The sequence below is a fragment of the Rhinolophus hipposideros genome (assembly GCF_964194185.1).
Source record: "Rhinolophus hipposideros genome assembly, chromosome: 3".
NCBI lineage: Eukaryota > Metazoa > Chordata > Mammalia > Chiroptera > Rhinolophidae > Rhinolophus > Rhinolophus hipposideros.
Genome location: NC_138049.1, coordinates 88051599 through 88188234, shown reverse-complemented (window position 1 = coordinate 88188234; position 136636 = coordinate 88051599). Strand labels below are relative to the sequence as shown.

At 40.8% G+C, this 136636-nt stretch overlaps 4 protein-coding genes across 8 annotated transcripts; 1 reads left to right on the top strand and 3 right to left on the bottom strand.

The window, feature by feature from the left end:
- Nucleotides 1–2091: 2091 nt before the first annotated feature.
- Nucleotides 2092–13499, bottom strand: LOC308496160 (glutathione S-transferase A4-like). 2 transcript variants are annotated; one of them, XR_013993121.1, is made up of 7 exons: nucleotides 13399–13499; nucleotides 11876–11927; nucleotides 10203–10335; nucleotides 7866–8007; nucleotides 5311–5442; nucleotides 4751–4962; nucleotides 3397–3672 (listed from the first exon to the last, which is right to left on the bottom strand). XR_013993121.1 is itself a non-coding variant. In XM_081044925.1 (6 exons), the coding sequence occupies exons 1-6, from the start codon at nucleotides 13483–13485 to the stop codon at nucleotides 3550–3552; spliced, it is 669 nt and encodes a 222-aa protein (XP_080901051.1). In that variant the 5' UTR covers nucleotides 13486–13499; the 3' UTR covers nucleotides 2092–3549. The 2 variants fall into 2 exon arrangements, 1 of the variants encoding a protein (XP_080901051.1); XM_081044925.1 differs by lacking the exon at nucleotides 4751–4962 and having other exon boundaries at nucleotides 2092–3672.
- An 8442-nt stretch (nucleotides 13500–21941) lies between these two features.
- Nucleotides 21942–37908, bottom strand: LOC308496158 (glutathione S-transferase A4). 4 transcript variants are annotated; one of them, XM_081044924.1, is made up of 8 exons: nucleotides 37835–37908; nucleotides 36263–36934; nucleotides 30908–30959; nucleotides 29379–29511; nucleotides 28374–28515; nucleotides 26598–26729; nucleotides 23812–23950; nucleotides 21942–22094 (listed from the first exon to the last, which is right to left on the bottom strand). In XM_081044924.1, exons 2-7 carry the CDS (start codon nucleotides 36272–36274, stop codon nucleotides 23828–23830), a joined length of 594 nt encoding a protein of 197 aa, XP_080901050.1. In that variant the 5' UTR covers nucleotides 36275–36934; nucleotides 37835–37908; the 3' UTR covers nucleotides 21942–22094; nucleotides 23812–23827. The 4 variants fall into 4 exon arrangements, with proteins under 4 accessions (XP_080901050.1, XP_080901047.1, XP_080901049.1 ...); XM_081044921.1 differs by having other exon boundaries at nucleotides 36830–36934; nucleotides 37835–37903; XM_081044923.1 differs by having other exon boundaries at nucleotides 36863–36934; nucleotides 37835–37903.
- A 4656-nt stretch (nucleotides 37909–42564) lies between these two features.
- CILK1 (ciliogenesis associated kinase 1) lies at nucleotides 42565–92982 on the bottom strand. Its single transcript, XM_081036213.1, has 14 exons — nucleotides 92766–92982; nucleotides 73710–73982; nucleotides 70269–70323; nucleotides 66376–66497; nucleotides 65270–65349; nucleotides 57359–57491; nucleotides 56516–56687; nucleotides 54284–54451; nucleotides 51909–52229; nucleotides 50262–50452; nucleotides 50011–50159; nucleotides 47842–47970; nucleotides 45375–45497; nucleotides 42565–44418 (listed from the first exon to the last, which is right to left on the bottom strand). The coding sequence occupies exons 2-14, from the start codon at nucleotides 73808–73810 to the stop codon at nucleotides 44264–44266; spliced, it is 1899 nt and encodes a 632-aa protein (XP_080892339.1). The 5' UTR covers nucleotides 73811–73982; nucleotides 92766–92982; the 3' UTR covers nucleotides 42565–44263.
- Nucleotides 92983–95980: 2998 nt separating this feature from the next.
- Nucleotides 95981–128434, top strand: FBXO9 (F-box protein 9). Its single transcript, XM_081038431.1, has 13 exons — nucleotides 95981–96476; nucleotides 99578–99664; nucleotides 102149–102304; nucleotides 104257–104314; nucleotides 105832–105931; nucleotides 107995–108125; nucleotides 108989–109103; nucleotides 118194–118312; nucleotides 118512–118602; nucleotides 119284–119379; nucleotides 119703–119796; nucleotides 121673–121824; nucleotides 127820–128434. Exons 1-13 carry the CDS (start codon nucleotides 96474–96476, stop codon nucleotides 127926–127928), a joined length of 1311 nt encoding a protein of 436 aa, XP_080894557.1. The 5' UTR covers nucleotides 95981–96473; the 3' UTR covers nucleotides 127929–128434.
- The last annotated feature ends 8202 nt before the right edge of the window (nucleotides 128435–136636 follow it).

Genomic DNA, 136636 nt, shown 5'->3' with positions numbered 1-136636 from the left:
GGAGAGGTAAAACAGACTGACAGAAAGCAGGTCAGTGATTGCCTGGGACTGGGGTGGGAACAATGATTGACTGAAACAGGGAAACTTTGGGGGGTGACGGGAACGGTCTAAAACTGGAGTGAAGTGATGCTTGCACACCTTTACAAGCTCACTAAAAATCATTGCACATTTTATAATATATAAATTATACCTTAATAATGCTTGTTGTTGAAAAATAGAAAGATGGCATTCGTAAAAACAAAAACATTGAGCTGTAAACATAAGATTTGTCCCTCTTACTGTATGTTTGTTTTATTTCACTAAAACATTTTATCCAAAAAAAAAAATACATCAAGTTCCAATTGTGTTATAATCTGAAAGAAAAAATTCTACCGTTTCAAGGTTTAGGGGAGAGCCCAATAGATATAGGATGGGAATGGACTTGGGGGCGGAGAAGAACAAAATATACTAACTCAGTATTATAGTGGTGGCTGAGGGCTATACATAGTACACCCTGTTCAAATTGGCCACCCCTTAAGCAAACAGTAAAGACTATTTCCTAACTATCTTCAATCTCCCAAACTGAACACTACTGCCAAATATATTTAGAAGACCATGAGTCCTGTCTTCTGGATTCAGATTCTGGTTCAGTTTCTCATTAGCTTATGATCTTAGGCAAATTTGCCTCTCCTCTCCCCGGGTCTAGTTTTTCCCATCTGAAAACCAGAATGTAATTCCTGTTGGCAGCACAACACAGTGGGACTTGGCCCCCGGGATCAGGGACTCGCTGGGCCTCACGTTTCCCACCTGTAAAGTGGGGAGATAATAAACCAGCACCTCTCCCTTCTTCTCCTGATGATAACAGTCCCACTGCTTTGAGGAACCTCTCTTGCCTCTTCCATATGGTTCCACTGGGGCTGCAGCAATCCCTCAGTGCCAGCCCCAGGGTCACCCAGACCAGAATGAGCCAATCACTGAACCATGTGGGAACCTAAAGCCCACACAGAAGGACGTACGAGCAATCCCAATGGTCTGAAAACCCCTGAATTCACACTTGTGCTTTCAAACATATGTGCTAACAAACCCCCTTCCTTGCTTAAAATCAACAACTACAACCCCTTACCTTCCCCTCCCCCCCAAATAAAACCAAGGGCCAAAACCTAAAACGAACCCCCTTTCTCCTAATTTTGCTCAAGGCTGATGATCCAGTGGGAGCAATCGTCTCTGATTTTGTTTTAACTTTTCTCCCACTAGCCCTGGGCCAGGACATTCATGCAGCAATCACTTGTGTTGTGTGTGTGAAAAGAAAAGCAGGTTTATTCGAAATGCCGGCATTCTGCAAGGATGGTAAACTCCTGTCCAAAGTTCATTCCGCAATCACGTTTTAATTTCCAAGTTGGAGTCCAAAGAGAGGAGTAATTATCACCATCAAGTTAGGAGGGGTCATTATGGGGCCACTGCCCAGGTTTTAAATTCTTTATGTGCTGAGGTCTAACACACACACACACACACACACACACACAAACACACACACACGCGCGCGGCTGTTACTGAAACAGGGGAGATTCATAGTCACAAGAAAAGAAATTCTCACTTGCTAGAGTGCTGAACTCCTGAAACGGGAGGACAAGGCTGAGAGAATCGTTTTCCCAGTATCTCCTGGAACAGACAACCAAGGACCTCCAAGCACCCCCACCTCCATGTCTATGGATATGGTGAGCTGACTGTCTTCACTCACCCTTCTTTTTCTTTCCAAATCTAAGGCTCCCTGGTGATGGGAGAGTAGAAGCCAGACCTTGAATGGTGCTGAGAATTATTGGGGACTCTGAGGCTCACTTCCTTGGGCACCCCGAATTCCCTCTACTAGTTAGGCAGTGGGTCCAAAGAGAACCCTATAGGGAACAACAAAGGGGTGAAGACTTACAAGAAAGACACCAAGTGTACATATGGCGTTATGGGACAATGAAACAAGGTCTGGTGTTGGCTGCCTGTGCCATTGGGATGTACTCCGGGAGAATGTTCCAGGTTGGGGTCCTGCCTACGGCTTGTTTAAGCACCTGGGCAAGGAGTGAGGACATAGGAAGTGGTTGTTTTTAAAAACAGTCGGGGGGTGGTAGGGAGCGGAGAATTTTATTTTTCACTGTATAAGCCTTCCAAACTGTTGGAATTATTTACGAAACTGAGTGATTATAACAAAAAGAAATTGGCTTTCAAGTTTGAATCATTACAAAACTATGTATTTTTCTTTTCCCACTTAATTTCTATAAGGTCAGACTCTCAGCTTTGGTGGAAGTCAGAGGAAAAAGTCACCCCACACACGGGAGGGCAGGGTTTCCTCTCAGAAGCCTTTTCTCCCCCTGTCTTATTCATCACGTGAATAAAGCCAATGGCTTGGTCAGGATGGGGAATGAACTGGGGCAATTAGACAACTGGAATTCCCAGGCTGAGATTTGACCACACTGGGAAGGAACAGGACCTCAGGCCCTACGAGGGCTGCAGCAGGGCTGCTGAATGACCCTGATTGCGACAACTCTGTTAAGCAATCCATCATCTGAGGAGGGGTGGGAAAAGGATGGGGCAGGATGTGGTAGAGGAAGGTCATGCCTTGTGGTGGCCCTGAGGAAATGGCATAGAAGCTGATGAGACATTAAATCGTTTCACAAGTAAGGACATGTACATAGACACACATTCAGGAATTGATCAAGTGTGCAGTCTGGGTGGGCCGTCTAGCAGCAGTTTAGGGCTGGTAGATCATGCACCCCAAGCCAATGGCAGGAGCCCTGCTCCAGAACAGAGACCACCCACTGGGAGCCACAGCTGTGCCTGTAATATCACCCCGATACTCGCCCCATCAGGAAGTCAGCCCCTCCATCCACCATCAAACATAGCCCCAATGTGAGGCTGGGGTCCAAATTATGCAACTTGGGGACCCAATAGTTACACTTAAAGAAAGTATACCAAGGCAAGGGAATTTCTGGGTCAATTTGTATAAATATTCATCGGTTATATCTTAGTCTCAATGTTACCTGGAATTGTTTCATCAAAGCAAAACTCAGTCTTGGTGGCCATGTTAGGTAGTAAACAGGGGTGTCTAATTGTCCAAGTTTTTTTCAGGGTCTCAAAATGGTGTTCCTAAGGACATGCTCTGTCTCCTACAGAGCCATTATCCTGCCAATTTGTCATTTGCACTTTTTTCCTATCCCAAGTACTCAGCATCAGGGTGTGTGTTGGAGAAATCCTGTCTAACTCTCTGTTCCCTCTTTCCCCAATGGTCCCTATCTGGACACAGATAGCAAAACAGAGTCCCATAGAGGCCACTGCCCAAAATATACAGCCTCCTAATTATTGATACATGGATATCAAAAAGTTGTAACCATCATCCACAATTGACAAGCTTAAAAATGTTCACATAGCAGAATGGGTTCATATTGCATTTAATTGGCATTTGCTGTGGATGGCAGTACTGTTTTGCAGTTTTCAGACACTTTACCCCTACAGTTAGCCTTGATCGGCACCGACTGATGCTGAGATTGGATGGTGACTGTTGGTCATCGTGAAGACCCGCTGCCATCAGAACTGTAGGGTATTCCTGACTACTTTCACATAGTGGCTGTCCGGCGGTGGCTTCCTCTGACTGACAGGCTGCAGGAACTTCTTAATTGTAGGGATGTTGCTGATTCTTGTTTTAAATGCCTGGAATGAGAAACAGTAAAATCAGGGCCTCCAACACAGTCACCACTTTCAGAAAAATCAAAACTTTGTTGTGAGAGGAGGGTGCATAGACTAGCAGCTTTATGGAGCCTGGTGTGTTGAATCTGAGCTAATCCCTCAACACATGTTTGCTGGATGTTCCTGGGAAGGGGAATACAATTGCAGGTGTATATAACATGAATTAAATTATCTTTAAAAAAATCACCGTCACAATTAGGCAGTGTATATTAAAAACTCAAAAACTTCATATTCTTTGACCTATCAATTTCTGCTCTAGGAATTTATTATAAGGGAATAAGTTAAGTAGGGGTGTTAGCAAAGAAATAAGTATAATAATATGAGTAAGTATAATAAGTATAGCACAGTGAAAAATTAGAAATAACCTACGTTTCCAAGAAAAAAATTGTTATATAAATTATGGTACATTCCTACAAGAAATGTAAGCCAGCAATTTAAAATTATATTATATGTAAAAGGAAAGAGGAAGGTCCCTGTATGGACAGGGGGAAATCTCTAGAATGCATTGTTTTGGAGGGAAAGCCCAGGGCACTATGTAAGAAAAAAAGGGGAACAATAAATATATACTGATATACGCCCATTAACTCTTGTATCGGCATAAACAGAAACAGTGGAATGGTGCACAGGAAATCAATAAAAGTGATTATGAGAGCAGGAAGGAGGGAAGGAAGAGGTGGGAGTGAGATTTTGTAATGTATGCGCTTTTTATATAGTTCTGATTTTTCAGAAAGATGTGACTCTATTGCCTAATGAAAGTAAAATAAAATGATATCGCAGAAGGATATTTCTTGACATGTAAATATATTTATGATAATTGAAGAAATGTAAAAAGCATACCACAAAGCAATGTTTAGTACGATTCTATTGGGGAGAAAAATGCAAAATAATAGTCAGGATGTTTAATTCAGTAACATTTGGCTGGTTAGATTTTTATTTTTTCATTTTTTTAGTTTATACAAATGTCTAATGTAGCTACATAAACTTGCATTTCTTTTGTAATAAGAAAAAAATCGTATTCTTAAATTATGAAACCTATGGTCACCTATTACAATAGATAAACTGTTTCGAAGGAACTGGAGCAGAGGCCTGGTGAGGTCTGGCGATAGCAGGATTCAAAGAGAGAGATCTGAGGGCTGGGGCAATGCAGCAGGAGACAAGCAATGCCACCCAAGCAGAAGCTCTGCGCAATCAAGAGGCTCCATGGGTGCCCCGGAATCACAGGGAGTAAAGGGGAGAAGAGTTGTTTGGTAGGAGCTGGGGAGGAAAACAACAAAGACAGACTCATCAGCCTTGTTTCGTCTGGGAAAAAAAAAATACCTCAAAGTACTAAAAATACAAGAAAACAAAAGTAAAAAGCACCACAAAAATGAAAAACACTAAATGTTAATGCTAGAAATCAAAATGTATTCTTTCTCCCTTCATAAGATTTTTATTTCCCAATGATCCTATGGTGTGAGCAGGAGAAACTTAACAAAATAAATAAAATAATGGTTTTAAAACAGTCTTCTTTCGTTTCTTTGAGATTGACGTGGAGGCACATTTTATTTCAGTCTTTGTTTCTATTCATTTTGTCCTGGGCTCTGTGTGGAGGCAACACACTACCTTTAGCAGAGGGAAGTCAGAAAGAACAGAAGCATTGAGTTCTTCCACCATTAAAATAGCTTCTAACAATTGTATGTCTGCCCAACTGAATTTGTTGCCAACGAGAAAATCCTCTCCATGATCTTTCAAAATCTACAGAAAGAAAAATAACAAAAAATATCAAACAAAAGTAAAGACGATTTTGCCTGGCTAAACACTTTCAAAGCATGGAATCTCCTGTACAGATCAAATTTGCTAAAGAATCTTTTTCTCGATAATCTCCAAAAATGCTGGCAAGGATAGGATGAAAGCAACACTCATCTATTGCTGTAAATTGGCACAATCTTTTTGGAAATCTTTCAGTGATTACCAAGACATCTTGGGAGGTGAAGTGCTGGAACAGAGCTCCCTGTTATGAGCCTGGAGCTGGTTAAGTAAAACTGTACCCACCGGTATAGGGGAGACACAAAGGTCATGATTACCTAGAATCTGGCTACAATACCACAAGTACGAAAAAGTTACCAATGGGGATACCAGCAGCCCAAATCTGGTGAATAAAAAGAAAGTAGCATTTATCTTACTCCCCCCCCCAAAAAAGACCCCAAAAAACCATACCCCAGAGTAACCAAATATGAGGGGAAGATTCATTTTATGAAACGCATTCCAGCTGGTAAATGAACAGAGACTGACAGGCTCGGCGTATCAAACTTCTGCACCCACTAATACATCGCTGGGTCTAGGTATTGTTCACCAACCACAGTTAATCATAAGAGTGACAACCAGATAATAAGTGCTTCTTAACGACCTACACAACACCCCCTATGAAATAGTCTCGCCAAAATACATCAAGCGTGAACCGGATCGAGCTTCTAATTCTAACTTCCAATTGACAGGAAATCTGGGGAATAAAGGAATATGTTGTAGTAAAATCCATAATGTGAGATACCTGACTAGACAAATGCAAAAGGAAAAAAAGGAGAGGAAGCGAGAGGAAAGAGGGACCTTAGATATAAAAAGGGGCTTTTTTTCAAATTAATCAAATATATAACTGATTAATTATGACGAATGAATTTTGAGTTTGATCCTAACTTGAACAAATTAATTATTTTAAATGTTTTGGGAAGTACTGGATTTAGCCACACAGATTTCAAAATCTATAGTAGGAAAAAGCACAGTTAACACTATAACTCAAGTAATCACACTAGCTTTTTTTTAAATGGAAGGTATTTCAACATTACTGTACATTGTCCCTGAATAAGCAGAAACTTGTTTTGACTAGTACTCTGAGTATAGAACGCTTCAGTATAGTTTAGTCAATAATAAATAATTCTTTTCCAAAGCTTTGGAAAAAATCTGAAATATTCTCAGTGTTTTCCAAAGACTGAGAAGAAATACCACAGAATTGTTTTTTCCTGCAAACTTTTATTTATGGAGCCCTATGCGATCAAGTCTTTCTTACCATCTGGCATGCTGCCCTCTCAGTTTGGAACCTTATCAGATAAACTGAAGACATTTGTAGTTAGTAATGAGTCTAAAATGACTTCATAAAAGTTGTAACTTTAAGAGACTTGTCTTTTTATTGAAGCATGATTAGTCTATAGTATTAAACTTAAAGAAATATCTGACACAGTGAATTAATGATGCTGATGCCGTGGGCTGATAACTTTTTTAAACAATCAGAATAGAATTGCTGTATCCTTTCATTGCACTTGGTTTATTCCAATTCTGTTTTGTTGGAGGTTCCATAATTATACATGTCATTTATTGGAATCCTTATTAAAATTTTAGTCCAGGGCTGGCCTGCCGGCTCAGGTGGTTGGAGCGCCGCCGACGTCGCAGGTTGGATTCCCACCTGGGCCAGTGAGCTGCGCCCTCTACAGCTAAGATTGTGAATAACGGCTCTCCCTGGAGCTGGGCCATGAGCAGCCAGCCACAGGCTGCCAGTACTGCCGGGGGGCTATGGGGGGGGGGTTTACCGTGTGTCACCATGAGCGGCCAGTGACCATGGCACAATGGCAGCCATCATGAGTGGCCAGCAGCCGGCGAGAGCTGCTGTGAGCTGGCGACCGACTGCCTCAGCTAAGGGGAGCACAAGGCTCATAATACCAGCATGGGCAGGGAGCTGTGTCCTACACAACTAGACTGAGAAACAATGGCTTGAACTGGAGGGGTTCGGGGTGGGGGAAAAGGGAGGAAAATAATTTTTTTAGTCCAAATGCAGGAAAGCTCTAACATGGCTTCTGCCTTTTCATATATTCACGCTTTTAAATATCCTTACCAGCAAGCGGAAATGCAAAAGTTCTGGGTCCCTACGTCCTGGGAAGGGGAACAAGGAACTTGCTGAGCCTGTGCTCTCCCTCCCAGTTCTGTCTGCCTCTCCCAACTTCCTGTCTGGGATGAGAGGAGGGGGGATTGGAGGTTTTATTACCTCCCCCCTCCCCCAAAGATCTGACCACGCAGTTGGACCCAGACCCTGTGTCACAAAAGCGTCATGATGCCTGCCACACCACCACACCCCCTCGGGCCACACTAGGGGGAGGCCTCGCTGAGATCCAAACCAGATCCCTGCATCCTACCTTTTCAAAGACGGGGAAGTAACGGGTCTTAGCTTTCGTCACGATTAAAGCAATGTTCTCCTCCTTTTCCTCTGGCGGTTTGAACGCAGCCAGCATGATCATCATCATGAGGTCCTGAGTGCCATCCGTGTACATGTTGATCCTGACAAAACACCGTGTGACTCTCATTCCCAGAGGAAGCTTTGAGTGTGGGGTTTCCTAATCTGGGACTTCTACGGTGTAAATAGATATTGGGGCAAATGACTTTTGATTTCCTCTCCCTTAGCTTCCATGTTCAGGAATAATGTCTGGAACCAGAACCAGCCCAGTGACCATGATGTATATAATGGGGTCTCTGGAAATGTTTGTTGAATAATGGCATGTGTGAAAAAATTAATGAGTGCCTCTAAGTTGAAATCTGCCATAAACAAATAATCAGATAGTTATGGGCTTAAAAAACAAACTAAATGAAGTTTACCAAACGTGCAAAACTATTACTAGTACCAAGACCTTTCCACTTGGAAGATAGATGATTTAGCAGGTCTTCTACGGACCTGGCAACTGACAAAGAAAAGTGTACTTGCTTAGTGAGGTCAAGCAAATAGCTCTATTTCCTTCTCTTTAAAAATTTTCTTTCATTGACAAACACTTTTTAAAAAATAATTAAGCTATGTTACTATGATTTATGATTAAGCTATGTTACTATGATTTATTGGCCTGTTGGTGCAGTTGTACTGTGCTAGTTATTTCTACACTACCTTGCCAACTCATTAAGGGTGGTGTGACTTTGTATCCCCCACTATGTGCCAGTTGCCCAACAAATTTCATGATTTTCTTGGTCTTTTTCTTTTTAACATACATAAAAGAATAATTTACTTTCATTGTCCTATCTGAATTACAAATCCTTTTTCTTCCATGTTAGGTTGCCATCTAGCCTGTTTGTTTTAATCTATTACAGTTTATGCCTAACCTGGAGAAAAAAAATATATTAACAGTACTCTATTGCTTAGGACGTACATCTTGGGAAAAAGCCATGGGTATTAAAAAAACACACAATTAAAACATGCATCAAAACAATGAGAAACAGACTCTTTTGTATAGTAATACTTGTTTGCATTGTTATAAAAGGATTCCATTCATACACTGTGTTTGAAATTGCTTCTCTTGCCATATACCCTCGGGATTGCAGGTTAGAATGACTAAATCCGTTTTAAAGATGGAGCTATGGGAAAGTTGGGATGGGATGCCTCTTGTTGTGGACTTTGCTCATTCCTATTTTGTACTGTCTCCATTTTCTGAACAGTTGAGCTTGGGCCTTTCTTCTAGAATGTCTTCTATGTATACTGACCTTCCCCTCGTGTCCATGTTTATGGTGATAAGATATAAGGAACACTGAAAATGCCCCTTGACCCCAAATCCAGATAAAATTTTATAGTTGCAAGTCTTTGTCTTCAGTCTACTTATCTCCTGTGAAACTAAACCAGTCATCCTCAGCCAAGCCTAGCACGGTGCACATAGTAGATACTTATGGTATATGCTTAAGGTGCTTGTGGTAGATGCAGAAAACTGGCCACAAATCTTCACTCTCCATTATATGTGATAAAACTTGACAGCTTCTTCCAATAGATGGGGTCTGTTTCCTGGGCTGCCCTCAGGACTACTTTGACTAATAGAAGGAGGTAGAATTGATAAGTTTTGAGTACTAGTTTTGAGCTAGAACTTCAGAGGCCTGTGTGCTTTCACTCTCTCTCTTAGAACCCTGTCTAGCTGCCATGAGATAAGCTCCAAGTGAGAGGATGAGAGACCCATGGCCCATTTTCCTCATAATCAATAGCCAACACCTAAAATCAGAGCCTCCTAGCTGACTACTGGTTGAGCACAGACATATGAGTGAGTCCAGCCAAGATAAGTCAAGACTGGCCCAGAGATGCCAACCGCTAGATGACTCACATTACTGGCGAGTAATAATAAATACTTGCTAATTTAAGTCACTGTGCTTCAAGATGATATGTTACACAGTATTTTTTGTGGTAATAAATCATTGTTACAATGCTCAATATTTGTTTGTTAAGTCATTCATTTCCACCTCCATATAGAATAGTTTACCAGGTCATGTAATGAGAAGATATTTTGTTAGCAGTGGGGAGAGAATATGAGAATGTTGAATGCAGACTGCTACGTGGAGTACTTATTTAGTTAAGCATAAGTCCTGCTGGATGTAGCAAGAGCTCATCTCCCATTTGTTCCCCTTGCCTTCTCTCCTTAGCTCAGGGTGAAAGGCTACACCTGAACCAGGTTTCAGTTGGTGCCTACAGAAGCTTGAATAAGGATCAAATACAGGCATGAACCCTGTGGTACCTGACGGTCTCCTTCAGGTCCTTCCCATACAAGTTGTACTTGGCAGCAAGGTAGCTGAGGATGGCTCTCGTCTGTGTCAGCGTCATTCCATCAATTTCAACCAGAGGCACCTGACCAAACAGCAGGCGTCCATCTGTGGTTTGAGCAAACAAAGGTTAAAGTACTCGTCTTCCATGGTTGTGGTAAGCCTGCAATAGGGTCCACTTTAATTTCATTGAATGATTTTTAGTTTTCACCCATAGTGGTGAATTCAAGACCCCAGTTGTCGAGGAAATGCCTAGCATTTGATTCATAGGAAATTTGAGATTTGCTTGATGGTTTCGTGAATTTTTGTGTGTTGGTTAATCATGATTATTTAAGACTTTCTACCTTTACTTAGACTATGTTATAGTATAAGTGCTTCTGGTTCTCAAAGTTTAAGGTGTATAAGAATCACTTGAGGGAAGTGGGTTGTTAAAAACACTTACCGCACCTCCCAGATATTCTGATTCAGAGGTGGAGTCTTAATTCTTTAAAAAGCATATCAGGTATCATTCTAGGTCCACACAGCATCAGGACAAGGTGACAGTAAGAAACCCTGGCAGACCTGGGTTTGAATGTCAGCTTTAGCCCTTTCCAGCCCTGTGACTTTAAGCAAATGACTTATCTGAGTTTCAGCTTCCTTTTCTCTAAAATAGTAATCATATCTATTTAGCAAGATTTTAAAAGGATGAAATAAGATAGCATAATTAAAACAATATTACTGTCAATAGTCCTGGACAAAGTTCCTGGACAAGAATTGGCAAAGGGGTAAAGTGGGCCTTCGCCACTCAGCAAGAGCTATTGGTACAGTGCAATCTACAACCAGAGATTATTTTTATTTTATGGTAAAGAGGATGCTTATGTCAGCTATACATTAATTAAAAAAAATTTTTTAAAAGAGACAGGGTACAGAGAAGTTAAAGACCTTGACCAAAGCCATACAGTTCGTAAATGGCAGGTCTGCTGACTACTAAGTGAACGTTTTCCTTAAAAAAAATAATTTGTGTTAATTTCATGACTATTTATCAGCAGTGATGGGACACCCAGGTTTCCTTAGATAAAAGAAATAATGTTATGGCTATTAGTAGTTTAAGAAGTACTATGAAAATACTAGCTTTTCTCTCAGTGTGAGAAACGTTTGTGTGGAGTTGTAAGGATTAAAGACATCTTCTTGGACCTTTTCTATAGTCTTGATTCCAAAATTGTGACCTGATAAAATGGTTTCTGTTGATCTGTTAAACCAGCAAAAATGAGTAGATATGAACCATAAGAACTAGAGAATATCTTAGGTCAAAATCCCCTTCCCTGTTGCTCCCTCCCCTCCAACCCATTGGATCATTATTTAAGAATTATTAAAGGATTCTTCAATCAGATGGGGAGTTTTGAATCAATTGGCACTGGGTCAACCCACGCTAGCATATCTAATTGAGGCAGGGTCATAACCTACTTGAGAACAGCTAAAGACCATGCAGATGACAAATTAACTCTGTGTCAAGTACACAGTGAACAGTCAATCACTGTTAGCAGTCACACTGTGTGCCTTTTCTAATAGGTGTCATTCTAGAGTTCTATGTTCTATAATGAAATGAATATTTCCAGAAACAAATTTATATTTTTCCCAATAAGGTAATATTGAACAAATCTAGGCTCACCCTTCTGTAACTTCTCATATTGTTCTCTTGTTTCAAGAAATTCTTCTTCAAACTAGATAAAGGATAGAGACATTGTTATAACTTTAAGGTCTGCAAAAAAAAAAAAGGAAGGAAGGAAGAAAGGAAGGAAGGAAGGAAGGAAGGAAGGAAGGAAGGAAGGAAGGAAAGAAGGAAGGAAGGAAGGAAGAAGAAGAAATGCTCACAGTATAAAGAGTCCAGTGTCTTCCAGAATGAAAATTTCAAAAGGAACCACAAAGTTATCAACTACCACACAGCTGAAAATTCTGACAGAGGGTGTGTATACATTAGCTTAGACTGACGTTGGACTGGCACCCCTTTTTGTTTTGGGGCCTACTTAAAGCATTTCCCACAGCCCCCATTTATATTTTTTCTTTTTTTTTGCCTTAACTCTTCCTTCTTTCCAAACTTGTCTTTTCTTCTCCAGCTTCCCCAATGATTTCTCCTCTTCCATTTCCTCTTCTCTTCCTCCTCTCTCTTCTGTGTCATTCTCCCTCCATATCAGGCAGGTCAAATTAAATTTCTCTTTGATGATCATATATTCAATGGGAGGGATCCAAGACCATTACCCAGGTGGATTTATCATCATTTATTGATGAAGTTTCTTTAGAAACTTTCTTTAGAAGCTTTTGTGGGTGAGAGTGACTTTTGTCCCACAAATCTTGAGGTGGGGGTAGGATAAGGTGATCAGTGTTAAGAGGGGAGCCCCTAAGGGGAAAAGAGGAAACCAAAGAAGGTCATGAGTCCTTGTTCTAGAGGAGCTGGCATTCAAATAGGGAAATGGAAGTCTATACCTGCATAAAACCAAACAATTCCACTTGTGAAAAATCTATGGAAGGGGGTGGCTGGTTAGCTCAGTTGCTTAGAGTGCAGTGCTCTTAAACAACAAGATTTCCGGTTCGATTCCCGCATGGGCCACTGTGAGCTGCACCCTCCACAACTAGATTGAAACAACTAACTACTTAACTTGGAGCTGATGGGTCCTATAAAAACACACTTAAATAAATAAAAGTTTTAAAAAAGTCTATGGAAAAGTCAGTGGAGAGGGAATTCAGAGTTAAGGTAAGATTCCCCAGGAGGCCGACCCTTCAGAGGATGATTCAAGGGGAGACCAGACTGCAGTCGGGCGTAGGGTTCCAGTTGGCAGTCATGGGCAGAGCATGACTGAGGTGCTATGGTAAAGTTGAAAAGATCCCAGAAAATCAACTGGTCTCAATGGAGAGAATGATTCAGACGTGGATCTCCCCTCTTTCCTTTGTCTTATGATCCACCAAGATCTTTCTAGGCCCTATAAAGCTTCCAGAGCACCTTCCTAGGCTTCCACCCTCCCAGCCCTCCTTAAACAGAGGACTATGCTCCCTCCTGCACCTCTTATGAAGAAAGACATGGAAAGGGAAAGAGTGGGTACAGCTTGAAGAGACCATCTTGAATTTTGAAGAAGGAAACGGACCACCATTTCAGTCTCACCCAAGTTACCCTACTTCCGCTTCCTAACAGGAACCAACCTCCACTCCAGCTGCAGCCAGCAGCCAGCGGATCGACTCCATCCTGCCCCTGCCACGAAAGTAGCAGAGCTTGGGTTTGGCTGTCATGACTTCTGGCTCAGGATTTTCTGAAGGGCGAAATAAAAAAAAAAACATGTTTAAAGAACAAACTGACAGAGGCGGACGGATGGTTCAGTTGGTTAGAGCGCGAGCTCTAAACAACAGGATTGCCTGTGTGATTCCCACATGGGCCAGTGAGCTGCACCCTCCACAACTAGATTGAAAGACAACAACTTAGAGCTGATGGGCCCTGGAGAAACACACTGTTCCCCAATATTCCCCAATAAAAATTTTAAAAAAAGAGAGAACAAACTAACACAAACCATATGTTGTGTCTGTGTTTATAACAATTCCAAAACAGGCAAAATGAAACTATTGTTTAGGGGTGCATACTTAGTAGGTAAAACTATGAAGAAAATAATTATCACAGAAGCAGAATAGTGGTTACCTCTACTGAGGAAAATGGAGGTTGGGATTGGAGGGGATTGGGCTTTGGGGATTCTAATAATGTTCTATTTCTTAAACAAAATTAGTAATTAGCCTTTATAATTAATCTTTAAACTGTGTGTAAATGTTTTTGCACTCTCCTATATGTATGTATGTATGTATGTATGTATGCTCTATCTCACAATTTAAGAAAAAAGGAAGAGCAAACTGTACATATCAAGGTATCGAGGTATTTTGTGGATTTGAGAGATTTCCTCTGGAAGGAACTGGGAGTTAGTATGATGGTTTCATGAATGATCTTGCAAAACAAAATGTTTTCTAACAGTGGGCGGGGCCTGTGGGGACTGAAGTATTCGCTGGGAATTGGGGACCCTTTCATTTCTGTCACAAGACTGTCCTGAGCGCCGGGGAAAGCACAGATGAAGACCTAGACGAGACCAAGATTCGAGTCCTAACCTGGGCACCAAAGAGCTGGGTAAGTTTAGACCCAATTCACTAAACCTCTGTCTGCCTTCGTGTCCTCATCCGTGGGAAGAATTACACCATGTGACCAGCTGCCTTTTAAAGGAGATCATGGTAATGCAAACGTACCTGATAACACTTTCTACCTCATTGTTGCAAGGGCCACAATGACTCTTGCAGCTGTGACGTTAGTGACCCCTGTCTATCTCCCAAGATTATTGAGGTGATCCAAGGAGATAAAGGTAACGTGCTTGGATCTATACTAAAGCTCTATACCCACTTAGAGGATTGTTGGGTCACCTTTTCCCATAGTTGCTCCTCTGATGCCATATGCCACAACACATGCTTCAAGGAAAAGGCAAAATTACCACGTGCAGTTACATCAGGGTGCGTCAGGGTGAGCACAGGGGTGGGAGGCTGACCTCGGCTTCCCAAGGCAGCACTTACCCACTTACCACGGTCCTCACTGTTGTGCAACCTTATTCCACCTCTCTAAGCCTGTCTCCTAATCCCTAACATGGGGGTGGTGGTTATATGACCCACCTCAGAGGGTTATTATAGAGACCAAAGATTGAATAACGTAATAGGTAAAATACATACCACAATATCTGAGCCATACACGTAGGGTGCTCCTCGCTCCCTTAAACAAATGACGAGTGGATTCCGTGTGGTCTTAGAGTTTCTTATGCTAAGATGGGCCTGTCTAATAGTCTTATATGGGATTTAGAAGTGTTTGTTGCAAATGCAATTGATATTTGTAAAAAGGAGCTAAAACTTTTGTACATTGGACTCCATATGGTAATACAAAATATTTAAAAAGTAAAGTCTGGTGTGGTTTTTGTAGTCATGAGCATACGAGCATTTTCGTGGATCACTGCTATATGGAAGTGTGTTTTGGAATTGTATGGAACAGCTTTGTGCTCACCACAGTCTTCCCTTCAGCCTGCCCCTGCCACATTCTCAAGGCACGTGGGAGATTGAAGGATGTAACTTTGGAATGCAGAGCTGGATCCAGGATCACTCCCCTGCCTGCCATCACCTCCACGCCTTCCCCCGTGCCCAAGGGAGGCCTAAAAACCCAGGATTAGAATGAAGGAGAACCCACCTCAGATAAACAGAGCTGTAGCTGGCAGCCTTTTCTTTCTAGTCCAAAAGAAGGAAAGTTTTTCCCTAGTTGTTAAGAACAAGCCACCACTTGGAAAAAATCCCAACAAATGTTTGCGTGCACCATACTAGCGGGCTCTGGCCCACCAGCCACCATTTCTCATCTCTCAGCCTCAGCTGGTCCTGTGGCCTTCTAAACTGGGCTCTCAGGTGGGTGATGGAGAACGGAACAGGACGTTGTGAAGAGGCTCAGCAGGACTCCAGTGATCACCTCTGATCCCTCCCAGGAGGAATGGTTCCTTTTAGAAGGGCTGAGCACAGAGAAGGGGCCCAATACCTCTTACAATCTCACAGCCGGAGAACCAGCCTCTACCCCTGGGTGCTTCACTGCACAACTCTAACAAGGAGGAAATATCCTGGAAGGCAAGGGTTATGGCGTAGTACTTCCATCTCCTACAGAACCAGCCCAGTGTTCTCCCCGACTCCTGGTGGCTATTACCCCGGTGTGCCACTTTGAGATCTGCACCAGTTTAACTTGTTACATTTCTGTGTTCGATCTTTCATTCTTTCTTTCAACATCAAACATTTATTGAGCTCCTACCACGGATCCAGTAATAGGTTAGGCACTGCAGGCACACAAAGAAAAATAATATGAAGTTCCTGCCATCAAAAACCTTACAAATCTTATATCTAGTGATGGAAACATCCGGACTACCAAGAGGTAAGTCAGAATGAAATAAGTGTTTAACAAGAGTACAGTATGGTATTCAGGAATTGAGCAGAGCCTTTCAGAATGGGTATATATAAATACGTTTTTTTCTCTGAGCCCAACTCCTTCTTGTGTCATGGTTTTATAGGTTAAGAGCCTAAACCAAGTCCTTTAGTCCCTTTTCCTTGACTTCTAATGCATTTCAACAAAGATTACGATAAACTACCGCTTGGTAATACAGAAGATGGAGTTTATTTATGCTTCAAACAATAAACCTAATTATTCTCATTGTTAAAAAAAAGTACATTGTCAAAGCTTAAAAGAACAGGTGCAATGGAGATATTCATTGCGTCCCTGGGAAATGAAAAGGCAGGAAGCAAAGTAGTTGTGTTCTCTGGATTTCATCCCAAACGCAAATATGCTGAGAAAAAGCTGCTGGAAGACCCAGAACCCAAGGCATTGAGCCAATATAAATTCACACCCCTCTATTCAACTCTGTTTCTTGTGTTGCTGATGTTGACCAACAGATGTGTCCTGAATTCAACAAACCTGGGTCACCAAGAAGGGTTCCCACAGGGGTCTCACAACATTGGGACTGAGACTCACCTCCCAGGGCTCACAAACGTGGTCACCTCTGTGAAGCTTTACCTGAGCTGAGTGGTGGGGTGCACTTCCACACCCAGAGCCCCAGGTACCCACACCTATGGAGGGCAAGCAGAAAGTAGGCATGGCATGACAACTTTGGATAGTTGGAGAATGGTCCTTGGGTAACAAATATGTCCTGAATCTTTTAGAAAATGTAGAGAACATATATCTGAGTTAGTCCCTGGGTACCAGTAGAAGCAAAGACCTAGTTTCAAATTTCAGCTCTACCTCTCACTTGAGCAAGGGTTTTAACCTCACTGAGCCTCAGTTTCCTCATTTGTCTAAGGCAAATAGTTCCTAATTCGTTTACGTAGTTATGAGGTGGAAATAAGATAATGTGTGCAAATTGCTGAACATAGTAAGACTCAAAAATGCCCCCCCCCCCACACACACACACGCACTCACACATCTATATTTCCAGATTACACCAACATTCACATATGCTTCTGGAAGGAGTGGAAGGCATTTTCTAGAAGTGCAGTTTTGCGCCAGCCACATCAGCTTCACCCAGGAGCGTGTTATTATAGAAATGCAGAATCTCAGTCCCTGGGCCAGGTCTACCGAATTAGCGTGAGTCTGCATTTGTCACAAAGTCCCCCACTTATACATTAAAGTTTGAGAAGCCCAAGTCTAGAGTGAAATCTCAAGTGAACTGCACCTGGGGCTCAGTGTGTAGCTCTAGGTTATTTTTCCCAGGGTAGGTAGGCAGACATACACTGCAGAGCATGATATTTAAAAAGTAGGGGGAGCAAATGATGAAGTGCTGGAGTTGTGTGCGGCTAAGAAAAGAGAAAGGGAAGGGCAGAGGGTATTTGGGAGAATTAGAAGTAAATTTCCCATGTTAGATCATTTTTACTGATCCCCCTTTCAGAGAGAATTCTTCAATTCCCAAATTTAACAAAGTACCAAATGTGTAGGTCTGGGTGAAATGTCAGTTTCCTCAACTATAAAACGAGGAGTTGGTTCCAAATTAAGTAATTTCCTTCGTTTCTTCCAGTTTTAACAATCTTTCTGATCTTGTCTCTTCTCGTCTTCTTTGCCCTATGCTCCTATCTGCTAAACACATGTGTTGGGAAAGCAGCCAGCCTTTTGGGGGTGAAATTCTACTGACAATGTTAACAGTCACTCTGAATAATGTAGGCAAAACAACACACGTTTTTCTCAATTATTTGAACAGTTAGGCAAAAAGCGGGCTTTTAATGACTTTTCTGGATCACAAAAATTTTAAGGGGTTAATTTAAGAGGTTGCCAGTTTTATGTTAGCAGATGTTTCGGGCCAGAACACAAGACGTCAATTCTAAATCTATTATCAATAGAAATAGCTTTAACATTTACTTTGGCTTCTCCAATGGCTCAGAATGGCCTATCTTCATTACAACCAACAGATCAAAAATTTGTCACTAAGACAAAAAACTCTCTCAGATAACCCTGTTTATTTCCCACAGAATTTAAATTTGCTAGTTTGGGAAGATGTAGCATCATTTTAGCTTTAAGTATATATTGCTTCAAGTACAACCAAGACTTTCAATGTAGCTTTAAAGTTACAGTAAATTTTTCATTGATTATGAATTATTTCTCTTCTATTTCTCATATATGTATGAAATGAAAAATTTATGTCATATATATGACATAATAGCAGAGGAAAACCCTAGTGTCAGATCATTTGGATTAAATCTTCCAAGCATAGTGGAGTAGACACATAGATGCAGGAGACTCAGTTTACCCATTAGCACCATGGCACAGAGTGGGTGGTGCCTGTATTCTTTTCAACAGTGTACAAAAATATGAGATTTGCTGAAAGAAAATGTAATGGCTCAAAAATTAATAAACGTTTACATTCTACTAAGCAGGTTCTATCCACCAATCAATGGAAACACCATTTGAGTCTCACCTACTTATTTTTGAAATTACATTTAATGCATGCTGTGCGTGGGGGGATGTTAATGTCTGATATTATGTATGTCATGCACAGGCAGTGAAAGCCTTCAAAAGGCCTTGTCTGGATGTACATTTACTATCTCGTTTTCATTTACATATGTACTCTGCAGGAAAAAAAAATCTGTTCCTTTTATTTGATATAGGCAAGTTTAGAAATATAGGCATTAAATTAACCACAAAGTTAAAACAATTGCTGACTATAAACTGCAAATTTGGCCACAAGATATAACTATCCAACCAAGCCCAAGAAGAGTGTATAAGAACTTCACCACTAACCTTATCTCTTCCCGGCTCTTGTCTCCGGTGCTGTGAGGGGATGAAGTGAGGGTTTATAACCCTCTTTTCCAATCGAAACTCCACCCACTCGAGGGATTAGCCAACAAGCATTCCAGTCTGTACACACCTCTGGGGCTTCACTTTACATCCACTGCTTATGTATTTGCTAGCGAATCAAGTTACCCAAAGAAGAAGTAAGATTCTACTGGCTCATTCAACACTTACTGTGTACTCCTTTGCCTGACACTGTTTTACGTGCTGGCTCTACAATGGTGGGCATGACAGGCCCAATGCCTGCACCTGTGGTGCTTACATTCTTCTTGGGGAGGACAGGCAGTACAAATATATAAACAAATAAATACAGTGTGTTCAAAATAATAATAGCAACAATATATCAGATGATTATAGCTTATGGATAAGTAAAATCTATGACAGCAATGCTGTGAAGATAGAAGGAACTGGGAATACTGCGTTACAAGTACTGTCCTACCCATGAAGTGGTATAGTGTTATTGGAAAGTGATCTTAGCTTAGTTGTAAATATATACTGCAAACTCTAGGGCAAAAACTAAAACTTTTTTTTTTACAGTAGCGTACCATTTATGTAAATCTTTTTTTTAAAAAAAATGGGAACAACACTATCAGTTATGCACGTAGTAAAATTATAGGTGTTAGTAAGATACTGTGGTAACAACAGCTCCACAATCTCAAGGACTTAACAAAACCAAAGGGTGTTTTTTGCTGTTGTTGTTTATGCGGCATATCCCATGCTGAAGGGAAGAAAGGAAGGAAGGAAGGAGGCCTTGGTCATCACAGTCGCTCTGGGACCTAAGTTGAAAGAGGCTCTGTAATCTTCCTCAATTACTTTAGCAGGAAGAAGAGTGAGCAGTGAATCGCACGCTGGCTCTGAAATCTGCCACCTGTTAGCTTCTTTCTGTCCACATAACAATACTTTCACTTGTAATCTTGTAATAAATCATGAACTTCTTGCTGATGGGATCACTGGCTCCAAGCTCCAGCATTATGGCAGCAACCCAAAAGGCCCCAGGGACATACGTGGAAAAACCAGGAACCGAACCACTTGGCTTATGGCCAGTGTGGGAGGGGCAGCCTTCTCCCAGACAGAAATGCAGCAAGAAGCCTCTGTTCCCCCACTGAGCCCTCCTGAGTCTCCATCAACTCAGCCAAGCAAAACGTTTTTTAAAAAAGAGATTTATAATCGACATGCTATGAGAGGAACGAAAATAGATTCATACAAAATGCTCAATTAAACCCAGAGAAGGTGGAAAAAGAGGGGAAAACAAAAGAAACAAAGAACAAGGAAAACAAACAGAAAGCAGTTACAAACATAGTAGATATTAATTCAACCACATCAATAATGATTTTAAATGTGAATGGTCTTAAACACACTAATTAAAACACAGATGAGTGGATTAAAAACAAACGAGACCTGGTTATGTTTTCTGTAAGAGACTCACTTATATAAAGACAGAGATTGGTTTAACACATATTAATAAAATTGCCAGAGGGTATTAAATGCTCTGTAGAAAATCAAACAGGATGATGAGAGAAAAGTTTTGGGTGTGTGGGGAGTGTTACAGATCTCATGGTTCGAAAGGGATTCCCTTAGGTGGGGATGTTTGCGCTGACAGAACAAAAAGAAACTTGCCATGCAATTTTCTGGGCAGACAATCTGATTAAAGGAATAAAAAGTATATTCAACAAAGTGGGAACACCAGCAAATACAAAAGTGCACGCTGGTTGTTGTTTATTGCAGACCCTGCTCCCTAAAACTCACTCTCTGCTCTGTTTTGGGGTCCCCCAGGAGGCTGCCCCCTGGAGACAGCCCCAGCCAGGCAGTGGGCAGGAGGAGTTAGATTTTCCCTCTGCCACCCAGTCTGCCAAAGCTCACGCTGGGTCCTACCTCATTAAGTGCTGAACCTCCTCCCCTGTCACAGACACCAGAGCCCTATACTGTCTGGCTTTCCCCTTTTGTTCCAGGCACCAGGGCCTCTGCAACTGCCCCATTTATAGGTGGCTGTGCATTTTAACCCCGCTGCTTCACCGGCCGTGGATTCTAGGAGGTGAGCCTCCCGTCACCTCTCTGCTTCTGCTCCCAGTCTCATGTGTTGGGGTTCAGCCCCGAACACTCCAGCACACTGATATTTTTGAGGATAAACGATCCAATACCTGACCTCCTTCTACTCTATTCCCAGAGTCTGGTGGCTCATGAAAATGGGAAGAGGGCAGGGAGTTGAGACTAAAGGGTAGAAGTCTGGACACAAAAGGGGATTGTGACCAACTGGGATGATGCCACTGGAGGCAGGATGGGGGCAAAGGGGAACTTATTTGCAATATGGGAAGTGAATTATACCACGTAAGGTCGTGTAAGCAACCATGAGCAGAAAAGATATGAGACCCTGTCTCCATTGGAGACAGCTTGGCCCCTTGTATTTATTTTCTCTAATCCTCTAATGCAGCACAGAAGCCAACCTTCCTCCTTGATTGTTTCTTCAAAGAACCAGCATAGAGGACCCCCTGTGTCTAAGAGAATTAAAACCTAATGAGCAATGTTTGCAAAATGGCTTAAGGTCTACATAGCAGGCTCTGTCTCGATTAATATTATCAGACAATGGCACTGGATAGTAAAATCACACCAAAATAGTAGTATAAAATAGCCCACATGTGCTGCCATTCCACAAAACTCAATAGCAAAGATCCCTTAGTGTGTTATCAAGTCTGTGTCTGGTTCCCATGTGTAATCTTCAAATGAGTGTACAATGTTTCTCCTCCCTGAAGAGTTCAGGAGGAGCAGGCCTGACAACCACCCTTACTCTGACATCAATTGCAAGTTCAAGGTGGTACCCACAAAAACACCCTCAGGTTCAACAACCCACTAGAAGGATTCACAGAACACACCGAAAGCTGTTATACTCACGGCTACCGTTTATTACAGGGGGAGGATACAGATGAAAATCACCCTGGGGGAGAGATGCACAGGGCAGAGTCTGGGTGAGTTCCAAACATGGAGCTTCCAGATGTCCTCTTTCTGGAGTCGCGGATGACAGTAATTCCTCCTGGCAACCATGTGTGACAATGAAGTATGGTCAGCCAGGGAAGCCCACCCAAGCCTTAAGTCCAGAGATTTTATTGGGGCTCTATCACGTGAGCATGACTGACTGCCCATGGGGTTCATCCATCTCCAGCCCCTCCAGAAGTGAGCTGACACCCCAGGATACATTGCATTGCATGCCCCCTCCCTACATTGCATTGCTGGTGTGGCTCAAAGCTCTCATCCTGTCACATTGTTCCTATCTGGCTGGCCCAAGGCCCCCAGGCAAACAAAGACACTCCGGTGTGACGTGACATTCCAAGGGCTTAGAAATTACCTTCCAGAAGCAAAGGTCAGACCTGTCTTGGTTTGGCCTTTGGGAGGGGTGATTCTTTTTACCACACACTCCCTCATTTTCTTCTTTTTGTTGGCGTTGCCCTCGGGATGCTGGCCAGTGCCTGGGCACCCTCCTCAGAAACAGCGGCCTGGGCCGTCATTGCACCTCAGGCCTGCCCCAGTGCTACACACGTCACCAAACCCTAGCTCTTCCAGCAGTTCTAAATATTAGAGTGGTAGCAGAGCGCTCGCGCTGTGAAGCATGAAGACAAATGACTACCTGGATGCCTGCACTGGATTTGCCTCTAATAAACACTAAGGCTCTTGCAATGATTGTGATGGGCATTAATGATGACCTCATGACTGTGTTTTCATTTTTTACATCTGAGCTAAACCCCTTGGGTGGTAAAGGATGAGTGTGTTCTCTCTCCGAGACCCTCCTCAAAAACTTGCCTTTCCTCGGTTTTTAAATGTTTGAGTATTCAATGCTCTGAAAGCAGCAATTCTACCTTTTCGAAAATGACTTCTGTTGTTTATACATCTACCTCCCTTACTGTATGGTAAATATTTCTAGGGCAGGGGGCTCCATAGTACGGTTTTGCCTCCTGGCACCTGCCTGGCACATGATAGGTACTCAATTAATACTTGAGATACAAATCAACACGTTTAAAGCAGTATGAACAAACCATCCTTTTAGTTCTGAAATGCAAAAAAATAGCAGCCTACAAATAACCATTTGAGTAGTAAGATACAAGTAATATATATTTACAGTTTCTTATACATTTGTCAAATATAACTGGAAGGATAAACAAATGATAATTATGTTAGCCTGTGGGGAGTACAACTGGATAGCTGGGGGGGCAGGGCTGAAAACACTTCCAACTATATTGCCTTTTATACTTTTTGAACCATAGATTCCAAAGAATTTAATTTAAAAATTCTAGCAACAGGGCAATGATTTGTAAATTCTTTATTTTGGCTAATAATGGACGGCATTCATTATTACCATTGCTCAGAGGAGAGTTATTCACTAGACATTCTGTTGTTATTAGACACTAAAAACTAGGAAGAGACCAGAGGGGGTTTAAAATGGGAGAAGGAGAGGAAAAAAGAAGCTCAGAGGAGAACATGAGGTCCTGCCCAATCCTGTTATCAGGAAATGAGTTTAAATCAGATCTAACTTAAATGCCAGCCTCTCCAAAAAGATTTTCAGAAAAAGGTCACATAACAATCATTCACTGGACAAAAAAAAAGTCTGTTTCTAGAAGAGATTTCATTGACATGAAAGACCCAACTTAGGAATAACTATACATAGCACCACGACAGAGCTGGGATCACGGCAGCCTGGCATGAATTAAGATACTACTTGTAGATACAGCAATTTCTAAGGAGGACCTCTCACTCACAGATGCATGTGTTGTTTTACGGCATAAAGATGTTGTAGACGGTTCTCACATAGATTTCATCTGGAGGAGGCTTCTTCTGGCTTCCAGGTTCAAGGAATTTCTTGATTGTAGGGATATTACTCATTTTCACTGTGTACTCCTAAAAAAGGAAAACACTGAAGTTCAAGGTTAACAGCAAGGTATTAGCTGCTATGAAAATATGGTTGTTCAAATTGGCCCATCAAAATTTGTTCAATGAATATTTGTTGCCAGGATACAACCAGAACCATAATCCAGCATCTGTTTAGGGTCTGATCAATTGGTATGATTATTTACAGTTATTGCCAACAATAGCTGGAATCTAGATAAGGCTTTATGCAAATCTCACTGTCCACATCAAGATGTGAATTCTTTTCAGAGATATGAAAATAAAAAAAGATACTTAGAAAAGGATTATGATACTTGCTTAAAGAGAAAAAAGGAAGAAAAAAAAGACATGGGAAGTGCCTTAAATACACTGATTTGCTCAGAGAAAATGCATGAGTCATTTAAATAAACGTGCTTTAAAAAGTCATCAGATATTACAATTTACATTGTAAGATTCAGCTTCTTTGCACTTTTTTACTTCTAATAACAAATGAATCCTCTTTCTGGCTATGTGTGGGAGATGGTCTGTTGCATTTTTTGTAGCTTGGGGCTCAGAAACCGGTTATTTATATAAACTAGAAGAAATGGAAGAAAAATATCATATTTTTCATTCATATCGTCCAATCTTACCAATTCTCAGTAATTGAGAAAAAAAGTCTATTTGATCTAGTGAAAAATTTGAACTATACGAAGAAGTGTATATCCATCAGATGTACGAGTAATTATTCTAATAAAATCTTTCAAAGAGGTCATTTATTTAAAAAGCTACGACTTTAAAAGTAGACTATATACAAAGCACAGCCTTAATTTAACATGCACACACATATAAGCATACATATATATGTCACTAATACTAATAAAAAGTAATAATTGTATCAATTAGTGCTATGTAATTATGACAATGTTCTCTTTTTGTGACTTACTTGAACTATTTGTATTATCTAATTTTGAATATTACATGAATATTTAGAGGCTTATTCCATAAGATTCATCATTCAAGATTTACCTGTGGTCCATACCTTCATGTATAATAAAACTTTTGTGACTCTTGACATTTTTTTAACCCTTTAATTAATGCAGGGATGACCCTTTAATTCAACTCAGATCTGGTGTTAGATTCTGAAGTCCTTTAATATTGATGCTTGATATGACCAGAGATTAAAATTGTATTTACACAGACGTGCCTGAGGTTTAAAAAAAAGTTATCAGCATCACAGATGGAAAATACCAGTAGGCCCCTGGGCTATTCCAGGGACCTATTGTTACTAAAGTCAAATTAAATAACCATCTCTGTGTTTTCATGAAGAAATAAACAGATAGTTAACCTATATGATGACTATTTGCCTTGTTGAAGATTTTTATTCTCATTTTTTGGGTGTATAAGTGGTGGTGGTTGTCCTCGTTAGTGTATCAAAATGACGTTTACTAGACTTAATTTTTTTTTTTTTTTTAAGTATGTGAGTTACTCTTTGGAGTACAAGTGCATGTCTCTCCTGGCTTTCGATAACTCGGTCAAAGATGTGTCAGTGTGGTCTATTTCAGGGACTGACAACCTCTTTCTATAAAGGACCAGTTAGTAGATATTTTAGGTTTTGCAAGGCATATGATCTCTATCAGAACTGCTCAGCTCTGCCATAGTCGCACAGAAGTAGCCACAGACAATGCATAAACGAATGGGTGTGGCTTTGTGCCAATAAAACTTATCTATGGACACCGAAATTTGAACTTCATATAATTTCATGTGTCATGAAATATTCTTTTGACATTTTTTTTCAACCATTTAAAAATGTAAAAACCATTCTGAGCTCAAGAGCTATCCAAAAACAGGAGGCAGGTCTGATTTGGTCCGGGATGGTGGGGGGTTGTAGTTGGCCAACCCCCAGGGTAGAGGAAAGCCCATTTGACTTGCAGATAAAAGGCTAAGGTTCTAGGCAAAAGTCAGGGACCCACTAGCTGGGCCATCTCGTCTGCTCCTTATTTCTTAAGGCTCTCTATAGTCTCATGTGTATACTGAAGGCATTGAATGAGATTGGTTTTTTTTGGAACCTTTTATTCTACCGGCAAAAGACCATTTATATCTATGCCAGAATAATAGTGAGGAACAAGCTGAGCCACACACAGGTCTTTCCTTGGAATTTCTGGGGAGAATGGTGGGAATCTTTGGGATGATTTTAGGGTGCTCCTGAATAGCCCTCAGAACTTACGCTTGGACGTTTCCAATCTGAGAACACGTCATTACTGAGAACGGGAACCACGCCCTGATGAAGAGACTATTTCTGATGCTGACACTCAAGCCCTCCCATCAGTACATTCATCAGGAACAGGTGAGGACAGCCTCGTCCACGCAGTTACCTCTATGGCAAGTCCATACCGGCAAAGTGTGGATGGAGTGTGTCCCAAGAGTGCAGTTATGGAACAAAACTAAGACAACACTTCTTTCACATGTAAATGATCTCTCAGCTCTAAAGATTTGGGGAGCAGAAAAACAATTTCAAGTCTGTACCTTCATTTCATTTTACCAACTAGAAACTAAAAAATTACACAGACACACACACAGACCCAGACAAACACACACACACACACACAGCCAACCAATCAACAGACATTGAAGGAACGCCTAAAAGTTTTGGGCCAATCTTCTAATATGTGGTTTTATTTACCTGGAGGTGAGGAAATGAAGACAGGATATTAGGAATTTTCTCCTCTAGAGCCAAAATGGTTTGGAGTAGAATCACATCTGCAAGGCTCATCTGACTGCCAACGAGAAACCTTTGTCCATGCTCCCTTAGAACCTGTAGGATACAAATGTTTTGCATCAGTTATAATATTGTACATAGAGAAACGGAGGAAGCTATTGAATCAGTGCAGTGTCTGAGAAGGGTGAAATGATGGCCTTATCCTTTCATCCTTTTATAAATAATCTCAATAAAGAAGAAGCTCCCTCTATCAGTGAGAGAGAGAGAGAGAGAGAGAGAGAGAGAGAGAGAGAGAGAGAGAGAGAACACAAAAGATGTAAAAACGAAAGCATCATTAAATATCTGCTTCATATTAGAATAAAACACTGAAAAGGGGAAGAAAATACCAATTCTGGATTCATCATCCAGTGCTTTAAAAGGACACCATTTTAAATATATTTCTACAGAAATGAATTAGCCCTGATGAATTCAGGAGGCTGGGGGAGAGGGGAGTGAGGTAGAAAGTAAGCGATAGGTCCTCGTCAAGGAGTCCAATCTCATTTGCCAGGTCTGTGTTTCAAGGAACATCAGCACTCGTAATCATAAATTAGATGTGACTATAAAAAAAAAAGCAAGTTTCTTTTCACATCTTCTAAGACACAGAAAATTAGAAGCGTGTGAGTTCATCTTGACTCTCACTGTGAGACAGGTGCAGAGTCACAGGAATAGATGATAAGGGAAAGCAAGGAACAGTGGAAGTAGAAGGGAGATCCCCTTTGCAGTGAACTCTTGGATGCCCATGAGTATAAGGACGTGTGCACACGTATGTCTGATGGGAACTCTGCATGATTCCAAATCAAGTAGAGCCACTGGAGCCAGAGTGGAAGAGTACAAGGAATCCAGAATTTGCAGTCAGAGGGCAGAGTTCTACTCCAGGCTCGCCACCTTGGGCACGTCACTCAAAATGGTAACCATTTTTAGCTCATATGCTGGGAGGAGCCCTGACGTAGTCTGGACCACAGGGATATAAGAACAAGGCACCTGTTCCTTTCTTGTCACACCACATTTCTGCATTATCATATTTTACATTCACAAAGTGCCCATAGGCAAGAGACCATGAAACCAAACAACAAAAGACCCCAGGAAATATCTCTCCTTCTTAAGTCTAATTGCATGAAGATGGCCAGAGGAAGTTTGCCAATTCCATATTTTTACATTCTCTTCTTTTGTTTTTTAATCAAAACATTTAAAACAATTTCTCTCAGTTGAGGAAAAGAGGAGTTTGAAACTCAGAAAAGCAGATAAGAGTAATTAAGACTAGGGGAAAAAACAAAACAGAAAACAAAACAAAGAGCAAAGGGAAGAGAAATAAATAGCCATGGTTCTTCTCTTCATATCAAACTCTTAAGTAGGATGTCTGATACATAATGCTGTTCAGCAAACGTTTGTGGAATGAAAGAATGAATGAATTAGGTAGTTCCTGCTTTTCTGTATCTTACACAGGGTGGGTACCTGGTGAATGTAAGGAACAATGACGCACACATGTGGTGAGCCCATATTTTCTCCAGACTTCTGGATAATGTGGACCTCCCTCCTAGAGTCTGAGGGGGTCCAAGACATCCTGGCTTTGCTTTGTGTCAGCTCTTAGGAGTGCTGTGAGTTTAGTAAACCGGGCCCCAGCTTTATGCTTGTGGAAAGGGCACTGGTGGCGCTCCCTTGTGGTCTGGTTATGCTGTGTACATAGGCTTCTCTGCCACCTACCTTTTCAAACACAGGAAAGTATCTAATTATAGCCTTCTGGGCCATGTTGACCACTTCCTTTTGCTGATCGTCTGGTTTTAGAAAAGGATGCATGATAATCAGTTCCAGCAGATCCAGCGTCCCCTCCACATACATGTCAATCCTTAAAACAAAAAAACAGTTTTCTCAGTTTCCCCTTCTTGGGACTTGTCAGTGTCCACAACTAAGAATGCTTTTCTCTTAAGGCTCTGGCAACTGAAGTACCAAGAAGCTTTTACCTACACCTGTCTCTTAAGAGAAAAGAGGCAAAGACATCTCGGGCTGCAATTCAGAAAATTCTTTCAGAAAAATCTGGCACAAATCAGAAAGCACAATAATTATGGCTGCTCTCTCTCACTGGCCCGTACTCCTCCACTCTCACTCCAGCACCCACGCTCAGTGTAGGTGGACCTTCACATTTATGAGAATAGTGGATATCATTTATAGAATGCTTGGCAGGGTGCTAAACACTCTATATCCACTATTCCATTGAATCCTATGGCATTATAAGGAATGTGCTATTATTATCCCCACTGCAGAGGAAACTCATCAGGACTCCAGAGCTTAAACCTCTGCCTAGGATCATGCATCTAGGCGGAATAAGGACCAGGCTCTGAGTTCAAATTACAATCCAAGGTAAAGTATCCCAGGTCTTGAATGTTACAACACCTTCCTATTTCTAATACTCAAGGGCAATAAATTTGCAAGTAAGGTAAAAAGTAACATCAAAGCATTCAATGCTCAAACCTGAAACAATCATACCCCAGATACAGAATCTAATATCTGAATTCAATTCTATTCTACCGTTTTACTCAGACTCGCTGTACTGATTTTCTAACTGGTCTTCACTACGTTTCTGGGGTTTTGTTCCCTGTTCACACGAATGATACAAGACCTAAAGTAGATGGGGTGTTCTATAGAGGACTGCAAATCAGCTAAGGCATCAATAAGCTGACAAGCAAGAATATTCAAGAGGGGCCACCGTACAGGGTTCTCTCTTTGAGGTCCTTGCCAAAGAGATGGTGCTTGTCTGCTATGTAATGGAGAATGCATCGCGTTTGCACCAACTTCATCCCATCAATTTCAACCATTGGCACTTGCTGGAACAGCAGATGGTTACCTGAGAATGGAAACCCAGAGTTAGAAGTGATCTCTTCCCTGTCCCCCAAACCCTAAGAAATGCTCTAGGGAATGAAAATGGACAGGGGGCGGGGGAACACAGCTTTAGGAAACAGCATGAAACTCCCTGATGACAGATAACTTCAATGTCATTCAGGGGAGCAAATTAAGCCATAAGCCTGAACACTAGCATTGTTCTAAACTTTCCCTTTTCATCGTCATCTGGGAGAAATGCCCACCCACAGTGACAAGGCGTAGAGGGAAATGTAGTGGAGATATTGCTTCAGAGCTGCTCTGGCTGATACAGTAGCTCCTAGCTGCATGTGTCTAGTTAAGCCTAAGTGTAAACTAATTAAAATTTGGAAAACATTTAGCATTCAGGTCCTTCGTTACTGGACACAGCTCAAGTCTTCAGCAGACACAGACGGCTAGTGGCTAACACATTGGACAGTGCATCTCTCACTGTAGGATGTTCTACCCACAACACTGCCTTAGAGAATCTGATCGTGAAGCCTAAATCACCAACTGGTACTCACGTAGACTCGTTGGTTTTTCTCTTTCCCAGCCACAGGCCACTAACTACCAAGTCTGCTGTCACTGGACAACAAGTAACCTGTCACTTGCTTGAACAAACCTGTGTCAAACACTTTCCACATATTAAGCCCCGGGACAGATGCAAGGATAGGGTACAGCTTAGCCCTCAAGGGGCTCGCGGATTGGGGGTATGTGAGGGTTTGGAGGAGATGAGTACTCAGCCATGACTAGTGATGTCAGGCCAGTGTCACCCATAACAGGTGGCATTACAGCCCTGCAGAGGTGGTCTCTCTCAAGGGAGTGTTGAGTTGGGCCTGAGGCCGTTGCTGATGGTTGGGAGGGAGGCAGCATTCAGGGTAGCCAGGTATTTCTCATGGGGCGTGGACACAGAGTAGGGCTGATGGGCAGTTAAAGGGGAGCCTTCCATTGATTTCATTTGTTTGGTATTTATTTCAGAAACACAGCCCAGGGCACATGGGAACTTTTATCTTCCTGCTTTAAGTAGGCCTTGAGGCCTCTGATAATTTGGAGGAGGTGAAAGAGATGTAGCAAGGAAGATGAGGAGGGAAAGGATGAGGGAAAGGAAGGGGACACAGAGGTCAGAGGAGGCCTGGGGGAGAAGAAAAGGATGGAGAAGGACTGTTTACTTGGATGGAAGAAGGAACGGCTCCCTCCCTTCAGCTAGCGCTTATAGAACTACTGAACAAGAAGCAATTTTCTGGCAATTTCAACTATTAGTCCTTTGTCTGGTTTTAGGATACTGTTCTGAATGTTTAATGTCAGCTGCATCTTTACCCTTCTACCAAATTTAAAAAAAAAAAAAAAATCAGTTTTACCAACAGTTGTCTCATTTCCATACTCACCATCCTGCAACTTCTGCAACTGTTCTTTTGTTTCTAAAAATTCTTCATCAAACTAAATTTTAAAAAAGATACCCCCCCCCAGAAAAAGGTACATGTCATTACAGGATCAGGACTGCAAACGCCAATTTAAATTGCCTCAAAACACAAGAGAAAAAGGACACTTAGCACCCACATCTTTGTTTCGAAAGATCACTGCCCACTAAAAGAAACCAGGGCCCAAGGAAAAAAGGTTGATTCTGCTATGTCGGGAGGCAAGAAAGTGCTCAAAGACTAATGAGAGATGTCAAAGGCAAGGCACTTACCACCCTACCTGAGGGTAATTCCCTAGGCAAATCCCGGACAATTCAAGTATCAAGAGTAATGTCAATTATGGATTATAATGCACACCAACAAAAAATTCCTGTGTCCATAAATGATGACACCATATAAAGGGGAGAAGGAAAAGCTCTTCTCATAGCACAATTATCACCAACTAATGTAGAATTGTTGTTAATTAATGATAAAATTTTAAAAATCATCACCTGCAGCCTACAATGTAATAACTCATCCTAATAAGGATCATAATGGATGCTGAAATCATTGGGTTATAAGACACAGACTATTCACACAATCTCAAAGTATCACCCCACACGTTACTTCATTATAATAAAGGAAAAATCTATCTTTGCAATGGAGAGATCTGGAGATCTCACTATCTATCCAACCAAGTGGCCAAACTTAGCTCCCCATTGGGGAACACTCCGAGATGTCATGTTGTTGCCGCTGAGACACAATAGGAAGGATACAGTAAGTAGCACTGTAAAAACATTACCAAAAACATTTAACTTGGATCTAACTATGATGTGAGAATCAGGCACATCCAGAATGTTTGACATTCTGCAATATGTATGGCCTAGACTCTCAAAAGAGTCAAGAGCATGGAGAAAAGAAAAAAAAAAAAGCGGGTACTGTTCTAGATAAATGATTAGATCACGGATGGAGGGTGGTGTTGCAGGAGGCAGTTATAACTGCTAAACAGATATATAACAATTAGATAGACATTTGGGGGAAGATAGGATTGCATATTAGATATTACACACTTAGTATTAGTTTTTAGTTGCGACAAAGATATTGTGGTTATTAGAACAATTATTTATTCTTAGGAGGAAGATACCTGCTAATGTCTGCAACTTATTTTCAAAGGATTGGGGTGCGGGGAGAAGTAGAGAGAGAGGAAGGCAGAAAGCAAAGGTAGCAAACTGTTAACAACTGAATTTAGTTGAAAGGTATCCATTGTACTACTGCAATTTTTCTATAGGTTTGAAAGTTTTCAAATTAACAAGTTGGGGGGAAAAACAGTGACAACAAGTTTCTCTTTTCCTGACATTATAAAATGTTCTAATGTTAACTTCATGTCAGGAAGAGGAGGCCTCCTCCCACCAAGTGCCTGGATGGTTCCCCAGATACCTGTCCCTGGGCTGCTCCCCCAAATCATCCAAGGGAGGGCGGAGCTGACCAGCACAGAATTGGCAGTCTTCCCCTCCTCCCTCTTAACTAGCTGACCTGGGGCGAGAATTGGGATATGGGCTGTAGGCTCGCTCCTGCTACTCACCAGGGTCCTCGTGGTCTAAGAAGAGGGGCCGGAGTGCCCCTGGAGAAGCTCTATCTGGTGCTTAGGGCCAACAATATTTCGGGCATTTGTCCAAACACCCAGCTGGTCAGATGTGGTGCAGGTGGTGTTCCCTCCACACTACTCCTCTCAAGCTTTTATGATCATGACCATTTAAAGCCTATGGGAAAGTGTGGGGGGTGGGGTAGGTCGGCTCCCAGGCCCACCCCAGGCTTCAGAGACTCCTATTCAGGAGTTGGGAGAAACCAGAATTGTACATTAAAAAAGCAACAACAAACAAACAAACAAACAAAAAAACCCCAAGTCCTTCCCAATGGTTCTGATCCTGATTTTTTACTTTGGGGACAGTATGCAAACTGTGTGCTCTCATTAGAGAAACTTTTTGTGTCAAGCTTTGTAAAACAATTGGTCAGTAAGAAGAAACTAGCACCAGAAGGGGAGATGAGAAGGTGGGACAAAAAGGGAAGAAAAAATATCACCAGACAGAGCTTGGAGGGAGCTTGGCAACCCCAGCCCAAGTACTGCCCAAGGCTGGAAGGGTAGAGACAGCGTCTGGGTTTCTATCTAACAAACACAATCAGTTGTCTCTGTTTCCTAACTTTTGAGATCTGTCCACTTCCACACTGTAGCACTCCATTTTTCAACACTCAGTTTTTGTAAATGAATTACCCAGAAGTCCTGAATTAGGAGCTTGTGGCTGTGAAGCCTTCTCTTTTACGTGTATTGATTTCCCTTTTAACAAGGGGGATGGATCTAACTGGATTTCTGCAGGGGAGGGGGGCGCCTTCAGCAAATGGAGCCTCAGGTAGAGAAGAAGCAAAATTCAGCACACACCAGTGTCTAAGGACTTAAACCAAGTAACAGATGGAGGACAGTGACTCCCTGAATTAGGACCCGCTGCCTTTCAGCAGGTTTAGTTACCCAGTTACTCAGATGTGTGTGCTTTACATGGCAGGCTCAACCCAACACTGTGACACTGGGAATCACAAACTCATCCAGTGGCTGCCAGCCCATCCCTCCTGATTGTTTCGGATCTATATGAGCACAGACTTGGCTAAAATTGTCTTTTGGCAAAGAAATGGGGCGGGGACCTCCCCCATACCACCTTTTAGGAACTGATCCTGTAAACCACTTGGTCAGCCCTAGTGAGGGAGGCCAATCAAGCTCCTGCCACGCAGGTCAGAGGAGTGGGCCCCAAATCCAATCTGGACTAATTATTCTATCCAACCTGCCTGCTCACTGTAATTGGTTTAGGATAGGTGGATCACATGACCCATGTTCTTTTTTATTTAACTTATTTAGGGTTGGGTTTCCATTCCTGTAACCAAGAATATTAACTCAAAGGGGAGTAGGAAGGACAGAGTGATGTTACATTATTTGTATATGTAATATAATCCTTTATCTCCCCTAGAATGAACATAGGGGAGATAAAGGATTATATTACATATACAAATAAGATAGCCACTGCAAAGCCTATTTAAAAAAAACAATTTGTACATTCAGAAACATAGAGGGTTAGACAGCTGACATAAACAAACAGATCAGGTTCAGGACTTGGGACCAAGAATTGGTTCACTCTCTTCTTAACAAAATTAGAAAATTTGTCCTGAGACAATAAGGAATGAGGGGTCTGTGTTGAATTAGAAAGACCCATCAGTCGTGGCAGTCCTTATTCATATTCAGCAGTTGCTGCCATGTGGAAATGAGGGCCCAATCTCATTAGATCTTCCAGTCTCTCAAGAGTACTCAGAAATCAGGATTTGTGTACAAAAATGGTATCAACTAATTTAGCAAAATCGTAAAACACCGTGTGGGGAATTATAATGGTATGCAAATAAACCCCAACCCAAGCCCAACCCAAACAAAAAACAAAACCCCAAACTCCGTAGCCCTCATTTGTCATCTTTGGAGGTTGTCAGGGTAACAATTCATTATTCAGAAAATTGATAAAGAGTCCAAATCAAGCATTTATCTTGCCTCTCCTATGTGAGCTGCACTTCAAGGTAATTAAATAGTTAACAGATGAAAAATTACTCTTAGAAGAGAATTACAGTTAATAAATTCAGGTGAAAGGATAAAAATAGAAAAATACCATGTTGCAATCCCTACCCATGGTGAGGATCAACAGCTACTCAAACCACTAACTGAAAGGGTGATGGGGGAGATTTTCTAATGAGTGGATCAAGGCGACGTCACCAGAACACAGGGATCAAGGTCTGCGTGACTGAGAACGAGACAGTCAGACATCATGCACCCCTGATGGCGTACAACAGAAATATGTGCACAATATTCCTCTGTTGGAGCCTGGCAGGGAAAACAAAAATTAAAGATAGAGAAAAGGAGCATAGATTTGATGATACCTTTGGATCCAACTAACTGTGTGTGAGGACATAGAGAGAAGAGAGGAACATGTTAAAATGAGGGTAAATCAGCCAAATATAGAATGGGGGAAATTCTACAGGGCAGTTTCTTCACCAGTAAATGTCACTAAAACAAATGCAGACACTCTGCACCCAGGTCTTGGCTGTTAATACCATTTTCTAATAAAAGGGACCGGGGATCCTTGGAGAAATACCTGATTCTAGGGCCAGGACAAGGAAAATACAACACAAGATGAGCCTGGAGCATCATATTGTGTCAGAAAGTAAGAAATTGATAGGTGATGGGAAGAGGATATCTGGAAAGGACACAAGAGCTAACCTGGAAGAGTCCCAATGGCCAAAGCTGGAACATTTTATGCAAGAAAGTAATTACTGAATTATAACCCACAGTAAAAAATAAATATGCTGAAGTCCGTGGTGCTATAAATAAATGATTGAATAAATAAATAAATTGGGGAGGTGGGGGAAAATCTCCCTTACATAAAAATTCTAAATGTAGATACTCCCCCTCCAGGAAGTGAAGCTTAAATACCCATCCTCCTGAGTGTGGAATAAACTTAACGATATGCTTCCAAAGAATAAAAGGGAAAATGGTCATTTGACAAGAAGAAACCTAGCAGACAGCACCGTAACCAAGCGACCAAGATTAACAGCCCCAGTGATAACTCATATTAATAGCACGTAACCCCTCCTATGACGCAATAAGGATGTTTCACCTCTGTGCTGTTCTTCCCCCAAACCCCAAACTCTGGTCTAATCACGAGAAAAACATCAGACAAACCCAAACAAGAGGATTCTACAAAAAACCTGATCAACCGTTTTCAAAACTGTCAAGGTCATGAAATAAACACTGAGAAACTGTCACAGATTGAGGAAGACTAAGAAAACAAACGACCTAATATATTGTTGGATCCTGGAACGGCAAAAGTATGTTAGTGGAAAAACTAATTAAATTAGAATAGTCTGTAGTTTAGTCATGCACCAATGTTAATTTCTTAGTTGTGACGTGGTTACATGAATTGTCATCATTAGGAGAGAATGAGTGATAGTTACATGGGAACACTTTACATTATGTAACTTTTCTATAAATCCAAAATTATTCCCAAATATAAAGTTTATTTTTTTTAAATACAGAGGAAAATGTTATCGATTTTTTAAAAATACTGAAAGAAACATAACCAAATGCAGGGTGTGGGCCTGATTTAGATACAGACTGGAATAAACTAACTATAAAAAGACCAGTTTGAGACAATCAGACTGTTAGATGATAATAAAAAATTGTTAATTTTTTGTTGGATGTGATAATGGTATTGTGGTTATGTTTTAAAATCCTCATCTTTTAGAGGTAAAAACTGAAGTACTCACAGATGAACCCATATGATGTTTGGATTTTTCATTAAAATACTCCCACAAAACAAGTGAAGGGAGGTAGATACCGTAGATGAAACAAAATCAGCATACAGTTAATGATTGTTGAAGCTGAGTAAAAGGTACATGGAATCCATGACAATGTTTTCTCTACTTTTTTTCCTACTTGAACATTTCCAGAAATATGAAGCTAAAAAAAGAACAGAACATAAACAAAAACACTGGGCCAAAGTTATGGGGACCAGAATGTATTAACAAAATTAACAAAAGTTCTGGGAGTAACTGGCAAATTTCAGGTTCATTTCTTTTCTCCTTATTAACAAATATTTGTCGGCGGCACATCAGAAGCCAATGATGAAGTGAAAGTCAGAAATAAAATGGAATTCCATCCACTATATTCCTTTTATAAAGGAAAAAACCCTTGAAAGGAAGGAATCCTCTGACTCCACGAAGCATGTCTGTTATGTTACTGGGAGAGGACTAGATCAGGGCTCCGCCATTTGTGTTTTGCTCAGAAGTGTCCAAGTTGTGCCCAAATCTGTGAAGAAACAGCACACAGAGTACCTCGACTCCAGCGGCAGCTAAAACCCATCTTACGGTTTCCATCCGGCCTCTTCCGTTGGGATAGTGGAGCTTAGGCTTCTCTGACATGATGGCCTTTCAGGCTTTCTGAAAAAAACAAATGCAGCAGCTCCTCTTAATTTCGTGTCCTCGACCCAGGGCTCAGGGGCTAAATGACTATTCACGATTTGGGCACAGGAAACGGTTTTGTTTTTACTGCGTTTTCCCTCACTCCCTAAAAACACACCACCGTTTCACAACATTAACAAACAAAAACCTTGGCTTTCATATCGTTTCTATTTATGATTTCTTATTCCGTATGCTTGGGAAGCAGGGGCCGTACGTTGTAAAGACATTTGTGCGTGGGTGGTAAGGCACTCCAAAGATTTAGATCATCATATACTTGACCTTCAAAATCTTAGATTTCTCAAATTCGACCTGGAGAGGCCAGGAACGGAGGGGCGCGGAGAATTAATGCTACACCCCCTGGAACCTCCGCAAGGAGTCATCCTTTCACACGCAGCATCCTGTTCGATTATCTCAGAAACCGGACGGCGGAGAGGCCGAGGGTTACTATTGTCTGCAAAACGTGCGTCCAGCGTCACGCCTGCGGTGGCAGCCCCGGGGTCCCGCACGTCCCCAGTCCCCGCCGGGAGATGAGCCCCGGGTCTCGCGAATGCGCCCAGGCCACAGACGCAGCCAGCCACCCGAGACTAGACTCCCGCGGTCCGCGGCGCGCGCACAGCGGCCGCCCGGCCCCGCCCACGGAGGATCCGAGCCGGCCTGCCATCACTGGAACCAACTCCGCAGAGACGGTTAATAAAAACACGCACGCTGCCCAGACGGAGGCGGAGGCGCAAAGGACAGGAGGGTGGGAGACAAGAGAAGGACTGAAGCGGGGGATGGTGGGGAATGGAGGGTGGAGTAAGACGCTGGGAGCCGGGAGAATAGAGGGAAGGAGAAACGAGAAGGGAAAGAGCGGGTGGGGGCGGCAGGAGGGACACAAACCTGCAGTCCGCTAGGAGCTCCGGAGCCGCACACAGCGCGCTGCAAGCAGCTGAGAGAAGAGACCAGCTAGTGACGAGGAGGCGGTACCGGTGGGCGCGGCTCCGGGAAGATTTCACCAATCAAGACAACAGTGTTTAGCATGACCCACCCATCTGCAAGGCATTCTGGGTAATACGAAAAAAGTTCACATTCAGTCAGTTTTAACATTAATTTTAGCATTTTGAGGGCTAAAATGACTTTTGAAGTGTTACGTAGGTTTGGACTTAGAACATAATTAGGATAGAACATACTTAAAAGAAGTCGACCTATGCGAAAAGAGATAACTCTTTTGGGCTTTATATAGCTCGTAGCCACCCTTAGTCTCTCGGATGTGAGGGCGATCTGGCTGCGACATCTGTCACCCCATTGATCGCCAGGGTTGATTCGGCTGATCTGGCTGGCTAGGCGGGTGTCCCCTTCCTCCCTCACCGATCCATGTGCGTCCCTCCCGAAGCTGCGCGCTCGGTCGAAGAGGACGACCTTCCCCGATAGAGGAGAGGACCGTCTTCTCGGTCAAGGGTATACGAGTAGCTGCGCTCCCCTGCTAGAACCTCCAAACAAGCTCTCAAGGTCCATTTGTAGGAGAACGTAGGGTAGTCAAGCTTCCAAGACTCCAGACACATCCAAATGAGGCGCTGCACGTGGCAGTCTGCCTTTCTTTTGACAATGCAATCAAAAAAAAAAATAAATAAAAATAGGCAAAAACTTTAAAATATGTTTTCAAAAGGACTTCAAATTTTTCTTTTCAGCTTCTGCTATTTCTCAGACTATAGACGTTGATTATTCTTTTCACCCAAGGGGCTCTTGAGAGGACCTGCCTTGAGAAGCCCTGTGGTGCTGAGTACTTGCGGCAACATGGTCAGATTTTATTTTCAATAGATTTCTCCAGCAGAAGTGTGCAGAATAAATTGGGGCAGTGTGGGGTCACAAAAGAGAGACCTATTAAATGTCCTTGTGAGTTAAAGTAGCATTGTGAGTTCGGAGAAGATGGGTAAGAAAAGCTGCGATATTAAGGAATGGAAGGTAAAAGATTTACTAATCAGGTAGAAGGGTACTAGGGAAGGGAGCAAGTGAAAAAGTCTAAAATGATGCCTCCGCCACACACACACTCATTTTCTTTTCCACCCTCGTCTATTTTTCGTAATATTTATTGTCATCTAACATACTTTATATTTTATTTTGTTGTCTGTGTAGATTTGATAGAATGTAAATTCCACGTTAGGAATTTTCATATTTTTAACTATGTTTTTGTATCTCCTGCTCTTAGAATAATGCTTAGCATAGAGTAGGTATTCAGGGAATAAAATGAATGATGCCTTGGTTTCTAGCTCTATAAAGCATAATGGAGAATAAGTTTTGGGGGAAATAATAATGAGATTTGTCTTTCATTCCCACGAGGCATCCAATTCGCAATGTCCACTAGGCAGTTGTATAAGCCAGTGGTGAATCAGAAGAGAGGACTGAAATGGATCAAACTGGCAGCAAAAGGATGAGTTTATCCAGAGGAAGTGTGTAAAGCAAGAAATGAAGCAAATCAAGAATAGATGGGCAGCCCAAAAGTCAGAAAAGTAACTTCAAAAGAAATGAAATATGTTAAATTTCATCTTCCTAATTCTGACCTAGCACAAATATTACTCACTTTAACATAGGTAGGAAGTCCTATTTTCCAACCTTGCTGAAAGTGATCATTCTTTATTCTAACCCATCTTTCTACAAGGATTCACTTTTATTGAACCAGATAAGACAAACATTATTATTCAACACTGTTAGTAAGCCAAAGTCTTATCTCCATTTTCTTATTTATTGGCTGAACCGCATCAAATTACTGATATCCTACTATTTTTTCTAACCTACGAAAATGACAACTTCATATGTCCACCCTAATAAATTGGAGTCACTTCATCCTAGCAATCTTGTTTACCTGAAAGAGAAACTAAGGCAGTATCCTAAGACTCTATTAATTTACACAGCCTTGTGGAGAAATAAGAAATCCTGTTATAATAATTCTGCCATTCTGACAGGTACCCTTCATTTTATTTCTTGGAAGCCCCAGAAATCATTCTATTTTTGGAGCCTCCTGGAGTCATTCTCAGTCTGGGACAGTCTTACTCATAATGTCTACCTACCTATCTGATACATTTTCAGAGGACCTGGGAAGTCCTCTCTGCCTTTAAACCTTTGCCCAGCCAGCCCCTCAGTAGCACATAAAATTACCTTAACAAAAATCAAGAGCTTCAAATCTCAGTTTGAGAGAGTCTTGATATATAAATACTACAGGACGAGGGAAATAATTGGCTTGAATTCAGCCTTAGCTATAAATGACTGCAGTCAGACCCTATTCTAACATCAGGTTTTTACAACAGGAAGGATGGTTGAGAGTTTGAACCTTTGGAGCTTCTGAAGGGGCACATATACCGAAAGATTAGATAAGTGCTGATGATTGCAGTCAGGTCAGGTCTGATGATGAGGGACACATTTAGGGATTCACTAATACAAGTTTGATTGATAAATTATTCCTACAAAAATTCTGTCAAGGATTCAAAGAATGTTGGGAAATGAATTTCCTGTGGAATCCTATATGTAATTCATTAAGTTATGAGTTTCCTTTGAAGGTTTAGATTGTACATGAGAGTGTTGTGAAAACTGAAAACATAAGCTAGGCATTAATCGTGATGAAATCAGCCACAGGAAGATTTCACCTGCATTTTTGTTTTTAATATCCTAGTCACCTCACTTACTAAAAGCTAAATTAAACAAACAAACAAACAAAAATTTACATATTGCAGGATAACTTTTCATACTGCTAAGTGTACACTTCTGCATTAAGGAGAAGTTACAAACTATCAAAATTCCAAATTAGGAAATGCTAATGTTATCTTTTGATGGAAGAACAGGAAAACAAAAACAGAACACACATCTATTTTTCTTAAACCATAACTTTATTTGGAGCAGAATTTTTGCAAATGTAGTTAACATTTTTAAACACCATAGGGATGAACTATTCAAAAAGCAACATTTTATTTCAGATGGGGCTTGCGTAAGTGATGTTCTGTCCTCCTATCTTCTCACCATTATGAATATTTGCTTTATAAATACTTGTATTCTCAGTTACTCCCTTGTAATCAAATTTAGTGACTACACTGCTACCAGTGCTGAGATAGCTGAGATCAGAAAAACTGTTCAGGTCATTTTAAGTTCATATTAGCACCATGTCTATAAGAAACTGATAATACAGATTAACGAGATAGTACCCTCCAGTTTCTCTTTGTAATGGTTTCTATGAAAAGGTCCTCACAATAAATTATATAAAATACAGGACTTTGGTTGGAAATTGTAAAAATAATTCTAAAAATTAACCACATATATTAAACAAACACGTTGCTACAGTATGCTTTAAATAACATATAATAGTATGTCAAACGTTTTCCTATAAACATATTGCTTTTGGTCATGCTGAGTTGGAACATACAGCCTGCTTTCTTTTTCTCTCCTAAATGGCACAAAACCATGGCTTGATGGAAGGGAAATGCTATTTCATGAGAAAACATGGTGCCCATGAACTCCAACAGTACTGGTAGTTGTACTTACAACAATTCTTGACAAAACAAGAATGGTTTTGTTTTACACGTGTTGCTTTGATTATATTCAATTTCTGATAACTCCAGATGACAGAGGGTCAATTTATTAAGTGTATATACTCCTTTTGGCAAGAGCTACGTCTAAAAAATTGTCTGAAAATCAATTTTCTTCTTATTTAAATCCTACCATACGCGAGCTGGGTGAGGGCTTAGAAATTCATGTGATTTTATTGTAAAATGAACAATCACACCAACAGTGGTTTTTGTGCCCATGCAGTTTCCTTGCAGTTTCCATGTGTCCCCATCACTGAACCTTTGGGCACAGAATGAGAGCCATCCCTGTACCGTTTCCTGATGTCCCAGAAAGCTTTCTGATTGGAAATGAGGTATAGTCATGGAGGTACAATTAAACTCATCATTCATTGTGGTGTCTTGCAGTTCGTTTAATAATTCTATAGTAACTAAAAAAATACATATGATGGGTAGCATTTTATTTTCACTTAACAAAAATTGGTCACGATTCCCTTCTATAGTAAACAGCTTGTATATACAATTTGTCCTTTACCCATTTCAGGGAGAAAAAATGAGTTCTTTATAGGATTTTGCTACTTCTTTAGAATTTACATTGTTTATTTTTCAGTCTTCTAGGTTTCTCAACTGCACATCAGCTTCTTGACTTTCATATGAATAAACGCGTTTAGCTTCCCAAGGGAAGTTGTTTGCTGATAAACAAAGGAAAGCAAAAGAGAAAGAAAAGTGAAATATTTTCTGAATTTGGGCCCTATAAAAGTACTAGAAAAACCACTTTATATTGTGTAATAACCAGGTAACTAGTTGTTTCAATTTTAAAACGTGTAATGATTTTAACATAAGCTAGAATATCAAGAATATGGTATTCACAATCCATATGCTTCTCTAAGGGGTATTTACAATTTAAACCCAGCTTTCCAGGCAAGCTGGGTAAGGGTACAGATTAACTTACTTTGTATACATAATACAGAAAGGGAAAATAAATATTAACCTCAGTAAAGGACTCATCTCAGAAAACACATTTTCTGTTGCTTTAGATAATGAGTTGAGAATATAATACAGAAATGAATTCAGCTTCAAGTTGTGCTTACACATACATATTTATTTTCTGAAGCTCTGCTGCCAGTTTGTTAACAGGAAAATATTACCTATCAAACCCACATCCATTATGTGCTTTTCTCCTGCCCCTAGTGATTATAACGCTTGGTCAAGTACATGTTGGAATCAGATTCTCCAAAACAGAAAATACCCCCTGCTTTAGGTTAGGGCTCTTATGGTAATTGGTTCAGGCTACAATGTATTAATAGGACATCGAAGTAGTAATTTGCCAACTTAATAGGTGGAACCACATCAAAGTGCCCATATTCATTTTAACCTACGAAAATGTCAATTTCATATGGTTCAACTACCGATATTCTGGAACCCGGAACCAAATGAGAGTAGCTTGAGCCCTGGGAGAATGAGTCAACACACTATTGAAATTATATCATGTTCTCTGCTGGTGACCTTTGCTCTTGCCTTTCAGGTAACCATGAGTGGAGACACATGTGCCCGACAGAGGTGGATGAGAGTGGACCTTTTGTCTTTTTCTGTCTCCAAACTGGCTTTGTCATTTTCAAAACTGCTGTAAACATTCCTCTCAATGGAACAGCCATGGCCAACAAATAGACTTCTCACTGTTGAAGGAAACTACACAAGGGTTAAGAGTTTAAATGTGGCACACTATGACACTAACTAAGCTCATGGTAACTGTGACTTCCTGGGTAAGTGGAACCTCTGCCATAAATCTTTTCTGCTCCCCAAACTGCCCTGAGATTTTGGCTGTGACAGAAGATTATTCATTGTCTGTTCCTCGCCTGGAGAACTGAGCTGAATGTAAATTCTATCAGTTGTTATAATAAAAAAAAATCTGCTGCTTTGAAACTTCCCTTTTTTGTCACGCATTTTGGCAGGGATATCAGTTTAATTAACTATATGAACCTTTATGCGGAGACTTTTGTGGCTTGAAAATCTTCCCTTTTCTGAGTCCTTATACAATCTGATTTCAAATATGGAAGAAATAGAATGTAATGGCATAGCATGATGAAGCCTGGTTTCATTTGGATAGCTCCAACCATGATGAAGGATGTTGTAAAATTTCAAAAATTATTTACTTAGAGTTCTGTCACCCAGGGAACAGAAACTAAACAAAGTGAATTACGTAACAGTACTTCTAGAATGGCACAATGGTATCAAAAAATCAAACCAATAACGTGACATTGAGAAATGACACGAAAGTCCAAGAAAGCCCAAGGTGCTTAATGCGCCACATTTAAAATTTAACCACTTCACAAATATCCGCACACATCGAGTAAATAACCCTTTATCACGTAGCCTTAAATTGCACCCCTGTTGCAATACTGCGTCAATATTATTACATTTTTAAAAATCTGTATAAAATATTATCTGGAACCCCGAAAGAAAATCAATTAATCTTTAAAAAGTTTGTTACAAAGTTGACTGTATAAAATGCTAAAACATAATCCATATATACAAAATGCTGCAGTTTAAGAAAATAATGGGACCCAGTTTTAGAATAAAATAATTTTGTACAAAAACAGGGTATTACATTCAAACCAATATTTTGAAAAAAAAACTTTAAAAAAGAATATTGAAATGTCTTAGATCAGAAGAATAACTATAAAGTGTTTGCTTTCACACCATCCGAAAGTGTCTCACAGGTAGAATACCAGCTGGCTAGGGGACAGTGTCCTGCTTCCTCCCACAAAGGGCTTCATGACCATCACCGCCGAGATGCGTACTTAGCAGCCCAGTCTGTCCGGCCGTGCACTGGCTGGGCGGCTGGAGGCCGTGGGATCAACCCAGGAGTGCTTCTCGGCTGGGTGTGGAAAAAAGGTCGCCCAGGGTGAGGTCTCACAGCCTTCAGGGAAGAATAACCTGCCAGGAAAGAGAAAGGTGGGCCTGATTGGTAAGGGATCCATGAAAACAAACTACAGATAAATGTATCTTGGTGACAAAAACATCAGACAAGGAGAGTTCAAGAGGAGCATTTGGTCAGGCCCAAAACACTGGTGTCATTCCTGACTGACTCCTCTTTTTCTCATATCCCACTTGTAATTTGTCAGCAGATCTTATTGGCTCTACCTTCTCAATACAGCCCAACTCCACTGTTACCACCCAGCCCAGACCCGCACCCATCCTCGCCTGGATAACTGCAACAGCCTCCCTATTGGGTTCCCTGCTTCCAACCTTGTCTCCCCGTTCAGTCTGGTGACAACCAGCATTTGAGTGACCCTGGAAGATGAAGTCGGATCACTTACTCTTCTGCTCAAAACCCTCCCGTGGTTCTCATGTCTCTCAGTCAATGACAACTTGCTTTCGGGGGTCTGCAGGGTACATGCCATCGGGCCCCCTATCACCTCTCTGACCTCCTCTTTCTACTCCCCTCCTCTCACTCCCACCACGCTTGCACTTCGTTGAATGCACCAGGCCCGTCCTGTCTCGAAGCCCACGCACTTCAGAATCCCAGCCTGGAACAGTCTCGGCCACACTGCACGGCTCGCTTATTCACCTCCTTCACATCTTTACTCAGTGTCTCCTTTCCAGAGAGCACGTCGCTGGCCACCCTGTCTAACACTGCAGTCTACATGCCACACACCAACCCTCATATTCCCTACTTCCTGCCAGCTTGAGTGTTCTCCTTAGCTCTTATGCGCATCTTATTTGGTTTACTTATTGTCTGTAAGGTATAAGTTCCCCAAGGGACAGGGAGTTTGGTCCGTCTCCTTCACTGGTGGATCCTAGGTGTACATCACGCCTACAACCACGAAGCAGTGAGGTGTTCAGTAACTATTTACTGAATCAATTCGTGAATAATCCGAAATTAAACTTACCAGGGGAAGGGTCTGGAATAGGTGCCAAGTGCACCCTCTGCATAGCAGAATCAAGTTCTTTTTTCAGCAAGGAAGAGATGTAGCTTCCAGCCAGCCCACTAGAACTTGTAGAGCCGGAACCAACTGATTTGCAAAAGCAAAAGCTCATTAGTACAAAGTCATGCGCACATGACACCAACAGGCTAAAGGACAGCGGTGCAGAACAATAAAGAATTAGGTCTTTATGTTTAGGCGGGGAAAGCATTAGGATAAAAGCAGTGAATTCTGAGCAGAGCATTCCACCACACCACACTATCAGAAAGACTTGGGGGGGGTGCGGAATAGGGAGGGGGCGGGGGACAAACGCAGTGCTGCTCCTGTAGCCCACACCCAAACGGAGGATGGTTGGCTCAAGAAAAGGGAAACGTGAAATTTTCTTTCTTTTAGTATAATCGGTTTAGCTTGTTCTGAAATTTGCTTTTTCCACTTGATAATAGAGAATAGTTATCCTTCCATGTCAGCATATACAAACTCTACACTCTGGCTAAACCCTAGTTCATTTAACTATTCTTTTGTTGATCAGCACACAGGTTATCCCACTTATTTTGCTCTTACAAGTTCATTCTACGCTAAATATTCTTGTCCGCAATCAGAAAAATTAACCCCTGTTAAAATAGCTTAAATGCATTCACCTTTTATGTCATTTCCATCTCGAGAGTACTTTAAGGGCTGGAACTGTATGCTACTCATCGTAGTATTATAGGAAGTTAATGGAATGCCTTACATATGGCAGGTAATCAATATATACTGGATGGGTGAAGGAATCGCTCGAGAAGCCTTATTATTAAGGCTTAGAACGACACAGGGAATGACGAAGAATGTTACAATGGCCATTACACAAATGGAAGTCATAGCCATGAAGAGAGTTACTCAGTGGTAGAGCTGCTCTGTGCCGTCACAACACAGAGCCTTCCTGGCAATCACTTGAAGTTGAGTGGTAACGGTGGTCTGGAATGTATATGTGAGGAGCTGTGTTGGTCGGCTGGAGCACATTTTGCATTTTGGGTGACTAGACAGACATGAAGAAAAAGGGGAAGAGAATGTGAACAGGTACAGACACAAAGGGGAAAACACGCACAGACAATACACACAAGAAAAGATGGTCAACCTCAGTAGTAAACAGGACATGCAGGTTTAAGGCACAATAAAATGCCGTCTCACACCCATCACATTAGCACAGATTTTACAAGCTCGATGGTACCAAGTGGCAATAAGGATGCAGCAGGACTGCCATCCCCTGCTGGACAGCAATTCGGCAATATCTGTAACGTCGAAGACGAGCACACCCTTTAACCCAACATGTTTCTATCGGACGCAGAGAAACCCTCACACAGGAGCACAGCAATGTCCACTCAGCACACTCTCTAACAGCGAAAATTATAAACCACTTACGTGTTCATCAAGAAGAGAAGGGATACATTACGCTCTAGTAGAGGTAATAAATTATGGTATTATATAGTTATATACACTGTGTCTATTACACACTACATAATGTGATATATATTCTATATATGTATGATTGCTACATATATAATTATTCACAGGAGTGGAGATCCAGGACTATATGCATATATATTTTAAAACATGCAAAACCATACGGCATATCTTATGTATATTTTTTAAAAAGCATGGAAATGATAAAAACTCAAATCAGGTGGGGAATGGGGATACGGAGAGGAAGAGGGCAAGAGAGGGAAGGCAGAGACACTGGGCTTCATGTCTGCAAAGTTTGACTTCTTCCCCAGGTGGTGGGCATGTGGGTGTTGATATAATATCTCTTTCTATAGACGAGCACACAATGGATAAAAGCAAGAAGTGAAGCCCAGGTGCTTCCTTGACAATATGGAAGGGAAAGCAACACAGAACAGGCAGGGGCTGCCTGAGCGAGGGAAAACAGTGTGGGAAACTGGTTTGCTGGGAACAGGGTTAGGCGGCCTGGAATGCATACGACATTCATTTACCCATTACAGAAAGAGTGGGGAGGGACTGCGAAATGACCTTCCAGCCAGAAGTTCTGACGCCCTGGGCTAAGGCTGGGTCACCAGATGGAGGGGACAAGATGGGGGGGGGGGCAAGGCAGACAGAGTCACGTCCGGTTCCCCGAGGTTGCCCACCACGCAGCAGGTGGCAGACTGTATAAGAAAGACTCTGTCAAGTTACTTTTGTCTTTCCCATGAGCCAGGGGAGACTGCTCTCCTCCCCAGCTACTCTTGAAGGCAGACCCCGTGGGAGCTGGCTGAGTCCCCAGGACCTGCTGGAGAGAGAGAGAGATAGACAGACAGACAGACAGGCCTGGAAAAGAGGCCCAGGGTTTTTGGAAGAAATGCCCTCATGGTTCCACAGCCTGTACCCTCGCCTCTCTGTACCCATTCCGCCACATCCAGAGAATTTGCTTCTTGTCATTTAGGAGTTCATAATTATTACTCACCTGAATTTATTTTGCTGATTACTGACACCGTTCCTGAAGATTTCCCAGACAAACCAGAACTAGACCATGGGTTAGATGGAATAAAATCCTTGCCTGGCGTCGGGAGTATGCCATTTCTTATGTTTATTCCTAATAGGAAAGAAATGTTTTCAAAATGCAAAATACGTATGTAATCTTGCACCAGACTTCAGAGATGAAATTAATGCAGAACCCAATTTATCAAAACTTCCTAAGGTTCAACAATCTAAGCAAAAATTAACCGTGAAAAGGAAAGATGCGGTCCTCGGGTGTAATGTGTTGTCTCACTGGTGGGTGGCCTGAGAGAGGTCTCTTAAACTTTTACCAACAGAGCAGTCCTGTGTCTTATGTCTTGATGCCCTCTAGTGCGGTCCTGGGCTTACTTTCCCTGGATATTCCCACTTGTTCCCCTTCACAGACCACTGCCTTTCAGTCATCCTTCTAAGTTCTTCTCTATCCCCTCTCCCAGCCTCCCAGCTCTGCAGCTCTCTGCTCTCCTCTCTGCGTTCTGTTCCCCGAGATTCCATCTTCTCACCTGACCAGGACCACCACTGCCATCGTGCGGATGACTCCAGTCTGTACCGTCGACCCTCACCGACCTCTCATCTCCAAGGCTGCCTTGACCTTCACCTCAATCCCCTCCATCTCAAACCAGACCACTTTCCCTCTTGACTGCTCACTTTCCCATTTGTGTCAAGCACGGCAGTTATGTTGCAGAACTGAAAGACTGAATTCATCTTATGCTCTTCCTTCTTCCTTCAGAGCCCAAAAGAAATCTCTCCCATTCACTTCCCGCTCCCTTTTGCCTGTGGTGACTGTGGGACAAATCTTTGCCTTTCACACCTGGTTCCCTGCCGTGTGCTCTCTCTTCTTCCAGGTCATCCAGGGAACGGTCAAGCCAATTCTTCTAAGACCGCCATGCCAACCCTAATGAAGGCTGGCAGTATTTAGCAGCCCAATTCCCGATAAAACAGCAAGGAATTCAGTGTATCAGCGGGGCTTGCCATTCCCACCTCCATGCCCGCCCCTGGGACCCCAGCCTCAGCCTGATCCAGCACTCTGCTCACCTGGCCCTCACCCACCCGCCACACAGATATAGATGAAACCATGACACTCCCCAATTAAAACTCTTCCAAAGCTTTCCATTGCTCATGAAATAAAATCCAAATTTCTTATTAGACACCAAAAGTATGCCTCATACTACATCACCCTCTCATGTTATGCTCTGGACACACGGGCCTCTCTGCCTCTCCCCTCGCAAGCTAATGCCCTGTCCTGTCTCCGGGCCTTTGTACATGCTGTTTCCTGCCTGGTGTGCCCTTCCCTCAGCTCTCTGCACATTTAGTTCCTTCCCATTCTTTGTGGCCCCGCTGGGAGTACCTTGCTCAGAGAGGCCTTTCCTGGCCACTCTATCTGAAGCGGTGCCTCCTCTCCGCTTTACAGCTCTTTTCACGTCAATCACTGGCATCTGTACTACTGTATATTTACTTGTTCAGGGTCCGTCTCCCACCACTAGACTAGAGCAGCACGTGGGCGAGAGTACTACCTGCAGGATTGCTATACAGTCATTGCACAGACTGTGACATAAATGGAGCCCCTTGGAGTTAGGCAACCTAGTGGCCCCGCTTGGCTACTTGTTCACCAAAATATTCCTGGTGCCTAGCACACTGTAGATGTTCAACACATATTTACCGACTGAATGAATTTGTGAGCACGTGGTTGGGTAACATTGTAAGTCTGGAAGATGGAGTAGCTAAAGAGAGGCTTGGGGTACCCTCCAAACTATAGTGTTTACACTTCACCCCTGCAGTGCTGCCAGGTGGTGTGACCAAGCTCCCATCCTGGATTCCTGAGACCACACAGGACTGGCAATTTCTGGTGCAGAGACTTCAGGTATACTGCCTGGCTCGTACCCATTCCTCCCTCCTTGGGGGCTGGACCCAGTTTCCTCTACCACATTTCTTGTCTTCGGCAACTATATAAAATAAAAATATGAGGCCTGGGCTTCAGCAAATATTTTTATGATGTTTCCCACCAGTTCTGAAGGGAAGCCCCAAGCACTTCCCTTCCAAACAGAATCTCTGTGACTATGTGATTCCAGGGAAACGATTTCTTATCAGTGATGAAAGAAAAGGCAAGTATTTGGATTACCAGGCAAGTATCGGGAATGCTTCAAGTAATGCTGCTTGGCCGCAGATCTCAGGGTCGGCGTGTCTCGCCTCTGATATGAAGACTGGGTGGGGGCGCTATTTCCGGTCCCCACAGGCTCAGCGGGCTTCAGGTCCAAAACGCTTTCAAATCTGAAAGGGGAGAATGTGGCTTACTTCACATGAGATAGACAGCATCGTCGGATGGATAAAGATCATCTCACAAATCCCAGATCCAGTCCCAGATCCACTTGCCTGCAGAGGGTCTCATCGTTCTGTCTTTTCTTGTTTTTCAGGTCAATCCTGCTGAGTGATGGACCGAATTCCAAGTCATCCACGCCAGCCCAATCGTCGGAATCCTTTGTTGACCTGGAAACGAGACCCCACCTCCTCCTACTCTTTGGCTTGATCTCACCGTTTTTGTGCTCCAGGCCAGCTAGGATTTTCTGTGTATACAAAGAGAGGAGAAAAAGCAATATTTGGCATTAATGGAGCGCACCTATGAGTAAATCCCATTCTGAACTTTCTTGGTCATGAAAAAGAGGGTCCTGGGGCATATCATTCCCTAATAAGCACCGCTTATCTGAAAGGACAACTGTGGGAAACACATTCCCAGGCCTCTGTCTCTCACCTATCCTGCAAGGATGACATCAGTTTTCATCCCACGGGGACACTAAGTTGTGTAAGGTTAAAAAAAAAAAAAAAAAAAAGGAAACTTAAGGTACTTCTCTCATACTAGAAAGATAGCTGGATTCTTATTCAGGCCTCATCTCCAAAAGAGCTAACATGATTTGTACTGTCATAAGTAAAGATGTAAGAGATACAGTTAAGATATCAGTCATCCTGCTCTTTTACAGAAAACAATGCAAATGTCTTCTTTGCCCTCTTGGCAGACCTGGATAATATTTAACTACAGAAGTAGCTACAATAAGGAATTGCCAAACACACACTGCTTCCAAGGCATGGGCTGAGGTATAGCAAACAGTCTCGAGATACCACCCTTGCAATCTCATGCAGTATCGCACCTTGTACTAGTTGGGAGTCAGTGCGCAGTGAACGAATTGACAGGAAAAGCGTTCCTTTTGTATAAAGGTATCAGAAAATCAACCCCTCAGGCAGCATTACAAAGCTCCTGGTAACTAGACTTCCTCATCAGGTTATCATGTTATTGAATCTAACACTCATCGTTGCCTTTTGAACTCCAGCCCAAGAGCGAAAGAAAGATCTGGGCTCAGTGAACAGCCCAGCATTAACCATATCCATTGATGGCATAAGTGGGACTAAGAATCTACAAATACGAGTCTGGTACTTTAGCATCTTCATAAGCAACAGGATCTTTGATCCTCATGAGTAGCCGTCTGGTGGGCAAGACAGGCATCATGATCTTCCTTTGACAGACGAGGACACTGAATCCACAGGGGTCAATAATAACAATGACTAACATTCGTGCAGTTCTAACTAGGGGCCAGGTACTATTTTGAATTCTTTCAAGTACTAACTCGTTTCGTCCTCAGAAGAAGTCTATCAGGCAGGTGGGATTATTATGCCCATTGTACAGATGAGGAAGTGAGGAGCAGAGGCCAGGTAACTTAACACAGGGCCACTGAGCTATGAGACGGCAGAGCTGAGATGTGAGACCCCGGCAATCTGGCTGCAGCATCTAGGTTTCCCACACCACACCGCAGCTGCCCCCACGAGTGGCACCGTGATCCACAGCCAGAGCCAGCCACTGAATTTAGACCTATAACTCTGCGGCCAAAGCACTTTTCACAATTCCACGATATGGCAAAGATACATTTATTACAATTAGACTTTCGAAAAAGAAACTATGTTACATGGTAAGTGGGGGCAGAAGAGGAACTGTCCAGACACATGGCTCACTAGTGAATCTCTGCTGCTTACCGCCTGAGGATTCTTGGCATGGAGCGACGGGAAGAGCAGTGAGCTTGGCTTGTCCTCAGGAAGATGGCTCTGGTGATCTGTCCTGGAAGCCTCGGCTTTGTAGGGATTCGTGAGATGCTGAGGGGGCTGGCTGGCTTGATGTGGTCTCAAAGAAATCCGTGTGTGTGGTTTGGTTGGGGGCTGGGCCGGAGGGACTGGCTTAATGTGAGGAGGTGGGCCTGCCTTTTCCAGGCCGTCCTTCTGGGGTTTTCCGGAATCCTGAAGGCTCTGTGTGGTGCTGCCCAGTGGGTGCCCAATCTGGAAGTAAGGATATCGAAGCGCCTGGAATGTCACAGAAGGCTGCTTTAGGAGGAAAGTCTAGCCGGGAAGGTTAACACCATCAGGCTCACTGGGCCACATTTCCTGGGACCAGTTTACCACAGCTTCTTAGCCCAAACCAACTATAAAACAGCACCTTGAATCTATAACAGCCGTTGTGATTCTTCTTATCTGAAATATCAGCCAATGTATACACCTAAAAGTATTTGGCTAGAGTAGCCAGTAACACTGCTATTACCTTTACCACTTCTGAAAACTATTCTGTCACAACACAGATCCTGGCTTTGTAACTCACTTGCTATGTATCTTTTTTTTTTTTTTCAAATTTATTGGGATGACATTTGTTAGTAAAATTACATAGATTTCAGGTGTACAATTCTGTATTACATCATCTATAAAACTATGTATCTTAAATATAATACTTTACCTTTCTAATCATCATTTCCCCAGGAATGCCAAAGTGCACAATACTGACATAGCTGAGCCAGCCTATCAGGAACAACTGACAATTAAACCTTGTTAGTTGTTCTGAATAATCAAGTTTTCTAGATAGCCAAGGAATAAATCTTACCGGACTGGGGTTGACAATTCTTTCTGAAATATTCCCTGTCTTCCCTAATGTTTTAGAGTGGAAATCATTGAACATAACATCACTTTTCTTAGCGACTCTGGGAGGGTTATACACATCTGTAATAATTATAGATAAGGCTGCTTCATACACAGAGGCAAATAATGTGGATACTCTGGTACAGAGCCTGGCCCCTGGCATCTAACTTGAAAAGTCTTCTGGGTCGTCCCAAGCATTTTGCAAGTCTCAACTGATTTGGGGGTATTTTTAGCTTTTTTGACGCTATTCTTAAAAGTACACATTGCTCTCTTGGTTCCTTTTTACAGAAGCTTTTTCTTTTCATCTCCTGCGTACATCCTTTCAAAAACTGGGTTCATCAAAAAGCTTCCTTCCTGCCCTGAAAATATTTCTGAATTTAAAGCCCAGAAGTACATTTCTGAGCATTTTCCAACCCTCCTGAGCCATCCAGAGTCTTGTGGTACCAAATTATGGCTCTTTCTTCTTTGAGCCTTTGGAAAGATGCTTTTCTACAATTCCTTAATTCGCCAACCATCATCTCTCCAGCTCTCACAAATTCTAATATCACACTGGCACTCTCTTCAAATGTCACTGTCACTTTTGCTTAGCCAAATCATCGTCTCTGATTAGACCTGGTCACCTTTTTTATTATCTGAGTCATGTGATTTTCAATGAGACCAGGTGAGAGAAGGGGCCGGACACAACGAATGCAAAAGGTGGCTGGCAGGAGGCACGTGAGTGGGGGAGCTCACAGCACCACCATGCCTCTTTGTGTTACATTTTATAACCTAAGTCAAAGTGGCCTAGAGGAGGGCAGGTTGAGCAAACCGGAAGTGCGGAGTCATGCCATCCATCTGCCTGAACTGCAGTAGACTGCACTATCTGTACCAGTTACTGGATGAGTGATGATGGCAAATTGCTTCAACTTTCTGAGATTCACTTTTCTCACTTATAGAATGAAAACAGTAACGCCTGTCTCACAGAGTCTTCATGGGGTTTGAACCACACAAAAATATCCTAAAGCATTTACAAACTGTAAAGTGCCATAAAATGCTAACTGCAGTTATTATCCCAGCTCTGTTGCTCTCTCTCTGTCAGATGTAAAATAAGTGAGTTGGACTTTTACAAGATATTTTCAAATTGCCTTTCAACCACCAGTACTGTCTTATGAACAAACCGCTACATAATCTTACCTCGTATTTCCATTTCCACATATATGGTGATAATAGCATGTGAACTCTATGCCAATTTTCAAAGCTACTATATTGTTTAAACCTTAACTACTTTAACTATACACAGAGAGTTTCGAATTATTTCAGTTCTTATGCATAATACACCATTACTGGTAGTCAATACTATTTTTCACATACAATACCAAACAAAATACCTTCTATGAGATTTTTCGGAATCAGTCAGAGTTAAATATGAACTTCGTAAGAAATGCATCAAACAGAAGAAAATGGAAGAAAACCTGACTAGCTGTTGGCCGTTTCTTGGGATCCCACTGAAGCATGTCTCTCAGGAGTTGAATTGCTTCACTGCTAGCATTTGGAATCAGGGTCTTTAGGTTATTGGGTACACACTGGGGCCAGCGGAAGCTCATTGCATTGGAAAGTTGGTAGCCTTCAGGCCAGTCGGTCTGAAAGAAGGACAAGACAGAAAACCTTGCTCAGCCAACTCGCTGTGAGAGGTGTTTATACTCTGGCACGTGGGCCCGTAACATCATGTCATTACCACGTCCATCTTCACTATCGCGACACCGTGTGTGACGAACGAAGCACAAGAGGATACTAACGGAGAGACAGAGAATATGGCGTCTGGGGAAGAGTGGGAAAAATACTAAATTTGCCACCAACTTGTTTTATAACCTTAACATAAGATAGTTCCTCCCTTGAGATTTAGGGGTTGAACCAAATTAATATTTTCGCAATTGTGTTCCATGCATGAGACAGAGGTTTTAGAAACTGATAACGAGATTTTTTTTTCCCACGGGAAACACGACATGTTACTATATCCCCATCTTGATGACTAAAAATATATATGCTGAGAAGTCCAGCAGTAAAGACAGTAAAGCAGTAAACACAGCTGATTTCTTTTTTTAGCTAAGTGTCACAATATACAGCTTATATCATTCATTCACTTGGTTACTGAGTGCCTACTACGGGCTTAGTGTTGAGTATCCAAAAATAATCTGGTATAAAGCCTGCCCTTAAGGATATTACTGTCCAAAGGAGAAAACAAGACATTTAAAAACCACAATACAGAATACAAAGTAACAAAGGTCACGAGAGAGGTATAGATACAGCTATCCAGAGGAGGGAGAGATTCCAGCAAGAGACTGGAAATCTTGAAGAGGTGGCATTAATGATTCATTCAAATGACTCAATACTTTTTTTCTGATGGACTGGACTGGACCTGGAAGAAAAATAAACACAAGATAAACCCTTGCCCTGAGTATGCTTATGGTCCAGGGAACAGATATATACACAGATAATTATAATAACGCAGAACACAGCTGAAGATGGAGAGGAGAGGAGAGGAACCGTGAGGAAAAAGATAACTGGGGGCCTTGGAAGAAGAACGGGATTTGCGTATGTGGAAGATCTTCGGTCGGGCAGAGAGCACTGTAGTGCGGGGCTTCCGGGCACACAGGGAGAGGGGGGGTGTGCAGGTACAAAGTAGGGGACAGTTAGCGGGGCTGGGTGACGGAGAGTCAGAAAATATTTTTAGGAGGAAAGGATGGTACCAGATCGGTTCTCAGGAGGATGAGCAGGCTGCAGACTAAAAGGTGAGCTGGAGGGAAAAGACCTGAAGGCAGAAACAATGATACTCCCAGATGGGCAGGGCGAGCATGGCCCAGTCTGTGAGGGGGGAACTCATGATGAGGGCCGCGTAAGATACTATGCAGCGACAGTCAAAGGATTTCAGGACCGACTGCTTGGGGGAAGGTGGAAGGGAGTAAGGAAAAGAGAGAAGGTCAAAGAGAAACAGACTCAAGGTTGGGCCTCTGGGACTATGATGGGACCACAGACAAAAATGGAAAAGGACAGAAGGAAGCCAGTTGGGGGGATAAACAAAGAGCAATCTGGTACACCTTAAACTTATACAGTGCTGCGTGTCCATTATATCTCAAACTGAAATAAAAATATATAAACAAGCAACACCTATGTAAAATAATAAAAATGTATAAATTCAGAAGCAGAAAAATAAAAGTGAACTGAAATATTGAGCACAATATGTAAGGTGAGAAGATCGTTGTAGTAAAACATTCCTTGCCAATGTGTTTGCGTTATTTGGAACAAGTTAAAAAACAAAAGGGGGGTCAGTCATGCTGAGTCTGAGGTGACCGTGAGGGCAGCAGGAGAACCTCTCACAGACAGCTGCAAATATTCAAAGGTGGAGTTATACAGGAGGGAGGTGAGGGCTACACTTAGGAGATTCTGAATAGGTTATACGCGTCGCAGTCATGAGAAGAGACAAACTGCAAGGGAGGTGGGAGTCCATAGAGAGACAAGCAGAGGGAGCCGTGACAAATATGTGTGCTCCTTAAGCTCCTTAAGACGGAGGGAGCGAAGCAGCCGTCTCTGAAAACTGGGCAGTGGAGGATTCATGACAGTGAGAGAAAGATTCCAGAATGAGCAGGTGATCAGCAGTGCCACTGGGTGGCGGCTTTGGCCCACAAGCCTTTGTCCCACATCATTACCTTTTTCGGTGTCCCCAGCACTTGGCAAATTTTGAAGATTGTGTCAATTTCACTGGCCCCAGGGAAGAGCGGCCTGAGGGTGTACACTTCGGCCATGATGCAGCCCACGGCCCACACATCAATGGGGGAGCTGTAGTGGGTGGACCTCAACAGCACCTCGGGAGCCCTGTACCTGCGGGGAGAAAAGGGACCGCTGGTTAGTGCTTCCACCGACCAGAGGTAAACAACATACACTATCAATTCTCAGGGACAGCGTTTACGTCTTTCTATTTTCTGCCTAGTTCAGTGTGGTACATGGACCCGTGAAGGTCACTGCTGTGGCTGCGGTCATCAAGTAGCCCGTGTCCACCTCATAGTATTTCCTACTGAGGATTTCACTCTAGGAAATCATTGGGAAACACAAAGAGTGAGCGTGCAGATGAGGAAAAGAGGGCGTGAGAGAGAAGAAACAGAAAACTTGTCTGCAGGCTACTGCTTGGCCATGGCTAACGGCTTAAAACAAATGCTTAGGCGTCTGAAAGTTTTAAGAATAGCAATTAGCTGGTTTTTCCAGACAGGTCTCTGGAGAATCTTGTACACAGCTCTTTTAGGAAATGGTCTTCCGGAAGGCCTAGATACAAAATATTTATATTACAGAAAAGTATAATGGACTTCCTTTTAACATTATTTACCACACAAGCTTTTAAACCATCTACAGTGCCAACATACCTACAAAGATATGTTTCAAACTGCACTGTTTCTCTGAGTGAAAAGTGAGTGTTTGTGACATTAATATAATCCTCAGCATAATGGTATATTTTTAAAGAAGCATAATTCAGTGGTTTTGAGGAGAATGGTAGTCACCATCTGGTGGACACATAGTCGGTGTACGGCGGTCTTGATCGGATTTCTCGGGCCAGTCCAAAGTCTGCAATTTTCACAAGCTCTGGTCCCATGCAGAGAAGGTTCTCCGGCTTTAAGTCCCGATGGAAGAATCCTAGAAAGACAGTGGGAAAGGCATCCACATGCAAGCTTGATCTTCCGCACGACTCTGCAGCTGGATTGTTCTTTTCAGAGCAACCATAATTTGAAAAGGAGTCTGATACGACACTGAAGGCTCTGTACATCCATCCCCCTGATATGTAGAGTCTCTGGGATTTCACAAAGGACTGCATTCATTTCCCTTGGATGAATTCAAAATGTGAAATAATTCAAAAGTCGATCTTCATCATTTTTCTCTAAGAAAGAAAATGCCTTTTAAAATGTAAAACCTCAGTTGTGGGCTGAGATAACTGTGCAAAAGATACGGTCGCTCAGGGAAAAAAGCATCATGCTTACCCTGTCCACATCAGCCCCAAAGAATCTCAGATTACAACCATTTCCAGACTATCACCTGATGGGTACTGAGAGTTTATACCACCACAAAAAACACAATTACAATTTTTGTCTGAAAAACAGGGATTTATGAATATGAGCAACTCGTATCTGAGGTTCTGATGTGTGTATTGCAACAGGAGTTTAAATGTTGCCTAAAGAAGAACTAGAGGTACAGTGGCAGCTCCCATCGTGAAAGGCTAAGTTCACTCATCAAATAGGAAGCCTGTCTCTGCTACAGCAGAGCTTTGGGGTATGTGCAGGAGACAGTCAACACGCCAAACTTCCAGATGCACTCAGACACCACTGGTCAATGGTACATGCCTCTGAAAACCCAGAACCTTCCACGTGCAGACAGCATCCCTGACACAGACTTCATACGACGTGACTCTAAATCGCAATGGAACACCCAAACTGGAAATACACCTCCGTTAAGGCTGCCAGTGGTGTTATCTGTTACATGCTATCGTTCTCATGGTGAAAGTCGGATTCTAACGAGCACATTATGGGAGAAATGAACAGCCGTCCCTCAAGAGGTACACTGTTCCTCAACCACCTCCTGGCTGGTGATACTCAAATCTACATCTCTAATGTGTTTCTCCACCCTTCTCTAGACCTACGTTTCTAACAGGATAGCAGCTGGATGTCACTGTCATCCCCACATCAACCTGTCCCAGATCATCTCTCCTTTTTGAACTTTTGAGAAAATATCCAAATACCCTGTAGTTCTGTTGGATCCACCTTTCTCCAGACAGTCGTGGAATTGCCATGTTTTTCATCAAAATATCTCATATCTGTCCCGTTTGCCTTTTCTCACTGGCCCCTCCCAAATCCTTGCTCTCCTTAATTAGATGTAGCACTTTAAGGGCCGAGGCCATAGTTCTATTTCTTCCAAATGTCTAGCACCGTGGCAGGAACACGGTGGCCTCATAACATATTCTTATTGAACAAAGGACTTGAATAGATTGGTAGGGAACATGAAGAAGCTTATCTGGGCCAAGAAGGTAGGGGCAACTGAGAGACCAGGGCTGCTGGGAGGGTGGGAGGATGGAAACCTCACAAGACAGCAACTGAGAGCTGAGAGAGAGCAATGGCCCTGAAGCAGTGTGGGAGGCACTGAGTCGTAGAGTGGGAAGTTCTCATCACAGAGGGCGTTCCAGCTGGACTAACCTACCTCGTCAAGGTCATTTCCCCAAATCCCTCTCTGTTTTAGAGGACGAGGAGGGTGTTCGTAATACGGTTATATGGGAACACATACTAAATGTCATGCATCATGGAAAGCAACGGTGTTTTAATAAACCAGGATATTCCTCTCTGTTCATCATTCTGAAGACATGAGAGCTTAGTACGAGGTCAAGTTCCAAATGAATAGTATTCTGACAGAATGATGGGTCTGTAAGGTGAATGGCTGGCTAAGACAGACAAAGTGAATGCAATTACAGAGCCTAGGACCCAGTACACACAGAAGGGCTGGAGGTACCGAAGTGACCGGGTACAATCAAGACCACAGGTGAGAGCAGGAAGTACTTCCTCCCCACCAGCAAGCTGCTTCTATTTTCCATAATCCGAGGCACTGAGAAGATCAAAGGACTTAGACCTGGCTTAAACCAGAGACAGGCACAAAAAGTTTTCTATTTGTACAGCACATGTGAATGTACGTATGTCTGCGTATGTATACGTATGAGTGTTTGTATATATGAGTGTGGGGAAAAAAATCTCTCTGTATATTCCATTGCTTCAATCTTTATCCTGCCATTGTACCAATATATATATCTAGTGGCCTTCCTTATACTAATTCCTTCAGTATCCTAACCAAATTAAGAGTAAATGAAACCTAAATTATAGCAAGGACCAAACTTGAGGTTGTCAACTCAACACATTTAAACAGTAATTCAGTATTAGCCAAGAATGGCCTTTAAAATGAAAGAAAAGAATTTCTGCTGTGACTTAGTTTAGAAGGCTTATTCTCAGCCTAATTAAATATAGATGACCCACGCCCACCAGAGTGGGCGAGGTCGTTCTCAGACTTAGTGTAACTGAGTCATCGTGTTTGGACCCTCTGTTCTTCAGGGCACTCTCCAGCTCCTAGAAGGCCTGACTGTACGCTCCCATCTTGGAATTGACTTAAGAATGGGTAAATACACACGCAGGTGTTAGTCAGTGATCTTTTGTCAGTGCATCCAGGAAGACTTCCGTGGCCCCTGAAACTATAGGAACCGTTTGATAGACCATGGTCTCTCTTCCTAAAAACTCAGAGCACTAAAAATACCCCAATGAGAAAAGAAATGGCAGACATTGTTTTCTTACTGAACAGATGGGAAAAGTGAGTCATGGGCGGGGGTATGAATTACTCACAATCCTATCAAGAAATGTGTCCGGGCTGTTGTACTATGGAGCTCTAGCCTGTCCCTCTCGAGCCATATAGCTAAATCTTGATTTGTGGTTCCAGTCCTCTCAAGTCTTGATTGATGCTGCTTCTCCTCTTAGACTCTCTTTTTCTCCTCTAGTTGTGCTAAGTTATGACTTGTAAACTTATGTGGCATTTCTCTTACAATGAGTCATTTGTCCTCCAGCCGCTAAGCTCCACTGCAACTTCCTCTGCCACCATCTGTCACACCCCCCTCAACACACTTGCATCGTCTCCCTGTTCTGTTCCTCCTAACACATCACCTTCTACTCAAATACAAGTAGCATTCTTACACTCCAGACCTTGGACCTTGCTTCCACCCTGGGTCATACTCCGGTAAACACTTGACTGTCTCCTCCCATCAGTCAAGTTTTTATCCTTTCCCTCACTGTTAACTCATCTTTAATCCTACTTCCACAGAGAACATGTACACTAATGAACGGAGGAGAATGAAGATTCTGGTTCCCTATGTGTCCCTCTAAGCAGCTTTCCTTTCTACAGATCATACTTCAGTCCCCAAATAAACTATCAGCGGGAAAATAGCTAGGAAAAAAATTAACTGCAGGCTCTTAAAAATGACTGGTGAAAATTAAATTTGTCAGTTGACATATGTTGTCTGATACACTGTATTTGAGTATAAGCCTTTATAACTATAAAGCATTCATGAATATGTCTGTAGAATATCTAGCTCTCTATTCTTTTCATTATCGAGTACTAGCGGTAGTTATGATTAGCCTTATACCCATGAGTTCTATTCTTTGGTAATGAAAAGTATAAGACCCTTACTCATGTTATGCACATATACTGTTATCTCTATTTTAACAGAACGTTACTATTTCCATATGAGTGGCAACACTGCATGGTGGTTAAGTGTGCAGACCCACCAGATGCCCGATTTCAAATCTCAATTCTGTTCACTGGCTGGCAAATCACTTAACCTCTCAGTGCCTCACTTTCCTCATCTGTAAAATGGGGAAATAACAGCATCTACCTTGTGGGGTTGTTTTGCAGGATTCAATGTTAATATTTGTAAAGCTTTTAGAGCACTGCCTGGCACATTGGCACCTTGAAAGAGCTTGTCATTTTTAGATATACGAGTCCTCTCATTTTCTCTTCCCAAGGACCTGGTAAAGTGAACAGGCGGACATGGCTCCATTTTTGCAGATAAGAACAAAGGCTCATAAAAGCTAGTAATGTGCCCCATCACCTATGAGGAGGTGGCACTAAGCTCTGATGTGATTCCTGGGTGGGTTCACGTTTTCCTGATGTGTGCACCAGGGCTTGTAACAAGAGTCCACTTCTTCCTCAGCACTTCTGATGCCCAATATAAAACAAACCCTTCCAGCTGGGTCATTCAGAGATCACGCAACAGCAAAGTGCTGTTAAGATAAGAACATTCCTGTTCAACACTGTTTGTCTTTCAGAATTCAGGAAAAGCCCTTCAATTTAATTTCAGGGTACCTCGCGCCAGTCGAATAACAGAGGGATTTTCTCTTCCATCCTGGCAGAAAATGTGTTGTGCTTACTTTTCATTAAGAACGAAAACATCAGGTGGTATGGAAAACATCAGGCCACAAATAAGGCTTTCCTCCCTCTGCTACATTCTGTTAATGATGAACCTGATATGAATATATGGGAATAACGAGGGAATACTTAAATACTATGAATTTATGTAGCACACCTCTCTGCTATGGAAGTTGTAACTTCACAGATGTTACTGAATTTAAACCTACAAAGTTTTAATCAAGAAGGCCACAAGGATAGCAACACAAAGGCCAGAGGCTGACTCAAGGTCATGCACAGGAAGACAGTGGTGAAATAGAAGTGGAGAACTACTCCTTGGGACAAAAAACATCGTTCTCCCAACATTTTTGATAAGTGTAACATGGATATTTGTAAGAACGAAACACAGTTTGTATTAATTATTTAATTCCTGCAAAGTACATGTGCTTTGGCATTGCTCAATCAGCGCCTAGCAGAATGGTGTTTTCATTCCCTGTGCGAGGAAAGCACTCAGTGGCATGAACTGCGGCCATAGCAACTACCTACAGTGCTGTTGTCCCTTCTCAAAGGAGTCTGCTCCCCGGGGACAGAACGTACCTCCTTACAGTGAGAATGAGCTCGCAGAGAAGAGCCTGAAACTCACAAGACAAACCTGTGATGTGCTTTACGTTTTTGGTTTTTGTTTTTTCCACTAGCAGAGGAAAGGAGTAATATGGAGTTACATGTGCACTTAACCAAAGTCAAGCCAATATTATACAAAAACTATCAAGAAGTTTCCAAAACTCATTTATCAAGGAAAATGAGATAGGACCTACACAATTAACATCCACCCCACCTACAGTTATTATCAGTATTTTCTTCACCTCTTACTCTCCTGTTCACTTTGAGAACAGACAGGTTTTTCTAGTGAAGCTGGCAAATGAGCAGAGATATCTGAGGTAATCTCTGCTCTCCCTACTTTATTGCCATGGGGCCTGTGGCAGGTCTTTCCACCTCTTTGAACTTCAGTTTCCTCTCCTTTGAAAAGAACAGATACCATCTATCCTTTCTACCTTCGAGACTGACGAAGAAATAAACAAGGTGAGAAATAAACAAGGTGACAGACAAAATGTTATTAAGGTAAAACAAGAACTGGGCATTTAATATCTGGGGAAAGTGTCGACAAGAACCTCTGGTAATAGCAATGGTGCAGGGCTTATAAACGTAAAGGTGGTCTGACCTTCTCCATAAACAGCTTCCCTTGCAATGTTTCCATACACAATCCATCTGTCTAAGGCATGCGAGGGAAACTGACAGCGCAGAGTCCCAAAGAGCTGCTTTGACACAATAGTATATGGGTTATTATTGGACACAAATGTATATGGTGTGTGCACGTGCACATGTGTGTGTGTGTGTGTGTGTGTGTGTAGAGTATGCAGGTACATGTGTATGTGGGTATGTGTACATGTAGATGTATATGCACTTGTATAAGGATACCTGTACGAATATATATTCATTCGTTGGAATTAGGACCTGGATAAAAGGCTACATGTTCCTTCCGGCAACAGACATCTGAGTCTCATAAAAGGCAGCATAAAGGAAAAGAAGAGAAAGCCAAAGAATATTAACTTTCTTTTAGGTCCCCCATTCCGTTTCCAGCACTGAGCAAATAGCCCGAGTAACTGAGACACTATAACTGGTCCCTATTTGAAAACATTCTGCTTGACCTTTCTCTTTTGAAAATTTCTTTGATTTCTCATCATTTCTTTTCCCTGGGATCTTCAGGCTATTAAGTGACCCTTCTCCTCCTATTTGTCCCTAAAGTCTTACCAGAAGTTTTTCATGATTTGCAAACTTCATACCATCCCATGTGAATTCTGGTGACTAGAGGAAAACGTGCTAGTTCTATCAATGTCAGCAGAATCAGACATACCTTTTACTAAAAGCTTTTCACTAAAATTGGTTCACAATTGACTCAGTCTTGCATATCACTCGCTGATTATTCAGCATAGGCCTGAGGCTGACAAGAATTTGCAGACAGCCTCTGTCTGTTGTTTATGTTTCATTTAGTCTCTAACGATGAGGAGCTACATAGCAGTTAAAGAGCAGACGTACCATGCCACAGACTGTGGCACAATGTCTTTTCTACTCACTGCCAGTTTGTGTTAAATCTGAACTGACTGTGTTACCAAAGGGCTTCCACCAGTTGTCCTTATTGGGTAATGAAACATTTATTGGTGCAATATTTGCAATGGCAAAGACATCCTTAGACTGGGAGTGAGTAGATTTCTGCCTGTGCAAGATCAGCTGCTTTGCCCATCTGTCTATCTATTAAAGTGGCCTCACATGACCTCCTGAGGGGCCTCCTGGCTCCATTGGCAAACTCATCCATCCCGTGGCTCTGTGTTCATGAGACGGTTATCGATCCAACCCCAGCTGGGTCTGTGTCCAGTTAGTAGCAGAGACAAGTAATGCTCCAGGTACTTGGCTGGGAAATACAACCTCAAACTCGTTGCTACTCAATATCTTTCAAAAGCTCAGCTAAGAAGAACAATACTGACAGAGGATTTCCTGAAGGGTATGTGGCCATCCATTTCTTTAGATACTCTAAATCTTTTCTTGGGCTAACCAGGCCCAGCATGAATCATACGAGGGCCTCAGTAGAACTGTGTTCTCTGATCAGGTGATATAATTGGCCAATATTGAGGGATGTGACATGAAACTGCCCTATATAACCTGTCACTGTGTTTACTAGGAAGTCACATTACATACCGCCCCCTCTACAAGCATCCATAAGAGAAACCTCTCTAGTCTCGGTACTAAGAATACTTGTGCTCCTCTTGGGCAACTGAACTGTTTTTACTTAGGGGCAACTATGTAGGTTGTAATCAGTCACGTTTCATAAATTGCATTGGAAGAAAGAAAGCTCTACATCAAATCTTTATTCTGCTTCTTCTACTTAAATAAAACATGCTGACATGCCTTTTGCGGGTTAGCCTCACCGCTGGCTAGAGCCATACCTTGTTCTGCCTTTGCCTTTTGCGTTCTTCACTAATTTTAAATTCATTTTATTCTCTTGTGTTGCATAAATCTTGTTAGACTATTTCTTAACTCTTTTGAACAAACTGAAATATAACTACATTAGGAAAATGAGAAGCCACCGTGAATTAGTGTTAGTGGGTTCAACAGTATACGTGAAACACTTCTCTGAATTGTAATCTTAGGTTTCTCATTCAGACACCAGTTAATGGCCAGGAACAGTTTTTAGATCTGTTAACTAACAAGCTTAATATTAAAGCCTAAAGAATAAGACCCTGCAGACATAAAAAATAATAAGGGAAATTCAGAAATCACGTTATGGAAGACAACAGATTCCAAAATGCCCTGGAAGCTTCTCAACTCTTCAGCCTTATCTGGCTGTCAGTCTCAAAAGACAATGATGTTTCCTACATCATCTACCTGATGACGACATTTCATTGCTATTCAAAAGCATGATACTATAAATCACCTACCGTGTTTGTGAATAAATGCAAGTCCTTGCAATATCTGGTACATGATATTTCTTATAGCAGACTCAGGAAACAACTTATTTCTGTATGGGGCAGAGAAGGAATAACATTATAAATCTAGATTTACATACGAAAACAAATCCTGTTTTCATGTTCTTTTGGTTATATAGTAAGAATTTACGAAAACATTTCAAAGGACCAGATCCTTTGATATTAAAGACCAAAGAAAAACAACCATTTATCCATACAAGAGAGCTACCTTTTAAAGACCAAATATATTCAGTTATGTTACAAAGAAGGAATAACTAATCATTTTATAGTACCCCCCCAAAAAAAATTCCCTCTAATATATCACATCAAAATCTCCTCTCTCCATAACATAAACTCAAACTTTAAAAAGTTTTAATGGGAAAAATGTGAGACTTTATGACATACAGTGGATAGTACCATTTTTCTCCTGGTTGGGTCACCCACACAGCTTTACGACTATTACTGACAACAAAAATGATATTTATTCACTGAAATCACTCAGAGGGATACTACAAATGGCATTCATTTGCCACCAAGAAAATGTAACCTTTAAGAGTCCATGATTGAAATAATCTTTATAAAGAAGACATAGGGAAAAAAATGTGCCCAAGAGATTCTACATGGTTTACTTTTGAAGTTCAAATTTACCATACAAAGGAAGTTTCTTACTAGTTTCCTCTGCCCAGTAAGCAAGACGCTCAGCACTATAGCAAGAAAAGAACTGAAATAAACCTAGAAGTTTTCAATGGAGGTCTCAAAAATGAATGAAGCTGTTACACCCTTGACTTGTAATTGCTCTGCCCATGTGTCCTTGTGGGAATGGAGAACTGCAGAGTATCTGTTAAATCTCTGAGCTTCTTTGGGTAAATAATCCAGTAAAACATGAAAACAACTTAATTGAAAGTAGCTTCTATGAAGCTATCATAAGGCCCCCAAAACAGGAATGTGGTCAGGCCCCTTATCTCATAGGTAGCTTTAACCAGTGAAGCCTAAGTAATATGACTGCCAAAAAAAAAGCAGAAAGAAAATGTGTCCACTTTGCAATATTTATTTCTAAGATCATAAAAACTAAACTGTACCTTTCTTTAATGAGCTGGTAAAGATTTTCCTTCATGTACTCGAAGATAAAATAAAGATGATCATTTTCCCTGATAACTTCTTTTAATTTTACTACATTGGCATGGTTGAGTTTCTTTAAAGACTGAAAGGCATGGAAGAAAAACACAAAAAATTAGAGAAAAACTATTGTTAAAAAAGAAAAGTAATCCCATGTGTACTTAGGAAGAAAACCACAGAAATGCCACAATTGATATTCCATTGACAACCTAGTAAACAGTATTTCTATGAAATTGACATTGATAGTAACTTTACATGGAAAAACTATCTTGATTAACTGACTAGTAGGGAAGTATTTGACCATAACTGGTATTCCTGGCTGCTGCGAACACAAGGCAATGGGCCAGGGCTATTTGAGGGGCAGTCCCTCCAGATGACAGAATTCACACTCTGGGAATCAATTGCGAGCTGAGGCTTTGATTGCTCTAGCACTGGAGAAGGCAGCTGCTTTGGGGTGAGATCACCAGCCAACAGTGTGTAGACACTTTGAAAACGGAATTGTTCCAATAGGCAGATAACCTGATTCTCTCAATTTTCACACAGCACTCCTCACAAGGTGAGTTCTGAAGGAGAAGCCGGAGGAAAAATCTCACTGGAATGATCCCCTGGATGATATGGGAGAAACAGCTCTGCTCTCAAGAACAGCAAAGGCAGAAAAGTCAGGCACGAGGAACAAGAGGGTGACTCAGAAATGGTGCATGACCTTCTTATTGTCCATCCTTGTGCATATCTTCCTGGAACATACCCACGAGTACAGCCATGTGTAAACTTTTCTGGTGATGGGGAACAAGTAGGCTTTTGTGTTCGTGAGCAGCAATCCTATTCCGTTCATGTGTGACAATCACAGACACCCAACTGCTGGTTGGCTCACTAGATGGTTGGAATGCAATAGACTCACTCGTTCCTTCAAGGAAGCTGCAAAAGCTCACTCTGGCCAGCGGGATGAGCCCTTCAACTCAAAGAGCCTCTTCCTCACAGAGAAGTGAGTACAGTAATAATAAATTGTAAAGCTCTCTTTATCTTTGAATTTCCTTAAAAGAACATCCCTTTTTAAAACACACACACAAACAAACAAACACAGTATCTGAAGATGAGAATGTTAACATGAATATCCAAATCTGGAAGGACACTCAGCAGGAAGGGACCCCAGGGATCAGAGCTTGAGAATGTGTAATATGATCAAATTACTTCAAGCAGCTGGGAAGAGAGAGGAATACGGCCAGTGAATGAGAATCAAGTATGTAAGACTCTTCTGGAGTCTCTTCCCTGAAACGCAAGCAAGCTCCTGCCAAAATGCCTCTCTGGCAGGAAATACTCAGCTGTTTTGGCCAAATGGCCAGATCCTTCTAGAATGACCCAACTGGGCTGATTACTTCTTTTAGTTGGGTCGGATTCTTGGTTCTCCATGAGTGACAAACACAGACATTGCTTACCTTGTAAGTAATATTCGCTGGACTCTCAGGAACTACAGCCATCTTTTCTGCTTGTTTGCTTACAATGCTTCCCAAGCAATGGCTGAGATGTCCAGTGGACAAGCAGCAAATTTGTTCAGAGGAAAATGAAGTCAGTTTTAAAGCTTTTCAAGAAGAGAATTCTAGGCAAGGAGTTGGGTACCTTCTGCTCTTCGCCTGAAGTGGGTTTTGAACTTGAATTACTGGCCCAAGTCTAAGAGTGGCTCACAGCTCTTGTGTCTAAGTGAGGCTTGTGAGCAAGTTAAAGTCTGTATTAGTTTAATATAAAAACAATCAACTCTGTGTGAAGGATTTCATGTGACTCATAGTACAGAGATGTATTTCCCTAAAGAGCGCATCCTATTTTGGCTCAGGAAAGGTTCACAAAGGAGAAGAGGCAGGACAGCTATATCAAAGCAGAAACACGGAAGCAGCAAATTCAACCTGGATCAGCAGTCCGAATGGGGACTGTTTATCTTCACAAATGAAGATTCTTAACTAATTAAACTACAGTAAGTACTCACATAGCATCATCGATGGGTTCTTAGAACTGCAGCGAAACGACAGATAATGAAACCAAGTTTACCATGGGCTGATTGATAATAAACAAGAGTTAAGTCCCCATGGCATCTCATCAATGTTATAACAAAAGGACGTTGAATGAAAGGATATTATTTGAGGACCTGCTGTACGATGTACTACTGGGCCCTGAGGATACGCTGGGCATAAAAGACAGTGTCTGCCCTTAAGTGGCAAACAACTTAATTGGGAAGCGAGGACGTGACTACAAAATACATGTAACAGAATGAGGAAGATTGTATGAAGGGTCAAAAGAATGACAGAGACAAGGAACATCAGGGATGTTTCAAAGAGTAATCAGCCATAGACAATATACAAACAAATGGACATGGCTGCGTTCCAACAAAATTTTACTTACAAAAACAGGATGTGGCATTTGTCAACCCTTGTTCTACTGTATAAGAAAGATAAAAGATTTGATGAGACTGCTGAAGCAAAGGCAACGAATGACATTTCTCAGGAGTAGAGTCAGAGCAAAGAAAAAACTGCTAAGAACAGAATGCAAGAAATCCCTGATATGTAAGGGGTGAACCATAGAAGAGTTGGTGAAAGGCAAGAAAGACATAGGACAGCTGGGCAAAAGCAGAGTCACACAGCCCTGGGAGAGGAGCGGAAGAAGTGGTCAACAGCACCCAACACTGCAAACAAGAAAGCACCTGAGAAAATGATCCTAGATATGGCAATCAGTGACTTTTAGGGAGTAGCTTCAGTAGACTTGCAGAGGGAGATGCCTGACCCAAGTGGAAAGTCAATGGTAGGTGGGGAAATGATGGCAAAGGGAGAAGTTTGGAAGATAAGGTAAGGAAAAGATAGGGGTGGAAGCTCCAGGGGAGAGAGGGCTGAGGTTGATTAGAGACAATGGCAGGAATATTTACAGATGGAAAAGAAGGAACCAGTAGAAATGAAGAGTTTAACAAAATGGTAAGGTTCACAATAGCCAAAAGGTGGGAGCAACCCAAGTGTCCATCACTGGATGAATGAATAAGCAAAATGTGGACTATCCGTCCAATGGAATATGATTCCGCCTTAAAAAGGAAGGAAATTCTGACACATGCTACAACATGGATGAACCTTGAAGACATTATGCTAAATGAAATAAGCCAGTCACAAAAAGACAAATACAGGCACACCTCGGAGATATGGCGGGTTCGTTTCCAGACCATTGGAATAAAGCAAGTATTGCGATAAAGTGAGTTGAAGGGCATTGCCTTCAATTGGTTAAAAAAATGCAATATCTGTGGAGCTATTACAATAAAACGAGATATGCCTGTACTGTATGATTTTGCTTATATGAGGTACCAAGAGGAATAAATTCATAGAGATAGAAAGTAGAATGGTGGTTGCCAGAGGCTGGGGAGTGGAATCATAGGGAGTATTGTTTAATGGTTACAGAGCTCCAGTTTTGCAAGATGAAAAGAGTTCTAGAGATAGATGGTGGTGATGGATGTACAACAGTATGAATGTAGTTAATCCCACTTAACTGTATATGCTTAAAAATTGGTAAGATGGTCAATTTCATGTTATTTGTATTTCATCACTATTTGAAAGAAAAAGAACATTAGTGGGAAACTACTGAAATCTGAAGAATTTTGTGGTTTAGTTAATAGTAATATATCAAGGTTTAAAAAAAGTATATTTACCAACATAATAACATAGCAATCTTCTACTTTGAGCTACTAGCTCAAAGTAGCTAATCATTTTGCCTCCTTTTTTGGCATCAGTGAAACAATTCAAACAGAATGTCTATATCAACTATACATCTAAGCATGTATAAAGCGATTTTAATCAACCATACACAAATTATTCCCTATTGTATTAATAAATACCTTAACTTCTCGAAGGTTCATGCATTCCTCCCAGGAATAAAACTTTCTTTTCATTCTAAAAGAAAAGAAACAAATAGAATGCTTATTCCCAGGAACAGGCTAAACTTTATTTTTCAAAAATGTTTTCATTCTGAACCTAATGAATAGAGTTTAAAGTTGGTTTCAATTTCTATTAAATATTATACTATCCAAAACAGCATTTATTTTTAAATCCAGCAGTATCATCAATCCTATGTCACCAAGTTTTCCAGCAGAGGTGGTCCAGGGCAGTGAGAAGAGGTCTAGACTGCTATCTGCTCTAATTAGGTAACCTTGCCCTGAAGGGAAATCTCTCCTTCTCATTATATCTAGACAAGAGCTGTCCGATAGAATTTTCTGTTTGGGTGGAAATATTCTGTACTGTCCGGTATGGTAACCACGAGACACATGTGGCTCCTGAGCATTTGGAATGTATCTGGTAGAACATACGCACTGAATTTTTAATTCAATTTGCATTTGGATGCTACATATGGTTACTTGCTACGTGTTAGACACCACAGTTCTAGACCCGCCAGCACAGGGCCTGGCAAACTATGGCCCATGGGCCAACTCCACCCCACCATCTGTTTTGGAAAAACCTGTGAGCTAAGATGGCATTTATATTTTTAAATTGTTGGGAAAAATAAACCAAAAGAAGAATATTTTGTGACATGTGAAAATTACCTGACATTCAAATTTCAGTTTCCATAAATGAAGTTTTATTGGAATACAACCCCACTCATTCGTTTATATACGGTCTATGGCTGCTTTCACAGGACAGCAGCTGAGTTGCTTTGTGATAGGGACCATATGGCCTGCAAAGCCTAAAATATTTACTGTCTGGGTCTTTACAGGAAAAGTTTGCCAATCCCTGGTATAGGGAGAAAGAGAACCCTATTAGCTAACCAGAAATCCAAGTCTCAAGGTAATATCTTTCAGTGCACTTCAATCACATTGTCTTATGTAAAATAGATGGGACAAGTGAGGAAACTCAGAAACAGAAGTGACGCGATTTTCCTCAGGTCTCACTGCTGGCTAATAACAGACCAACTTTCATCTCTCCACCTCACTGCCCCTGATATCACATTGTCTTCCGGTTGAGTGACCATTTCCTTTATTCATGCCCCAAATATTACTTAGCCCCTCCTATGTGGCAGGGGCTTTGTCAGGCACTGGAGATACATGATGGGTGAGACATCCCTCAAACTGACATCACAGCAGGAAGGCCGGTAATTAATCAGTTCCTGTACTGAGTGCTAGGAAGGAAACGTACAGAGCTCTGAGCGTGGACCTCAAGGCGACCCAATCTAATCTGGGGTAGCAGGGAACATTCCTCTAGTGAAGTGGTATGTTAACCAAAACCTGAATGATGAATAGAATTTAGTCTGGTAGTAGGCGTGGGAAAGGGAATATCATGTGAAGGTTTGGGGTAGAAAAGCATTTGGGGAATTCAAGAAGCTGAAAGGCCAGAGTGGCCAGAACAAAATAGGTCAGGGGGGAGTGACAGGAAATACGGCTGAAGAAAACAGGCGGGGGCTGAATGAGGCAGCAATTCATTGGTCATGTTAAAAATTAGGGCTTAACCTTAAAACTGATAGGATGACATTGGAAACTGTCTTAGTTTGGGTTCCCCTGAAAGCAGAGCCTGAGGCAAGGATTTAGGTGCAGGTAGTTTATTTGGGAGGTGATGCTAGGAAGCCAGGGAAACTGGGAACAGAGGGGTGTGAAACCCGTGAAAGGGTGCATTGCTGAGCTGATATCAAGCTGGGCAACTGGGGCTCAGTACTGCTGGGACCTTCTAAGGAACTGCATAGAAGGCACCTTGGTTGAGTCTTCCGTGCGTACTTGCGGTGGAAGGCTGGTGGTGACACAAAATGGAAGACCACACTGAAGTCAGGTGGGACAAGAGGATAGTGATGGGGCAGTGGGGGACACAAAGACTATTTGGCCCAAGTGGTTTTAGACAATTAGATTCACGTGTTTAGAATAATCCCTTCAGCCTGGAATAGATAGGGGTGAAGAATGGAAGCCAGGAATGCTGAGGAGGTAATTATTCTAGTAGTAGAGGTGGTAAATGGTAACAGATTAAATGGGAGGTTTGCAGTGGAAATATAGAGAAGTAGGTGGATCAGATAAATATTTAGTAGTTAGAATCGACAGGACTAGATAACTAATGGTGAGGCATACAAAGAGATCGCAGGAGGACTCCCAGGTTTTGAGGGGATGGTAGCGTCATTGATCAAGACAGGGAATACTGAAGGAGAAACAGGTTGGGAGCAAGAGCAGGAGAATATGTTGGACATAAGTTAGTTTGGGATAAAATGAGTTTGAAGTGTCTGTAGGATATCCCAATGGAGATGTTGAGAAGGCAACTAGATAGGTGTGTGTGACAGGCAGACTCTAAAATGGCCTCCAAAGACCACCGCACCCCCCCCAACCCCACCCCCCTGCCATAGGCTGGTATTCACAGCCTGGTATAAGCCCCTCTCCTTGAATGACTTGCTTCTAACCCGTAGAATATAGCAATTTGAGAGGATGTCACTTCTGTGATTAGTTTACAAAAGCAAAAAGACGTGACTTTTATCTTGGTAGGAAACTTTTTCATTGCCTCTCGGGCTCCCATGTCTTGATGAAGCAAGCTGCCATGTTGTGAGCTACTCTTTGCGAGGCCCACATGGGAAGGGACTGAGGAGGGTGCCTCCAGCCAACAGCCAGCCGGGAACTGAGCCCTCAGTCCGACAAAGCAGGAGGTACTGAATGCTGCCGACAGTCATGTAAATGAGCTTAGAAGTAGATCCTTCCCCCGTCCAGCCTTCAGATGAGACCCCAGCACTGCCAGCACCTGGACGGCCGCCTCATCAGAGACCCTACAGCAGAGGACGCAGCTAAGCCATACCCAGACACCTGACCCACAGAAACTGACAGATAGTTGTTTGAAATCACTAATTCTCAGGGTAAATTGCTATCCAGCAACAGATAACTAATACAATGGGTCTGGACTCAGATAGTAAAGGGCAAGAAGGGTGGGAGATGGGAACAAGACAGTAATTGTCAGACTACCACGTGGTCCACAGGAAATCACTTAATTTCTCAGAGTTTCAGTTTCCTTTCCGGTACAACAATATCTATTAACTTGCTCGTTACTACCTCACAATACAAGGAAACACTGTGAGCAAAAGTACTAGTGCTAGGTGCAAAGTAGGAAATCTAAAGTGGGAATGTGTTTAAGACCTCTCACGTGAGCATTCCAGAATCGACAACCACCTAACCCACAGAAATCCATGTCTAAGATCCTTCTCCATGCCTCCCAGGCACTCCTCTTTTGAAATATCTCAAAGACAAGGAATGGAGAAGGTAGAGTTAAAACAACGTTGAGAACACATACTTGAGGAGGAGCTCATGAGAGTGACGGGTAAAACTTACTTTTTAATAGCAATCAGTTCCCCCGACTCAATGCTTCTTCCCAGTAGGACGGAACCGTAGGTTCCATCCCCTAGTTGCTTGATCGTTGTGTATCTATTCATGGTGTGCCCGCGCAGGCCGGACACTCATCTCAGGGCTGAGGTGGTTCAGTCCTGCAGCAGCCGCAGGCCTCCCCGGAGTGTAACCAGATTTTTCTGTGGCAGCACCAGCACAAGGTAGTCAACAGAACGGGACTGTCTCCCAAAGACATATTTTCAAAGCTCAGTCTTCTGCCTGTAGAGACAAATCAGAGACCAGGATAAAGGCTAACGTTTACTTTGAGTGTGTGTATTTTTATAGTCTACAGCAGGGGTCGGCAGACTAGCCCCCAGCCTGCCACCGGTTCTTACTGGTTTTACTGGAACACAGTCAGGCCCACTCACTAGCAGATGGCCTGTGGCTGTTTTCACGCTTACAACAGCAGAGCTGAGTAGTTGTGACAAAGACCACAGGGCCTACAAAGCTGAAAGTCTTTTATTTTCTGACCCTTTACAGAAAAGTTGTCAACTTCTGATCTAAATAATGCTCTTTTACAATTTTTATAAACCCAGAGATACCATTCTCAGAAGGTGAATTTGTCACTGGCTCAGAAATGAATCAGCAGCATTCAGTGCATTTTTGTTGACTAACCATTGTGGGCAAACTCTGCATGATAACCATGGTCAATGAAAACTGCTGAGCTGCAAGCATCCATGCTAAATATACTGTATACTGTATAATTCAGCTAAAATTAACAATGTAAACATATGAAAGCCAAGAAATGCTAAAATTAAAGTTCTCAGGGTAGAGAGCTTACATGTGTTCGTTCCATCATCTCTTTATGGCTAGGTATCAACAGTATTACTTTTACTACCAGACATGCAGAAGTTAAACAAAGAACTAGTCATTTTTTAAGGCCTGCATGTGGGGTGTGCCCTTTTAAAGTAATTCAGTTGTGTGTTTTTTGTTTGTTTAATGATAAGTCATTGACTTTTCATTTATAAAACCAAGTCATTCAGCCCGCTTATCATAAAGAAAATGTAGTAATAACTTATGTGATTGCAATGCCTTTACATAAACATTACCAAAATGTAAATACTTAGGTAAAAATAATAAAGGCATATTTTTAAAATACAGCTATTAAACTAATTATCTGAAGAATCAAAAGATCAGAAAATAATGCTTAGAAGGATATGACATTATGTATCTAAATCCAAATTTAGTCTATGCAGCCTCTCCTTCCAGAAGAATTCTAATCAACACATTTCGAAGGAAAGAAGGAAATAAGAAATTCACTCTTAGACAAACATCACAGTAAAATTTGTTACAGACAAGATTCTCTGATGAATACAAATATTAGTGGATGAAAGTCTGAGGGGAAACAGGTATTTGCATAGTTTCAAAGTATCTCTAAGATACGTATTAACCTCAAAGGGAAAGATAGTAACTCTACAGGGAAAAATCCAGCATAAACCTCCTTTCAAGTGATCAAGTTCGACATCACTATTAATAAGATATATGACATCATGTACCCTGGATATGATGCTCTGAGACGAGCAGGTCACTTCTGCCGTATTCTTGTCAAAAACGCAGGACCTTTCTCTACGCATGAGAAAACATCAGACAAACCTGAAATGAGGGACATGCTACAAAACACTGGCCAATACTCTTCAAAAGGGTCAAGATCACAAAGCCAAGGACGGACTGAAGAACTGTCACAGATTGGAGGCAATTAGGAGCCGTGAAAACTAAATGGAATGTGAGATCCTGGAACAGAAAAAAGGCATGAGTGGAAAAGTTGGTGATATTTCAATAAGGTCTGTAGTTTAGTTAGTAGCACTGTGCCAAAGCTAACTTCCTGGTTTTGATCATTTTTCTTGGTTAGAGAAGATGTTACTATTAGGGGAAGCTGGGTAAAGGATTTCTAGAAACTCTCTATTTTTGCAATTTTTCTGGAAGTCTAAAATTAGTTCGAAATTAAAAATGAAAAAACAAATCCAGTCTATGTTCTTGTGAGGGCTGTGTGTGACCTTGATAAACCATCAGAAATGTAAAGATTATGCCTGATTTCACTAGACTCTATCATGTAACTGGAAAAGGTCAAGCCCCCACCCCTCCCCAACTCACTCCCCCCACCCCCAGCCTTCCCTCTAGAGCCATTTTAAGGCCCCTGGTTAGAGGGGCATTTTCCTTCCTTTCCAAGCACTTCAGGAGCAGACTCCCCACAACTTCCTTCAGCAGCTCTTTACAGTGAAGTATTCCAGTGATGGTTAATAAATATTTATAAAGCACCTCCTGTGTGACAGACACTATGTTAATGTCGGGGGAATCCAAGACCCATCAAATTTGGTCTGTTTTCTCAAAGATCTTAAGCGTCTCACAGCAGGGGATGAGGGTGCTGGGTGGGAGGGGGGCTAGCTATGTACTCATGAATATCCACCACGATATTTCAAGTATGCCTGGAGTACTGGACATGGGGAGGGGATAAGGAGAAAGCCCCCGGGCTCCCAGCTGGGTCAATTCCATCTAGGTCAGAAGGGCAGTAAGAAAGTCTTCTTCATAGACTCATCATGCTTAGACCAAGTCTTTAAAAAAAGAGAAAAGGAGATGCTTTCCAAGGATTAGAAACTAAGGCACAGGGGCTTGAATCTGGGGTGGAAGGGAAGGTGGGGGTGCTTGGAACTGGAAAGAGATCACCCTAGAGTTTGTTTATAGAGGGCCTCAGATGCCATTTTGAAAGAACATAGGCTTTGACTGGATCCTGTACTAAAGGAGAAGAAAAGATTATAAAAAAGGACATTATGGAGTCAATAGAAACAACTGGAATATGGATGGCAGATTAACACATTCTATTTGTTTTAAATTTAACGATGTTGATGCCTGTTCTGTGGTTCTGTAAGAACATAGTCTTATTCTTAGAGAATACACTCTGAAGGATTTATAAGTTCAAGTCCATGATGTATACAGTTTATTCTCAAGTGGGTAGAATAAACCCACTTTTGGTTTATTCTACCCACTTGTGCATGTGCGTGTGCGTGTATGTGCGTGTGCGTGTGTGTGGGGAGAGAGAGAGAGAGAGAGAGGAGAGAAAACAGGAGCACACAAATGGGGCAAAATGTTAACAGGTAAACTTGGATAAAGGTACATGGGCATTCTTTGTACTATTCTCGCAACTTTCCTGTAAGTTTGAAATTATTCTAGATTGAAAAAAATAATCCTCAAAACGTAGAGGAATGAATTAAAAAAAATACATACATAGCGAAAAAAATTTATTTCCACTTAAAACATACAAGTGTAGATTTACTTACTAAAACTTGGTATTAACTTGTTCATAAGACAGAACACTATCTTACGTCATGGTTTCTCCACTTCATGGTTACTGTAATGTGGACGATTTGGGATTCAAGCTATGTCTCAACATAAAGCACTTGGGCCACAAGCAATTTGGGGCTCTGTTTGTTTTCCCCTCTTTTTCTTTTTCTTCTTTTTCCTATTTCCATCTGTTTTTGATAAGACAATATGATTTCTGCATCATACCGGTACATAGTTTCATTTTCCAACAAATTAAAATTCCCAAACACTGTTGTATGTCATCTTCCTAAAAATCCCTGGATCCTTGATTTGTCAAAAGTCAGCTAATAAATTACATGCTTTATTTTTTTTAAAGTAGGTTTTGACCTAAAGACAATGCAAAGTCAAGTAAGATATTTTTTAAGTAGAGAATAACATGATCAGATTTGCATTTTGCAATCCAGTTAGTTAGAATATTTTTCTTAATGAATATTTTTCTTAATCAAAACTTGCCTATTCTAATTTAAGCTAATTTCTTCATGCTTAGTTTTTTGTGGATATAAAGAAAATGTATCACAAAAAGTATGTACATACATGAAACTAGTAATCAAATGTGTGTCCTTCAGCCTTCTCTTGCTTTTATTATACCTTTCCTCATAGGACTTGTTTTCCGTTCCTTTAATTATCTTTGGCATTCATCTCTGAATCCTCACACATTTCTCCATCTCCTTGATGAATTGTGGTGACCAAAACTTAATAATGATCTACATTTCAGTAGCATGTGGGCTCTTCTCCACTTTTTTTTTTTTTGCAATGGCATGATACTAATGATTCACATCTATTAATTATTAATCATAGAAGCCTTTCTTGAATAATTAATGCCTACTACTTCCTCATCCACTTAAATTGTATAACTGGGACAATGCTTTTCTAGATGATCACTGAGAAAGCTATTCATGAAAGACTTAAGAACTTCATTGAAATCAAGATAAAGTGGGTCACTCATTCCAAACACAATCACCATAACAGTTCTTTCTTGTTATAGTTTGTCATATTATCATAGAACAAAATTCATTTACTCTCGCAAGATTTGACTATCACCACACCATGGTAGTTGCTTTTTAATCTTGTTATTTCAGGTAATTACATAACGATTGTACAATGGCGCAAACTAGTATCTCTCCAGGCTGAGATGCTAAGCATTACGCAAGGCTTTGGGAGGTACAATATGGATAAGGGTTCTTCCTTCCATAAATCACAACTGACACGTACCTGAAAAATGGAGAAAGCTCTATGAAAACATGGTAGAGAGATCCAACTCTTGGGAGTAGGAAGAGGTCCGAAAACCCTTCAGAGAAGAGGTAGGACCAAGGTACTGAAGAATGAGCAAAGTTTTATTATACAGAAAAGGGAAAGAAAGGAATTAGATGAAGGAAACTGTGCAAAGGGTTGGTAGGTACAGGGCTTGGTAAAAGCCTTGTGGTTCATTCCCCGGCTGAACATTAGAATCACATGGGGAACTTTTAACAAATACTGATGACCAGGCTTCACCTCTAAGAGTTACCGTGTTTCCCTGAAAATAAGACCTAGCCAGATCATCAGCTCTGATGTGTCTTTTGGAGCAAAATTAATATAAGACCCGGGATTATATTATATTATATATTATATTATATTATATTATATTATATTATATTATATTATATTATATTATATTATATTATATTATTATACTATACTATACTATATTATACCTGGTATTATATTATCTTATATAAGACCCGGTCTTATATTAAAGTAAGACCGGGTCTTATATTAATTTTTGCTCCAAAAGACGCATTAGAGCTGATGGTCCGGCTAGGTCTTATTTTCGGGGAAACACGGTAAGTCAGGGTGGGAATGAGTTTCAGTAGTTTGGAAAGCTCTCCCGGTGATTCTAATGTGCAACCAGGGTTGTGTAGTACAGTATGGGGCCAAGTCATAAAACCTGTGGAGCACAGTAAGGGGATGGCAGGAACTAGCTAGAAACTTAGGGTAGGTCCAATCGGGAAGGGGTATATTTGTCATGCAGGAGTTTGCAGAGGGAAGCTCTCCAGGGTTTTGAGGCAGGGAAATGACATGAGGAAGATCCCTCTGGAGACCAAACTGATGTTAGAATAGACAGAAAGACGAGAGGCTGAGAGGCTAGTTAGAAGGGTACTGAAATAGTCCAGGTGAAATATGTCAAAGGTCTGAACAAAGGCAGCGGACTGGATGAATCTCAGAAATAGGAGACACAAGTTTGGGTGAGAGAGAGATGATATTGGGAGAATATGCAGAGACAATGGGTTCTGTTCCCCAAGGTGTGGAACTTGAGGTATGTATAAAACCTCTCATTGCTCAGTAGACAGCTACCAGTAGTTAGTTCTAAGGTTGTTCTACTTTATTTCCAAAGATAGTGCGTTGTCAGGTTCTTATCAGGAGCACAGCATTCAGACAAGGCTAACACATCACACAACCCTGGAGTACTCCATTTACATGGAACACTACATGAATGGTGCCCACTGGGATACTGAAGTATGGTGGCCCTGGGTCCAGAATAAGGGACATGACAGTCTCAACATACGCCTGAATTACTGTTCAACTTTAGATGATAAACTTCAAGAGAGTTAAAAGAACATAATGAGGGACCTAAATGAATGCACGAAGAGTAGTTGAAGAGACACCAAATACACGTAGTAAAGGAAACTCAGGAAGCCATGGTAATTGTTTCAAGTGCACAAGAGAGCATCAGAGAGAAAGATTGGTTACCCTAAGTAGGGATCCAGAGAACAGAACCATGACCACTGTCTGAGCTTTCTATTCTCTGCTCTAGTGAATTACTTCCTATACTAATTAAAAAGAAAAAAAGTGAAGTGGTATTACTCAAATTAGCATGAGATAAGAAGTATCATTCAACCCACAGTCAATTCTAAGCATATCCCAGCAGGAAGTGATTAAGTACATTTGAGATCAGTGTTCAGTTAGTTCATCATTTCTGGGGTGACCTATGATGACTCATGTCATAGCCTGCAAGTAAAAAACAAAAACTCACAGCTGCTCGGGGAAAACAACAGAGAGATGGACAATGCACCGGGAAACAGGAGGAGATAGGGCAGAAGCCACGGCTCATCTACCCAATGGCAATGTTCCTCTTCTTGCTTAGTTTATAGAAACCTGATTTTATTCAGGACTCAACAGAATATGGGATGACAGCCACCGACTACAGCCCCAGGGTATAAACTATGGTCAGTCTAAGCCAAACCAAGCAGTTCCACTTCCACTACAAAATGTTTAGGAGTGAGACTGTGGCTCCGACTTATGAGATGGAAAGGAAAGTGAGCTGGTGAGGGAAGAGGAGAAGAGAGTTGAAAAAGAGGTTGCCCTCCGTTTCTGCCTTGAACATAGCTGTGCGAAGCTGTAATAGTTAGCCCTGAGACAGGCTTCTGGTGACTCTGAGATGGAAACCCTACAGGTGAGAGTTGACATCTCTTATCAGGTTGGCTATCCTCTGCTGAGGACAGATGAAAGGAAAGATCTCACTGGGCTGCTGCATGGTCCCTGAAAATACCTGCCTGAGATTTCTTGTTACGTGACCTAATTAAAGGTCTTTGTTGCTGAAGCCACTGTTGGATGTTCTATCAAGTACAGCTCAAAGCATTCCTGATACAGTGGACTAAGGCCACACTGACTCAGAAGACTAAATACAAAAATTATCTATAGGAGGTGATAGAGATAGAGAGATAGAGAGAGAGAGAGAGAGAGAGAGAGAGAGAGAGAGAGAGAGAGAGAGAGAGAGAGAGATCTTTTGTAGTTAACATGGTTTTGAAGATTGAAAGATAGCTGGATATAGCTGGAGACAAATTAGAAGTAATTCTCTATTAGCCTAAGTTTCATTTTGCATCCACCCTGATCTGCTTCCATTTGAAAAGAACCTATGTGTATGACTACAAATCTATTGTGATACAACATTGAGGAGTGGCTAAAAATGGCCGCGGGTACCACTCAGAGTTGCCTGGACAACTAGGCAGCTGAGACTGGGGCTTCCCTCTTCTTCCCAGGATTTATACAAACCCAACCTCTGTTGGGCCTTGAAGGTCCCCACATGCGAGCTGAATGAATGGCTTTCCTAGATAACTATTTACGGCTAGCATCTAAACTTAGACTCCGAATCATCGGATTATGCCCGCACAGACAAGACTGTTCACACCCATACTGCATATTCAACAGAGCACTGAGGGCCAGCACGATTCTCCACGGAAATGGTGAGAAACTGAGGTATCCATGCTTCTCTTTTTTGCTCTTTGCTCTTTTGATTTGGAAGTGTCCCCAAAAGAGCCTATTCCTGAACTCGTGCTATGTGACCTTATGGAACTTGGTCCTAGCCCTATAACATGGCAAGTGACAATCACGAAGGTGACAACCCATCTTGCACAGTAAGTGGGCCCCACTCTGTATGTTATCCACAGTGAAACTTACCACATGCAGCAACAGAGCTTAAGTTAAAAGGCAACCACGGAAATCACAGATCTCTCGGTCTGTTTTGGCAGAAGAAAAAGTTTCAGCACACAAACGACTATGTTTATTATACATTCTTCCATACTTAATGAGAGACACCTACATCTGCAGTCAGTTCTTCAAAAAAAAAGCTGACAAGTATAAAAGGTGCAAAGCAGATATATATATATTTTTTTAAATGTTGGGTACTTCAGTGTATTTTATTAACTCAGTGTTTTGGAATGCTCATTTGGAACAACAGCCACTAAGCTACCCCATGCCTTTAATTGCAGCTAACTCAAGTCTGAAGTCAGTACAAAAACAAATCACCATCATATCATCTGGTTCCTCTCAAGCACGCGTGTCTACTCCTCCTCCACAACATTTTGTCTGCAAATCATTCCAGAGTCCTTAAGTAGAAGAGTGTTTCTACTGTTGGGTTCTTTACAATTTGGTAAAAAGGCCAACTGTTATTGTCTTTCTTGTGGTTCTGAGGTTTACCCACATTTATGGTGCACATTAAAGAAATATGTGAAATACGTGTTTTTATAGAAGCATGCCAAAATTTATTTCAGATATATAGGGATAGCTGACATGTGCTCAAGAAATTAAGTATCAACAAAGTATCACTCCAGTGAAGAATTATGCACAAGATACTATGCTCAGTTCTGAGATGTCAGATCCAAAGAGCTGGGGGTGGGGGTGGGAGGTGGAACTGACCTCTAGAAACGTCCCGTCCAGCAGAGGACATGAAACAAACTCAGGGACTGGGAGACATGGCAGTTGAGGTAAGAGTGCTACAGGTGAGGAGAAGTCACTTGGTGGATCTCTGGCTAGGAATCTCAAGGAAGGTTTGGGGCCACTAATCCTCTACCTAATGGCTAATTTCTCTCATTAAGGACATGTCATTTACCCACACACTATAACTATGTATAGTATACATATAGTCAGTTTATAGTTTATACCAGGTATACACTATGGTCAGTCTAAGCCAAACCAAGCAGTTCCACTTCTACTACAAAATGTTTAGGAGTGAGACTGTGGCTCTGACTTATGAGATGGAAAGGAAAGTGAGCTGGTGAGGGAAGAGGAGAAGAGAGTTGAAAAAGAGGTTTCAACCTCTTTTAGGAATTAGAGGAAGTACTTTGTAGCTCAAATATGATCCATGCATCACTGACAAAAAATAATTTTTAAAAAATGGAACAAGTTTTCCTTACCAACTGTATTCGTTTCCCATGGCTGCTGTAAGAAATTACCACAAAGTTGGTGGCTTAACACAACATAAATTTATTCTCACATTTCTGGATCTGAGGCCAGAGTCCAAAACCAGTATCACTGGGCCTAGGTCAATGGGTAGGCACTTCCTGCAGAGGCTCTAGAAGGAATCCAGTCCTTGTCTCTTTTAGCTCCTGGTGGCTGCTGGCGTTCCTTAGCTTGTGGTCACGTCACGCCAATCTCTGCCTCTGTGGTCACACTGCCTTCTCTTCTCCGTGTGTCAACTCTCCTTCTGCTTCTCTTATAAGGACTGGCGTTTGCTTTTAGAGCCCACCCAGATTATCCAGGTTAATTGTCCACTCTCAGATTCCTTAATTTAATCACACCTGCAAAGTCTATTTTGCCATAGACGATCACACTCACAGGTTCCAGGGACTAGGACCTGATATTTTTTGGAGGTGTTATTTAGCCTACCACTCTCCAAAGAAACATTCCAAAGATTTTCATACAGTCATCTGCATTTATGGCAGCAGTGGTTTTCATCCATTCAAAATTCAGTGTTTTAGGAATGAAATCAGAAGTCCATGCTTACTTACGCAATGACCAAGGGCATTCCTTTTTGAAATATAGAGAACATTGCTCTTCAGCTTTGCACAGTGGATAAGACTTCACAATTCCAGCTGAGATCTCTGAGTATATGACATTAGCACATAGAGATTCCACATTACGTGGACCAGACGTTGCAAACCAGCAATCTGGGACTGAATTCAGAGGTATGTTTTGAGTCTATACTTAAAAGCAGGAGCTTTTATATAAAAATCCAGATTTGGGGATTCTCTGGAGAAACTGAAGAGCTAGCCACATGGGACCTTTAGCCCTCTATGGTAATAAAAAGCTGGAAAAGGGTTGTCGCCATCCCTTTAGACTGAGCATGGGCTTGTCGGCCATCACAGTCTCCATCCTCCCTGTTGTCCCCAAAATGGCTTCCTTGTCAGTTGCCTTTTTTTTTTTTAAGTTGCCATGTATGTTTGCACCTTTACAGCCACTTGTTCACTGGAAGAACAATATCTCTCTGTTCCTATGCCTCTATCAAAAGACAGCCTGGAAAATCCCTCATGTTTGAAGAAAAATTGGAGGAAAAGAAAAATTGTTCTTTCTTTTCTAAGAGAGAAAAGCAATTCCTTACTGTTTAACAGTAAGGAAACTGGAAACTGGATATGTGCTTTTACATTTCCTCCCCTGTCCCCGACAGCATTTGAATTCACAGCTCCCGGAATAGGCAGTCAACACTGCCTGAGAATCGGATGGAATACAGCAGCCCGTCCATTCACTTGGGAATTAGTCAACATGCTAATGGACAGTCCTTATAAAGACAGCTCTGACTCCAAGAATTAATTTGGACAAATCACTCATTATAACTAATCCATACTTAGCTTTCTAACATATCAAATAAGCCAAAAAAGCAATAATAATAATTTTCGTGCTTACTATGTGTACAGTACTGTTACAAGTGCTTTGCATACATTAATCCATTTAATCCTCACAATTTTACTGTGGTAGGTACTATTATCATTATCATGATCCCCATTTTACAGATAAGGAACTGAGGCATAAGCAACTTGTCGCTAGTACTCGTATCATCATCCCCCCATTTTACAGATAAGGACACTGAGACACAAATTACCTTTCCATGGTTATGCAACTAAGCAGTAGGAGTGAGATAGGAAGCTGGCTGATTGCACCAAACTCAAGGGAAAGGTTGCAAAAGATCCAAAGATCATGAAAACCTTTGAGGATCTGAGAATGAGAAGAATTAGAGGAAGTACTTTGTAACTCAAATATGGAAACCACTGACGTGACCATGATCTAGTTGGCCTCATTTTGCAATCAGACATCAGTGAACCCAGCAGGGACCTCACCAGCAGCGGCTGCCTAAGGTGGAGACAAAGTGAATGCAGACAAAGAGGGGCTGGGTCCCAGTTTGCAGTCGGAACAGACCCCCTGTGACTTAGTGTCTCTTGGTCCTCAGGTTTATTTCTGTGAAATCAGGGCATTGGACTTGAAGTGAGGTGGCTTCTTGCTCTAATGCTCTGTGATTCGGTGACTCTTTGTGTCAGGACTCAAGCTCGCATTTGTCTGAGTAAAAAAATGGATCTCTGCTTCCACTTTTCCCGTCACATGCACAGAAGCTGACAAAGAAAAGATAGTACCCCGGAGGGACCATGTACACTGCACAACTTCTCTCTTTCAGAGAGGGGCAAGTACCCTTTGCCTCAGCCAGGCCCCGAAGTTCAGAATCTACTCCTTTCTCTTCTCTCACAGTCCAGCTCAACCATCACCTCTTCAGAGCCTCCTGCCCCAACCTGCAGACACAGGTAGCGGCTCTCCCCAAGATGCCGCAGCGCCCTGTCCCCACCTCAAAATCCCCACCCCTTCCCTGGTGGTCAGTGACAGGCAGTCCTGAGCTCTGCATCAGCAAGGGCACTCACCACACTTCCTTCATCTCTGTTCTCAAACCTCACGCTCCGCTTGCACACAGCAGTTACTTGAAGATTGTCTGAATGGTCAAAAGTTGAAGTTTAGTCTTTGCTACTGATTATTAATATTGTTATCACTTATAACAATAGGTACTTGATTAGTGATTGAAATGCAGTCCCATGTAAGGGACTCTTTGTTTTTTGTACCATCCTTGGTAAGTATCTCAAAACTCTTGGTGCTTCTAATTTTTCATGTGCAAAGTAATGATAATCAAGTTTTAACCTGAAATTTCTGAAAGTTCTGAAACAGAAGAACCGTAAATATTATAGAAAGGCTAACGCGGGCGGGTCACTTGGGCTCTCCCACTGCAATGCTGGAATTACTGAGTCTCAGAGACACAGAAACGCTCCCTCAATATCATCGGATCAGGCCTTTGGCCTCTGCGTAAGGCTGTGGCCAACTAACAAAAAAACACAGTTTTATTTCACGTTCAAAGAGTTCTAGCCAATCTTTAAAATAAATGTGACGGTTTTCCTGGCTAGGTGACACTGGGGAAAACCTCCCCGCAATCTGTCTCAATTCCCTCCCCTTGACTTCAATGCCCAGTGGAGGCAAAAACATCTGCTCATGGCCAGCAGCTTGTATGGGGTGCCCTGCTCATTCACAGCCTGGGCAGCAGAGCTTGGGCACAGGGACAATGAATGGTAGTTGTTCCTTATTTTGGAACTTTGATGGTCACTGAATAAATGCCACAATTACTCACATGTTAAGATAAAAGACAGAAAATTGGATGCTAACAAGGGCTTCTCTGGGAGTTGTGCTTTACCAGCCCACTGACACCACTGAGACCCTTAGGAGGAGCTTTTTCTCCCTTGCTTTAATTGTTTCAAACTGAAAAGATTCCATTACTTTCATCTGTCCTCATAGGAAAATTGGGTTGTGTGCAAAACCATTCAGTGGCACTTCTGAGTCCCACTTTACATTAACCTCAGGTAATTACACATCGTAGGCTAGGTTCAAAGGTGTCATAACTTTACAAGAGTAAGTTAACACTGTCAATTTCTTTTTAAAAGGTACTAAAAATAGTACATATGTGTTCATATTTTAGCAGAAATGTCCTGTAAGTATTTTGCCTCTTGGACACATGCTTTTTTTCTGCATTCGGGACAGCAGCTACGAGGCCAAACCTTGTTTATGTGGAACTTGGTCAGCGTTTACCTTGACAAAGGAGTGCATTGAAGCTGTTACTGCATCAACTAGCGTGATGGGAGAAGAAAATCAGTTCTCTGCTATGCCTTCTTCCATTGCCCAGACACTGGTCCATGCCTTTATCTCTCTCTCCTCCATCACCCCTAGCTTCTGAGAAAGGTCTACAACTTCCCATGGCTTCTCTTGCAATACCAAAGGAGCTTGTGCCCCGAACCTTAAAAAAGAGTCTTTCATCAGTTGCAGATTATTTCTAAACTAGAACCCATCATCATTCCACGCAGCTTTACATTTGTGGAACGTAAAAAAACTGAAGGGAGTGTGAAATGTAAAAGAGCTGGAGGAAGAATAACTTTACCCTGAGTAGTGTGAAACTGTAGATGAGCTGGGGTGACAGTCCCCCAGCTTAATGAAGGCTGTTGAGGGTGGCAATAGTCCTGGTCCCAGCTGCTTACCTGACTGCCACTCTACGTTTTAAGGGTGGGCAAGGTCAGATGAACGAGAACATACTACATATTCAAGTGCTATGCAAATATTACAGCACATTTAACTCAGGAGCTTATCTCACTTAATGTAAGATGATTTACTACCATGTATAACAATGAACAAATCATTAACACATATCAAGGAAGTAAAGGCTTGTAAAAATAAAATAGAGCAGAGGTCAGCAAACATTTTCTGTGAAGGGCGAGTAAATATTTTAGGCTTTGAGGGCTCTACGTCTCTGTCACAACTACTGAACTCTGCCACTGGCGCACAAAGCAGTCATAGACGAGATGGAAGTAAATGGGCATGGCTGTGTTCTAGGACAACTCAATTTACAAAACCAGGCGACTGGCAGAACATGCCTACAGGTCACGGTTTCTTGACCTCAGTTTCTTGAAACAGAGGAAACCCTGCAAATCAGCAGAAACACTTTGGCCGTCTCCACACACCGCTCATTTACTTCTAGGTTACAGGGTTACGTCTACAAACTGTATTTATCCCTGGAACATGAGCTCTCTGAGAGCGGAAACTTTGTTGTGACGTTCATACCTGTATCCTCTGCTCCTAGATGAGCATCGGCATACAGCTGGAACAAACTGGTGCTCAGTAACGGTTTGGTGAATGAATACATTCATGAATGAGCAGCTTCCAGGTTTGTAAAGGGTAATTTTGACTATAGGTGATTTTCCTGTATCACCGACCCCACTCCTACTGCCATCCCATCCCCTCTACCCACCCCTTCTCTGCAAAATTGAATAACTATACGGGGACTAGGGCACAAAAATTATGAATCCTTCTAAAAGCTCTTACACTGATTTAGAAAAATAAGCTGTTTAACAGCTAACCTAACGGGTAAGCCTGGACATCTTACTTTTTTCTCATTCAGTTTTGTTTGAGTTAAATCAATCCTCAATAAATTCATTTTCAAAGCAAAGGCAGTGTCCAAGAGGACAAAACCATTAACTCATGTCTCTGACAACTCCAAGTTCATGCAGATCTTAACTTTCACGATAGTGTCAAAAAGGTAGTTGGACCTTATACCACGATACTTTATCTTTTGGGTTCTGAGCCAGTATCTTTTACAGTAACTACGAGGGCAGTCACATGGTTATCAGCACTTTATCACAGGTCAAACTGTACCTACAGAAAGGTGAAAAATGACTCATGTGGATCTTGCCACAAAAATATGTGGCTCTCGCATGCTCTTGACCATCGCTATACATTTATCAGGTGGCTACTAAGAGCCCCCAGCATGATGGAAAAAAAAGCACCAAATGAAATAGGAAGCACGACTGTGGCCCTTCCATTTTAAAAAACTGAGTTTGGATGACAAACTTAAAATTTAGGAAAAATGTGAGCCGGCCCAGTGGCTCAGGTGGTTAGAACTCCATGCTCCTAACTCTGAAGGCTGCCGGTTCAATTCCCACATGGGCCAGTGGGCTCTCAACAACAAGGTTGTCAGCTCAATTCCTCGAGTCCCGCAAGGAACGGTGGGCAGAGCAACTAAAATTGAACACGGCACCTTGAGCTGAGCTGCAGCTGAGCTCCCGGATGGCTCAGTTGGTTGGAGCACGTCCTCTGAACCACAAGGTTGCCGGTTCGACTCCCACAAGGGATGGTGGGCTGTGTCCCCTGCAACTAGAAAACGGCAATTGGACCTGGAGCTGAGCTACGCCCTCCACAACTAAGACTGAAAGGACAACAACTTGACTTGGAAAAAAGTCCTGGAAGTACACACTGTTCCCCAATAAAGTCCTGTTCCCCTTCCCCAATAAAATCTTTGGGGGGGAAAATTTAGGAAAAATGTAAAGTAAGATAACATTTGACCTAATGCTAATTAGTATAGCTTGAAAGCTAAGTTCACTAGGACCTAAGCGCAACATGGGCACAGCATAATGTTGAGGAAACTTCAGACTCTACAATTAGATTTTTTTATTTTTATTTTTGTAAGGGACCTTAATGATAATCCAACACCCCCACTTTACAGATGAGATCCAGAGACCCAACTACTAGGAATGGGACCTTTGTTATCTTCAGAGTGGCATATTTGTTAATGAGTGAACATCAGAAATGTTTTAAGAGTCTATTACAGATGTATCAAATGTTCCCCACACCCCCTTTGTAAAAAGCATATGAATGTATTGCTAATCCTGAACCACATACAGGGGGAAAAAAAGTGGCAGATCTCCCAACAGTGCCTTCTTCCAGCTCAGACAACTTCACAAGTCAGCGCACATCGGATTTGATTCCAGCTGCACAGGCAAGTCTGACCACAAGCACTCTTTCTATGAAGGTTTCGACTTTCAAAGCACAACGCGTCAATGAGCAAGTATGCTTCAGTTTCCTTGGAAAGAAATCAGGAACGGAAGCTTTCCACTAGGACTGAGTATTTTTCAAGGATCTGTTGAGTAGGAATATTTTCCTAATATCAGACAGCTCCTCACTAGGCACAGAGAGATGAGCGTGTGCCCACCTCAGCCTTCCTTCCCATCTCGAGACGGGCGTGCGTTGCTTCTTTAAGCTCCTTTTTGGCTGCAAGAAAAGGTATCTCTGATTTCTTCCTGCCACAGTTTCTTAGTATTTTAAGGCAATTTGCCCCAGGAAATGATTTGCTTCACTAAATTATTTTTACGAGGTAATTATCTAAAACACAGGTATATTCATAAGGAAGTGAAAACTATGTTTCAAAGGTAAGCACAACCACAACCAAGGGCATAGTAACACTACCACCCTCAGACAATATGTGTGTAAGTTGCCCAGCACACACCTCCGTTCGCACATTCTCGCAGTCAAACACATCAACCACAAACACTGAGACCCACATACAGGAGATTTCTGATACTGTAGCCACGTGTGTCAAAGACTTCTGATGAGAGAATTTACAATTAAGTGAGACACTATTCACAGGCTGACAGATCAGCATATACAGAAAGGTCACTGTACCCAGATTTCTGCCAAGAAAGCACTAGGCAAGGAGTCCTATCATAAACACACACACTCACACATACCCCACAAGCAGGAAAATAGAAGGGCTAGGTGAAATTCCAACTCAGCAAGATCCTACAAAATGAAATGGAGGAGCTTGAGGCAAGAAAAGCAGTTAAAAAAAAAAAATTAAAAGGCGGTAGTGTTCCTGGCAAGGTTCAGATGGAAAAACAGCAACAGATCCCAGAAGCAGAGCTCTAGCCAGGAATGACCTAAGCTCAAGCCATTTTAAGTAAGGGCAGGGTAACACTCTCTGAGGCTTCAAGGCATGATTGACTGCCCATCCTCTGGGCCTCGTGGCTTAGCCATGACTTGTGGTCTATTACAACAAACATCGACCAAATATTTGCCACATGTTCAGGCCTCTGCGAGTCATGGTCAAGGAACGAGCAGATTTTTGTCAGGCTTATGCCAGGCGCTGTACAGTCAGTAGACCATCTTCACAACACAACCAGCTGGGGAAGGCATTTCCCCTACGTGACATGTGAGAGGATTAATGCTGGGCAAATCCCACAAGGCCACACGAGTAATAAGTGGAGTCAGGCCCTGACCTCAATTCTGCCTGACTCCAAAGCCCAGAGTACCACATTGCCATGCATAAAATATGGCTCCTGCCCTAAAGAGGCTTAAAATAGCCTAAACCAATTAGAGATCAATATAGCCAGTATAACAAAGGGCTAACAAACAATCTTAAAACTTTAAAGAAAGAAATTAGTAGTTAGAGAAGACATTTATGAAAGAAGTAGGACTTGGGCTCCTCCTCGGAGGATGGGTAAGATTTGCACAGCAGAGTAGAATGAAGGGAGGGAGTTTCTAGGAAGAGCAATCTGAGCAACGATTCTGCAGTGGGATAGCAGGAAGACCAAACGACACTGAGCGCAAAGATGTATGCTGAACTGAAAGTAGGATTTCGATATGAGGGGTGAGACCTGATTATGAAAGACCCTGAAACATCAAGCACATTTTTTTAGATTTGAGATAGCAGAGAATGGAGAGGAACTGAAGGTGGCAAGGAGAAACATAAGGAAGTGATAGTTTAAAAACATTAGACTGACAAGGAATGCAGAAGATTCCAGAAAGAGGAGCATCTCATTCATTCATTCATTCATTCAGCACACATTTACTGAGGACTTACTAAGAGCCAGGCTTGGGAGGCTAAGAGGTTGTTCCAGTCTGCAGGGGAGGAAGGGTGAGGTTCTGGATTAAAATATAGAGGGAGGAATCTATATACATCACATTTCAAAGGTCTTGACTCATTGACATAAAGGAGGAAGGAATTGAAGGAAAAGATAAAGATAATTCCAAAGGTTAAAGATTGACAGGATTTCCACCTTTACTAGGAACCTCAAAAAGCAATGAGAATAAAACAAACAATGAAAGTATAAAAAGAGCTTTGAGGATGTTGAACAATTCAGAAATACCCGCCTCCCTCCCAGACAAAGGCCTGTTCTTTATCCTGGTAGCTCATTTACATACAGTCTGTAGGTAGGAAACTTTACTGAGAAAAGACCATGTCTCTGTGACTAAATGATGAGTTCCCTGGGCATGGAAGACAGACTTCTGCCTACTCGGACAGGCTCCATCAACCCTCCATCATCTACAACTAAACCAGTCTTATTTAGAAATGTGACTGCCCATTCCTGCCCAGCCACCAGTTTTGACTTTGGGGAAGAGGGACAAGGCAAAGTGGAGAGGGGAGAAGTAAAAAGCGGGCAGGGTCACTGTAGAGAGCTGAACCTTAGGGAGGGGGCAGTGGTACGGATATCATTTTACATAAAGAATCGCAGCACAGTTCTCATTTCTACAACCACTTCCTAGTATTTTACAATTATCGTTCCTCAAATAGATAAGAAGGCCTTGAAGATTCTTTACCAAATGGCAGCGCTTTCATTGTTTTCACAAAGTATTTCAAATGTGCATATTGATGCATATGTTAATTCCTAGCAAAGCTAGCACATAGTTGGGATACAAATTCTTAATAATTTATACATTGGCTACACAAATTTAAAGTTCATTTTAATTTTATTTCCCGTAATAGTAATTCACTATTGGGGCACATCCAGAAAGCCCATTCATTGGAAAAGGTGAGAAATGAAAACTGTAGCTCTTAAACTTCTATTACTACAAAGAGTGCTCTAGGCCAAAATTCACACACACACACACACACACACACACACACACAACTGCCAATACCTCAGAGAAATCTAGCCCTGTGTGCAACATTCAGGGTGGTATTCTCAGCAGCCGAGCTATTGCAAAAGCAGATCTTTAGTTGTAAGTGGACATGAACGGTGTTTTCCACTGAATGATGGATTAAACTACTTTTACATTTAAAAGTACAAGCCCTCAATGTTAGTGTCAGAGTCAGCTTTAAGAGCTGCATTTAAAAAAAGAAACTCTTGTGCCGGAAAAATCCTTCAACATCCCTCCCATGACATGTTCTCAGATCAGTAAGCAAGAAATCAGAGCAGAAAGAAACCCAGTGAAAAATGGTTGCACGTAAATGTGTGAGGGTTCTTGCTCAGAGCCCTTGCGGGACAGCCAAAGGCCTAGTCAGGAAAATTCCAAGAGCAAGTCCTCCACATCCTTCTCAAGGGGCTTCATGTCGGGTACGGCTCTTTCCCTTCCGTAACACTAAAAGGTAAACACCCATCAAAATCCGCCAGACTCCGAGGAAAAGGGAGTTTTCATGCCAAGGGGGAGAGACCCACAGGACCGTAAAGAGAAACTACAAGCCGTTAACCTCTCCCTCCCCTCTCCGACCCTCCACTGCTCCACGGGACAGGGGTCCCTCCGTAGCTTCAGTCCAGCATCCCGAGTGACACGTCGCCCGACCGAAGCCCCTAAATCCCTGACCCCACTTACGGGCGCGGTGAACGCAGGCGGGGCCCCGCTCCTGCTGCGGTGAGCGCAGCTCCTCGGCAAGTGGGGCGCAGCAGCCGGCTCGGGAACGGGGAACGGGGAACGGGGACGATCCCTGCTAGGAGAAGCCGAGGCGTCCGCGCAGGGACGCCCGGGAGGTCCGGCGAGTCGCACCGGCCGCGCAGCGCATGGCAGAGCAGCAGGAACCCGGCCGCTCTCCAGCCTCCAGCAGGAAAACAAACAAAAGGCAGGGAGGCTTCTAGTGGGGACGACTGGCCGCTTTCCCTGGGAAGAGTTACCCTGCAGCTCCCCTCGCTGGCCCTGCGCGTCCCTGCACCGCGTGCAGACCTCCGGGAGGCGCGGCGCTGGGGCGCCGAGCAGGTGCGCTCCAGTCTCGGCTAGACGCCTGGCTGAGCCCCGGGAACCCTGCGGCCGGCTGCCCGCGAGCGCGAGCTCGGCTCCAAACGCGCGCCGTATTGCGTGCAGAGCGGCTGCATCAGGTATCAGGATTTAGAAACGGGAGCCGTGGATGTACGTGCTAGGGACATTGCATGACAGGTAATCACGGGGCAAACATTTTTCCGGGTTTTGAAAAAAGGTAACTGAGGTTTCAAGACGTTGTGAGGGAAATCAATGCCACTGAATTGTACACTCAAAATCGTTAAGATGGCAAATTGTATTATATATATTGTACCACAAACATGTTTAAAATAAAGACGCAATTGACTGCTTGTTAGCATTCATTTGAACTTTTAAGAGTTTTTGTATTGTTAGCAACTTTAGTTTTAGAAAGACCGGATTGTTATCCAGGTAGGAAACAGACTAGATATGCTCTACACAACAGTTGTCTTCTATAACTAGTTATATGAAATCTAACACTTAACACTTTTTAAGCACATTCACTATGTCATAAATTATATTGTAGACATTACCTTAAATCATCTATATAATGACTGGTTCTGAAGGGCTTTGAGAAAGAAATTGCGTTAAGGTCCTTGATTTAAATGTACATAATTGCCCCAAATCAATGGTTCTCAAACTTTAGCTGGAGGCATCAGATGATGTATTATAAAAATGCACACTTGAAACCTATATAATTTTACTAACCAATATTACCCCAATAAATTTAATAAAAATTTTAAACACACACACACACACACACACACACACACACAACAGATTGCTCTGCTGATACTGCTGGTGAGGGAAACCACATTGCCCTAAGCAACACAATTTTATTTAATAAAGCAGTAACCTTTTTACACACTGTGGATCTTTCTCTGAATTTAAATTCCCCAGCCACCATATCAATTTTCTCTCACTATTTTTATATTTGAATTCTAAGAATTGAAGACAGATAGTTTTTTTCCTAAAAAAACTATACAAAAGGCCTGAATTCCTCTCTCCTCTTGTTCCTGTTGAAGAAACCTGCAAGATACAATAGAGTGGAGCTTTCTTAGACTTCCTGTCCTAAATGGGAAAGGATCACCTGGCAACTTGGCAAATGTATAACATTTATCTACCTTTGTGTTTACCTATATGACACAAAAACCTTGTGGAAAATGAAAAGTAAATGTCATTATCAATGAAAAGTTAGAAAGACATAGCTTACGTTACTACCATGAAAAATGATTTTTAGAGTATCTCAAATTATCGGCTTTCATCAAATTCAGTTGTCCCAGCAAGTCTACCTAGCAAATAGAGGGACTACCTTTGTCTACTTGAACATGCTCGGTTAGTAAATGGCTTAGGTCAGTAGTTCTAGCCTGGAGAAAAATCACAACCCTATAAATATAAGATGATGAAATAACACAGCCCTGTAAAGAAGTCCAGTGGATACTAATCTAATATAGAAAATTAGTCGCTATGAAACCTAATAGCGGTTTAATAAAATGTGTGCTCAGTTTATCATTACAAATACTAATTATTACTTTATTAAACTTTATTGTTTATTTGCTAGATTAACAGAAACCATTGTGCTAATTAACCAAGATATCTTAAATTAGCATTCAACACCTTTAACGAATAGAGTAGTTCCAAAAATGTTTTAATACCTCATTCTTCATTTGCAAAACTGATCTTCTGTATTCATGATTCACATATATAATTTTCTTCTATTTTAAATTCTTACATCTAATCCTCCAGATTCAAATTGCCAAATCTTTTTAAAGAGAACATTGGGAGGAAAATCATCCTTAAAAGACCTCAACCCTAGAGTCTCTTTTAAAAACTGTTAAATTTTTGGCCTCCGTTAAACATAAAGGTACTTTATATAGGTAGCTGATTTAGGGTGCAACTAAAATCACACTCATCCGAAGGTGGATCCTAATATTAAGGCAGCAGTTGGGCTTCCATATTGTGGCTCACCGTTCCGTCCCCGCCGCCCGCCCCCTTTTTGCCTCTATTTTTCTGCCGAAGATGTACCGCATTTCTAAGACCTCCAGAATAAAACAATATTTAAGAGATTTAAATTCTGTTAGCTCGCTGAAAGTAGGGTCTTAGAATCCTGATGACCATTAGGACCTGGTACCTAGTAGAAACTAGAAACTCCGTAAAATGTTTGCTGAATGACGTACGTGAGTGGCTATAAGACTATAGGCTTTCATAGAGCTTGCAAAATAAATTACATTGTATTTAAAACAATGTAAAGTGTGGGGAAATAATATATTGCCTGATAAATAAGAGCGCCTTCCGGGGACGTGAAATTAGGTGTCTGCGCTTTAAAAGGTGGGGCAAGTACCTTGTGTAAGTTCCGGCGCTCCACGCGGAACAGCCGACTACAAATCCCAGAGTGTCTCCCCGGCGCTGTCTGGGCAGGACTCGGGTTTCAAGGCCTTGTAGCCCCTACGTCCTTACCCCATTGCATGATGGGATCTGTAGTGCGATTCCTTGCGATCGCTTAGTTTCCTTGCCCCCGGCTGCTCTCCTAAATGCATCTTTTCCTCAAACCCCAGACCCGTGCTTTTAAAAAGTTTAATCGTTATAACAGCCTGTGACTGTGGGCGAGTTTCACTGTTTCCCTGCATTCCTGGCGTGGACTACAGCTAGAGTCGCCGAGGAGCGTGCAGCGAGCGTAGTTTGATGCTCCTAAGGGCTGCTGGCCTTAGGGTCTCCACTCTTCCTTTGAGTTACAGCCATTTTTGAGTTGGCGCTTTTTCAAGTGTGCCTAAGTGTTCGTTGAGCCGAATAAGTGGGCTGGGTTTGGGGTGCGGCCGATTGGTGACATCCAGCCTCGGCACCGAGCAGGCCCACGCGCGCACTCCGTCCACCAGGCAGCAGGCGCCGGGCGGTGGAGCGGCGCCGCGTACGCAGGCGGCGGCGGCGGCAGTGCGCACGCTCGGGGCGCCGGCGCAGCTTCCGCAGCAGCCGGGTGGATCTGCAGCGGCGTCCGGGGTCTCCGGCAGGGACGGCGCGTTGCGTGTCACACCGGCTTCGGCTTCGGCTGGCAGCGGGCGTCCCTCCGCTCTCCGCGTCCCCTGCCGCCGCGCCCGCGCGCCCCGATCTGGCCCCCTGCCCCGCGAAGATGGCTGCCGTACGCCGGGCCCGCAGTTACTGCCGCTGCCTGGTGCGCTTCTCCGACCGAGAACTCTACTAAGCCCCGCTGCCGCAGACCGGCAGGAGTAGACGCTCAGACACCCGGCACACCTCCTCGGGGGGCGGTGCAGAGAGGGCGCGCAGAGCGCTCGGACCGCGGCCGCCCGGCCCGCCAGCATGGTAACCGGGGGGGGCGGGGGTCGTGCGACGCGGGGCGCGGTGTGCGGGCGGTGCCGGGCCTCGGGGGGAGCCCCGGGGAGCCCCCGGGGCGGGCAGAGGCGGGAGCCGCGCGCCGCTGCGCATCGGGACGTCTGGCCCGGGAGGGAGTGCGGTGGGTGCCGGCCTCCGGGGCTTTGGGTTGCCGAAGCCCCGGGCGGGATGCGGCGGGAGGAGGGCGGGCTTGCAGGGCGGCCGAGGAAAAGGCCTCTGGGCGGCTCGCTCGGGACGCTGAACCCGTCTCGCCCGTCGTGGGGGATTTTATCGCAGGCAGCGAGCGTAGGTGGAGGTGCGCCGAGGCGGCCCCTGCCGTCCGGGGGCCGGGGCGTGCGGACGCGCTGGTTGCCTGCGCCGCCGCCGGGGGGCGCGCCCGAGCCCACGCGCCTGCCCCTGGGGGGGAGGTCGGCGGGGAGGTCGGCGGGCAGGGCTGGCGGCGGGGTCCGGGGGCCGGGGAAGCGTCGGTGCGGTCCCGACGGAGGGTCTGAGCCCAACTCCAGGGACTGCCGGCGCAGGGGCCATAGGGCCGTTGCTGGCTGGGACTCGCCGCCGGCCCCGGCCGCCGCTCTGTGGCTTTGCATAAGTTGTCCTTCCGAGAAACTGTCTCCGGACAGGCTCGCGGGAGCCGAGGGTAACACGGGAGCAAACTAATTAGCGTCTAGGGCACACTCACGTCGGGGTTGCTTCAATGAATAGCTGAACGAATCTGTTGATCTGGAGGATCGGAGAAGCAGTCACTGACGGTGCCCCTAAACGTTCAAAAGCAGTTCTCGGACCAGGAGTAAGCGCTTAGCTTTTCTTATTTCGTTAACCCCGCAAGTAACACGGGAGTAAAATGATGAAGACAGGAGCTCCTCAAGGGAAGGGTGAGGTGTAGGTCAAACTTAATTAGGAAAAATAAAGTGGAAAAACTCGGTGACAGCCGAGTACCTACTTATTTTAGGTGGTAGTTGAGTTCAAAATTGTAGTAAAACCCCACATTCGATGGTTTCTTGCTTTTATCATACTGTCAAAGTCAAAGTAGTAATGGATTAGAACTCTTGTTGTAACACAGGAGATCAGGGAAGAAGAAAGATGCTATCTGACCTATAGGTTTCCTGTTTCCTTTCCTCATTTTTGAGACACGCATCATATATCCACGTGGCATTTTATTTGTTAGTTCATCCAGTTTTTTTGAGCACTTATTATCAACCTGGCATACTGCTAGACCCTGGTACAATACTAAAAAAATCTTCAACATAACCAAACCTGTAAGGTACTTTGTGGTAAAGTTAACCATAGACTGTCACATATGGAAACGGACCTTAAAGATCACCAAATTCAACACCATCTCTTTACAGATGAGACAGGTGAGGCCTGGGCAGACATTTACAGTGAATCAAGCCGTGTATTTGGCCTTCTAAGTTTGCAGAGATGACTGAGATGTGATCTCTGTTCCCACCCAGTGCACTAACTAGCAAAGAAACAAAAATAATCTCAATACAAGTCTTAAGTGCTGTGATACAAGCACGAGTGTAATGCGAAAACAGGAGGCAATTAAAAGAATCAGAAAATGCTTCCTGCTGGGATGATTCCTGAACTGAATCTTGAAGGATGAGTAGAAGTAGCCAAGTGAGAAAGAAGCAGTCGTTCCAGATGGAGAGAGCAAGCAGCCTATGAGCGCGGAACTGGAGCGGGCAGGGCTCTTGAAGTCAGTGTAGAATGACCACTAGGCAAGAGGTAAAGGCTGTTACTAAGAGGATACCCTGGAACTCAGATCTTGTCCTATTAGCTGTACTTAGAGTTCACAGTAATACAGCGGACTCTTACTTGAGAGAAAGAAACACACTTCTCAATGGGATCTATAAATTCAAATTCCTTATTGTGTATTTTCTTATTAGTGATGTTCTTAGTAGAGAAAGTTCCCAGCTTAAAGACTCAAAAAAAGAAAAGTATCTGACAATAATAGGTCAATGCTTACATTTTCCAGTTTTCTGGAAGTTCATATGAGTCTCGGCCTCTCCCAGTTATTTCTTTGCTGTTTTAGCTTTTGCAGTGGGCCAAGCACCATGTACTAACTAGTTCAGGTCTTAAAGGCACCTCTGCTTGAAGTCTGGTTGCCAGAGATAAGATAGGAAATGAGGCTTGTTTATGTTGCAAAATGGTGCGAGTATATATGGTTGCTGTATTCCAATATGTGTGTAAATACAAACTTTTTTTTTTTCCTGGAAACAAATTACAACTAAAATTGGCAATTGTGAAACTTACTATCTTTGGAACAAGTTAAATTAAATAGGCTTTGTTATTTTTGTTTCTAACTAACCTTCAAGGTCATTTCCCTGATTGCTACATTTGTTTATGGAACTGAACACTTTAAGTGTTGAGCAAGTCCCATTTGCTAATAAGTCTATTAGCTAACAGAATGAACTTACCCAGTATTTCATCTTCACTGGAAGGTAGGGTTCAGTTTAATTTAGCAAATATTTATTGAGAGCAAAAGGATAAAATGAAAGGAAACTGACCTGAGATCTCTATTAAGCTCCAAGCCAGGCATAGTAATTCCATCCCAGCTTTATTCCACTTTAAGTTAATCTATTAAAATGTTGATTTATAAAACACATAAAATAGAAGGGGCTTCTTTACAGAAACATTCACTTTATATGTCTTTTTGAGCTTTCCTAGTACATTTAAAATAGTAATAAACAAAATTCATGTTCACATATTAATATGCCAGTGTGTAAAAGAAGGGATATCCATATATGGATTACACATGGTCTTTTAAGTGATCCATGAAACAAAAATTATTTGCTGAACTCTGTACCACAACTAAATGTTATTTTCTGAAGCAAAGTTGTTCTTTTCAACCACTTTAAACTAGAGCCCAGTGAAGTGGTTTATTCTACAGTATTAAAAAATTATAAAGTGTCAGATTTTTCTGATTGGAATCATTAAACTTACTGTGAAGAAAGTATCTAGAGAGAAACAACTATATATTTCATTGGGTAAGTAGCTGAATAGGAGATGTAGTTTTCAGAGGGAAACTGATGTTTGTATATTCCTAATCATTATTTTTGTTCTTTTTCCCTCAGGCAGAAGCTGAGGAAGATTGTCATTCTGATACTATCAGAGTAGGAGATGATGATGAAAATGAAAGCCCTGCTGAAACAGATCTGCAGGCATGTTTCTTCATTGTGTATTTAATTCTTATTCCATCGTTTTGCATACATAAGCAAAAATTGGTCATAATTGTGAGGATTTATAGGTTCTTATTTGCATTGAATTTAACTGTATTTTTATACTTATCTATGGAATACTTAAATTATAACTATGTTATGGATTTCTTTTTCTATAAAAAGATATATCAATAATTGCTGCTATGTAGTTCAATGTATGAGTTTAAAGTGTCCACACCTGGGTAGGCTTAAGCATGACTCAACACTCGTCATTTTAAAGTAAAAGATCGACAGATTTGACCTAAAAGTTTAAAACCTGTATATAGCAAAAAACATCATGAATCAAGAAAACTAATCAGCTGTATAAACTATTTGCCATACATGGGCAGAGAATTGATAGCCTCAGTATATAGGACATTCTTTATAAATTAGAAAGATATGAATGGACAACTCGTGGGAAAATGATATAAATGGCTACTAAACATTTGAAAAGATAATTAGCCTCATTGATAATTTAAAAAATACAAATTAAGTCTACAATGAGATTTTTTTTTTTTAAAGTTTTAAAAGAGTTTATTTGAGCCCAAACTGATGACAAATGGCTGGAAAGCAAGATCTCCAGTGTTCCCGAGATTTTTTTTGTTTAAAAATGATTAGATTGGTTTGGTAGTAATGCCCGTTGCCGTACAGGCTGTGAGAACACTTATGCAGTGTACATGAAAGCAGAAATTGCCATAGCTCTTTTGGAAGGCAGAGTAGCAATGTGGATCAAAATGAGAAACATACATTCCTTTTGAACCAGCAATTCTACTTCCAGGAAATTAATAATGGGGAAAGTGAGTCAAAATATGTGTACAAAAATGTTTATTATAGCATTGTTTATATGGAAAACTGGAATACAACCTAAATATCCATCACTTGTGTTAATGAAGCATCCATAGTGAAATACACTGCAGCCATTTCAAAGGATGAGTTAAATCTTTGTGTGTTGAAATAGAAAAGTATTCATTGTAATTAGTTAAGTGTGTCTTACTGAATTTATAAGCTTTATAATACTTATTTGGAAGATGTCATCTAGTAGACATTAAAAGTGCTGCTAAAGATTCTTTAGGTGAGAGGTATGTGTGTTAGATGTAGGAAGGTAGGAACCAAAATCAAAGCAGTATACAGAATGTAGAGAAAAATTATTTTTAAATTTAATGTATATATACCTTTTTTTAAAAAGCCAGGACTAACGTACACCATCCTATAGGAATGGCCGCCTTTGAAAGGAAGGGCATCCTGGGTTGGTTCCCCGGAAAGCAGACTAGGAGGAGGAGAGTACCATGTAGGAGGTTTTTCAAACAGTGCTCTCGGGATCAACAAACACCACCATCAGGGTATAAGAGGCTGCCAAAAAAATGGGTACACATTTTAAGAAAGGAAAACCCTGTATTAAAATTGTAATATACAATGTACACTGATAGCAAAAGGTGAATACAAGTCACGTGTAGACATTTTTGTGGCACCCCCGGTAGAACTGTTTTGTCACATCAACGGGAAGGAAGGGAGGGAAGCCAGAGTTGGGGTGAGTTGAACTACTACTGTGTAGTCTTAATGGACCGCTGTAGTTATTCCTGTGGAAGTTCTGAGGATGGAATAACCTTTTAGAGCCTGCCTTTTTTAGTCACTGATCACTGTTCATTGGTCAGTCATTGGGTAGGGCTCACCTAGGAAAGGAGTTAGGATCTTGCTGAGACAATAGCCAAAAGGGCTGACAGCGGAGGGCTGTTCTTTGGCAATACTCCCCAGAGCTGGGGCAGCTAGTGCTTTATTCCTGAAGGGGCATCTGGGCAGCACAGCGGAGTCCATCACACAGAGGACTTCACTCTTTCTATATTTAAAAAAAATGTTAATGCTATGTATTAGAAAAAGTATTTACTTTTTTAAAAAGAGAATGGTTATTAAAAGAAGTACTTTGGGCTCACTTCCAGAATTTTCAGCAGCACTCTTAACATCTACTAGGTGATGTATTCCAAGTAAACAAATGTTTGAAAGTATCTAAGTGGTGGCTTGTATTTTTGATTCTAATTAAAATTTGGTTTTCCCATATCGTTAGATGTTTCCCGTATAGACACTCTTATTTTAGGCAAATTTTCATGATTTCAAAGTTTTAAGCAGAAAATTATTTTAGAAGACAATAAGTGTTTAATGGTATTAACTTAGTAATTAAAAGACTATTTTCTGGTCTTAAAATAAGTATATACATATATACATGTACATACATATATATGAATATGTACATACATACATATACATATATGTATGTGTGTGTATGTATGTATGTATATATATGTGTATATATGTATATATGTGTGTGTGTGTATATATATATATATATATATATATGTATGTATATATGGAAATTGATGTTAGACCTACTGACAAGTTGTTCCAGAGTTGAGCTACTCTTCCTTGATGAGTCCTAAAGTACTTTTCTCCTCTTAGGCACAACTCCAGATGTTCCGAGCTCAGTGGATGTTTGAACTTGCCCCAGGTGTAGGCTCTAGCAATTTAGAAACTCGATCTTGCAGAGCAGCAAGAGGTTCTTTTCTGAAAGCAGGGGAGACCAAAGGAAAGCAAGAACTGGCAAAAGAAGAAAAGTTAAGTATTATGGGCATTGTACTTGCACAAATTTTGACAAATATACCAGTTTATCCATCCCTCACTACTTCTTCTAGATAATTTATGATGTCACCACTCCTTATGGGCTTCTGTCCTGCAGGTTCACTATCTTCATGGAACTGTCTTTGGTAATTTATAGGCCCCTGAGATTCATCTGGTGTCTAAAAGATTGATGCCTCTGAATTTATTATAGAAGCCCAAAAGGGGGAAAAAATTACTCAAATATTAACAACGTTTCAAAGTCTTAATGCAGTATTTTGTTATATTTTGAATTAAAGAAATTTATAGTGATGCATTAATCATTTCCTTGTTCTGGAATATTTTGAAAGTGCTCACACTGAAAAAATTTTGAATGCCGTCTTACTGTTCACTTGTTTCCTAGTACTTATTCACATGAAGTGGGCATGGCACACCATCTTACTTTTCATTATTCTATTCCATAGAGGCTGTCATCTTTACAGCATCAGATCTGAGTTTTTGTTTACAAGCAATTTGCCATTAAATAATTGACATTACCATGATAACTAAAAACTTCCATATTCATTTTGTTTTATTTTAACTTTGAAACAATTACAGATTCAGAGGTACGGGGATGTCCCATGCACCCTTCTCCCATTCGCCCTCAATGGTGGCATCTTGCATAGCTATAGTACTAGGAAATACACATTGGTACAATCCACAAGGTTTATTCAGATTTCCCACATTTACAAGCACTTTTGTGTGTGTATGTATATAAATAGTTCTGTGCAATTTTATTACAGAACTGTAATAAAATAGAATTGTTTTGTCACCACAGGGGTCCCTCTTGCTGTACCTTTATAGCTAGTTGTACTCTCTCTTCCCTCCCTCCTCACTGGCCATTCCTAACTACTGGCAACCACTAATCTGTTCTTCATTTCTATAATTTTAATATCCAAAAATACTGTATAAAGGGAATTATACATACGTACATGTAAGCTTTTGAGATTGGCTTCCTCCCTGAGCATAATTCCTTTGAGCTCCATTCACATTATTGCGTGTATATCAGTAGTTTGTTTCTTTTTATTGCTCAGTAGTATTGCATATTATGGATGTACCACAGTTCTATTCACTGGTTGAAGGACATTTGGGTTGTTTCAAGTTTTGGGCTCTTACGACCTGCTGTGACTATTCCTGTGCAGATTTTTGCATGAACATAAGTTTTCATTTCTTTGGCCTAAGAGTGCAATTGCTAGGTTGTATGGTAAGTGTATGTTTGGTTAAAAGAAATTGCCAAACTGTTTTCCGGAGTGCTTGCACCGTTTTATGTTCCCCCGAGCCATGCAAGAGTGATTCAGTGTCTCCTCATCCTCGCCAGGATTTGTTGTCATTACTTTTTCATTTTAGCCATTCTGATAGGTGTGTAGTAATACCTCATTGTAATTTTAATTTGTATTGCCGTAATGTTTAATAATGCTGAATATCTTTATATCCTCTCTGTGAAATAACAGTTTGTCTCTTTCTTAAATAGATTGCTTATGTTTTTACTGTTGGTGTTTTGAGAGTTCTTTTTGCATTCTAAATATGTGTTTCTTATAAATACTTTCTGTCAGTTTGTAACTTGTCTTTTCATCCTCTTTACAGGGTATTTAGTAGAGCAAGTTTTTAATTTTGATGAGGTTCAATTATCAGCTTTGGATTGTGCTTTTGGTGTTCAGTATAAGAACTCTGCCTACTCCTAGGTCTCTTAAGATTTTCTTTTTTTTTCCCTAAAAGTTTTACATTTAAGTCCCTGGTCCACGTTCGAGTTAATTTTTATGTAAGATGTAAGGTTTAGATCAAGGTTCATTATTTTACCTGTGGATGTCCTATTGTTCTAGTACCACTTGTTGAAAAGGCGATATCCTTCCACCATCCATTCTCATTTTTAATACCAATTTTCAAAAATTGTTTTTTACTGTTTATTTTTATAGGCTCGAGAACTCTTCCTAAAAGCAGTAGAAGAAGAACAAAATGGAGCTCTCTATGAAGGTAAAAACTCAGGGCCCAGGATCATATTTGTCATGACATTCCTGAGTAACAATGCTATTACTGACCAAATTTTTTTTTACTAGAATATATTTGGTATAGAACATCAGTCTCCTTGTATCCTAAATTGTTTTTTAAAAAATCAAAAATAAAAACTATATTTCTACATAACCTGTCTCCTTTCAAAAAATATTGCTCAGAAACATCATCATATTGGTAGGATGAGTAAAATAATCTTTTTCTACATTTAGGTTTTAGTATTTATTTTTCATTATTAAAAGTCTTGAAAATATTGTCACTCATTTAAAAATAGGATATGCTCCTTATATAGGTGAAAATACTTCAGAGAAGGGGAATATTAAAGATAGATTGAGAAATATATATATGTTTTCTAAGTTCTCACTTACATTATATATATAAGGAATTATATTTAATATATACGTAATTATATATAATATATATAATATTATATATAAAATACATAATATATATAATATTATATATAAAAGATATATAATATACATATAATTATATAAGGAATTAACTTTAATTATTCGTATTATTAACCTAATAAAAATGTGTAAGTAAACAAAATGATGGGACTGTTTACTGTATTGGGCTTTAATTTTGTGATACTAAAGCTAATAATTGGAGCATAGGAAAGATACTTGTGCTTAGATTACTTGAAAATGCCCCCATAATAACATTTTCAGAACTATTGCATTTATTCGCAAATTTCTCTTAGTGATATTTTTACTCTGAGACATTAAAAGGGTCCAATTAATATCCCTCCATAATTTTCATAACTTTGTGAGAGTCCCATTTCCATTTAGTATACAATGATTCACCCAGAGTAAAAAAACATGGCAGAACATATTGAATTGAATAAACTTCATCTAAGGGAAAAAAAACTAGCTGGCCTCTACAGCCCCAAGTTCTATTGGTATATCCCTGTGGAAAACATTATTAAATATTGTAACTAAACCCCCCGGGCCAGGAGATTTAACTTACAAACAAACAGGTTTTAAAGGTTCTTAAGTTAAAAAGAGGGAGCTGGACTAATGGAAGTTGGATTTGAAGAATAAATTCCAAAAAACTCTTCTCTTTATTCCACCCATTAGGAAGCATTTGATTTTCCTTAACTATGCATCCCAGAAAGAAAAGTTTGCTTAAAAGTGTTTTTGTTGGGGCTACAGCAATTGCATTTTCAAAGTTTGAAGAAAGACAACGACCTGCGATCACTTTTAACAATACATAAGAAGCTGAGTCAAAAGATGGGAAGGGCTAACAGATAAGATAAAATGCAACATCTTAAGTTTCTATAACATGTTAGCTTTAGAAAAAAAATACTATTTTGGATTAGTAAGGTTTGGAAATAAGTTTGTTCACTGAACTACTGTTTCATGTAGAAAAAGGGAATTTGACTGTAAAAAAAGGTTACCAAATTAAACCACAGTTAAGGCTAAGGAAATGACAAAAATGTGTTGTCATAGCTAATTTAGCTTTATTTCTTCTTTTAGCCATCAAGTTTTATCGTAGGGCTATGCAACTTGTACCTGATATAGAGTTCAAGATTACTTATACCCGGTCTCCAGATGGTGATGGCGTTGGAAACAGCTAGTGCGTATATAATTTGATAGACAGTAATACATAGTTTGTTGAAGTTAAGAGTCTGCCCTGTTGTTTTAACATGTTAAGAAGATGGTGCTAATTTTGTTAAGTTACATCGTCTTTAGTATACAGATTTGTTTGTAAAGTTGTAGAAATTTTTTAATTAGGGAAATTTTAAGATTAAAATATAGTAATGCACCTTTTAAACAGACATAACAAAAATAAGGTGATGAAAGAATTATTTTTTGTAAAAGCAGTGATTACTGAAAAGAGTAAATTAAAGGGCCTATTTCAACTTTCTGAAAACTGTTTCAAGTCAAAACTGTTAAAATGTAATTAGGTACAAGTTAAAAAATGTTAATAATGGTTGAAATTGGATTGTGGGTGCATTATGGGGTTTCATTTTTTTCTCCTTTTGTATATGTTTGAAACTATACTTTTTTTTTTCTTTAGAAAAAGGCTTCATTTTGTTAGGAAAATGCTAAATTATAACAAGACGTTATTTATTATTCTCTGTAGGTATGTAGGTAGAATATAATTAAGAATATAATTAAGACTAACATTGGTTTAAGAGCACAGGTGCAAGATAGAAGCACTCCTAAAAGAAACATTTCGTTGTATAGATGCCACTTGAATCAAAGTCATGAAGTAGCATTGATGGTTTTATATGGACAAAGATCAAGAGAACATATTTTTAAGTCCATACCTTTGAAGCTGTTTGCAAAACAATTATAAAATTGTTTTGGCTTAATCTCTTTATCCCCCAAAGCCCAATTTGCTGGTATTAGAAGGGAAAGGTGTACAGACCCATGAGACCATGTCAGGTTTAAAATGTGTAATACGTAGGAAAATAGAGTTTTGATAATGAGATATTATCTACTGTATTACATTGTTAATCTCTGTCACGAAATAATTAAGAAGCTATCTTCGATAGCTTATGTTTATTGCCAGTGTTTGTAACTGCTTATAGTATTAACACTTAAGCTTTGGGTAAACCATATTGAAAACATCCCAATGATGTCAGTATTAATTACCTGTTTGAACTTTTGGACTAATAATGTTGTTCACTGAAATTAGGTTTAACAGTGTGAAGTAGTTCATACTCATAAAGAATCATTTGGCCCTTTTCTAAGCCTTTTAAAAATTTGGGTACAGTCATTTGGACCCTGGTCTTAGCTAGATTTATAAATAGACTCCAAGTGCTGTTAAGGTTTGTATTAAAACATTAGAGAAACATTTCTTTTCTCTGCAGTCCCTTTATACAAACCCAGATGCTATGAAAGTTCTTTAAGGATACAATTGTTTTTTTCTGTTACCAGATCTAATGAGGCCTAAAAGTCTCTTTGCTGTTCTTTTGCCTTGGGTAAAGCATTAGTGCCCTTGAGTCTATCTAGCCCCAACCACAGTCTCCCTTTGTTGTACTATAATAAGCCTTTCCTGGTTTTCTACCTTCATCCTTATCCAAGCATTTTTGTAAGTCTGATCATTTTTAAGGTTGCTTTCAGCAAAAATGGAAAGCTAGATACTTTTCTAAGAACTCTTAAGTACACATTTGTTTATATTGGTAGGTGATTTGTGAACCCTGCTAAGATTTTTAAATTACACACTTAACCTCTCTAAAGGAAGGGTGATAAGGCACATCTGTTTGAAAACCCTTGGTAAGTAAGAACCTCAGATGACATCTGTATATTGATTTTTATCCAATTAGAATGGATTATGGGCACTTAAAAGAATATATTTACATAAGATTTTAAAAATCATTTGAAATTATCTGTTTCTCTAACACATGAAATCTCTACAATAAAATGAATTAAATCTCAACACCTATATCCCAAAAATTCTAATTCTTTCTGGGTGGGAATTAAAATTGCTGAAGCTTTTTTGTTCAAAAGACTTGGTATGGTCCTCCTTTGCAAGGCAGGATAAATTTTTACCACATCAAAGAAAAGAGTAAGAAGTTTGCTTTTAGATGACTTTTTCAAACGATTTGAAAATACTAAGAAAAATCAGTTTCTAAGCTTTATGTTTGTAGACTGAGGCACTTAGTTTTTTCACCTCCCTTCTTTTTTCAGCATTGAAGATAATGATGATGATAGCAAGATGGCAGATCTCTTGTCCTACTTCCAGCAGCAGCTCACATTTCAGGAGTCCCTGCTCAAACTGTGTCAACCTGAACTTGAGAGCAGTCAGACTCACATATCAGGTGTGAATTGGTGCTTGTTATGACGCCATAAGAAATACTTTCATCTCAGATTTTCGTTTTCCAAACTTAAAAGGTCAGATAACTTGCCAGATAATTGCTCTAGTTCACAATATGGTTGGACATTTAGTTATACTTGCTGTTTGTGTGTACTAATAAGCTTTTCAAAGTCTGAGGTAGAGCAAAATTTGTAGTACAGTTGTTCAAGGATGCCGTACTTTTTTCAGTGAAGATCTAGGGGGGTGGTATGTGAGTTGTTGGGGGGGTCCTAAGAAAATTGGGGGAATGCTGGTTACATCAGGTTTTAGCCAAGTTGGACTGTAGTCCTGGGATTGGCTGAATGTTTAAAAATGCATGTTTTTTCTTCTCATATGTTAAGTGTTTAGTTATGGGACTTTTCAGAGGACCATTGAAAATTTTCAAGAAGATGAAAATAACTTTTTATTGTTAAATGTAATACGGATCACACATACCCATATATAGCAGACTATTTTTCTGTTGGGTTGGTGCAAAAGTAATTGTGGTTTTTGCAATTATTTTTAACCTTTTAAACCACAGTTACTTTTGCACCAACCTAATAACACTCATATTTTAATATATTTTGGTGGTAAAATCTTCCAAGGGAAAGGGGTGCTTTATAAAAGGAGCTTTAGATCTGTTCTATACTAAAAAAAACAAAGATATTTGTGTCTTGATGTTAGGAACCATTACTACCTTTGGGTAGTTAAATACACTCATGCTTTACATCTGAGCAATACTGAAGGTATGATTTCTAAATTTCTAGGAATATATAAAGACGCCTGCAGTGAGAATGTGACAGTAGAATGACATATAGGAGTCACTGAAAAGATGGTTTTCTTTTGCAGTACTGCCAATGGAGGTCCTGATGTACATCTTCCGCTGGGTGGTGTCTAGTGATTTGGATCTCAGATCATTAGAGCAGTTGTCGCAGGTGTGCAGAGGATTCTATATCTGTGCCAGGTACTTCTGTTTTAAAACAACTCAGGCAGTGGTGAAAAAAGGATTTCTAGTCTTTGTCAATTTTGATAAGAGAACTTGATGGGTGTTCTGGGTAAACTGTTAGAATGAACAGTTTTGCTAAGATGTACATGTGTGATTTTCTCAGACTACTTAGCACTTAAAGACTAGAGTGTACTAGGTTTCCAGGGTATCAAATAATATGTAGAACAGGTACAGTCACACATATTACTTCCATAGGGTCGTTTTAGTTTGCATGCTAGTTTAGCTGACTTGGAAAAAGAATTATGCTTAAAATAATACTCAAGTCGTTTTCACAGTAACTCTAAACCCATTAAGTGGTAATGATTAAATTGCGATTGCACTAGAATTTTCTTTTGGCCCATTAAAAGTTATCCTATACTTTTAAAATCATGCTACGTGAAGAATAATCTTCATTGTTTAGAAAACCGTCATTTGAGGCTAGTATAGTATTCTTTCATAGGCATCTTACGTAGAAATATAGACTTAGTCCTTAGCATCTAGAACTTTTTTATAACTTTAGCTCTTAAAATTCAGATGCATTATTTTGAAAAACAAACAAACAAATCTCATTTCATTTGGAGTCTTGTATTTTGGGTAAAACATTTGAATTGCTTGTAGCCTTTGTTTTTTGGTGATTCCATGTACTATTCTATTTAACAAGTACCTATTAAGTAACTGGATTGCCACCAACCTTTTAAAATTGAGGTCTCTAGCACTGTTACTCCATTAACTTTTATTTATACATGAGAAAACATAAAGAGGGAATTGATTCAGAAAACATTATCTGGGATAAAACTGTATGTGTTATGAAATAAAAGTAATTGGTAAAAAAAAATTTTGAAAAACCTTGCAACATAAGTTTGGAGGAATATCTTTTTGCAGACTGGCTCCAATATAAGTAGTTTTTATGTATTTAAAACAATATTTTAAGTTGTTAAAAATATTTTGAGCTGTATCAGAATCATGTGAATAGTCAGTACGTCTTTTACTTCACTTTTTGCACTAATCCCATAGCAAAGCCTTGTTGGTGCTACCTTCAAACTAAATCTGCAGTCTGACCACTTTGCTAGTCCTCCAAAGTACCATACTGGGTTAGCCACCGTTATGCCTGGTCTGGATTATGGCAGTACCATCCTGCGTGGTCTCGTTGCTTCCAGTCTTAACCCCTGAAGCACATTCTCCATAAACTACCAAAGTGATATTTTTTTGCCTTCGTTTTTTCCCATGCTCTTACCTTTTTTGGTAACCATCAGCTTGTTTTCTATATCGGGTGTTTCTAATTTGTTTTGTTTATTCATTTGTTTTGGCTTTTTAGATTCCACATACTATAAGTTAAATCATATGGTATTTGCCTTTCTCTATTTTACTTAGCATAAGAACCCTCTAGGTCCATCTACATTGTCTCAAATGGCAAGTTTCATTCTTTTTTATTGCTGAACAATCTTCCATTGTGTGTGCGTGTGTGCGTGTGTGTGTGTGTGTCTGTGTGTCTGTGTAGCACATATCACATCTTCTTCATCCATTCATCTATTGCTGGACATATCTTGGGTATTACTGGTAATACCCAAGCTGCAGTGAACATAAGGGTGCATATATCTTTTCGAATCAGTGTTTTTGTTTTGTTTGGATAAATACTAGAAGTTTCGGAATTGCTGGATCATATGGCAGCTCAATTTTTAATTTTTTGAGGAATTTCTATACTGTTGCATGATGGCTGTACTAATTCACAGTCAAACCAACAGTGTACAATACAAGGGTTCCCTTTTCTCCGCACCCTTTCCAGCCCTTGTTATTTGTTGATTTATTGATGATGACCATTCTGACAGGTGTGAGGAGGTATCTTATTGTGGTTTTAATTTGCATTTCTCTGAGCATCTTTTCATAGGTCTGTTGGCATCTCTATGTCCTCTTGGGAAAAATGTTTATTTAGGTCTTCTGCCCATTTTTTAATTGGATTGTTTGGGATTTTTTGGTGTTAAGTTGTTATGAGTTCCTTATATATTTTGATATTAACCCGGTATCAGGTGTATCATTGGCAAATATTTCCTCCCATTGTTTTTTCATTTTGTTGATAGTTTCCTTCACTATGAAAAAACTTGTTAGTTTGATGTAGTCCCATTTATTTATTTTTGCTTTTGTTGCCCCTGCCTAAGGAGACATATCCAAAAAGATATTGCTACGAGCAATGACAAAGAGTTTACTACCTATGTTTTCTTCTAAGAGTAGTATAGCTTCAGGTTTTAACATTTAAGTCTTGAATCCATTTTGAGTTTATTTTTGTTTCTGGTGTAAAAGAGTGGTCCAATTTAATTTTTTTTACGTGTATCTATCCAATTTTCCCAATACCACTTATTGGAGAGATTGCATTTCTCCATTGTATATTCTTGCCTCTATTGTAGATTAATTGACTTTATAAGTAGTGTTTATTTCTGGGCTTTCTATTCTGTTTCATTGATCTATATGTTTTTGTGCCAGTACCATACTGTCTTGATTATTATAACTTTGTAATATAGTTTGAAATCAGGGAGTGTGATACCTCCCACTTTGTTCTTCTTTCTCAAGATTTCTGTGGCTATTTGTGGTCATTTGGGATTCCATATAAATTTTAGAATTATTTGTTCTAGTTCTGAGAAGAATGCCATTGGTATTTTGATGGCGATTGCATGGAATCTGTAGATTGCTTTGGGTAGTGTGGTCATTTTAATGATATTAATCCTTCTAATCCATGAGCACTATATATCTTTCCATTTATTGTGTTCTCTTAAATTTCTTTCATCATTGTGTTAGAGCTTTCAGAGTACAGGTCTTTCACCTCTTTGGTTAAATGCATTCCTGAGTATTTTAATCTTTTTGATGCAGTTGTAAATGAGATTTTTTTTCTTAATTTCTCTTTCTGTTCGTTATTGGTGTATAGAAACATAACAGATTTCTGTATATTGATATTGTATCTTACACCTTTACTGAACTCATTTATTAATTCTAATAGTTTTTTTGGTGGACTCTTTAGGGTTATATATATAGTATCATGTCATCTGTAAGTAGTGACAGTTTTACTTCATCCAGTCCAATTTGGATGCCTGTTATTTCTTTTTCTTGTCTGATTTCTATGGCTAGGACCTCCAATACTATGTTGAATAGAAGTGGTGATAGTTTCTGATCTTAGAGGAAAAGCTTTCAGCTTTTCACCATTGAGTATATTAGCTGTGGGTTTGTCATATGTAGCCTTTATTATGTTGAGATATGTTCCTTCTGTATGCACTTTGTTGAATTTTTATCATGAAGGGATGCTGAATTTTGTCAAATGCTTTTTCTGCTTCTGAGATGATCATACAGTTTGTATCCTCTTTTATTAATGTGATGTATCACATTGATTTAAAGATGTTGAGCTATCCTTGCATCCTTGGTGTGAATCCCACTTGGTCATGGTTTATAATCCTTTTAATGTATTGTTGAATCTGGTTTGCTAATATTTTGTTGAGAATTTTTACATCTTATGTTTATCAAGGATATTTTCCTGTAATTTTTGTTGTTGTTGTTGTAATGTCTTTGTCTGGTTTTGGTATCAGGGTAATGTGGCTTTATAGAATGAGTTCAGAAGCGATCCTTCTTCAGTTTAAGAAGGATAGGTATTAATTCTTTGAATGTTTGGTAGAATTCACCTGTGAAGCCGTCTGATCCTGGACTTTTATTTGTTGAAAGTTTTTTTATTACTGTTTCAATTTCATTGCTAGTAATCAATCTGTTTAGATTTTATTATTTCTGCTTGGTTCAGTCGTGGAAGTGTTGTTGCTGGAAAATGGGTTCTTGGTGTTCATCACAGGAAAGAATTCAAGGATGCATCAAATAAGCCAAGTAAGCGGTGGATTTGTGAAAGAAGGACAGTACACTCTCAAGAAGGTGAGAGCGAGCAGCTGCTCCTAAGAGCAATGAGACTTGGGAATTTATTTCACTAAAAATGAAGGTGCAGAATATTAAAAACTTAGGGGTGGCGTTATAGGCATTCCTACGCGGGTCCTCATTGACCCACTTAGGAGGAATTTTTGTCGTTATTTGGCTCTTGTCAGAACTGTCATGGTGACACAGGGCTGGAGGTTTTTATTTACTGCCATACTAATAATATTATAATCCATTATAATTAGCTGAAGTTCACTGTGAGGGGCAAGATAGAGTCCTGGATCTGCCCTCGGCCACTGAAATCTAGTTCTGGCCTATCTGCTGGCCGTACTTTTTCTTAAGGATGATCTCATCTTCTCCCTCCTTTGTCTCCCTTTACCTCCTTTTTCGCTTACTCCCCCTCTCTCCCTGTGGCCCTATTCTTTCTGCCTACAGTAACATAAGATTATGTTCTTCTAGGAATTGATCCATTTCCTTTAGGTTGAATTTGTTGGTGTATAATTTTTCGTAGTAATTTTTTCCCGAGTCCATATTCTTATTTATTTATTTATTTTCAGTAAAAATATCCTTTATTTTAAATATGGTACAGGATTGGTTATGACTGTCTGCTGTTACAATAATGATTTTTCTTGCACCAAATAGTTCTTTCCATAGTTCTCTTGAGTTACATAGAAAATGTCTCAAATCCTACAATAAGAAGTCCTTGGTTCCCATGTCAGGGTGGCTTAGTATATGATCCTTTAGACACCCTCACATGTATGTAACATTTAAAAAAAAATTTTTATAACAGTTTTTTGAGCCCAAATGATGACATATATCAGGGAACAATATCTCAAATGCGCCCCTGTAACACTTTATACATTTTCATTTCTCTGTGTACATAGGCGAGATTTTAATTTTTATTGTTATTTTTAAATCAGAATATATTCTATTTTGTACAAGTAAATTTCAAAAACCTATAATTCCCAAATTAAACCTGAGATAAAATATAATTTTTAGCATCTATGTTTACAAATCAGGCTTTTCCTTAAATGATTAAATAAATAAAGCAATTTGTATCAGCATTTTATTACACTATTTGTTTTGATACTCAGTATTATTTTATATTAATATTAGGTGTACAGTGTAGTTGTTAGACATTTATATAATTTAAGAAGTGGCATAGTATTCTTTAATGATTTTAATCTTTGTATTTCTGTGGTGTCGGATATAACTTCTCTTTCATTTCTGATTTTATTTATATAGGTTTCTTTTTCCTTGATGAGTTTGGCTAAAGTTTTGTCTATTTGTTCAAAGAACTAGCTCTTTGTTTCATTGATCTTTTCTGGTGGGTTTTTTTTTTTTTTTTTTTTTTTTTTTTTTTTTTTTTTTGTCTATTTCATTTATTTTGCCCTAATCTTTATTTCCTTTCTCTGCTTTGAGTTTTGTTTGTTCTTTTTCTCATTTCTTTAGCTATAAGGTTACATTTTTTTATTTGGGATTTTTCCTGCTTCTTGAGGTAGACCAGTATAGTGTGAACTTTCCTCTTATAACTACTTTTGTTGCATATCATACATTTTGAAAAGTTGTGTTTTCATTTATCTCAAGGTTGTTTTTGATTTCCTCTTTGATCCATTGATTGTTTAGTAGCACGTTGTTTAGTCTCTATGTATTTGTTTTTTCACTTTTCTTCCTATTGATTTCTAGTTTCAGGCCATTGGGGTCAGAAAATATGCTTGATATGATTTTAGTCTTCTTGAATTTATTGAGGCATGTTTTGTGATCTATCCTGGAGAATGTTCCATGTACAATTGAAAAAAATACCTATTCTGCCATTTGGGGATGAAATGTTGTGTAAATATCTATTAATTTGATCAGGCCTAATATGACATGTAAGGCCATTATTTGCTTATTAATTTTCTGTATGGATGATCTATCTATCCATTGATGTGAGTCTGGTATTAGAATCCCGTATTATTGTATTATATGTATTTCTCCCTTTGTGTCCATTAATAATTGCTTTACATATTTAAGTGCCCCTATGTTGGGTATGAGATATTTAGAATTGTCCTCTTGTCCTTTATCATTATGTGATGTGTCTTTCTTTACTTTTTTGTTTTAAAATTTGTTTTGTCTGATGTAAGTATTGCTACCCCAGCTTTCTTTTCATTTCTATTTGCATGAAATATGTTTTTCCATCTCTTCACCTTCTGTCTTTGTATGTCTTTCAATTTGAAGTGAGTACCTAGTAAGCAGTATATAGATGGGTTGTGTTTTTAATCCATTCAGCCACTCTGTGTCATCTTATTGGAGCGTTTAATCCATTTACATTTATAGTAATTATTGATAAATATGTGCTTACTGCCATTCTGTTCAGTGTTTTGTTTGGGTTCCTTTCTCTTTATTCTTTGCATGTCTTATGTAGGTTTTTGCTTTGTGGTTACCATGAAGTTTATGTATATTATTCTGTATCTATAGCAGTCTATTTTAAACTGATAAGCATTTAAGTTCTATCTACTTCCCCCTCCATGTTTATGTTATTGATGTCATATTTGAGATCTTTGTGTGTTGTGTGTCTCAACTACTTATTGTAGTTTGAGTTTGATACTTCTTTTGATCTTTGTAGTAGCTTTTTGAATGTTTGCTTTGCTATATTTATTAAATTTTGGCTTTACCTGTTTGATTTTTTTTCCTCATATTTTCTTATTTATGGTTATATCCTTTCCTTGTCTGCTTAAAGAAGGCTCTAACATTTCTTGTATAGCTGGTATCATGATGTTGAACTCCTTTATTTTTTGCTCGTCTGGGAAACTCTTTATCTCTCCTTCAAATCTGAGTGATAACCTGGCTGGGTAACTTATTGTAGGTTGTAGGTTCCTTTCAGCATTTTACAGGATATCCTTCTACTCCCTTCTGGCCTGTAAAGTTGCTGCTGAGAAATCAGCTGATAGCCTTATGTGGTTTCCTTTGTATGTAACTCATTTTACTTTTGCTTCCTTCAAGGTTATATTTTTATCTTTAACTTTTGCCATTTTAAATACAGTATGTCTCGGTGTAGATTACTTTGGATTCATCTTGTTTGAAACTCTATGTGCTTGCTGGACCTAGATGTCTATTTCCTTTTCCAGGTTAGGAAAGTTTACAGCCATTATTTCTTGAAAGTTTTTGTTTCTTTCATTTTCTCCTGGGATCCCTATAATGTGAATGTTTGAGGGCTTGATATTATCCCAGGAGGTCCCTTAGTTTATCCTCATTTTTTTTAATTCCTTTTTTTTTTTTTTTTTTTTTTTGCTGTTGTGATTTGTTGATTCCCACTAGTCTGTCTTCCACATCACTGATCTGTTTTGTATTAGCTGATCTGCTGTTGATTCCTTCCAATATATTTTTTCATTTCATTTATTGTATTCTTCAGGTCTGCCTGCTTCTTTACTATACTTTCTTACTGTTGAAATTCTCCCTAAGTTCCTCTTTTCTGCTCTCAAATTTGGTGAGCATCCTTATGACCATTTCTTTGAATTCTTTATTAGGCAAATTACTTATCTCCATCTCTGAGGGTTTTTCTCTGGGTATTTTGTTCCTTCATTTGAGAGATAATATTTTTTTCATTTTGTTTGACTTTTCACATTTGTTTATGTGAATTAGACAAAATAGCTCTCTCTTCCAGTCTGGAAAATGTGGCCGTAAGTGTTACAGAAGGGGCCTCTGTGTAGGCTATATGTGCCAAGTGTCTTTGGCAGACCCGTAGGAGCGAAGCAGGTGCCTGCGGTGTCCAGGGCACTGGTCTGCCGAGTCAGACGAGCTCAGGTGGGGAGGCCAGGTGCGTGTAGTAATGCCCTGTTGATCCTGCTTGCTCCTCTTATTCAGGGACAAAATAGGCTTGGACAATGTGTCTAAGAACATGCTGCAGCAAATTTGTAGGTAGGTCAGCTCACCTGAATAGAGCCCCCACCCACCCTATGGAAGTAGAGGAAGACATAAACAATGGCACTTACCCATTCCTCCAACTCGGGAAAATTCCCACAGTCCCCAGAGAGGTCCTGCTCCCCAGCCTTCTCTATAATTTCTCTCTTGTTTATTGTACAGAAAGTGGCTTTGTGTAAAATGACGTCTGTGTAAGCTTGATGTGCCTGGTAGTTTTGGAAAGCTGGTTGGAGCCAGTTGGCACTTCTAGGACCTGGAGTACTGGCTTGTGGGGCTAGAGTAGCTCCCTGTGCAGGTGGTGATGTCCTGTTGTTCCACTTACTCCCTTTGTTCTGAGGCAAAAGGCCTGGACAGTGTATACTCATCTTGCAGGTGGACCAAAGCACCCAAATGGAGCTTCTGCCTGCCCTATCGATGTGGAGGAGAATGAAAACAATGGTGCTCACCAGCTCCTATGGCCCAGAAAGTTCCCACAGCTCCTGGAGGGCTTCCACGGTTTCCCAGCCTTCTCTATTCAGTCTCTTTCTCTTTTTTGTTCTTCACCTGTTCATTCAACCCTTAGTTGTCTCACAGGAGTAATTGCTCTCCATATTCGTGTATACTTGAGTTTGCTCATGGGAGGGGCCGAATGCAGTGTCCTCCTATGCCACCGCCAGCTTGGATCTCTCCCAGACTGATCATTTAAAAGCATAAGTCATGCTCACTACCTACAGTGGCCTCCATCTCACTTACGCATCCACTCCCACCTGTAACCACTACTTCACCTGCCCCTGACCACCTCTCAATTTATGTAGTCTGGGCTTCACCTCGCTCGCTTTGCTGCAACCACATGACTCTTCTTGCTCCTGTGGAGCACGGCAGCCACACTCCTGCCGGGGGCCCTGCACTTGTATGGTTTCTGCCCGGGATACTCATCCTTATCACATCATCCTCATCACTGTAGGCACACGCCCAGAGAGCCCTTTCATGCCACTGTATCCGAAATAGTCTTTATTTCCCAACCACCATCGTCCTTGTCTGGTTACCCCACTGTTTTTGCAGTGAGCACAGCACTCTACCTGAAACTTTCTTTGTGATCTAGTTTTTATTTACTTTCCCATCCATAAAAGAACAGGACTTTGTCCATCAGTCTGCTCCAGTGCCCAGGACAGTACCTGGCAGCCACTCAAGAAATACTTGCTGAATAGCGGTTGGCCGGAAGCAGGAATGTTTTTTATGTCCGCATATATGTACTTAACCTTTTATATGGATTGATGTTGTGCTTTTATTACCTAGGGACCCTGAAATATGGCGTTTGGCCTGTTTGAAAGTTTGGGGCAGAAGCTGTATTAAGTATGTTCCATACACATCCTGGAGAGAGATGTTTCTAGAAAGGCCCCGTGTTCGGTTTGATGGTAAGTTGAACCCTTTAGAACTCAGGAGAACTAGTGATCTTTCATGCTGATTTTGATAAATACACACTCTGAGTTTTCTTAACAGACCTAAGTACTGAAACCCTAATAAATATGAAGCTGGGAATGTGCTATCTGATTATAAGTCTTTAAAATTTTTATTATGTTATTAATTTTTTTTAAATGTTCTTTTTTTATATAGGAGTGTATATCAGTAAAACCACATATATTCGTCAAGGGGAACAGTCTCTTGATGGTTTCTATAGAGCCTGGCACCAAGTGGAATATTACAGGTACAACTGTAATAAACTGAGTGAGTGAAAAATTCTCTCTCTCCAAGTATTAGTTCATTAGTTATTGGACGTCTGTTCTCTGTGGTTTTTGCATTTATCCACAAAATGGCCCTCAGTATTTTCATCCAATCTTATAACAGGAACTGCACTCCAAGCACCAAGGGGTTACAACAAATGATTTAATTCCTCCTAGCCTCTAAATGTAAGAATTATTTCACATTGTAGAGCTCTTGTCTTTTTCCCTTGGTGTATTCATTTGCCTTCGCAAAGAGCTTGTGCTCTTATTAAGCTTTACTGTTCATCAGCTATTCCTGTCAGTGAGAAGTAAGCAGGTATGTTAATCAAACATGGCAGACATCCCACTTTTGTTTGACGTTAATTAGTGCTTTAGGGAAAAACACACACAACTTTAGTGAAGCAGTATTTCCTCTAATTTTTTATTCAGTGAGTGAAACTAAAAGTTCAACAGTTCCCTCTAAGGAAAATAATAAAATGCCTTTAGTTCTTTGTTGCTGGCCTCACAGGTTGGCAGTCATGTTTTAATGTTTTGCCAGTTCTTTGGCCCATGGTATTTCTGTTTTGGTGTCACAGATATGAATAGGTTTAGGTCCCAGTAAATAAGGACGTGATTTATACTCTTTGTGTGTGTGGTGTTTTGTGGTGTCTTTTCTTTTTACACAGATACATACGATTCTTCCCTGATGGCCACGTGATGATGCTGACAACCCCCGAGGAGCCTCAGTCCATTGTTCCTCGTTTAAGAACTCGGAATACCAGGTACAGTCCTTCTGTTATTTTCTATCCAGTTCACATTTTATACGGTTAGTCGTAATCCATTGCTTTCTTAATTTACTACTGGGTGATTTAAAAAGCAATCATTGGGGGGCACTTGTGACAAATACCAGTTCCTGGACATCCCTAGAAAGTGTACTTCAGCGGGTCTCGGGGGTCTTAGAAACTAGGTTTACTCACATCTTAGTTGATTCTTCTCAGGCAATAGTGTTTAAACACTATTCTAATCCATTACTTCCTGGATTACTTAAATACATATAATAACTGGTTAATAGACTTAGATTTAAAGTGTATTTCTTAATTTTTAGAACTGATGCAATTCTACTGGGTCATTATCGCTTGTCACAAGATACAGACAATCAGACCAAAGTATTTGCTGTGATAACTAAGAAAAAAGAAGAAGTAAGTATGCAAGGTGGAATTAACGGTTTTCTTTTTAATACACTGTTCATGCAAGCATTCTTGGTTAGAAAGAACAAAAATACACTGTTTCATTATTTATGCTATTATACAAAATGTATGTTGACTTATAGCCTATCTCTGAAGAAAGGAAGAGGGTATTCTAAAATGTGGTTATTTCTTATTGAATCAGTTTGTTTTTCTTCAAGTGCTTTCTTTTTCTGGTCCAGGTTTTTCACATATGAAAATGTAAATCAAAATGTCCTATAAAGTAACAAATAAAATCATGCCTGAATATGGTTTTTGGTTCTTCTCATTTTGAATCGTAAGGGACTTCCTTCCTAAATTAGCTCAAATAGGTAATTCTTGTGTAAGGTAATTCATAAGGTAATTCTTACAGAGAATTTCAGTTTCTACTAGAAATAAGCTAATATAATTTTCTTCTTCCTGTTCTTGCAAAAGAAAAAAACAAACAAGTATGATTGCTGAATCATGACATTCTAGAGGGCTTTAAACTCTTTTTAACAGATTGAAGGCCAGATTTTTTTCACCACCTTTCTCCATGCGCACTTTTTCAATCCTGGTTAAAAACCATAATGTATACCCAAGCAGTCAGTTGTGAGGGAGTTGGAATAAATACTTGCCCATTGCTTTTATAAATGAATATAAGCTTTGAAAGAAGGCTCTCCTGTATTGAATTTCCCCGCTTCTCCAGCATCTTGTGCCGAGATAGTTAGGGCAGGGTTTCTCTGTGAATCCTAGTCCTCGCGTCTTGTGACCTCCTGTTGCTGGCTTCTCTGCCTGGCTCTGGCAGGCTCCTGGAATCTGGGGCTGCGGTCTGAGGGGCAGAGATAGTTGCTATGACTATGATCTTGGCCGTGAGTTTCCTGAGGTCAGAACTGGGGAGTTGTGAGGCCCTAGTTGTTTCGGTTTCATCTAACAGAAGAGTTCAGGAAATCCCACATAGAATACCCATTTTCTCTTCAGAATACGATGCAATGAACCCATATGTAGTGTTGACATTCTTGTGTTTTTAGCAGCAGTATTTGCAGAAGTAAGAGTCTAATGAATCTTGTCACATGTATTTCTCCACTGACTATTTTTACTGTTATTGTAAAACATAAGTTGTACTCTGTGCTTTTTCTGCAGCTTTCACCACTTTATAACTTTCTCACAGAAATTCCTAAGTGTTTTTAAGTAGAAGGAAATACTTCAAGGAAGTATTTCAGGGAAGGCTTCAAGGTGGGAGACAAGTTTTAATTGCCATCTGAAACTGCTGTGTGACTTTGGTTAACTCTTTTGATCTGCCTTCAGCTATTAAATAACATTAATGCAATCCTATTTAGTACATGGGTTATTGTGATGATTAACTGCGATGATGATGATTAGGGAAAACAAACATATTTTTAGCGTGCTTACCATTTTTTAAGATACTCATACACATTCACATTTGATATTCAAGACAACTCACTATGTGCAGATAGTACTTTTAGTGTCACTCTTGCATAATATGTTCCTATAAATATTTGTATTTATATACACACATATAACACACACACACACACACACACACACACACAGAGGGTGCCAAAAAATGTATACATGTTTTAAGAAAGAAAAAAAAACTGTATTAAAATTACACTGATGGTAACCACTTGGAGCACTCGTTGTAATTGCAGAAGTCAAACGTGACTTGTATTCATCTTTTGTTATTAGTGTGTATCGAGTAGTACAATTTTAATACAGTTTTTTCCTTTCTTAAAATGTGTACTTTTTTTGGCACTACACAGATAGACACACACACACACACACACACACACACAGAAGAAAAACAGTGAAGTGAGGTTTCATTATAGGTCATGTATCTTTTCTTTTACAGAAGCCACTTGACTATAAATACAGATATTTTCGTCGTGTCCCTGTACAAGAAGCAGACCAGAGTTTTCATGTGGGGCTACAGCTGTGTTCCAGTGGCCACCAGAGGTTCAACAAACTCATCTGGATACATCATTCTTGTCACATTACTTACAAGTAGGTGAATGCAATAAAAACACCAAGTTTACAGAATGAATGTGTACTTCATGTCAGGCTTAGGAAACTCTCACATAGGTTTTTATTCCTCAGAGTTAACATTACAGAGCAAAAGCAAAATATGATACTACTACAAACCAAGAAAATGGCCAAGACGGAAAAAAGTGAAAGTGGGCCAGGAATTGGAGCATCCGGAGCTCTCACCAGAACCCGTGGGCATGTGAATGGGTTCCACGACTGGAAACAAAGGCAGCATTCCACTCGTAGAATGATACGTCAGTAAGCTGTTCATGCACTGACTTACACACAGCAGTTTTAAAACACATCTTTTTTCTTCTCCCATGTTTCAGTCTTACCATTTTTCACTGTATTTCCATTTGGTTTATACTTAGCGATTATACACTGATTGTAATAAAATTGTGGTCAGGACAGTAAATCTGCTGTAAAGCTCTTATGTATTCTAGAACCAAGGTGATTCCCATATAAAGCTTTTTGTTCTGAGTTAGGATTTTTTTTTTTTACACTTTATTTTACATATTCATGCTTACTATCTTTAAATGTTCTTCAAAACCATTATTTTCAATTACTACAAATATATTCCACCATGATCCTTGTTTTATTTATTTTGAACATTTTATTATGAAAAATTTTAAACACACATAAAAGTTAAAAGAATTTTATAGTGAAGACCCATATACCTGTCACTGTTAACATTTAACAATACATGCTTTTAAGTCGTATCTGTTCCTCTATCCATTGCTCTATTCATCCATCAATTCATCTTTCTTTTTAAAAAAAATTTTTATTTAAGTATAATTAATATACAGTATTATATTATTTTCAGGTGTACAATATAGTGATTCAATATAATATAACATAATATAAGACCAAGTCTTATATTACTTTTTGCTCCAAAAGACGCATTAGAGCTGATGGTCCAGCTAGGTCTTACTTTCGGTGAAACATGGTATAAGTGAAAACATGTGGTATTTGTCTTTCTCTGCCTGACTTATTTCACTTAGCGTAATACCCTCTAGATCCATCCAAATTGTAGCAAATGGCAAGATTTTATAATTTTTATGGCAGAGTAACACTCCATTTACACACACACACACACACACACACACACTTTATTGATGATGGATACATAGGGTTTTGAGGACCCTTTATACTATTTTCCAAAGCGGCTGCACCAATCTGCAATCCCACCAACAGTGCATGAGGGTTCTCTTCTCCACATTCTCACCAACACTTGTTGTTTGTTGATTCATTGATGGTAGCATTCTTACTGGTATGAGGTGATACCTCTTTTTGATTTTGATTTGCATTTTCCTGACATTACCGTGTTTCCCTGGAAATAAGACCTAACCGGAAAATAAACCCTACCATGATTTTTCAGGATGACATCCCCTGAATATAAGCCCTAATGCGTCTCTTGGAGCAAAACTTAATGTAAGACCCGTCTTGTTTTTACGGAAACACGGAAGTGATATTGAGCTTCTTTTCATATATCTGTAGGCTATCTGTATGTCTTTGGAGAAATGTCTCATAGTGTCCTCTGACCCTTTTTTGATATCAATTCCTTATTGAATATATCATTTGCAAATATCTTCTCTCATTCAGTAGGCTGTCTTGTTATTTTGTTGATGGTTTCCTTCACCGTATAGAAACTTTTTAGCTTGATGTCCCATCTGTTTATGTTTGCTTTTGTTTCCCTTACTCGAGGGGACATATCCAAAATAATACTACTAAGACTGATACCTGATAGTTTACTAGCTATGTTTTCTTTTGTGAGTTTCATAGTTTCAAGTTTTACATTTAAGTCTTTAATCCATTTTGAGTTTATTTTTGTAAGAGAGTCGTCCAGTTTAATTTTTTTGCATGTATTTCTCCATTAATTTTTTTGCATGTATTTTTTTTTGCATGTATTTCTCCAAGTCTTTAATCCATTTTGAGTTTATTTTTGTAAGAGTCGTCCAGTTTAATTTTTTTGGCATGTATTTCTCCATTTTTTGCATGTATTTCTGTATTTCTGCATGTTCTTCCCTCCTTTGTTGTAAATTAATTGACCATATAAGCAAGGGTTTATTTGTGGGCTTGCTGTTCTGTTCCTTTGATCTACATGTCTGTTTTTGTGCCAGTACCATACCGTATTATAGCTTTGTAGTATAGTTGGAAGTCAGGGAGTGTGAGACCTTCCACTTTGTTCTTTCTCAAATTTGCTGTGGACATTTGTGGTCTTTTGTGATTCCATATAAATTTTAGAATTATTTGTTCTAGTTCTGAGAAGAATGCCATTGGTATTTTGATGGCGATTGCATGGAATCTGTAGATTGCTTTGGGTAGTATCGTCTTTTTAATGATATTAATCCTTCTAATCCATGAGCACAGTATATCTTTACATTTATTGTGTTCTCTTCAATTTCTTTCTTCATTGTCTTAGTTTTTAGAGTACAGGTCTTTCACCTCTTCAGTTAAATATTTTCCTAGGTATTTTATTATTTGATGCAATTATAAATGGGATTGTTATCATAATTTCCCCTTCTGATGATGCATTATTAGTGTATAGAAATGCAACGGATTTCTATATATTAATTTAGTATCCTGCTAGTTTACTGAATTCATTTATTAATTCTATTAATATTTTGGTGGATTCTTGAAGGTTTTCTATATATAGTATGTCATCTGCAAATAGTCACAGTTTACTTCTTCCTTTCCAATTTGGATTTTTTTATTTCTTTTTCTTGTCTGGTTTCTGTGGCTAGGACTTCCAATCCTGTATTGAGTAATAGTAGTAAGTGGACATTCTTGTCTCGTTCTTGATCTTAGAGGAAAAGCTTTCAGCTTTTCACCATTAAGTTTGATATTGGCTGTGGGTTTGTCATATATGGCCTTTATCACGTTGAGGTGAGTTCCTTCTATACCCACTTTGTTGCGAGTTTTTATCATGTAAATAGATGTTGAATTTTGTTAAATGCTTTTTCTGCACGTACTGAAATGACCATATCATTTTATCCTTGGTTTTGTTGATATGATGAGTTGCATCAATTGTTTTGTGGATGTTGAACCACCCTTGTATCCCTGGTATAAGTCCCACTTGATTGTGGTGTATAATCCTCTTAATATATTGTTGAATTTGGTTTGCTAGTATTTTGTTGAGAATTTTTGCATCTATGTTCATCAGGGATGTTGGCCTGGAATTTTTATTTTTTACTGTTTTTGTCTGGTTTTAGTAATGCTGACTGTGTAGAATGAGTTTGGATGTGTTCCTTCCTGTTCAATTTTTTTGAATAGCTTGAGAAGGATAGGTATTAATTCTTCTCCGAATGTTTGGTCGAAGTAACCTGTGAAGCTGTCCATTCTGGCCTTTTGTTTTTTTGGGAGTTCTTTCTTCTTTCAAGTTCTTTCCTTTTGATTGGCTGGTTTTCTTTGTATTTTGTTTTGGTTCCTTTCTCTTTATTTTTTGTATATTTTTTGGTAGGCTTTTGGTTTGTAGTTACCATTAAATGCATATATATCTGTATATTTTAAGTTGATAGGTAGGTATTTAAGTTCAAACACATTCTAAAAGTACTGCATTTTTTCTCCCCACCACACTCTGTTTTTGATGTTATATTTTACATCTTTTTGTTTTGTGTATCCACTGACTTTACTGTAGCTAATTTTGCTACTTTTGTCTTTTAAACTTCATGTTAGCTTTTTAAGTGGTTGATTCACTGTGTTTACCGTGTTTCCCCGAAAATAAGACCTAGCTAGACCATCAGCTCTAATGCATCTTTTGGGGCAAAAATTAATAAGTATAATACCGGGTATAATATAATAGTTCTTATATTAATTTTTGCTGGGAAAGACGCATTGGAGTGATCCCTATTTTGGGGAAACGTGGTATCATATATTTGCCTTTACCGTGAGAGTCTTCCTTTCTCGGTTTGGGCCAGGCTGCCCAGTGCACATGGAGCACGCCCTGTGCTGTGCATTGCCTGACCTACATCTGGCCATGGCTGCTCTCAGTGTGTGCCTCACAACACTACTAGCTCCATACTTTCTGCGGACAGGGCAGCCCGGTGTGCACGTAGCACAGTGGGTGCCTGCAGCAGCACCCTGCTGTACCTTCCAGATCAATCTACAGGTGGAGGGGCCCCCTGTACACATGCTGTATATGGTCCCCTCCTGTTCCTGCTGGATCTAACTTCAGGAAGGGTGGCTGGCGACATGTTACAAAGCCCTGCCAGTCAGTTAGAGAACCTGGATAGAACCCCACCCCACCCAAGGGCAGGGGAAACGTAAATCATGGTGCTCACCAGTTGCTCCGGTCCTGGACAGTTCCCTCAGCTCCCTAGAGAGGTCTCTGGCTCCCCAATCTTCTTCTTTCTGCAGTTTCTCTCATTTTTTTATGCAGAAGCTGTTCAGTTGGCCCTCAGTTGTCTCTCAGGAGGAACTGCTCTAATTATAGGTGTACATTTGATAGGATCTTGGGAGAGGGCAAGCTCAGCATCTTATGAGTTGGGATTTACCTGTATGAAATAAGTAATGAACAGAAGAGTGTGTGTGAGAAAGGAACAGTACAGAAATAAGTAAAATTTAAAAAGGAATTAGGAAATACCAATTCATGTGGATATTGAAGTTAGCTTTTGTTGGGTTTGAAAGAATATTGGTGTATGACTGAAGGCTCTCCATTCCAATTGAATCGAAAATTCTGAGAGACGAGTTTTGAGGTAACCTTCCATTAACTTACTTGACCACATTGTTGAAAACTTTCTGGGTTATATTTTTATCTTACAAGTAACTTTTTCCACTCATTTGGGAGATCCTGACAACAGAATGAGCGTTTTTCTTTTTTCTCACTCTTACCTAACCTATGAGTCCTACTATCTCTTTTTTGCTTCTCTCAGGTTTCTGTATAATTTTTCTTCTCAAAGAAAGAAACCAAACCCAGAAGCAAATGGAAGAGTATCATGTTTTAGGAGAAAAAAGAGCATTATAACAGACATCATTTGTAACTGCTAATGATCACATTGGCTTCCTTATAATATTTTAAAAAGCACTTGAATTTTCTGCATTTGTTTATTTCTCCGGTTTTGGAGAAAAATGTGCAATACTGTAGTAGTATAACTTGTCATATGCTTCTCCTCCCATCTGTAATTGTGCCATTGGTCATGCAAATATTAATTAAATCATTAAATTCTATTCTAGGATTATAATATTCTTTCTATATTATATTTTAACAAGAGCCTTAAAATGTCTGTAGCCTTTGACTTAGAAATTCTACTCAGGAGTCTGTCCAAAGGACGTCATCAAAAATATCACAGCATTTTTAATTGCCAAATATTGAAAACAACCTAAATCTCTAACAAAAGAGAAATTATTAAGTTAGGTATGGTACAAGCAGACAATGAACTACTGTGCAGCCACTAAAAAGGACTTCTAGAGAGATGTTTAATGATGTTAGGAAATGGTATGTGTCATGTTAAATGAAAAAAAAGGATTATGAAGAAAGTAGTGATTTCAGTAGGAAAGCTTGATAGAGAGGTTGAAGAAACCCTAAAAGAAAGTGCTTCATATTGCTATTTCTGGTGATAGGATAGATTTATAAGTGGTTTTTCTTTGTACTCTTTTAATTTTTCAAGTTTACTACAATATGCCTATATTGTTTAGAACAGGGGTGTCCAAACTGTGGCCCGCAGGCCAACTGCGGCCCGCGATTCATTGTCAATTGGCCCGCAGCAAATTCCAAAAATATATTTAGTTTACTTAAATAAACCAGGTGAGGCAATACGTACTTCACCTCGAGTGAGTGGCCCGGCTGTTTGTGTATTTTACCGCATATGGCCCTTGGTGAAAACCGTTGAAAAAAGTTTGGACACCCCTGGGTTGGAATTTACTGAGGTGTATTAAAAGTAAAAATAGGCTGAAGTATAAAATCCTGCCGAAACATGCAAGGATTTTAAATGAGTTGAGATTTCTTTGTAACTAGTCATTTTGTGTTTCTTTCCAGATCGTCGGGCGAGACTGCAGTCACTGCTTTTGAGATTGACAAGATGTACACCCCCTTGCTGTTCGCCAGAGTGAGGAGCTACACTGCTTTCTCAGAGAGGCCGCTGTAGAGCCTCACGTCCAGTCCTGTCAGTGTTGCATGAGTTAAAGCGTATACTGCAAAAGAGCACCTAAGTTATAAATGTACATATATATATGTATATATATATCTGGAATTGGAACTTATTTTACATCGTTGGAATTCTTTTAAGAAGAGTATAAATTGATTATTTTTTTTATTTAAAGGGATAGTTGATCCTTGGGGTGTTTTGTTTTGAAATTAAGCTGAAATTACACATCGTTTAAGCACATTTATGTTGTGAAAAACCTTAATATGAGCTTTAAATCATGTCCTTTTTGAGCAAATTCCTGAGTGAATTTCTGCCACATAAGACTTCTGCCTGATCATCCCAATCTTTTAAGTGCGTCAGGGAGAGCTTAATTGGATAAGCATTTCTTTCACGCATGACATAGTGTCTTTTTTGCACTAAAGGCTCAAAATGTGAAAACCTGTTCTGAATTTGTTTGAAACTGACCAACAAAGATCATAAATAAATGTTTCTTTCAAGAAAATTTATTTGGATGGCCTTTTTTCAACGTCAGAATAATAAACAGTCCTAGGATAGCCGCAAAGGCTTAAGAATCATTGCCCCATGTCATCATTGATCTTTAAATGCAGCCACAGCCCATAGATATCTATACTCTGACCTCATCCAAGCACCTTACTAATGTGTGACATTAAGTGAGAAAGAGTGAATCCCTTAGGACCAGAACTCTTCAACAAGTTCACCCCATCATCTTTCTTCCTAAAAGAACAGTAGAGGATCATGTAAACCCAGGCCTCTTTTTGCAGAATTAAAGTTGGGAGAGAGCCTGCCGCTGAGTAAACTGTACATTATTATCTCACTAGTAACAGTACTAGTGTTAATTTCAGAGTTTGTCTCTGGCACACCTCGACCAGATTCAGATTTGGTTTTGGTGATTCAAATAAAGCTAGAGTCGAATAGTCATGTATTTTCAGAAATCAACATCTTCAGCCATCGTTGCTTTCAAGTTCATACTGACTTGAAAAGACACTTCATAAGACACTGCAGTTTAATATGGGGCAGGCCTGTTGAAAAAGCTAGTTATGTTAAAGATGAAAACCAAACCTCTAATATGTGTACAGAAAGAAGAGAGTTCTACTTAGGTTGGCTCTTTGCAGCAATCTGAGATGTGATGTGTTCGCCTAGTTGGAAAAGAGGGAGAAAGAAGCAACATGCCAAAGGAAATTCATGATGTCACTTTTAGTTTTGATATACAAGTTATTAGAACATCTGATTAAGACATAGTCAAATATATTCATAAGGAAAGTGGAATTTGAAAATTCTGTTGATTTAGCTACCCTTCCCTGGCTTAGATGACCTGTTGCAGACAGCCAGAGCCAGTGGATACCAAGTTCAAAGCTTCCTTTGTGACCACTAACATCTTTCACTTATTTAGCTTGGAGCTGAAAATAATGTTTTTCAGTTTACGTTTTCTGTACATTTAAATTCTAATATAAAAGTAATACATATTTGCTGTGAGAATATTAGAATATGCAGAGAATCAAAAAATATTCCTAACACCCAAAAGAGCAAATCAAGTCAACTCACTTCCAGCTGCAGGTAAAGTACCACACTGAAAGGGCGAGACCCAGCAGGAAGCGTCCTCAGTCAGCCCTCAGAACTGGCATTGCCAAGCTCATCCCCATCAGGCAGGAAAGGGGAGGCTTCCTCTGAGAAAACTGCCCTTCCCCTCAAAGACTTACAGATGCTGACATGGAGTCGCCTCATCAAAATAGGTTCCATCCCTCACCTCTCAGTCCACAAGTGTCCCCACCCCAAACACACAGGTTCCCGTCCACATTTAGTGCCTGGTTCTTGAATATCAATGGACAAGCAAGGAACACCAGGCATGTGACGAGAAAGGCTCTCATGCGAAAGACAGTCAAGCAATAAAGGAAAAACAGAAGAAACAAAAGTGCAGGTAGTAGAAGAAAATTTTGAAAACAAAATTATCTTCGGAGAAAGAAGAAATACATCTGTGAAATAAGAACAAGAGACTATAAAAAAACATTGGAAGATCTTTTGGGTACTACAGATAGGATAGCTAAAATTTTTTAAAATTTCTGATGACACACAGAATGTTAAAGCTGGAAGTTACCTTCGAAATCACTTACCAACCATTGTAGTGTGGAGGTAAGGAAATAGGGATCTAGAAACATGAAGTGGTTTGCCAAACTAAGGTGGTCAACTAGGACCCTGACAAAGGACAACTCACACAAAGGCCTGGTGGTTGTAGCACTCAGTAAACTTAGTCTTAATAACATCCATTAAGAGTTTATTATTCATAAAACCTCAATAGAGCCCTTTAAAAATGTTAAGACCTTGTATGCAGTAAGTGTGGAGCAAACAGCTTTAGTTTATGGTGATTATTGCATTTACGCTCACAACATAGGTATATATACCATTTTATAAATAAGAAAATTGATATTAAGAGAGTTTAACTTGCTAACGCTCAAATTTACCGACTGGTGACACGAGGCTGACTCCAGAACCCTTGCTCATAGCCAGAGCCCGGAGTCTAGTTCTAAAACTTCAAATATGTTGTAATTCCCACGAGAGAGGAACCAATGGTTTACACCAGTACTACCCAATTCATGTATAATTTTAAGATTTCTAGAGCCACATTAACAAAAATAAAAACAGGTGAAATTAACTGTGATAATATACTTTAATCCAGCGTATCCAAAATAATATCATTTCAACATGTAATCACTATAAAAATGATTAGTGGATTTTTTTACACTCTTTAAATTCTAAATCTTTGAAATCTGGAGTGTAACTTACAGCACATCTCAATTCGGATTAGCTATATTTCAAGTGCTCCAGAGCCACATGTGGCGAGTGGCTACCGTCATGGATAGGCATATCACAAGAAAGTGAGGGCACGTGGGTGATTCATGCTAACCAAGCTCAGCCCTCACAGTTTCTCAACTTGTGCAATCGGCATCAGGGATGAGTAAGCCAAGCATGAAGCTAGTTAAATCCCATTTAATCTTAGGCTTAGCACCTCTGTAACACATTCTCTGACTCCACCAGAAAGTAAGTTTGTCTGTTTCCAAAATACCCCACTTTACTTACCTCTATCTTAGCAGTTATCCCACTCTGTTCTAAATTTTTTACGTCACTATGTCCTTCTATCAAACTCTTGGCTCTTTGAGGACAAGGACCATTCTTTTAAATTCCTGCTTCCAAAGCACCTCTGTGTTGTGAACATTACATAAAATAATCCCTAGAGACTGCTGGACACATTCCACTGGCTGGCCATACAAACCTTTAGTGAAAGAAAAGAATTAGGTCATATTTTGGCCGCTAGGGGGCACTCTTGCCCACTCTTTTATTTTTGCTTTTGTTCTTAGTGCTAGGGGGAGCTGGTTTTCACATTCACAAAACAAACACCCAAATCCTTCTGATTGGCCTTCAAAGCTGTAGATGATAGGATCTAAAACTTCAGGTGTGTATCCAAAATGAAATGCCATCTTGATGACAGAGCTCTGACTCCTGCCATGCTGCTCTCAATAACTACCCAAGGAATCCCAGTTTTCTTGGCCGGTTTTTATCTGGCCAGTTTATCTTGGACGTTTAGGGAAACTGAATATCCTATTTTGGAATGAATAGGAAAGGGATTCTGGAATAGATCATCTGGGGGTAAGGAGGGGACTTAGGGAAGATGGGAAAGGGCAGAAGAGAGGCCATTCTGACAAGCAAATGGCCTGATTTGTAACTTACGTGGGAGGCCCCAAGCCCCGCTTCCCATCATCTTCCACCCAGGGCAGAGGTTTGGTACATCACTATTAAATCCACTCAAAGCTTCCATATTTGCACCTTCTTCCTGTGACTTCAATAGACATTTGGCCATAGAATTCAGATTCACAAAAGCACTCAAGACTGTTCTAAGAACGCCAGCTGACAGGAGACACTATGTGAGGGAGTGTGCGTATGTGCGCAAGAGATTGAGGGGGGAGAGTGTGGAGATGTCATCAACAGCACAGGCTTCTTTCTGACAAAATGGTTTTCTGTGCTGACTAATTTTTCCTTAAACACTGGAATGTATCCAGCCCAATTTATTGTGGGCAGACCCAAGGAGCAGTAGGTTGAAACCTGCTGTATAAGCACGGTAACCATACAATTTATTGTCACATTCAGGATACTTTCTAGTGGAAGGAGGAGTGTGTTTTGTAATTACACGGAGACAACAAGCATAAACCGGGGCTGTCCCCAGGCAAATGGCAATGAACGGTCACTCTCGACATATACAAGACATTGCCAAGGCTCTCCCACCAGATTTGCGTCAGATTTAACTCAGAATAAAGGTTATTTGTTTTCTTCTAGCTATCTTTCTTCCTCCTGGCAGAAAAGAAGAAAATGCTTTTGGTGTTTCCCAGGGTATGAAAAGGACTGCCGTTGGACACTGCTCATTTCCCTCAGAACGCTCACCAACTTCTGCATTTTGACTAACAGAGACTTTGGAACCAGGAAATCAACAGCATGGAAAAGTGCCGCATCCATATTTGGTGTCTACTTCTCTCGTACCTGCTGTTGACTTCAGTCTGATTTCTTTTATGCCTGGCTGATTGCTCCCAGCCCTCGACCTATAATGCAGGTTACTGTGGACAGTGGTAAGAGATATCTTCCCCTTGCCTTATGACTCGTATTCCCTTGAGGTAGACAAGTGGGAAGCAGAGTTTCCCTCCCGCCTTGTTCCTTCTTTGAGCCCATCTCTGCATGGAGGGGTGGGTTTATTTGGAGCACTGTGACAGGAGGACCTAGCTGTGTGGTTGTGGCGCAAAGATCACAGATCGGATCAAAGGACAGGAGCTCAGAGCGCCTAGCACAGAGCCTGACACATAGTAAATGCCCAGTAAATGTGAGCCAGCTCCCGATCAGACCACCACAGTGAACACGTGCAGTGGGGCGAAGGCCTCTGTGGCCTTCTCTAGCGTCATGTGACACAGGTGTTCCTTGCCCAGGTGTCGCGATTCCAACCTACAGTGGGAGATGCTAGTACCATTCAGAGCAAGGGATAACTACAAACACTGGGACGCCTACAGATTACAGATCTTTCAGTTGTACATCTTTCAGCACTTAAATATGATTCCGTTGAGCCCCTGGGGGGCCTGCATAGGAAGGCGAGTATCATATTCCCCCAGCAATGAAGGAGTAAGTCTTTCCCCTAACTCAGAACTTGAAGGGAGAAGTAAGGAAGTAGCACACAACCATAGAAAGACCCTGGACTTGGGAGTTAGAGTCCTGGGTTTGAACTCCCACCCTTACCTGCATTTATTATCTTAGTCAAAGTCACTAAACACCTGGAGCCTTCTTTGTAAACTACAGATAATGGTAGCTCCCTGTGGGGTGGCTGTGACAAAATACTGCAGACGGGAAGCCCCGGCAATAATAGGTCTTCTCTATATGGAAACTATCATTAGATGGGATTATCTAAAAGAACAGTAACACTCAGGTGGGTGGGGAAGATAGTTCTATGATTGGGAGCCCCCAGACAGAAGATTCTAAACTCATGAATCTTGAAAACAACAGCAAACCACTAAGACTATACTTGTGACCTATCTCAACTGGGTAGTTTGTACAAGAAATCCCCTCATTTCAGGGCAAGGAAGTTTATGTGCAAATCAATGATTGGGCTTGATCTATTGGTGGTAATTGCCTGGAGGGCTGGTTGAGAGAGATTCTGATGCAGAGTCTGAACACAGCAAGGAAGAGAACCATGGCTGATTGATTTGTGATGCCTGCTCTGGGCACAGAATTGGGGAGCATGTAATTACCCTCTGTTTCGCATCAACCAATGGATAAGTCAGACTGCCCTTACTACAGGCAAGAATCTGGAAATCTAGAGCAGCAATCAGGCTTTGGGTAGCTCAGAGGAAATAAATGGAAGGCAGTGACGCTCCAAAGGCTGGTACAAAAGGAAAGGTGTGAAAGTTCATGGGAAATCCTTGATAAGACGTTAGGCAAATTTCAATGATTTCCTAATTCTACACAGGAACAGCCTCCCTCATTCTTCTCAAAAGGGCCTGGGAAGTTACCTGGAAGCGTCAAGAGAAAATTGGGAATATTAAGAAGGTTACAGAGCCAAGTTAAACAGCAGGAGGAGAGGGAAAGCACAAAAGAATGCAAGGTAATATTAAATTAAAGGACCACTCTTGTCCTTGGGAACATTAGTTTGAGAAGCACAAGTTTATAACCCTTGAGTCAAAATGGTCAAGTACAAGAAAGCTTTGCATGTCCCCAAATTTAATGCCCCTTCCATAACCCAGTGGCATTTCTCTAATCGCCGAATGATGTCTCAGTACATCTATTCTGAGAGCTCTAATCTTGAGAAGAATTGAGTAAGAGAAAGTGCAGCCTGACTCTTCCTTAATGATAGAGTATAAAAGATGACCTTTATAAGGGTCACGGAGACTATAAATAGCAAATCCTTGTTCCTATCCCTGTTTGCCCCCGGCCCCAACAAGAAATACAAGCATTTGAAGCAGAAGAAATAGTCTCAAAGCAGACGTGAGTTAGGAAAAATAATCATGAAGAACGTAAAGAGTCAGGAGAAATAGATCAACAAGTTTTAAGAAGGAACAAGTTTTGGAACAGGCTTTTCTTCTCCTCCTGAGGTTGTCCTGAAACAGATGTTTCTGAGTGCGAGGACAGTTGTCTATGTGGCCCCATGTTCCTGTCACCTCCGGGGTCACCATGGTACAACTTTCCCACTAATCGTTCTGGGGCAGGAATATCCCTTTGCCTTTTCTCTATATATCTTCCACTGACACAGCAGAATGGGAAGCACCTGTGAATTTTCTAAACTTTTTGGGAAACATGACTGAAAAGTAAACTTTATGGAACCTGGCTCAATTTGGAAAAAAAAAACCAACAATAAACAACAACAAAAAACGTTAAGTTCTGGACTCTCTTTTTTCCTATATTATTTTTTAGGAAATGCATATTTCAAAACTTTCTGTTCTGATTAGAGAATTAATATACCCATTTTGGAAAGTTCGGAGAAGCGTTCTTAGCATTTCCTTGCCAGTTTTCCACCAGGAGCAGTACTGGCAGGGATTGGGATCAGGGAGGTGAAGGAGAATCGCCACAGTGGTGAGAAATGAAGTGATGGAAAGTGAATGTTTGTGAGTAAGGTGTAATTTTAATGCGTTATGACTGTAGGTGTGGTAGCACTAATCATTGGATCGGGGAGTCATTTGATGAAGATGAGACTCCTCTGATGTGTCCTGGCAGGTTCGTAGGTCTTTCACCAACTGGAACCACTATATTTCACGGTTTGAGAAACCGTGTCTTTCAAAGCCTGGTTTCCTCATTTGTACGGTGGGGAGACCTCTGTTTACACCAGATAAATTGTGTAAAGTTCCCTACAAACTAGAGGTGAAACGATTATATCAAAGCCTATGTATTGCAGCATACACAGACAGTGCCTTTCAACCTTGACAGTGAGTGGGCTCCCCTCCCCTGCCTCCTGCTAGACCAAGGCAGACAGTGACCTCCAGATTTAGTGTGATGGAGGAGTGAAGGGAGCATACAGAGAGAGAAGGCTGGGGTGAATCAGAGGCTGTCCTAAGATGAGCTCTTTTTCCTGATCATTGACTTATTCCCTGGGGTTCTCTGTGCAGTCCTGCAAAGATGTGGTCAGGGAGATAAATTGTCAGAACGGTGCAGGGACCTCAAGAACACAGTAGATATACAGAACAGAAGATGAGGCAGTGTTTTACAAAAAGACGACCCTTTTGCAGTTAGTGGCTACTCAGATTGAAACTACCTCCTTTCAGTTACCCCAGTTACTGCCTGCATAAATGCCTGAGTTGGGGTTGCTCCGAGATGTGGGCAAAGGAACTGACCGGAAGGCTCTCAGGACCAGGCAACTGATTGAGAGGTGCTTGCCTTTCAATGAAGAGACAGAGAAGCATGGTTGTTTTTCCCTCACCAGCCATGTGGATTTGAACCCACAGCTCCCGGTTTCTCTACCCTGGCTTTCTCAACCTTAGCACTGTAGACATTTTGGTCTGGATGTTTGTTGGGGAAGCGTTCCTGTCCACCATGGGATGTTTAGCAACATCTTCCGCCTCTACCCACTAGATGTCAGTAGCAAGCCCCCTCCCAGTTGTGACAATCAAAAATTTCCCCGTACATTGCTAAATATCTTCTGAGGACCCATGTCACCCCCATCTGTGTCCTATTGAGAACCACTGAGTTACTCTGAAGGAGAGAGAACTAACCAGAAGGCTTGAACAAGTTAGCCAGTGGTGGGAGAGGTGGTTTCAGGGACAGCCCCCCTTTGGGAATCAAACTCACTCAGCATCAAGGCCCAGCAGAAACTTGGCTCACGTTTCCTTAAATGTAGTATCTTCAGCTCCAATGACAAGTTCCTTCAGCACTGATCTGACCCAGACACTCTCCAAAATCTCTCTGTGCTGCTTTCCTGTCTTCCTTGGTTGTAGGAGTTTTCTGCGTCTTGGTCTGCCATCTTCAGACTTGGACTAGCGCTGTGCTCACCTGCACTGCGTTTCACTGACATGTTAAAGATGAGTTCCAGCCCAGCCCTGGGCCTCCTCATTTCAACCTTCTTCATCCAGGACCATTTTTACGGATGGCTATGCTTTGTCTCCTGGTCAATTCCATTCTCAGCTATTGTTAGGTTTCTTTTACTGCAAACTAAGTGACTTCAAAGAACTCAAATG

Bases quoted from the DNA above. Each gene is read 5' to 3' on its own strand.
- FBXO9 (XM_081038431.1), top strand. The intron at 108,126-108,988 runs GTGTGAATTGGT...TTTCTTTTGCAG, and splicing joins CAGTCAGACTCACATATCAG to TACTGCCAATGGAGGTCCTG. The intron at 119,797-121,672 runs GTAAGTATGCAA...TTTCTTTTACAG, and splicing joins TAACTAAGAAAAAAGAAGAA to AAGCCACTTGACTATAAATA.
- LOC308496160 (XM_081044925.1), bottom strand. From the start codon at position 13,485: ATGACAGCCAAACCCAAGCTCTGCTACTTTCGTGGCAGGGGCAGGATG. The intron at 5,443-7,865 runs GTAGGATGCAGG...TTCTTTCTGTAG, and splicing joins ACTTCCCCGTCTTTGAAAAG to ATTTTGAAAGATCATGGAGA. The intron at 3,673-5,310 runs GTAGTGTGTTGC...TTCTCATTCCAG, and splicing joins CTGACTTCCCTCTGCTAAAG to GCATTTAAAACAAGAATCAG.
- CILK1 (XM_081036213.1), bottom strand. From the start codon at position 73,810: ATGAATAGATACACAACGATCAAGCAACTAGGGGATGGAACCTACGGT. The intron at 66,498-70,268 runs GTATTTATTAAT...CATGCCTTTCAG, and splicing joins TGAACCTTCGAGAAGTTAAG to TCTTTAAAGAAACTCAACCA. The intron at 44,419-45,374 runs GTAAGTTTAATT...CTTTCCTGGCAG, and splicing joins TATTCCAGACCCTTCCCCTG to GTTATTCTTCCCTGAAGGCT.
- LOC308496158 (XM_081044921.1), bottom strand. From the start codon at position 36,916: ATGTCAGAGAAGCCTAAGCTCCACTATCCCAACGGAAGAGGCCGGATG. The intron at 30,960-36,829 runs GTACTCTGTGTG...TTTAAAATTTAG, and splicing joins TAGCTGCCGCTGGAGTCGAG to TTTGATGAAGAATTTTTAGA. The intron at 29,512-30,907 runs GTGAGTATGGAA...TTCCATTCTCAG, and splicing joins GTTGCAGAAGTTGCAGGATG to GTAACCATCTGCTGTTCCAG.